The 144,179-nt window shown below is 47.2% G+C and overlaps 1 long non-coding RNA gene across 2 annotated transcripts; it reads left to right on the top strand.

Moving 5' to 3' along the window:
* The first annotated feature begins 38,646 nt into the window (after positions 1-38,646).
* Positions 38,647-137,908, top strand: LOC144824970 (uncharacterized). 2 transcript variants are annotated; one of them, XR_013609212.1, is made up of 3 exons: positions 38,647-38,933; positions 124,447-124,826; positions 134,160-137,908. It is a non-coding gene; the product is annotated as an uncharacterized LOC144824970 (long non-coding RNA). The 2 variants fall into 2 exon arrangements; XR_013609213.1 differs by lacking the exon at positions 134,160-137,908 and adding an exon at positions 132,052-132,178 and having other exon boundaries at positions 38,666-38,933.
* Positions 137,909-144,179: the final 6,271 nt, after the last annotated feature.

The following is a 144,179-nucleotide window of genomic DNA, read 5'->3' as shown; positions in this document are numbered from 1 at the left end:
TGTTACCTAGCCATTGCAAACAAATAAAGCAGTGTTTATATTTACCAGTCTCCGTTTTTCTATGAGACCCATATGCACCTAGAATAGTAGAAATGACATCACACAGACAAGGAAAAGCAAAACAAGCACATGCTTATTTTAAATATGCAGCAGTTAGTAATGACAAAAACGAAAACAATAAATTATTTTATTATTTTGCACGAACAAAAAGATGCAACATTTATGCACGTTTATGAGCACACATGTTAGTCCCCCCATGTGTAAAGTTTAATCTAGGTTGTATTAGCACGACATATCACAAATCATTAATAATTTTATTCATGTTATGGAAATGTGACTTTGCGAGTTTAAACAAAATTTTGTTTTCTATCTCGCTCCATCACTACTGTGGCAATGTGTGCTTTTTGAGACCAAAAAACTATTTTTGATTTTGCCAATGTTTGTTATAATGGTAAGGGCCTAGCAGCTCGCACCCCAATAAGGTTTTACAAAAACCACGCATAAACAAGTGACACATTGACAAAACTAAAAAGCTGACCACTAATTTCAGACCCACTGGCTTTGCCAATGCTTGTTTGTTTTTGTTTCCCATAATCATATTGGAACTGGTTACACTGATCTTCCATTATGAATATTTTTGGGAAACACTAGCATGCATCAACACGTTACTAAATGATGATGCAAAGAAAGGGTACCTGAAACTTTACAGTAGTTTAGCTAAATGTTTTTTTTCCTGCTTTCATTTTTTTATGCGGTACAAAAGGGGGTGGTGATGGACGGAGCATCTGAACCAATCAAACACTCACACCCAGTCAACAGATATGGGTTTAATCCATCACTGTTCTTTAGCCCACTCTGCCACCCCAGTTCAGACAGGGCCATATGCAAATCAGTCTGACCTTGTGCCTCATGGGAACAGTCCAGCCCGAACTGTCAAGCCATGCCTTCCCTGGACCGGAATCAAGCTTCCTAGTACAGGTTGTGCTCCCTTGCATGCATACCCATACAAATGGGTGGGAGGCGACCTGTAAGGCCCCCTTTGTATCAGGTTTGCCAGCCTTTTGCATATGGCCATGTCTGAACTGGGGTGGCAGAGTGGGCTAAAGAACGGTGATGGATTAAACCAAGATCTTTTGACTGGGTGTGAGTGTTTGATTGGTTCAGATGCTCCGTCCATCACCACCCCCTTTTGTACCGCTTCATTTTTTTAGGAACATTTTATTTTGAAAGCAAAGAAATTTGTGATTTCAGGCTTTTGCAAATATTTGCATCAAATCAGAGAGCATTCCGGGAGCATTATACATAGCTTCATTTTGCTAAACTTTGAAAACGTGTGCAAACATTTTTGTACTGGAACCACTGTCAGCAGTGTAGTCGGCGCTCCCCCTAATAATTAAGGCTTTCAATTAATGAACCATAATACAAGTTTGAACAGCAGTAACATATGGGCAAAAATATTTCCTTAACTGCAGATAGTCTCCTTCCCTGATCCATAATGTGGTACTGCAAACTGGCAGCCAAAGGGTTTGTGATGCAGGGGGTTGGGCCTACTTCTCCCAAGGACAAAATAAACATTAAAACTTGTTGCCCTTGACCCCAAACAACATGTGTAGGAAGGTGGATACCGGACTATAGTTATCCCAGATTGTTTGCCTTGTGTTTAGCTGGTTTTCGACTTAGTTGGCCTGGGATCCTGCTAATCAGGGCCCCAAGGCTATCTGCTCTCTCTATAAAATGGACTCCATGTACCTTAGGTACATACCTAATTGGATATTGGGTCACCTTATGAGCCCCTGTACAGTGTACTGTAGGTACCCAGGGCATAGGTGCATCCAAGGCCTACCAGGGGCTGCAGCATATCTTTTACCACCCCTGGCTGGCCATCCAAACTGACACAACTGGCGGATCACTCAGCTGGGGCAAGGTTGTGTAATCACCCCTTGCTTAGATATAGTATACCTATGTCTAACCTTATATCTGGACACATATACACCTATAAGTCACTCCTATGGCAGGCCTTAACAATCCTGAAGGCAGAGTGCTTGGTTTTATGTGAGATGGTGCTCTAGCATGAGCTGAGCCTGTCTGCAGCTTTCGAACCATGTCCTTATAGCTGTTCTAGGATATTTCCATACCATATACTCTTAAGTGCATTATGTACCTCGCGGTCAGGTGCTATCTTTGGTTTGGCTTTATCAAAACATGTTGTGTAAGGTGTCATACACTTTGGAATACTACCCCCTCGCCAATTCTGGCAACGGGGGTAGTATTCCACCCTTCTAGAGGGAGAAGACATGTTACTTACATTAATCCCGGTTAAAGTTAACCAGAGCCTGGCCTCCTGCTGCTGGACGAAACTCCAGCAGGGGAAGCCTGGACAATAGGTTTCCTGTCACAGGGAGGTGCTAGCACCACCCCAGACAGGAGATAGTGTATTGGGGCAGGGAGGGCTGAATGAAACGAGACACTGCCTGCGGCACACAAGGTGTCACATGCATAGCCAAGTTCAAAGCGGTCCCGGGGCACTCCAGCCCCATCTCTGGTGCGAAACTGGACAAAGGGAAAGGGGTGTAACCACCCCCTTCCTGGGTCCCACCCATAGGAGGGACCTAGCAGGTAATCCAGCCCCTAGATTTGGTATATAGGTAGGAGCTGAGTCCCAAGACTTTAGATAATCCTGACTGAAACTCTGATATGAAACTCTGGACCGTTCGACATCCTACTCGACGTAGAAGACTGAAGAATCTCCCTTGTGGTCAAGGAGTGACCACCCTGTGCAATCAGGCACCATCCAGCGCTCAACGGTTTGCTTTATCGTTGCTCCCGCCGGAGCTTGAACGACAGAGCCTGACAAGAACCGGACTTCCAGACATCCAACAGCCCGATCCACAGCCACAGCAAATCTGAGACCCGTGGAGGCGACGAGACGTGGGACCGGCCATCTTGGAAAGCCAGCGAAGTGCTTTCTGTGCAGCTCCTGAGGCACCCTCGAAGCTGTGCATTGGGGATTGAGAAGCCCCAGCCCCGAGCATCCTTTGCACCGAAGATCACCTCTCCACACTCACCGAGTGCTGCGTGGGGCCCTTTTGCATTTTCCTGCTCGACACGTCTGTCCTGTCACTTGCCTGTTGGCTAGTGGCCTCTGTGACAACGAACCTTTGATTTTCCAATGCTGGTCTGGTTGCTCCAGACTGGTCCTTGCTCCCCTGAAAATAGCAGCCCATCAGACCTTGCTGGTCTGATCCAGAAGTCTTCTTCGATTCCTGCGTGGGTTGCATTTGCCAAGGCCTGTTGACTCCGAATCGAGAACCGACACCGCCGACAGCGAGAGCCTTCATGGGTCAGTCCGTGTCTTCACAACAGCACCTGATCGCATCCCGAAATCGCCTGGTTCCTTCCTGGTTCCATCCTGGTCACTGGCTAGTGACCCAGACTCTGTCCCGTCTGCTTTCAGGTACTCTTCATCCTCGATCCACCCTTGGATCCAACCGGACTCTTCCCTCCTGGTCGCCTGCAGCATCTTTTCTCCAAGGCTGCATAGAACGCCATGACGAAACCCGACGCACTTTGACACCTATGCACCCGCTTCCTGTGGGTGATGTAACGTGAGTACTACGGTGCTTCTGTAGAGGTTGACACCCCTAGTGTCCTAGTTTCAAGTGGTTAAGTTCTAGTCCAGTCGGAAGACTCCTAACTCTTTAACTTTCTAACTTTACGTACCCATTGACTTCTATGTGTGCACGCGTGTGCATTTAGACACTGCACCCGCATCCTGTGGGCCTCCTGCGCCCTAACTACTGTTAGTCCAGTGTAGCCCCAGCGATTCCCAAGGCCCTAGGCCTTACCATTGTTCGTGACGTGGTTCTTATACCACTTTTTTAGTATATGGTTTTACGGGCCATCAGGGCCTATCCATATTTGTGCAACTTTTGTATGTTATATTAAGTTACTTGTTATGCGCTTGTGCTCCTGTGCTCATAAAGAGTTCAGGGGGTTGTTTTAGAAATAAATACATATATATTTTGAATATATAACCTGTGTGGTGTCCTTTCATTTGGTATTAAAAGGATTGCATATGGTAAAACAGCTGGCTTTACATGCCCTCTTGAGTTTAGCCTAAGACTGCTTTGTCCATGCTACCACTAGGATAGCTGGTCTATAAGGCTGACTTTACAACCATCACCATAAGGGTTGTTTGGACTGGTGCAAGGTGCTCACTAGAATAGTGAACATCATATACCAGGCCAACTTCTCACAACATGTCCTGGGCGTTGGGCTATAGGAATTCCCCATCCCTGAGCCTGACTCTAGTGAAATATACCCTATGGAGGTAGTTAAACTGGATAAGCCGAAGGCTCATTGCAGTGCCCCCCCCCACCCCCGAGAGGAGGCAAGGGCATCTGCCCAGTCCTCCTCTTCGAGCGAGCCCCTACGCTCACAAATGCCTCACAGAACTCTGCAGAGATGGGGAACTATGTGTAACTTGGGATTGATAGATTTAAGATATCTTATGATCCTGCAAATCACCCACGAAAACTTTCACCTCCACCGAACTGTAGTCGTCCAGCTCCTCCAAGCCAGCCAAGCTTGAGGAAATAGCGTGTCTAAATTGCAGATATTTAAAAAATTGGGTATGCAGCATTTGAAAGTCTTTCTGCAGGTCCTGAAACGACTTCAAAACGGGCCCCCGCATAACATCCCCCAAGGTGGAGATTCCAATCGCGTCCCAACCACGGAATACAGCCAAGGCCACCAACTGCGGCAGGCGTTCATTTTGCCACAGCGGGGTCTCCCGGGTCAAACGGTTCCACCGACCCATCCTCCTCAACGCCTGCCTCCAGATCCAAAAGACAAGCTGTGTGGCAACTGGCAAGGAACGCCGCAGAGGCACAGAGTATAGGAGCATGTGCAGCGAATGATCACCCATCAATCGCCGTTCTACAGCATACGCCAGATCCACCTTATCCACATACCCCCATTCATGAAGGACCAATAAGTGCAAAGCCATATAGTACGAAAGAATGTCGGTTGTCGCAAGCCCCCCACAATATGTGGCCTGAAAACAGGTACGGAGAGCCACCCTGGCCGCCCCACCACCCCATAAAAACTGGCCCAAGGCCGTATTGACCTGGCGGAACCATCTTGGAGAGATAGGATATGGATGATTTTGCAACTGGTATAATAGACGAGGACGAGAGACCATCTTAAAGATGGCCAGTCAACCATATATAGATAAGGGCATGTGGGACCAGGTTTTAATATCCTCGCGCACTCTATTCCACACCGGCACTAGGTTTCTGTCCCATCCAGTCAGTTGCGAATCAGAGAGGAACACACTGAGATATTTCACCCCCCCCTGAGTACCACCCGCACTGCCAGGGCCCAGGTACCAAGATCGCCCCCTCACCCCAAGACCCAAAGGGTGGATTTTTGCTTGCTCATATAGAGGCCAGAGGTCTCTTCGAACACCTGCTTGATGGGCAGCAGCCACGTGCCGTTCCTGTCCAGATTAGTGAGAAAAAACAAGACGTCGTCGGCGTATAGGGCTATGCGATCCGACAGCCCATCTGCCCATTCAAGACCGGCTACTTGCGCATCGATGCACACCCAGGCAGCCAGGGGCTCCATCACCAAGGTGAACAGATATGGAGATAATGGGCCCCCATGCCTGGTGCCTCGACCAATGGTAAAAACCGTCGAGAGAGAAACCCGCCACGCGTACCAACACTGTTATGTCAGTATAGAGTAGGTATAGATAGGACAAGAAGTGAGGCCCTAAATTCAATCTGCGCAGGAGTGCAAATAGATACTCCCAACTCAATGAGTCGAAAGCACGTTCCATATCCACGAGCAATAGCGCCGCACACACCCCTGGCTCCTGACTGCCGCAATAGCTGTATGTGCTCTGCGAATATTATGGCGGGTCGCCGGCTGGGGCATAAACCCGGCTTGGTCCGGATGAACTAGGGAAGAGATATGGGGCTGGAGACGGTTGGCCAATGCCTTGGTCAGGACCTTGGCCTCGGCGTTAAGGCGAGAGATAGGACGATAAGATGTGTGGTGTTTGGGAGGCCTACCGGGTTTATGAAAGACCACCAGCTCTGCATGCCGCCAATTACTGGGCAGACAACCATGCTCCCTGGCTTCCTCCACAACGTTGCGGTAATGGAGTCAAGTTGTAGGAAGTGATGTTCTGCAGTATGTAAAGGAAACGGGGGAGGACCATCATTTTGAAGAGCACACTTCTGCCCAGGGGGTTCAGGGGAAGGGTCTGCCACTTCTTGAAGTCCACCTTCATCCTGATGACCAAGGGCATGATGTTCAGGGCCCATTCAAGCTCTGGTAGGAGAGCTACCCAGAAGCCAAGGTATTTGACCGAGTTCCTCCTAAGGGGAATAGTTGACTGCCAGTCGTAACACTCCCTGGAGGGATGCAGCAGTACCAGAGTGGACTTGGCCACGTTAAGACAAAGTCCAGAGACCTCCTCAAAAGCCGAGAGGACCTTCAAGCACCTGGGGCTAGAACTTTCGGGGTCCGCCAGATATAGCAGCACGTCGTCCGCATATAGGGCTATCTTGTCCACTTGGCTCGAATCCCAGGCCCATCCCCGAATGAGTGGATCCTGACGGATGAGCGCCGCCAGGGGCTCCATTGCCAACACGAACAAGAGTGGCAAGAGAGGGCATCCCTGACACGTGCCCCTGCGGATCGGGAAGGCCTCGGAGAGCTCTCTGTTAATGAGGACTCGGGCTCGGGGTTGGTGTAGAGGACTCTGATGAGATGGCGGAACGAGGGACCGAAAACCATCCTGTCCAGCACATCTTGCAGGTAGTCCCAATTCACTGTGTCGAAGGCCTTTTCCAAGTCTATGAAAAGGAGGGCTAGGTATGGGGTTAGCCGATCACAGTGGGCCAGGGCCAGGTGAAGGCGGTGAATGCAGTGGCGGGTGCCTCTAGCCGGCATGAACCCGCATTGGTCAGGATGGACCAGGTCCTGCAGGAGGTGTCGGAGTCTCTGAGCCAAGATGGTGGCGAAGAGCTTAATCTCCGTGTTGATCAGCGAGATCGGGCGGTAGTCCGCACAGCTCAGCGACGGCGGCTGCGTCTTCGGAATTACCACTATCGTGGCCAAGTCCGACTCCGGAGGGAATGTGCCAGTCTCCGCCACAAAAAAGACCCAGCAGGCGGCTGGCCAAAATATCGCGAAAGGCCACGTAGTACTCATGAGGGTACCCATCGGGACCAGGCGCCTTACCGGGGTGCAGGAGGGATATGGCATCCTGGACTTCCTCCAGGGTGAAGGGGCGGTCCAGAGTGTCCGCAGTGTCTTGAGAGATAGAAGGCAGTCGGGTATCAGTTTCATCCATCAGAGCGGCCAGAGGAGCGCACGAGGGCCTATCATCGTAGAGGTGCGCATAGAAGGTAGCAAAAGTGTGTGCTATGGCCGCGAAAGTCACTTGGAGGGTGCCATCAGTGAAGCGGATCTCTGGAATAATACGGTTGGCTTTGGGATAAGACACAAGATTGTGGAGGAGTTTGCCGTTATTATCCCCCCCACCCGTAAACCCGAGCTACCGACGAGCACCAGAGCATCTTGGCTGACTCCAGCGAGATTCGGCGGATCTCTTCGCGAACTGCTGCTAGTTGCCGAGAGGAATTATCCCGCCCGCCAGAGAGTTGGTCAGCTTCCAGCTGTGTCACTCGGGATTCCAGCTGTGCAAGCTGGGCCATCTGTTCAGTTCACTTCGCATGGACCAAGCCCCTGGCCACTCCTCGGACAACGGCCTTGCCTGCCTCCCACAGCGTCCCCGGTGAGGGGACCGAGCCCGCACTGGTGGAAAAATAGTGATTCAGTTCCTGGCCGAGTGATTCCACCAACTCCGAGTCTTGTAGGAACTAGGCGTTCAGCCGTCAGTCCGCTCGCGGGCCTGTCGAGGAAAACCCGAGCTGGAGGGAGACAGGAGAATGGTCCGAAATCCCCCTGGGCAGGATCGTGGTGCCAGAGACCAGCTGACAGCCGGTGGCCGGCATCAGGAGAAGATCTATGCGGGAGTGAGTATGGTGGGACGCTGATGTATGGGTGTACTGATTCACGCGGGGGTTCCAGGCCCGCCACACGTCACAGAGACCCAGGGTCGAGTTCCAACTTGACAGGGAATTAGCAGAAGTGACACGGGCCACGGACGGGGTCCCCGTCGTATCACGCGGGGGCTGGAGAACGGCACTGAAGTCTCCCCCGACCATCGTAAGACCCTGCGGGAGGGAGGAAAGCACCCGTGTAAGGTGGTGAAGTGTTGGAGACAGGAGGGCAGGGGGAATGTAAAGACTCAGGAGGTTTAGGGGCCGTCTCTCCATAGTACCCGAGACCACCACATAACGGCACTGCAAATCTGTCTCGGCGGCAGCCAGGGTAAATGGAAGGCCTTTCCTAAGTGAGATAGCAACCCCCCGGGATCCACATATGAAGCTGGAATGCCAGACCCTGTCAAAGCCGTAGCGGGCTAGGAAGTTATATTGTGTACCTAAGAGATGTGTCTCTTGGAGGAAGAGGATGTCCAGTGTGTGGCGGTGGGCAGCGCGGAAGACAGCCGTACGTTTGATTCGTTCTAAGAGGCCATTGACATTCCAGGAAAGGATGTGGATGGGCCTAGTGAGAGTGTATACAAAAGGGGGTGGTGATGGACGGAGCATCTGAATAAATCAAAACTCACACCCAGTCAAAAGATCTGGGTTTAATCCATCACCGTTCTTTAGCCCACTCTGCCACCCCAGTTCAGACATGGCTATATGCAAATCAGTCTGACCCTGTGCCTCATGGGAACAGTCTAGCCCTAACTGCCAAGCCATGTCTTCCCTGGACCGGAAACAAGCTTCCGAGGACCGGTTTCTGGCATTCCAGCCGTCTTCAGCCCGGCTTGCTTGACTCCAGTGGCAAAGTGAGCAAGAGACTCACGTCTGAGCATACCCTGCCACACTTATGGTGGCCAAAATCGGTACAAAAGGGGGTGGTGATGGACGGAGCATCTGAATCAATCAAACACTCACACCCAGTCAAAGGATCTGGGTTTAATCCGTCACCGTTCTTTAGCCCACTCTGCCACCCCAGTTCAGACATGGCTATATGCAAATCAGTCTGACCCTGTGCCTCATGGGAACAGTCCAGCCCTAACTGCCAAGCCATGTCTTCCCTGGACCGGAAACAAGCTTCCGAGGACCGGTTTCTGGCATTCCAGCCATCTTCAGCCCGGCTTGCTTGACTCCAGTGGCAAAGTGAGCAAGGGACTCACGTCTGAGCATACCCTGCCACACTTATGGTGGCCAAAATCGTTACAAAAGGGGGTGGTGATGGACGGAGCATCTGAATCAATCAAACACTCACACCCAGTCAAAAGATCTGGGTTTAATCCATCACCGTTCTTTAGCCCACTCTGCCACCCCAGTTCAGACATGGCTATATGCAAATCAGTCTGACCCTGTGCCTCATGGGAACAGTCCAGCCCGAACTGCCAAGCCATGTCTTCCCTGGACCGGAAACAAGCTTCCGAGGACCGGTTTCTGGCGTTCCAGCCGTCTTCAGCCCGGCTTGCTTGAATCCAGTGGCAAAGTGAGCAAGGGACTCACGTCTGAGCATACCCTGCCACACTTATGGCGGCCAAAGCTGTACAAAAGGGGGTGGTGATGGACAGAGCATCTGAATAAATCAAAACTCACACCCAGTCAAAAGATCTGGGTTTAATCCATCACCGTTCTTTAGCCCACTCTGCCACCCCAGTTCAGACATGGCTATATGCAAATCAGTCTGACCCTGTGCCTCATGGGAACAGTCCAGCCCGAACTGCCAAGCCATGTCTTCCCTGGACCGGAAACAAGCTTCCGAGGACCGTTTTCTGGCATTCCAGCCGTCTTCAGCCTGGCTTGCTTAAATCCAGTGGCAAAGTGAGCAAGGGCCTCACGTCTGAGCATACCCTGCCACACTTATGGCGGCCAAAAGCGGTACAAAAAGGGGTGGTGATGGACGGGCATCTGAATCAATCAAACACTCACACCCAGTTAAAAGATCTGGGTTTAATCCATCACCGTTCTTTAGCCCACTCTGCCACCCCAGTTCAGACATTGCTATATGCAAATCAGTCTGACCCTGTGCCTCATGGGAACAGTCCAGCCCGAACTGCCAAGCCATGTCTTCCCTGGACCGGAAACAAGCTTCCGAGGACCGGTTTCTGGCATTCCAGCCGTCTTCAGCCCGGCTTGCTTGAATCCAGTGGCAAAGTGAGCAAGGGACTCACGTCTGAGCATACCCTGCCACACTTATGGCGGCCAAAAGCGGTACAAAAGGGGGTGGTGATGGACGGAGCATCTGAATCAATCAAACACTCACACCCAGTCAAAAGATCTGGGTTAAATCCATCACCGTTCTTTAGCCCACTCTGCCGGAGGTCCTGGCGAATCAGGGCAACATCCACCCTCACCTCCCCAATCTTGCCTTCCACCGAGGCCTGGGACGTGCTTATCGCCTGCAGGATAGTGGAGAGATCTCCCTCGGTGGCTCCAGTGGCTGGCGGAGGCCCAGCCCCGGGATCTCGGCCAGACATGGTGAATTGGTCCATCTTTGTTTGGGTCGGGGGATGGGGCTCTGAGTATTACGGTTCTTGTATGCTAATCAAATGGATGGGGGAGAAGGAAAACGCTGATCCCTCAGTTTCCTTAGGTAGTTACAAATAATCAGAGGGGAGGGATCACTTGTCCTGCGTGAACCAGGGTATGCAGGAGATCGAACAACGGTGTCTCCAAATAAAAACCCTCATGCACGTGTTGGGTAGCGTGGTAAGCGGTATATCTTGATTCTCCGCTCTTCAAACACGTGTGTGCATAATCATCGGGTTTTGTTTTTGGTATGCAGCCTCCACCAGGAGGATCTTACCCTCGGTAAAAACAGTAGTGACCCAGTGATGTGGAGGGAGTGTAGAACAATTAAAAATCCCCCGGAGACCCAGTTGTAGGAATTTTATTAGGTCTGGGTTCGGGTGGATCCCATTAGGGGAATGCTCAAGTGGCGTGCGCTCTATTGAAAATATTAAGTTCTCAGGACGCACTAGCATTCAAAATGATTTATGAAAAAATAAAATAAAAATTTTTTTATTAATAAACTTTATGAAAAAAAGTGGTTTATAGATGATGAATCATACTTATATGCGAAACGGGTGTGTAGGGTTTTGGTAATACCCCACCACTCGAATAACCGCAGCCTGAGGAACTGACTATAGGGAAGATTCTCCCTCAAAGGGCGGGGATGAAAGCTCTTGAAAGAGAGGAGACTGTTCTTTGCTGTTTCTTTGAAGAAAGTGCGTGTTTGTAGATGCCCGTCTTACACATTCCCTACAGGCTTTACCCTAAAATGCGGCTTATCTCAAGAGACCTAACGAAAGATATCCACAAGTCGCATTGTGAGAAGCACCAGTGATCAACTCAGTGCTTAAATTTAATAAACTGTTTGTCACCGAATTTAACAAACCCCACTGTATGACCTCGTAACTGATCATCATATACAATTTTATTTTCATTTTCATAAAGTTTATTAATTAATTTTTTATTTTATTTTTTCATAAATATCATCCTAATATTCGGAATATCAACCGCGCTTCAAGATGAAGCATCAGAATCATCTTTTTAGGAATATGAATGAACACATGCTTCTACAACACGTTCTCCACTTCGTGATATTGTAAACACGAAGAAGCGCCCAGTCCCCTCTCTATTGCCATGAACGGAGACCTGCTAAAAGCGACCCGGAAGCACAGTCCTGTTACTTCCGGGTCCCAAGAGGCAGCAGCAGCGCAACGCGAGGCGCGAGGAGAGGAGCGTTAGGTACCATCACGAGACACTTCTGCAACAAAACCGCAAGTATACCGAGAACCGCCTCGCGCTAATGCTTAGTTGTCCTTTCTATCTAGCCCCCTCGAAGCCCTTGTCACACCCGAAGGAGGTGTAACTAATGTGCATTTCAGGTACGATATTGGCGCACAGAGCACATCAGTATGAAAGATTTTCACGACGCTGGGCAACCATTATCATGTTGAAGACTGTAGAAACTGCACATATTTATGAACAAGTTTTGCATGTCACGTGGTAATCGATTGCCACTTATTTGACTCACCACAATAGTTATTCGAGTGGTGGGGTATTACCAAAACCCTACACACCCGTTTCGCATATAAGTATGATTCATCATCTATAAACCACTTTTTGCATGAAATAGCTTGTTGGAGAAAGAGAGAGTTGACACTGCCAATTACTGGGGGTTTTGAAGTATTGCCATTTTAAGTTGCTACAATTTGTATTGTCTAGTAGTGAATTCACTACGCTATGTGTCTCCCTTACCCTTGTTTTCCCTTTGTGTATGTTTTTATTATGTTTGAACTATAGGTACATCGTGACCTCGAGAAAAAGAAACAGGTTGAAAATTTCCCTTTTCTACACACTTGCTTGCTATTAATATAGTAAACTAGTATCACTTTCACCTTTCACCACGGGTCCTGACGAAAGCCCTAAAGTCCGATTCACGGCATAGAGGGCTGAAACATGTTGGCCATTTTAAATCATTTTGAATGCTAGTGCGTCCTGAGAACGTAATATTTGCAATAGAGCGCACGCCACTTGAGCATTCCCCTAATGGGATCCACCCGAACCCAGACCTAATAAAATTCCTACAACTGGGTCTCCGGGGGATTTTTAATTGTTCTACACTCCCTCCACATCACTGGGTCACTACTGTTTTTACCGAGGGTAAGATCCTCCTGGTGGAGGCTGCATACCAAAAACAAAACCCGATGATTATGCACACACGTGTTTGAAGAGCGGAGAATCAAGATATACCGCTTACCACGCTACCCAACACGTGCATGAGGGTTTTTATTTGGAGACACCGTTGTTCGATCTCCTGCATACCCTGGTTCACGCAGGACAAGTGATCCCTCCCCTCTGATTATTTATTACGGTTCTTGCCCATGACCTCGAAGAAGAGCAGAGAGGGGGGCCAGCATGCGTGTGTCACCCGACACGGTTTCCGATACGCTCCCAAACCAACCACAGCGTTACTCCCGGTCCGCTGACAGCAGGAAGGTGAAGATCCTTACAGCAGCGAGCCCAGGGCAGGTCGGGGAGCCCCCGTGGCTATGGAATTCAGTGTGCCCCGTAGCTCCGGTATCAGTTCAGGTCAGGAGGGAGGGCTACGTTGGGCCAGGGTTTCTCACGACTCACCCCCAAGAACTGCAAGACAGGCATGTGCCAGCTGTCCCACACAGCCCAATGAAACCCGTAGCGCCGCACACCTCCAGCCCCGCTTGTCTCAAGGTACACCACCGCAGACAGCAAGGGCGCGCAGGTAGCACCTCAATCAACACAGGGCCTTCTATCCCAGGGCGTAGGATAGCAGCAGTCACCCGGGGAAGGTGAGGGGCCAGCCAGGCCGCAGGCCAGAATGTGGAGTCAGGTCTTCCACCCCCTCCCAAGCAGATGGGCAGGCGTCACACCAGCATAAGAGATGACCAGCTCCATGTCACCAAGGTAGCTCTCTTGGCCACACCGGCAGCCCCACAGCGGCAAACGGTGGGAGGGAGGGCGCAGCGCAGCACAGCCCGCCACCCGATGTGGTGGCTGATCCCCCACACCGCAGCTAGCACGCCACCACCATGATAGAGGGCCCCACTCACCAGGCCGCCGTCAGTGGTTCGGGCCGTCCCTCACACCGTAGGGCACTTCATCCACTGAGCCTCAGGCAGCGGCCTCGACGTATGCTGATGTCAACCGCCCCGGGAGGCCCTCCAGGCTGGGAACCGGGGCCTATGGAGGGCAGCGCGCGCAGGTAGAACCTCAACCAACACAGGGCCTTCAGTCCCAGGGCGTAGGATAGCAGCAGTCGCCCAGGGAAGGTGAGGGTCCAGCCAGGCCGCAGGCCAGAACGCGGAGCCAGGTCTCCCACCCCCTCCCAAGCAGAGGGGCAGGCGTCACACCAGCATAGGAGATGGCCAGCTCCCTTTCACCGGGGTCGCTCTCTTGGCCACACCGGTAGCCCCACAGCGGCAAACAGGGGGGGGGGGAGGTGCAGCGCAGCACAGCCCACCACTCGATGTGGTGGCCGATCCCCAACACCGCAGCTAGCACGCCACCACCATGATAGAGGGCCCCACTCACCAGGCCGCTGTCAGGGGTTTGGGCCGTCCCTCACACCATAGGGCAGTTCATCCACTGAGCCTCAGGCAGCGCCCTCGACGTATGCTGATGTCAGCCGCCCCGGGAGGCCCTCCAGATGGGGAGCCGGGGCCTATGCAGGGCAGGGTGCGCAGGTAGCACCTCAATCAACACAGGGCCTTCAGTCCCAGGGCGCAGGATAGCAGCAGCTGCCCGGGGAATGTGAGGGGCCAGTCAGGCCACAAGCCAGAACGCGGAGCCAGGTCTTCCACCCCCTCCCAAGCAGAGGGGCAGGCGTCACACCAGCATAGGAGATGACCAGCTTCCTGTCACCGCGATCGCTCTCTTGGCCACACTGGCAGCCCCGCAGTGGCAAACAGGGGGGGACGCAGTGCGGCACAGCCCCCCACCCGACATGGTGGCCGATCCCCCACACCGCAGCTAGCACGCCGCCACCATGATAGAGGGCCCCACTCACCAGGCGCCGTCAGGGGTTCGGGCCGTCCCTCACACCGTAGGGAAATTCATCCACTGAGCCTCAGGCAGCGCCCCCAATGTGTTCTAATGTCAGCCTCCCCAGGAGGCTCTCTGTGAGAAGTTGGCCTGGTATATGATGTTCACTATTCTAGTGAGCACCTTGCACCAGTCCAAACAACCCTTATGGTGATGGTTGTAAAGTCAACCTTATAGACCAGCTATCCTAGAGGTAGCGTGGACAGAACAGTCTTAGGCTAAAAGACTCTTGAGGGTGTGTAAAGCCAGCTGTTTTACCATATGTAACCCCTTGAATACTAAATGAAAGGAAACCACACTGGATATGTATAAAATATATATGTATTTATTTACTAACACACTCCTCTGAACTCTTTATGAGATCAGAGGCCAAAGCACATAACACAATTTACAGTTAGGCCCTAGGGGCGCATAAAACCATATACTAAGTAAGTGGTATAAGAACCGCGACTCGGGAAAAGGAAAGGCCTAGAGAATCGCTAGGTCTACACTATCTGCCCTTTAGGTTAAAAGTGGGAGGCCCACAGGCGGCGCGTGCAGTGTCCGTACACTCAAGCGAAAGTCAATAGGAACGTAAAAAGGTAAGTAACGAAGATTTAGGACACTTCCGGTCTAACTAGGAGGATACAACTAACAAAACTAGACACCAGGATAGTCAATCCTTACAGGAGCACCGAAGTACTTGCGTTACCTCACCCACGGGCTGCGGGTGCATAGGTGTCAAAGTGTGTCGGGTTTTCTCTTTGATCCCTATGGAGCCTTGGAAGAAGATGCTGCAGGCGACCAGGAGGAAGATGTCCGGGTGGATCCAAGGGTGGATCGGAGTTGAGGAAGACCTGAAAGCAGAGGGGACAGAGTCTAGGTCACTAGCCAGTGACTGGGTGGGACCAGGAAGGAACCAGAAGTCGTCGAGGAGCAATCAGGTGCTGTCATAAAGCTTGTCGTTGCAGCCACGCAGACCAGGAGGCGTCGAGGATGACCAGGTGCTGGAGAGGAGCTGTCCCACAAAGGTTCTCGCAGATGGAGGCGTCGACTTCAAGATCGGAGCAAACAAGCCTAAGCAAAGGCAACCCACGCAGAATACACAAAGAGCTTCTGGTGCAGACCAGGAGGGTCTGAGGTACTTCACCATTTCAGGGAAGCAAGTGCCAGCCTGGAGCAACCAGACCAGCAATGGATTTTCGAAAGGATCGTCATCACAGGGCTACTAGCCAATTGGCCAGCAACCGGGACAACGCGTCGAGCAGAACACAAGCAGAAGGGCCCCACGCTGATCTCGTGGAGTGTGGAGGGCTGGTCTTCGGTGCAGGTGGAGCTCGGTGTTGGGGTGTCTCAGTCCCCAGTGCACAGCTTCGAGGATGCCTCAGGAGCTACGCTGTTAGCAAGTTGAAGACTTTCCAAGTTGCCTGGTTGCGCGGGTTCCGACGCCTTCCACGGGGCTCAGCTGTGCTGGAGTCGTGCAGTGGGGTCAGAGAGGTCAGGGAGTCGAGGTCTTGTCGGGCTCTGTGCTCGGGTTCCGGTGGAAACAGGGACAAAGCAAGCCGTTGAGTTGCTGGATGGTGTCTGGTTGCCCAGGGTGGTCACTCCTTGGCCACAAGGGAGACTCTTCAGTCTTCAGCTCAGGTGAATGTCGAAGGGTCCAGAGTTTCGTTTCAAGTCGATATCAGGATAAATCTAAAGTCTTGGGGTCCAGCTCCGACCTTTATACAACTAAAAGGGGCTGGTTTGGTTTATTGGTCCCTCCTATGGGTGGGACCCGGAAGGGGGGTGGTTACACCCCCTTTCCTTTGTCCAGTTTCGTGCCAGAGCTGGGGCTGGAGTGCCCCAGCAACCGGTTTGAACTGGGCTATGCATGGAGCACCTAGTGTGCCCCAGGCAGTGTCTCGTTTCATTCGTCCTTCCCTGTCCCAATACACAAAGTCCTGTCTGGGGTGGTGCTCGCACCTCCCCAGGCATGAAACCTCTTGTCCAAGCCTCCCTGACTGGAAGGACTCCCAGCAGCAGGAGGTCAGACTTGTGTCTGTGGCAGCAGCATCCATTTTGTGATGCTGGGGCTCTGGTTAACTTTAACCGGGTACAATCAGCACTAACATGTCTTCTCCCTCTAGAAGGGTGGAATGTTACCCCAGTCGCCAGAGTTGGTGAGGGGGTAGTATTCCAAAGCGTATGACACCTTACACTACATGTTTAGATAAAGCCAAACCAAAGTTAGCATCTAACCGCGAGGATTATGATGCACTTAAGAGTATACGGTATGGCAATATCATAGAACAGCTATAAGGACATGGTTCCGAAAGCTGCAGACAGGCTCAGCTCATGCTAGTGCACCATCTCACACATAACCAAGCACTCTGCCTCCAGGATTGTTAAGGTCTGCCATAGGAGTGACTTATAGGTTACTGTGTGTCTATATATAAAGTAGGTATAGGGATACTATACCTAAGCGAGGGGTGAGTACACAACCTTGCCCCAGCTGAGTGATCAGCCAGTTGCGTCAATTTAGGTGGCCAGCCAGGGGTGGCATAATATATTCTGCAGCCCCTGGTAGGCCTTGGATGCACCTATGCCCTGGGTACCTATGGTACACTATACAGGGGCTCATAAGGTGACCCAATATCCAATTGGAGATGTACCTAGGGTACATGGAGTCCATTTTACAGTGAGAGCAGATAGCCTGGGGCCCTGATTAGCAGGATCCCAGGCCAACTAAGTCGAAAACCAGCTAAACACAAGGCAAAAATTCTGGGGTAACCATAGTCAGGTATCCACCTTCCTACCCTCTCCAGGCCGGGAGCCGGGGCCTCGCTCCTCGTGGGGTCTGCCGTGACAGTGCCTCAAGCCGGCGCGGGTCTTCTGCTTCCCAGGCCATAGTGAAGGGGGAATCTGGAATAGGCCGGAGGAAAGCCCAACTCCCCTGGCCGCCGGCACAAGGGACAAGGGGCCCTCTCTCCGGGTTGCCACCAGGAGCCCGGGCCGCCACACACTCCGGGGACCGCCTCTGGCACTGGCCCCCAGGTAGCGCTCACAGCCCCCATGGGCCGCGCCCGCCCTCTAAGGTCGCACGGGCTCTGCCACCAGGAGCGGCCACAGACGTCTCCCTCTCCGCTGCTGCAAGACGGACCCACGAAGCCGGGGCAGTCCGGGCCTCAGAGCCCTCGGCCAGAATCCGCAGGCCCGTGAACAAGGGCCGCCATCTTGGGCACCGCAGGCTTGGGGAAGGAGGGCCCTCCGCTGGAGCACAGGGAGCAGGGAACCCCCCAGGAGGAGACCGGAGCAGAGGTGGACAGCCAGGGAGCCGCGGCAGGCAAGTTTGGGGGCAGATTGCAGCTGTAATCGGGATGATGGAAGGCGGATGACGGAGGGGGTCTTAGAGTGCGACCGCCATCCTGACGCCTCAAGCCACGTCTCCCAGCTAGGTAATTTTAACGTCAGCTGCATCACTCCCCCTACCCTGCACTACACATATTTCAACCAAAAAGTGCGCCTAAGTAAATCCGCAAGTCGCAGCACGCCCCTGACAGTAGATGTTTGGGATGGCCCCAATGATGAAGCATGTCACCTAAGGGCAACCCTTTGGTGAGTGAGGGAACTCAAGAAAATAATTTTCTTTTCTCAAGACTCAAGGATGTGTTTCACACATTAAGTGAATCCCCTTTTTCCCGTGGCTAGGTTTGTTGATCCGTCAACTACGGATTGTTGTGCACACTAAATATTCTTAGGAGCGTGAACCTATCATCTAACCTCCTTCTCCCCCCATTTTTGTTTTGTGACATACCTTTCGTTCAGACAGTGGCCCAACGTGCAATACCTAATCGCAATAGAAGCTTATTGCTTCCATTCAGACAATGGTCCTGCATTGGCCACTAAGGTGTTTATGGATGCTATGTCATCTCTGGAAGCATGACTGATATAATCACACCTTTTCTGTCCAGAATGGAGTAAGCCAATGTTACACTAAATCAAGCCTTCACCACTGGACTAAGGATTATCGTGATACTTTAACCTGTATGGTGTTCAGCGAGCATTCATGCGAATCCCTCCCAGTCCCATCAGACCGCTAATCCTCTTCCACTTCGGAGCTAGGGCCTTTGCTTCTCCCAGATGTACTACTAGGACTCGACAGTGTCTCCTCGACCAGAATCCCCTGGCAGAGTTCCCTCCACACTCTTAAGTCCTCGTCTAGTTTTTCATCTCTACGAATCCTTTTCATGTGCACCTCCTCGGCTAAGGTACATTAACGCACATCTCTGAGCCATGCTGAAATATCAGGTGCGTATTAATCCTAGCAAGCAATGAGATGGTGTCAATTGTATGCGACGGCTAACACTGCTTTTAACCCTCTCCAGTATCTCTGTCCAAAAGCAGTGTACCTTGTGACACTCCCAGGCCAGATGCAATAAATTAGCCCCTTCCTTATGACATCTGGGAAATGTGTTGGGTTTATCTGGAGGCCTGAGATGTATTCTCTTTGGGGTCATCTATGTAAGATGTGCATAATTATAGTGTATAAGCCAGAAACGGACATTGCATGAAATCGTGTGTGTGTGAGCGCCCACCATCTTCCAATCCCCATCTCCCAGAGGTGTCTCCATGTCAGTGTTCCATACAGTGAATGCCCTTGGGAGTTGGCCATTCAGGTCAGCCCTCATGGCCATCATACAACAGAGATACAAGACACCTGCCTGCTCCGCAGGTTAGGTGTTTGTCTAGGGTCAGGGAGTGCAAAAGGATCGAGGGATATGTAGACCATATCCCTTTAAATATGTTAGAGAGTCCAGTGTATTGTAGATATTGTCCCTGCCCCAGCCTAAAATGTCTGCATGCCTGCTCGAACGTGATGAAGTTCTCGCCCGTGTAAAGGTCTGTGAGCACGCTACATTCCTCCTCATGCCAAGCCCGATGGGACACATTGGCCATCACTGTCCTGACCGGGCTAAGTCCTAGACCGACAGCTCTAGGTGTAATGGAGCCCACCTCAAGATTCGCTCTACAAAGGTCTGCCAGGTGCGTGCAGTCTGTCTGACTACATATTGTATTGTAATTGCATTTATATAGCGCTTACTACCCCTGACGAGGCGTTGAAGTGCTTTTTCGGCGAGTAGCACGCTACTCCGGGACCCATAGAGGATTAGTGTTGAATTAGTATAGTGAAACATGCAAGTACATTTTAAGTGGTGGATAGGTTAGTCAGTTATTTGGATTTGGAATGACAGCAGAAGGATAGAGGAGGACAAAGGTTTGTATTTATATAGCGCTTGTTGACGCACGCTATTCAGGAAGCCTACATAGGATTAGTGGTGAATTCATATAGTGAAATATGAAGTAATTTCAGTGGTGGATATTAGTCAGTTACTTGGAGTGAGAAGGATAGCGGAGGGATAAAAGGGGAAGAAAGATTTGCATTCATATAGCACTTGTTACCCCTGATGGGTGTTGAAGCGCTTTTCTGGCGAGTAGCACGCCACTCCGGAACCCATAAACAATTACTGTTGAAAATGAGTATAGTAAAAAATATGGAGTAATTTGAGTAATGGATATTTTATTTAGTTATTTGGGTAGTATATTAGTATAGTTTAATATGGAATTTGAGAAGTGAACATGTTAGTCTGTTAATTTCGATTGAAAAGGATAGTGGAGGGATAAAAGCGTGAAGGATTTTTCTTCTTTCTTCCAGTAGGAGGAGGCTTTTGGATGAGTAAAAAGGAGTTTAGGAGGTGAAGACTCAGAGGGAAGAGTTTAGAAAGGTTTGTTTTAGGGAATCGGTATAGTAAAAGAGGTGTCAGATGATGCAAGGAGGGGTAGAGTAGGAGAGAGTCTAGAAAGGGTTATTTTGGCAATCATAGTAGTGGTATGGGGTTTGGGATAAATGGGAGAGTGGATGTAGAGGATATATTGATAGATGTATAGGATGAGAGATAGGGTAGTGCATTGGAAGGAGTAGTAGAAGAAGTTTGAGATGAGTCAGAAGGTTGGGCTAGAAGATATATTGAGCGAAGTATAGGCTGAGAAATAGGGTAGTGCATTGGAAATGCTAAATTAGAAGAAAGTGATTAATATATAGATCCATAATTACATTGAAAGTATATAGATACATAAAGGAGGTAAGTATATGTAGATTAAAGATATTGATAGAGGCACAGGATGAGAAATAGGGTAGTGAATTGGATATGCTTTTTCAGGAGAAAGTAACAGACACACAGATCCAAGTACATGGAAGGTACATAGATGCACAATGGAAGTATGTACATGTAGACCAAAGATGATTTTTATTTATTTATTATTCTTTTTTCTCTCAACAAAATATTTATTTTACATGTTTATACAAAGTAATACACAAAGATAGGTACATATCTATAGTGAAAACAAATGCTTGTATACAGAGGGATATGCTGTAAAGTTCTGTTTGCGTATTGTAGTATGTTTATCTAGGGACCTGTATCGATAATCCTATTTCTGACCCTTGTCCGGTTAATAAATCACTAATGGCCATACAACGGCACAGAAACCCGTTTTCAGATTAGGTCATAGCGCATGCTATCACATTAGGCAAGCACTATTCCTCCAGCCCCCCTAGAAAGCACACTGAGTTCTCAAAACAAACCAAACCTCCAGCAGACCTGGGAAATCCCCCGCAGCTATTGTTTTGATTTAGTTCGAGAACTCTTGTAAAGAATGTAAGAACGACCAGTTCTTATGACATCCTTAATGACGTCTTATGTCCATCCTTACGTCAAATTCGGCACCTTTCAGGTATAAATATACCGACGCTGCCTTTAGCAACGACACGGTGGTGATGAGCTTGGAGCAGCGCTACTTGCCGAAGAGCCCAGCTGATGCAGGAAGCCCACGGACGCTGCCCCTCCCTTTTGACGCGCTGAGAGAGACGCTGCCTTTTCTCCTGCCAAGAAATCCAGCCTCCGGCGTTTCCGGCTTGCCCTCGCGGGTAAGTGGGATACCGAGTCCTGAGACAGAGATACCAGCCCTCCAGCCTTCTTAGTCCCAGGTACTGAACTGACTAACCCCTTACAGAGAATTCTTGAGTCAGATTCTTGGCAAACCAAACTTAACTTAAACTGCTACTTACTTACTCCCTCCCACGTATTAGGCTCAGGTCAGGTACACCGGGGTAGGCGTAGTTAGAAGCACCAGTTGAGTACGATTAGTCAATGTATATATGTAAGTATATCTTTTATCCATTTTAAAGTATCATATGGCTAAGAAACCATATCAATGCTTTTACAGTATTATTTTATAATCCTGCTTTTACTGTATGCACTTTACTTAACCATAAGTATTGCATTTGTAGCGATTCATTTCTCTTGTATGAGAAAAGAGACTGATCAATAAATAACACCTTTTTATTGAACACGCCCGTCTCTTCTTTTCTCTACAATCTGGTGAAACTAAGTATGCACGTATTGACTGAGTAAAATAGTTGTCTTTTGTTTTCACACGACTCTAGAGATATACTCTTGATTAGGGAGAGCAAAGTTGTCATGTTCTATGGTTGTCAGAAACTAAATCCCTTCTTGTCTATCCAGGGAGGTTAAACTCCTCCTTGCCTATTCGAGAAAGTTTCTAGTGAACTCTGAGCTAGCTGGCACACATAACTTTAAGTCTAATATCGTCAGTAGAAGACCTAGTTAACCTCTGTCCTACGTTTATACTATTGAAGATATTATTCCAATGCGCAGAGCCTATTGGGAAAATAGGAACTACACTACATGGCGCCCAACGGTTTGGATAGGCGATAAATCTAACGCAAGGCATTAGAGTAACTCAGTCGTGCTTTTTCACACAGACCCTTTCTCCCATAAATACTCCAAAGACGTCTGGAGTGGGTAAAAGGTTAAATCCGCCAAACTTAGTAGGAGGAGACTCCTATGTATAGTTTTTGGTTTATTCAACGTTGAAGGATACACTGTTCCAAAATATTGTGCATCTAATCTTTGTTTCCGTGGAAACCTGATCTGCAACAAAAACCTTTCTGTCAGTAAAAATGGCAGAAACTGAAGAAGAGAGGGAGACAGCTAGAATAGCGGCTCAACTCCTAGCAGATGACACAAGTCTCCTGCAAACTGACCTGGACGCAATACTCATCCCGGTCAGCATAAGAAAAACTATAACCTTAAAACTTATAGAAATGGACTGACATCAAGAGGTGGTACAGTCATATTCGTAATTGAGGCACATGAATATCGGCAGACAGAGGTATTCTATTCATGGATAAACTTTCCAGCAGCAAACGCTGTAACAAAGGAATTCCACTATTACAAGATAGAGGAACCTCCGGATGAGTACACTCCTTTCGAGGAGGTGGAAATACCACTAAAATACCAAGAGCACCTGCTCTGGTTTAAAGGCGCCCTAAAACATAATGATCACATCACTAGGCTCGGTCCACTAGGTAGACCAGGAGCAACGTGGCCGGTTCTAGCCGGATACACACCACATCCAGACATTGAAGAAATGTCTGCACCAGATCTTTTAGCACAGCTAAAACAACTGATTAAAATACACAGACAATTAGTCCAATATGTAATGCGGACCTCAACAGTCCAAACAGCTATTAAAATTCCACAGCTGACCCCTCATCAGGGGAACACAAATAAAATTACACCACAGAACATACAGTCCTGTCTAGGTAAAGTACCCATTAAACGGGAACAAATTCCATTCTGGTTAGCACAAAAAATCACTCAAATAGAGGCGGTGTTTCCGGATACCACCCCTGTTGAGAAACACAGAATTCTGACTATCTGTCTTCCAATGGGAATCGTACCACATGTGGAGGACTGTGACACTTGGGGTACAGTCTTTGCTTTCATTTACACAAAAACACATGGTGTTCCGTCCATGTCGGTAATACCAGATGTGCTAAAACAGATTCAAAGCGAATACGGTCCAGAACCTGCCTTAACTCTGGGTATGAAATTACTGAAAGACTTAAAGCAGGTCTCGGCAATATTACTAGCCAACATAAAGGGGGAAGCAGCAAATGTGGCAATCCGCCAAAGGTTGAAAGAAACAGATATAGCAGACCAGCCATTTGAACTTGCCAGAATCATAGAAAAATCCTATGAAGAACTAGGAAGAGATAGTTTGGGTGGGAAACCAGTGAAACCCCAACTAATTGAAAATCCTGAAAAAGTATTTATTAAAAATAATCTAAACACTCCAAAAAAGAGCTGGGATGGAAATAAACAATCCACTCCCAAAGAAAAACGATTCCAGTCCAGAGGAAGGTCTCCTCGGCGGAGAGAAAGATCTCCGGACCAAGAACACAAGTCTCCCCAAAGGGAGCCCTCTGAGAAAAGATACAACATTAGAAATAGGGATAATGTGAAGAAACCTGATAGATATCAAGATATTGATACACGTCCCTCTCGATCTTTTCAGACTTCCTCGCAGAAATCGGAAAGAAGAGGACGGTCAGAACACAGGGAAGAGCACGTCAAGTCCAAAGACAAGGAACCTGCTCATCGAAATAAAAAGTTACAATTTCCAAAGAAGAAGGTAGCCAGTATTAAAGTAATCAAACATGCCGAGGATACTGAGGACACAGCTGAAAAACAGAGAGTGGGCTCAGACAATGCTAGACAGCGCAGCAGAAGTGAGCATAGCTCGCAAGATCCTGATGAATCATCTGGAGACAGTGGACACGAATGAATACATTCAGGTGGAAACTGCAGATACCAGAGTTAGCAAACCTCATAAAATATATGAAATAACATTGCGTATAGAGGGAGATAAGACTAGGAAAATAAGAGGTCTATTTTGGGATAATCTCTCCAAGGGCTATGACATCCTTCTAGCTGAAAAAGATTGGCCACCAGAGTTTGTCAGGGAGTGCCCTCATGGCGAAGAAATAATTATGCCTGCCTTCTCAAATCATATTCCAATTCATAAAAAATATACACTTGCAAGAAAGTGGGCAGTAGCCCAGGCTCCTGCATTATATAAAAATCATGTGGGATGGGATGAGGACTCTCCTCCTCACAAAATCCAGTTAAAATCACAACCAACTGCACAGAGACAGTATCCAATTAAGCAAGAAGCTAAAAAACAGGTCAAGGAGATCTTAGATCAACTTGAATACCAGGGGGTGATTGAAACATGCACCTCACAAATGAACAATCCTTTGTTTCCTGTCTCCAAGCCAGATGATTCATATTGTCTTGTTTTGGACTACAGACACTTAAACTCATGTTGCAAGACTTTTGCAGTACAAAACTCACACAGTGCAGCACTAATGAATAACATAGTGCGCAAAAAATACAAAACAACATTAGACATCTCTAATGGATTCTTTTGTCAAAATATAGCACCAGAAAGCAGATATTTGACCGCTTTCTCAATAAATGGCTCGCAGAAAATTTCTGTCGTTTGCCACAAGGGTTCAAGAACAGCCCAGGATTATTCTCAGCGAGAGTAACAGAGGTACTACAAATATATGATGATGAGGCATTATCTTATGTCGATGACATCTATCTAACAGATGATGACTTGGATACTCACTTGAAAAGAGTGAACACCATAATACTCGGGTTCGCAGCAGAGGGTTACAAATTCAACTTCAAAAAGTCAAGAATTGCCCATCTAACTGTCCTGTTTTTAGGATATGAACTATCAAGTGAAAGCAAGAGCCTGGCTGACAATTTCCTAGAGAAATGTGCTGTAATCCAAGCACCAAGAACGCTGAAAAACTTACAATCAATTCTAGGTTTCCTGAATTTCGGAAGAACCTACATTATAAATTACGCAGAGAGGGTTAAACCTCTCTATGACCTAATAAAACCAGATTTTAAGAGAATCAATTGGACTCAAAAACACACAGAAATTTTGAGATCATTGCAAACAGACATGTTAGCTAAAACAAAATTGCAAACACGTGATAACACACGCAATCTTGTGATTCGAGTCATCCCAGGAAGATGCGGATTCACATACCTGACCTCTAATGAGGGAGAAACGGTACCAATAGCATACAAATCTCATTTGTACACAGAAGCTGACAAAACGTTCAGCATTAAGGAAAACATTGTTCATGCGGTTCAAACAGCTGTAGCAAGAGAAAAAGACCAAGCTGACGTTAGACGTATTACAGTCAGAACAGCAGAATCAGCTTTCGAGGCGTTAACAAGCCCATGTAATTTACCTACTATGGCATTAAATCCAAAATGGATACAATGGGAAAATTCTCTTGCTACAGACAAAGTGAAATACTATTTTGACCCGGAAATGAAAAAATTAAAAAATCTAGAATATAAAAGAGAATATCCTCTGCCAATCGACATTCTGCCCATACGACAGTACGCCTGTGTAATATATACAGACGGACATGCTCAACCCTCAGTTTGGGGAGAGCAAGCATATAACGCCACATGTGAGATTGTAAAAGAGGTGTGGCGCGGAGGTAAATTGAGACCTCTATTTACGAAAACACATTCAGTGGAAAACAATTCAGAACAACAAACTGAAATAATAGCGTTAAAAATGGCGCTAGATAATGCCGATCGCGAATTCCCGACACTAATAGTGTGCGATTCGTATTACTGCATCAAATCATACAATAACGATTTACAGAAATGGATTCAAAACGGTTACAAAGATGACACAGGTGCCACAATCAAACAAAAATCACTTTGGGAACAAGTAGTTCTTTTGCAGAAAGAACTACCAAAGACTCACGTGATACACTCACTGAGTCATCAGCGTGATGGCGTTCACGTTGCAGGGAATTCATTGGCTGAGACAGCCACAGCGGAAACAGCTAAATCTGCTTCCGTAGCTACAAAAAAGCGTTCAGAAAAATACATTGACGGGGAAACAATGCTGGCGGTGAAAACGTCATCAAATGGCGACTGCTCAGCGCTACCCATCAACTATCCACTCAATTTTACATACATAATCGATGCAAACTCCGTTCCTTTTGCTATAATCCCTGGAGTGGGGGATAGAGTAATTCCAAACACGAACAGGAGAGGCTTGTTAATAGCAGACGCACATATGGGTGAGGGTCTTAGACACCATAAGCTTAAGGATTCTCTGGAAGAATTACAATCAATATACTGGTGGCCAGGTATGAGCCTGCATCATCACATTTTTGTAAAAAACTGCCCAGACTGCAACAGAGATCGCAGTGGCGAGAGAGACGGTATATTACCATGGCGTTTCGCTCCAGGTTGGATTAAACAATAAAAAGAAAAAACCCAGTATGAATAATGCGTCATATTAACAAGTAGAGACTATTTTCATTTATAGATGTAGACCCCAGCACTCGGCTGACGTCTGAACTGTTATAAAAAGATTTGCGAGTCTATAATGGCATATACGCTAGGAGAATGCTACGTTCTGACCAATGTCTTGCCTTTAGCTCTCGAGCTTATAGGGGGGGCATGGCCAGCATGAGCATTGCATTGCGGGACTCTTCTCACTTCCTTCCTGAGGGAAACGGGATGGTGTAAAGAAAAAACCAAGGCATAGAGCAATCTATAATGGCAAAGGTATTAGGTTCGGGAGCTGGGTGGGTCAAACATTTAATAAGTGTCCAACATAGTCTTAATAATCTACCAAGAAATTCTCTGAGAGGTCTCAGTCCATACGAACTATTGTTTGGGACTAGAATGTTAATCCAGGACCTCGATAGTCAAACTTCAGTGGTTAAAGAAAAATGCTTTGATATCAAAGATCGTTTGGCTATTTTACAGGACTTAAATGAAACAAGAAAAGACCTGAGCAACAAAGTTGAAACAGCAGCCAACAACCACTGAAGGGAAACCACCTGTCCCAGCAAGGCCTGTCTGGATTCCAAAGATCGGGGATCTGGTCAGAGAGAAGATCGCAGTAAAGAAGGAATTTGGGCCTTCTTACAGAAAAGCAGTTCCTGTCTTGTCTGTCAACGGGACAAGATCAGTGGTATTACCGCCCCTTGCTGGTAAAAAGGAGAACCGAGTTGTATCCATCGACCTGGTTAAACCACAATCATGTGGCCGATAACAAGTAGTAGGCCAAGTGGACTCCCAAGAAGTAGTAGAACACCAAAGTTTGCTACAAATACAGAGGTTCAAACTGAGAGACTAATCACATTTGATAAACCTACAGTGAATCAACAAGGACTATGCAACAAAGCCATGGAACTTAAACCTCTTGAAACCCAAATCAAAATTTCACATCAAGAAACACCAATCTACAATGATGTAACAACTGACTATGCTAATGAAACAAAGCAAATTCCAAAAGCAAAAAGAAATCCAGAAGCAATTGAAACAATTGACAGAACAGCATCTGGCTACTTCATCAACTTAGATGATTTTTCTGAGGATCCGAGTGAACCTGAGGAACAGCCAACAACAAGAACTTTTAAAGACAAAGCAAAGGAACTCTTTCATCAACTAAAAGAAACCTATCTGATTTCTCCATGGATTGAATTTTGGGTGGCACTAGGTGTATTCATCCTCATACTTTGGCTCATCATGGTACTATGCTTGGGACATTTCATTGAGGGAAAATATGTTACAATAGACACAGCAAATCAGAAAATCAACTTGGTCCTGAAACCACACAAGTCTTCGCACATCAAGAAAAGAGAACTTTCTTCAGTAAACTTCACAGCCAATCCTATACCCGGTGGGGTAGCATGGGACAAAACTGATTACGAAATCTATGGTCCGGTTGAGCTCCTGAAGTATCCTCATCAATTCAAGATTTCATTGAGTGACTTTGTAAAACCAAGCACATTCGCTGATGATTGGGACTTTGAAAGTATTAATGATATGATGTCAGATCTAGTGATGTCAGCTAAATTTACAGAACATGATTATTTACAAGGTTCATCTAATTATGACCAGATGTATTGTTTTAACCACTATGGTAACCATTATCTGCATAAATCTGCTCAACCTAGAAATGTTTTAAATTATAACCAATGGGAACATTGTGCAACTCCACCAAAAGGCAGTTCAAAATATTTTATGAAAATTTTTCTTATTTTTCAGGGTTCAACACAAGCAATGCAGAAACATTTTATTTCAAATTATTAAATAAGACAGGTATGAAAACTATGCTTACAAACACAAAATTGATATATTCAGAATCATTTTTTGAAAATATGAAAACATTCGGTTTTGATTTCTGGAACAAAAATATTGAAACAAAGACAATCTGGGGAACAAGAGATTGGCAAGTGCAAGGTACAGAATCATTATTTAGAGCCTGCATGATCCCAGAACAAATTATATTCTTGAATGATACAATTCAACAGACAACTTGTCTTGGCCTAGCCAAAATTAAAGACTTAAACAAACCGTCTATTCCAAAGCCAACACCTGACAGTAATAGCACTACAGAAGTTGAAATAGACGTATCCCATATTTTAAACCAAAACAGAACACATCCTGAGTGGAAAAAATGGTTGATCTGGCCCACAGATACAAATAACTGTCAAGACAGATTCCTGAACAAAATACAGGGGTTGAAATTGACCAGGCCAGACCCTAGATACTCCCAGAGACAACATCCAGGGATTGTAACTACTTACAGTGTAGGGAAACTCTGCCTCGAATCGCTACATACATCCACACTGGCAGAAATTAAGCAACACTTAACTTTACTTAAAGAAGGTGCTGACTTGCGTGATTTCATTATGGGACCACGCAAACAGCGTCAAAAACGTTTCATAGCGGCCTCTATATATGAAGCTTACAACGAAGCTTGGAAAGAAACTCAAATTGAGACAGCAGAGAAAATACGGGAAATTGACCGTGTTAATTTGGAAAGAACACTTTCTGTTGTGGACAATGGGTTAATGACTCTGTCTTCCAGAATATATTCACTGGACAGTATTGTATCTTCTGCAATCGATATAATAGAGCAAGACTTACTGATGTTGCAACACGGTCAGTCCCAATTACGTTCTATTGTACAGCTTGGCTGGACGTTACAAAATCTGCGTTCAGGCTATGTGCCTTGGCGTTTAATCAACACAACGTCACTATTCAGTATCTTTAACCTTACTGATACCCAAATCAGCTTGGCACAAAAGGGTGCTGATTATACAATTCTGAGCATTGAAAAACTTGAGAGATTACCATTGGCAATGTCAGAACGACCTGTCATTGAATGGATAATACATGGGATAATAACTATTCCAATAACGACTTTCCAGTTTCGATACTGCCAAAAATATATACAGGCAGACCAGTATGAAAGGTTGGGTAAAGGATACATTAAGTCAACATGGAACTTACCCTATACACACACATGTGTCAGTAATAAAGGACAGAGTGTATTTCTTAGTGGTAATAATTGTGAAAAATCACTAAGTGGTATACTTCTGTGTCAGGGTATAAGTTTGCATGGGGCCTGTGAAGGGACTTCAAATAACCTTTCATGTCACCAGCTCGGCGCACCTGCAACACAAATAGAACCATTCTTTAAAAGGCTCTCTAACGGGAGTTACATTCTAATTGTAGATCACAGATGTTGTGGCTTGCTGCCAGGAAAACCTTATCTAGTAAGCGTGACTTCCAGGGTCATTTGCTGTGAAAGGGTATTGTTCCCGAATGATGCTCCAGACAGGGAGGGAAGGTTATGGCCCAGTTTGAAAATCTCTTCTATTCAAATTGATACTTTAAGCAGAATGAAGAATGTGCTCCTACAGACGCCAACCCAATTGACGTCATCAAAGGAAACGTATGATCTCCAAGTTGCAAGGACAACGGGAGAGATACATGCATTGTTATCAACAAATTGCCCCCTAAACTTCGCAGAAATGCTAAACGAAATCTTAAATATTTCTGATACAAGTGGTATCGCAAGTGTATTTAAGACAGTTTTTTCGGGACTGTTAACACCATTCAAAGCAGTCCTGGGTATTTTTCCTAATTTCGTCCATTCCATCTTTGGCGGACTTCCACTCCTGTCGGGACTCGTAGCAGGCATTTTATTTTTGCTACTCCTGCTTCGTTATGGCAAGCCATGTCACAGACAAGACTCCAGCAACAATGGAAGAAACGATCCTAGCAATCTGCTACCGGGACAGCATAACTAAAGTCCTTGGACTAGCCCGGCTAAGAGATCTAAATATGACCTGGTTTCTTTCGTTCAGACCCATGTGGCAGAATTGTGTTATGCCTGTATTAAGGTGCATGCTATGCGGCGAAGAATGCGTGTTGGACACGTGTCTTACACTACAATCAGAAGTACCATTGGATGCAGATACTTTGTTGAGTCCAGTAAAGGCTCATGCATTGTGCTGTCCCCAGCGGCTACCTATCCTGATGACGGCATTCGAGGAGACTTCACCACTACGATTGAAGGGTAGTGAAGTGCAAGATGAAAGCAGCATCGATCAGGTACGACCTTCTGTTAGCTATGCTCATCAAACCATCACTGAAAGCGAACATGCGCATGACTGCATGGTAGCGACATTTTCCAACCTAGTCGAACTTTCACCAGAAGCTGTAGACTGTTTTTTCGAGAGTCTGTCTGAAATGATGTTTTCACCAGAACAGAGAGAGTGACTTTAAGCAAAACGTGCACACAGCGTTCCCTGAACTCTGCATTTGGCCTTCAGCTTTAAAAACAAAGCTACTGAGAACTTTTTTCCTTCTTCCCCTGAAAACGAAAACTTTTTTCTCCAAATCCAAAATATTTACCTTTTTGGCACTTATCTTCTGCTTAAAGTAAAACTATTCCTAGAGAACAGAGCTTCTATTTTTAGGAAACTCTAGAGACATTACTTTACCTCAACCTCTAGCTTATTTACAAATGATTGAATTTATATGTGATGAAGTGGTCTCGCACTTTTTCTTCTGTATTAAGAGCCATTTCATGTGTAAATGTTCGCAAATCATTCATGCTGATTTAAAATGTGCATCTTTTTTTGAATGATTACACTGCTTGAATGCATACAGTACCTATACTCTATTTTCGTGTATTTCGCAATACCAGTTTTCAAATGCAAAACATGTATTTTGGGGTGGTTCGATATACACATGCACTGTTAGGTATGTTTACTATTGCTTAGGTTAGTAAATATGTACATAAAATCGTGGAGTGGGTGTAGTATGTTTATCTAGGGACCTGTATCGATACTCCTATTTCTGACCCTTGTCCGGTTAATAAATCACTAATGGCCATACAACGGCACAGAAACCCGTTTTCAGATTAGGTCATAGCGCATGCTATCACATTAGGCACGCACTATTCCTCCAGCCCCCCTAGAAAGCACACTGAGTTCTCAAAACAAACCAAACCTCCAGCAGACCTGGGAATTCCCCCGCAGCTATTGTTTTGATTTAGTTCGAGAACTCCTGTAAAGAATGTAAGAACGACCAGTTCTTATGACATCCTTAATGACGTCTTATGTCCATCCTTACGTCAAACTCTGCACCTTTCAGGTATAAATATACCGACGCTGCCTTTAGCAACGACACGGTGGTGATAAGCTTGGAGCAGCGCTACTTGCCGAAGAGCCCAGCTGATGCAGGAAGCCCACGGACGCTGCCCCTCCCTTTTGACGCGCTTTTCTCCTGCCGAGAAATCCAGCCTCCGGCGTTTCCGGCTTGCCCTCGCGGGTAACTGGGATACCGAGTCCTGAGACAGAGATACCAGCCCTCCAGCCTTCTAAATCCCAGGTACTGAACTGACTAACCCCTTACAGAGAATTCTTGAGTCAGATTCTTGGCAAACCAAACTTAACTTAAACTGCTACTTACTTACTCCCTCCCACGTATTAGGCTCAGGTTAGGTACACCGGGGTAGGCGTAGTTAGAAGCACCAGTTGAGTACGATTAGTCAATGTATATATGTATGTATATCTTTTATCCATTTTAAAGTATCATATGGCTAAGAAACCATATCAATGCTTTTACAGTATTATTTTATAATCCTGCTTTTACTGTATGCACTTTACTTAACCATAAGTATTGCATTTGTAGCGATTCATTTCTCTTGTATGAGAAAAGAGACTGATCAATAAATAACACCTTTTTATTGAACACGCCTGTCTCTTCTTTTCTCTACAATCTGGTGAAACTAAGTATGCACGTATTGACTGAGTAAAATAGTTGTCTTTTGTTTTCACACAACTCTAGAGATATACTCTTGATTAGGGAGAGCAAAGTTGTCATGTTCTATGGTTGTCAGAAACTAAATCCCTTCTTGTCTATCCAGGGAGGTTAAACTCCTCCTTGCCTATTCGAGAAAGTTTCTAGTGAACTCTGAGCTAGCTGGCACACATAACTCTAAGTCTAATATCGTCAGTAGAAGACCTAGTTAACCTCTGTCCTACGTCTATACTATTGAAGATATTATTCCAATGCGCAGAGCCTATTGGGAAAATAGGAACTACACTACAGTATGGTGCTTATGTGGGGAAGAGCCAAAACTTGAGTAGTTTTCTGAAGATAAGGTGGTTGTCGGTGGACCTAATGCTGGGGGGTAAAGAGTTCCATACTTTGGCTGCTTGAACAGAGAAGGGTGTGCCACCCATGTTTTTTTTCTTGTATGGTGGGATTTTGATGCTCCTTTAGAGCGGAGGTTTCTTTGTTGAATATGTTTGGTGATTTTATTCCTGATGAAGAGTGGTCCCATTCCGTGTATTGCTTTGTGGGTGATACAAAGCAGCTTGAACGTGGATTTTCTGGCAACCGGTAACCAATGCAGGGCTTTCAAGGCAGGGGAGATGTGGTCTCGCGGTTTGATATGCAAGAGTAGTCTGGCAGCCAAGTTCTGAATCCGTTGTAGTCTTTTCATGGTCGTTAAAGGTGATCCGTGGTAAAGGCTATTGAAGTAATCAAGTTTGGACAGAACAAGGGAGATGGTAGCTTGGACCTTGTGTGGAAATCCCAAATGAGAGAAAATTCGTTGCAGCGTTTTTATAGTAGCAAAGCTTGATCTTGCTAGTTTATTCACTTGGGTATTCATCGACAGCTTGGAGTCCATGGTCATTCCGAGGTTTCTTACTTCCTTCGATACTTTAGGCAGTGATCCCAGTTCATCAGGCCATGCGGCAAGCGGATTGTAATGTTTCCAATCGCCACACGTGAGTATCACAGTTTTTGAAGCATTCAATTTGAGATTGCTCCAGGTCATCCACTGATCCACAGCTCTGAGACAGCTGAAAATTGGTGATTTTCCAATGTCTATGGGGCATTCCAGTTGAAGGAGTATATGCGTGTCATCTGCATAGTTATAGCACGTGAGGTAAAATATATTGATCAGTACTGGTAATGACTTCATGTAGATGTTAAAAAGCATGGGCGAGATGATAGAACCTTGAGGGGTCCCTGCTTTTGTGGAGTACGGTTTGGATGAGAAAGGTGTGGTATGGATGACATTAGTTCTGTTTCGAAGGTAGGACGCGATCCAGTCTAGAGCAGTTCCCTCTATGCTGGCTTCATAGAGTCTTTGTTTCAGAGTGTCATGGTCAACCATGTCAAAGGCAGCTGAGAGGTCCAAGAGGAGTAGCACAGCAACCCCGTTGTGGTCAACTGTATCCTTTAGGTCATCCCAGATGGCAAGGAGGGTAGATTCAGTGGCTCTTCCCGGACTGAATCCTGTTTAGAAGTCTGAAAGTATGTCATTCTCTTCAATGAATTGTGACATCTGGGCGAACACTGCTCTTTCTATCAGTTTGCCCAGGAACCGTCCATTTGTAATGGGTCTGTAGTTGTCAGGGTTTAGCGGGTCCAAGTTTGTTTTCTTCAGTAAAGGGCGTATGTATGACTTTTTGAGTTCTTCTGGAAATATTCCAGTAGTTAAGGAATCGTTGATGATTCTTCTTACTGGAGTGGCAGCAGAGGTTGTTAAAAGAATTGTCTTGAAAGTTTGTGGCGGACAGGGGTCAGAAGGGCTGCCGGCAGGCCTGCTTGGTTTGACCAGGTCCATAAATTCATCGTGTGAGATGTGTTGGAAGGAACGGAGAGCCTTGATTAGAGCATTCTTGGATTGTTGTTTTGTACAAGGGTTAGTGCTGGTGCTTTGTTTCTGTTTTAAGTATGATTCCAACGTACATAAGAAAAAAACAGGTTTATCAAGCACTCTTACAAATTATTGCGTATTTCAAACGTTAATACTTATGATTCACAAGATCTTCGGGTAATGGAACACATTATTCATTCGACAATTGTGCTTAAATTATTTAGTGGGGATAAAGTCCATTTTCAAAAAGTAAGATGCCAAAATACGGATCCAGACACGATGTTATTCTTCAAAATCTTTATTTCATACACATTAAAAGTTTTTCCAGCTCACACCACCGACACGTGTTTCGTCTCAACATGAGACTTTTTCAAGGCCAAGGATATTATTAGAGGGTGTTAATTAAACACGAGTCCGGTCACACAGTGTAGGAATGAATAAAATCTAGAATCACGTAATCAATATAGGTCCGCTTGGAAAAATCCAAGTGGAAGCGATCCTTAAAGTCCTGGTCAAGTCAACCGAAATATTCATAAGGCATAACATGTAGTCCAATATCGTATCAGAGGTTGGAATATAGTTCTTAATATTTAGAGACATCTTGCCGCGTGGAAGTTGAGTCACTGTTTCATAATATACAGGTAGCTGGTAGCAGTGGAGGTTTTCCGTTTGACTACGCTTTAAAGGAGTGACTTATCATGGTCCCCCCATATATTATGAAACAGTGACTCAACTTCCACGCGGCAAGATTTCTCTAATTATTAAGAACTATATTCCAACCTCTGATACGATATTGGACTACATGTTATGCCTTATGAATATTTCGGTTGACTTGACCAGGACTTTAAGGATCGCTTCCACTTGGATTTTTCCAAGCGGACCTATATTGATTACGTGATTCTAGATTTTATTCATTCCTACACTGTGTGACCGGACTCGTGTTTAAATAACACCCTCTAATAATATCCTTGGCCTTGAAAAAGTCTCATGTTGAGACGAAACACGTGTCGGCGGTGTGAGCTGGAAAAACTTTTAATGTGTATGAAATAAAGATTTTGAAGAATAACATCGTGTCTGGATCCGTATTTTGGCATCTTACTTTTTGAAAATGGACTTTATCCCCACTAAATAATTTAAGCACAATTGTCGAATGAATAATGTGTTCCATTACCCGAAGATCTTGTGAATCATAAGTATTAACGTTTGAAATACGCAATAATTTGTAAGAGTGCTTGATAAACCTGTTTTTTTCTAATGTATTTGATATTAGCATTCTGTGCTAGTTGAACACCCCTGGTGGTGGGTGTATAACAGGTTAAATAGTGCACCTTATAGAACTATACTTGTATAATTGACACTACACGTAAATATGCTTTGGGAGTTGTATTAACTGGATGTGCGGACGTTTTCTCTGTTAGAGAAACACTACCACCCTAAACCTGCTTATGATTCCAACGTGTCTGCTTTGTCCATGTAATGAATTGGAAGTTTGTCTGTGAAATCTTGAGTAACAGGATGAGTTCCTTCTAGGCAATTTGGTTTGCGAAATTCATTGAGTATTTTATAGAATTCTCAAGTTGCACATTTAACGTCTTGAATTCTGTCTGAATAGTACCTTTTCTTAGCTTTTTTGATAGCCGACTTGTATAATCTGTTAATTTTCTGTAGGTGAAGTTTGTCTTGTTTGGAGTTTGTTTTGAGCCAGGTATGTTGCAGCTTTCTAATTTGTTGTTTTATGTCTTTTATTTCTATGTTTCTCCAAGGCGCTTTTTTACTTTTGTTCTGTTGTGTGGTTTTGAGTGGTATCAGGATGTCAAAAGCTTCCTGTAGCCACTCATATAGATTTTGAACAGAATTTATGGTTTCCAGAATTGTACTAAATGTTAGTTGTGTTTCCAAGTGTTCCAAATTGAGTTTGTTCCACGGCCGATAGGTGGATGGATGTAAGGTAGTTTTAGGTGAGTCGCTCAACGTTGTTTTATGTTGGAAGGCAAGCAAGTGGTGGTCTGACCATGTGACTGGAGTTATAGTTTGAAAGGTAACTAGTTTAGTATTAGCAAAAATGACATCTAGGATATGTCCAGCGGTGTCTGTCGGATTGTGGACAATCTGATGCAGGTTCAATGCGTCTAGGCTGGTGATTAAGGTTTTTGGATGGTTCATATTGGGATTATCAAACCAAACGTTAAGGTCATCAAGAACGCATAGGTTGGAGTGTATTGTTATCAGGTTTGAAACTGTGTCTAGAAGTGTGTTGTACTTTGTACATGAAGACACTGGTAGCCAGGTTGTAAGTTCTTTAAGGCTTCTTTATTAATCCATGTCAAGTGGTATCAAACAAGGATCAGCCATGTGACAGCTCTTAACCCAGCTCCAATATCTCCTATGCCAGCCCCACAAGGAGCAGCCTGCCTAGCTGCTCAGCCCATCTCCAACTGTCACCACTCATCCACACAGGCACCCAGGTATTACATTTATCACAGTCACACCAACATTCCATCACCATCTCTCACTCTGGCTGAGCAGCTAGGAGGACCGAGGCTGATTCACATATACATGTAAACCTTAGGATATAACAAAGTGCGTCTGGGAATGTTGCCTTGCTAGGTGGAGGTCTGTAAAGGAGCAGGAAGTTACAGGAGGAAGACGGTGTAGGGTTGCTTATTGTTAGAAGAGCCTTTCCTTTTAAAATGAAAACAAAACTTACAATTTTAAAAGAAAAGAACTATAAACAAAAAGGTGATAATGTTTATAACTAAGGGATGAGAATGAATTCAAAACATCACCAAAGATAGAACAAAGCAAACAAGAAAAGATGGGCATAATACGACATATTAAAAACATGCATCAAAATCCTCCATCCTCCCTCATGAAAATTGTTAAGAATAATTAGATATAAACCATCAAACAATGTCAAAATGGGAAGGAAAAACAGCAATATTACATTTGAAACTAGCAATAACCCCATCCTTTCCCAAAAACACAAAAGAAAATAATGTAGTGAAAGGTGCACACACCCCGCAACTTACACCCGAGGCCATAAACAGACAACAAGGGTGAACCAACACTACAAATACACGTGTACCACAATATGGACCACATAGAGGGTACACACAGTGAGGCGCAGGGCGACTTACACACAACAACATCTGAAGCACGGGGCGACTTACACAGGACAACTACTGACGCGCAGGGCGACTTACACACGACAACACCTGAAGCGCAGGACGACTTACACTGGACAACACGTGAGGGGCAGAGCGACTTACACACAACAACATCTGAAGTGGAGGGCGACTTACACAGGACAACATGTGAGGCGCAGGGTGACTTACACACATACAAACATACAAGACGTGCAGTGCAAGGCGACTTACCAACACAACACAAGAAGATGGGAACCACCCACCAAGACCAGAATCACCCTCAAGTGGGAATAACATGTGATGTCCACCCTCCAGGAGACTTAGAGTATACATCATAATACTGTGGCATCACAAAACAATACTAAACATGAACTAAAAGACTTGGAGAATTACACTTGTAATCTTAAAAATAAAACTTTCGCCGGTGAGCGACTACTCACCCGAGTAAAAATCATCTGCGTTGGCTCCAATGAACAAGAACATGAAGAAACATGATTGCCAGCAAACTAAGAGAGAAATGAAACATGAAGGTGTGAGGCAATAAAACACACCAAACACAAAATGCCAGAAGGTGTTACACAATGCCTTAAACAATGATCAGCTATCTCCCCTTCAACACGGAGTTAGAGGAGAAAAGAAAACCAGATCTGAAATCCATCACAGTTTTAAGAACTTGAAACCTTGAATGAAATCCACCTGTGTGCTCACACAGTCATAGGCTCCGCATGTGCTGCTGAAAACAAAGCATGAAAAATGTACCTCAGTTGAATGAGTGCTCTAACAGGAAATTCGAATATGCTGCAATGGAGGTAGATGGCCACTAGATGGCATGGTTGTATTACTATTGAATTTTCCACAGGTTCCTTCTGAGCCATAAACACTTCTGCAGCATGTTGAAAGATGTCAAGTGCAACACGCAGACCGAACACTTAAAGAAACTGAACTTGTGACACAAACAACACTTCAGGCAGGTTGGCAGATCACTGCAGGGCACACTGAACTTCCATATCAAGACAAGAGATGAAGAAAGCCAGGATCCGCCAAGGACACACAGGAGACGCAAGCCGGGTGTTTCACGGCGCGTTCCTGCTTCGAAACGTCCATCACAGGCAGAAATGCTGCGAAGGAGACGACTGATGCAATGCAGGACAGCAGGAAGCCGGTAAGACTGAACACGTGCTCTGTATGTGCGCAGTGTGTACTGCTCGTGCGAAATTTAAAAAGAAACAGGCAGCAGTTTAACTGGAATTTAGGGCGCAAGGCCAAGACTTTTAAAAACAAAAATGTACCTGTATCTTGTGAAGATTGTACCTTGGGGTGGCACAAAGGCAATAATCGTAGCGCTGGAGAAGTAACACTTGTGAGAAATAGAGTAAACACCTTCAAAAAACTTGTTGATGCTGTGGAAACAGCATACTGCGCTATGTAGAGATGCAGTAGTCGAGTTATAACAGCAGAAATGTTTTCTTGGTGTCACAGCACGCAGTGCAATGGGCTCTAAAAGAAATAGTAGAGACACTGTAGGGACAGCAAATCAATTAAAGAACCAGAGATACTCCAGTAGATGGCATCACAGTCAAACGTCGCGTTTCCTATATCTCCTTTGCCTTTTTGCAAAGAATCCTCAGATACCACGGTGACCAAAACAAAGTGAGAGGAATGTCCCACACTGTCTATTTTAAATGTATGCTGCAAACTCCAAACTTGTGGGAATGTAGAAGAACAAATCAAAATCCACTCTGTTAAATGTCCTTCATAGTGTACTCCTTGAGACAAAGCACTAGACTTAGCAAGCTTCCAGTCATCCATTCCACGTACACTAGACTCCAGATAGTGAAACATTGTTCAGGGTCACACCAGTATCCTCTTTATAAGATGACCGTAACTGTGCTCTCAAGGCACAAATCTTAACACCACCGCTCCTATGTGGCACCTGTGAAATCATTTCACTGAGTTAGACCATAACTCATATCTTGCGCAGTGGATACATCCATACAGCAGACTCAAAGGGAAGTGTGTAATGATGAAATGTCCACAAGTGATGATGTAGTTCAGAGATGCTTTATTCTAAGTAACATAGAGAGACCCCACCAGGAGCATCCAGCAAGGTGCTCAGCCCAGCCAACTGTAAACTCCCAGGCAGATCACCAACATTCTGATAGATACTTCACATGAACATTCCATTGGTGGTAGAGAAGGATAGCATTGAGAATATCAGGATATATCATATCCTCTTTTCTTATACAGAAAACAAAAAGCTAAAAACAGCAACGGAGAACAAGAGAAAAGGAAAGCAAGTAAATAGATCAAAAGCGGAGAAAGGAACAGCAAAGAGAAAACACCCATAAAAAAAACAAAGAAAGAAGAATGGAAAACATATAAACCATCCTCCCTTCTTACAGAACTTTGAAAAGGAAGCAACATTGCAAGGCACTAAGAAAAGAGAAAGCACAAAAGATACCAAAGCAAGAACAAGGAAGATGAGGAACAATAAAGGTGAAACCTCATCTAAACACTATTACCTCTAAGCAAAATACAATTACGTAATGCCAAAGGTAACAGTGCATAAGTAGCAATAAAAATACAATAAAACTGAACATATTTAGCAAAGAAAGCATAAAAGCACTTAAATAGAGAAAAAAAACATAAGCTAAATATGTGAATGTAAAACCTAGGGGCCCGATGTAGGTAATTCTTATTTACCACTTCTTAAATACCGAATATTACCGATTCGGTATTTAAGAAGTGGTAAATATGAAGGGGGGAGATGTAGGTATTTCAGAATCTGTAAATACCAAATCGTTAAGATTCGGTATTTACTGATTCTGTAAATACCGAATCGGTATTGCCCATTGATTCCTATGGGCTGTGAAGCCCATAGGAATCAATGGGAAATACCGATTCTGTAATTACAGAATCGGTAAATTCTGATTTTAGCAAGGGTGCAGGGGGTGTCACTTTGACACCCTCTAGCACCCCAAAAACGGGCATGTGAGCCATGTGGCACACAGACATGCCCTAAGGGCATGTCTGTCTGTCACATGGCTAGGTGTGCATGCACACATGTGCATGCACACCTGGATTCAGTATTTTACCACCCAATTGGATTGGGTGTCAGGACCCAAAGATGAGCTTCTGTGGTTAGTAGCGTAACATTCACTCGAGCCTGCCCCGGAATGCATGAGGCCAATTCTTGGTCCACTTTGGTGAATTGCTGGAGAACCAAGATGGCCGCAGAAGTGCCCTCGCCTCGGAGTGAGGTGGCGGTCTAGACGTTCTGTGCAGCTGCGGGGAAGATGAGGTGATGCGCGAGCGCTCTGTTATCTGCGCACTTCACCACAGAAACCCACATGAGTAGACTCATTTTGAAGGAGCCTGAATACAAGTAGAATTTCCCTAGTCATCCCAACAGTTCGAGTTCAAGTTTTTGAATACGGAATATTTTCAGAGTTCGTAGTAGATACTGCGCGTGCATTCCAGCGCGAGTAAAAGGAAACGGAGTTTTGAAGCAACGGCGTATCTTGGAAGCTGAAGGGTCGTCGACGTCGGCATTTGAAGAAACCGAGTAGCGTTCAGGTCGGAGAGACGAATTAGCCCAGGAGTGATAACGCTGGCGTGCAAAGGCTATTTCTACAATCAGAGCTAAGTGAAAGTATATTATAAAAAGACTTAAGTGTATTGCTGATATAAAGAAAACTTACCTGTTATGTGAAATACAGTGCCGGTTCCCAAGAACTGAAAAAGGCAGGAAAGGCACGTGTAAGAGAAGGTTACAAGAGTTAAAAGTGTTTAGCACAAAGAAAAAAACTTAACGCATGATGTCAGCATTATATGTGTAAACACTCACCTGCCATGTACCTTTGGATGAATTCTCAGCCACAGAATCTGCAAAAAACATAAGAACAATCAGAGGAATTGATAGCAGATATTGTACAGAAAATAAAAGGATTAGAAAATAGATAACAGAACCCCAGATATAAAAGACATCTCTTCTGATCAGTGAAGTAAGTGCACTTACTACATTAGATAATAGAGAGTACAGGTATCATAAGACCAGAAGCTAATTTGTTATTTATTCTGAATAGTACTACTGTCAGATGAGGAAGATTATTCACACAACCAAGAAGACGAAGAGAAGCTAGAGTCCAGTGTAGCCAGGGTGGGTGAAGTATACATACAAGTCAGAATATTACAAAATGATAGGAAAAAAGATGTAGAGTATAACGGTATATTAATTTACAGGTTCCCAAGAAAGAATAGAGGAACGCTGGCAAGTAACTGAAGAAAGAAGTTAATTCTGGACCAGTCTCTTCTTTGTTTATTATTTTATCCAATTCCCCCGTCCCTTGAGGCAATGACTGGAAGGTTCTGATAAAGACCTTACTGCATTGCTAAGAGGGATTTGGGCCCTAGCATCTCTGTTCCTGTGCAAGACTCGGTAAGAGAAAGCAATTCTAGTCTAGCCCTGACAGAGTGAAGTGCCCAAGTTGCCTTCGCACCCGAACAGAGATGGCAGAAGGAATTGATATGCAATCTTTAGGAACTATTCTAGATGCTATACAGAAAGAATTAGGAGCAGTAAGGGAAGAAAATCGCAACCTTAGACAAGAGGTGGTCAGTGCTAGGAAGGAGACAGCTGAACTAGCGATAAGATTAAGGCAGACTAGTAGCCTAGAGAGAGAGGCGATGAATCCTGTATTAGAAGCCACAAATAGGTCAACTACTCAGGTCATTCATTCCCTGCCCCAGTTATACCCTTAGCTGCCCCAGAGAGATTTAACGGGGATCCACAGAAGGCGCAAATATTTCTTTCCCAATGCTCCTTACATTTTATGTGCCGCCCTTCGATATTCCCTGATGCGCACTCAAAGGTGGCCTTCATACTCTCTTATCTGAGTGGGGATGCAGCCTCATGGTCTATGCCTTTAGTTACCCGGGAAGATCCTTTATTGAGAAACTTTGAAGAATTTAAACAAGAATTCCTTCGGATATTCGACAGACGAAGAATATCACAAGTGGTGGATAACGAACTACTCGACCTGCGACAAGGAAATCGAGATCTAATTGCGTACTTGGCCCAGTTTAATAAGCTGATTGTGGAAACAAACTGGCCAGAAATGAAAAGGGCAGCAGTTTTTTACCGCGGATTAAGAGATGAGTTAAAGGACACCTTAGCTCAAATTCCGAACCGACCAACGGAAATCTCAGCTTTGATAGATTTGGTCTTGGAAATAGATTTCCGCCAAGGAGAAAGAAGAGGAGAAAAGAAAAAAGACTTTAAAACAATAGTCCCCCGTTTTGATCGAGCTCGATCGGAAAGCACAAGAAGTTCAGATGCTCAATCTGGAACCGAGCCAATGCAGATCGGGACGATACGAGGACCTCTATCCAAGGAAGAGAAGGATAAGAGGAGAGCAAGCAACCTGTGTATGTATTGTGGATCCAACGGGCATTTTGTTAGGACTTGCCCAAAGAAACCCAAAAAAACCTTCAGGCCGAAGGAAAACTAATGGCACCACCTGTGGATGGAGTTGAACAGGTGGGTGCGATCTCAGAAAAGACTCCACAGGAACATCAAGTAGCAAATACGTTGCAGTCGGCAGCTCCGCATTTGAATCTGTCCATGGAAGTGAGATTCAGACAAACAACCTTGACCGATGTGTTGGTCATGATTGATTCTGGTGCCACTGGGAATTTCTGCGATCTAAAGTTTGCAGCCAAAGTGGGCATTCAAGCCATCCAGAAGAAAAAGAGTGAGCCAGTTCGGGCCGTGGATGGAACCAACCTTTCGTCGGGACCAATAGTAAGCCACACAGAAGTAATTCAATTGTCTACAAGTGACGGCCACGAAGAAAAAATCCAGTTCAATTTGATTGACGCTCCACAGTTTCAGTTAATTCTTGGACTACCGTGGCTCACTGAACACAACCCAGCGATTGATCGGAGCTCCAGAACCATCGTGATGGATTCAAGCTATTGCCACGAAAATTGTTTTGGCATGAAAGAAAAACCCTTGGAGAGCAATCCAGCCTTGTCTCTATGTTCCATTGGGCCCTCCATGTGTGTGATAAACGTCCAAGAGGTTCCTGAAGAGTATAAAGAATTCAAAGAAGTGTTCAATGAAGTGGAGGCTGAGCAATTACCTCCACACCGGCCCTATGACTGTAAGACAGAGTTCGAGCCAGGTTCAAATCTACCCTGCAGTCGTGTGTATGCTCTGACGGAAAAAGAACACCATCACTTGAAAGAGTACTTGGATAAGTATTTAGCTAATGGGTTTATTCGGCCTTCACAGTCCCCAGTCTCATCTCCGTTATTTTTCGTGCCAAAAAAGGAAGGAGACTTGCGGACGTGTATCGATTATAGAGCCATCAATAAGATCACCAAGAAGAACCGGTATCCCCTACCGTTGATATCAGTCCTTTTGGATCAAGTGAAAGGTGCCCAGATATACACCAAATTGGATTTGAGGGGGGCGTACCATTTAGTTCGAATGCGTGAGGGAGATGAGTGGAAGACGGCCTTTCGGACTAGGTTTGGGCTGTTTGAATATCAGGTGATGCCCTATGGTTTATGCAATGCGCCAGCAGCCTTTCAACACTTCATCAACGACGTCCTGAAGGAGTTTATCGACCAGTGTGCCATCGTTTACATAGATGATATTTTGATATATTCATCCGATGTCACGAAACATCATGAACAAGTGAAGGGAGTTTTGAGAAGACTGCAAGAAAATAAGCTGTTCGTAAAGTTGGAAAAATGCACTTTCGACGTCTCACAGGTGGAATTCTTAGGTTTTGTCATTTCACCCACAGGAATACTGATGGACCAGCGAAAAGTAGAAGCAGTCACGAACTGGGAATCTCCAACAAGTGTAAAAGAAGTCCAAGGTTTCATTGGATTTGCAAACTTTTATCGGAGATTTATTAAGGAGTTCTCTCGGAAGATTTTACCCCTTACTAAACTGCTGAAAAAGGGAACCAAGTTTGATTGGTCCAAGGAGTCGGAAGAGGCTTTTCAGTCCTTGAAAGAAGACTTTACCACTGCACCTGTTTTGTTACATGCTGACCCCACGGAACCCTTTTATGTGGAAACAGATGCATCAGATCAAGCAGTGGGGGGAGTACTCTCCCAGCGACACAAGACCACGGGTCAGTTACATCCAGTTGCTTACCGATCCAGGAAGCTGACTCAGGCAGAAATCAACTACACCATCACAGAGAAGGAATTATTGGCTATAAAAGATGCCTTTAAGGAATGGCAACATTATTTGATGGGGGGCCAACATCAGGTGACGGTGTTCACAGATCACCGCAATTTGAAGTTCTTAAAGACTGCTAGAACCCTTACTCCCCGGCAGTTGAGATGGTCTTTGTATTTTGCCGACTATGATTTCGTAATTACATATCGTCCCGGAGCCCAGAATGGAAAGGCGGATGCCTTATCCAGATTAGGCACAGAAGCTCAGAAAACCTTCACGGAGAATCAACCAATCATTCCTAGTGAAAAGATTATTGGAGTCACAACCTCAATTGGCTTAGAAGAAGATATCTCTAAGGTTATGAGTCCAGACGCCATGCAGGAGTGGACAGAAGAAGATTCGAATAGGAGGATAATTCGACAACTGCCTTACTATCGTGATGCTTTATATGTTCCCACTGCAGAGCTACAAAAACAAGTTATGCGCGAGAACCATAATGACAAGATGGCCGGACATAAGGGAGAAGCCAAGACAGAGGAATTAATAAAGAGACACTATTGGTGGCCCAAGATGACTTCAGATATTGAGAGGTATGTTAAGTCATGTGAAATCTGCGCTCAGGGAAAGTCCGAACGGCAAACTCCAAAGGGCCTGTTGCAACCCTTACCCACTCCTCCTTACCCATGGCACACAGTAACCCTTGATCTGATCACTGAATTACCCATTAGTCAAGGATATGATACCATTCTTGTAGTGGTGGATGCCTTCTCCAAAATGGCCCATTTTACTGCATTAAAAGGGATTCCAACCGCCAAACAGGTAGCCACCCACTTCAGTTCCCAGATAGTTAAATTACACGGAATACCCAAGATTGTAATATCAGACAGAGGTTCTCAGTTTGTGTCGCATTTCTGGAAGGCCTTTTTGGAGGGACTAGGTACGGAGGTCAGGTACTCCACTAGCTATCATCTTGAAACTGATGGGCAGACAGAGAGGGTTAATCAAGAACTAGAACAATATCTGCGATTGATTCTTCTGAAAGAAGGAGGGAATTGGTCAGATTACCTGTGGACAGCGGAGTTTGCCCACAATAATGCAAAGAATAGTTCAACTGGCTACTCTCCCTTTTTCTTGAACTATGGCTGACACCCGAATGCTACCATTCGACAAACGGATATATCCGTCCCCGCAGTCAAAGAAGTAATCACACAACTACGTCAAATACAGCATCAGGTAGTGAACAATCTCAAGGTAGCTAAGGAAAAATACAAGAGCTATGCGGATCGAAAAAGGAGAGAAGGTCCTTCCCTAACTACAGGAGACCGAGTTTGGCTAAGCACAAAGAACCTAAGATTAAAAGGAAATCGAAAATTTCAACCCCGTTTTATTGGTCCATATCCAATAGAGGAACAGGTTAATCAGGTCACTTATCGGTTGAAGTTACCCACGGGGTTGAGAATCCACCCGGTTTTTCATGTTTCTTTGCTAAAGAAGGCTTCCAAAGAATTGAGAATCCAATCACCTCCAAAACCAATCCAGTTAGAGACAGGAACTGAGTTTGAAGTTAAAGAGATTTTAGATTCAAGGAGATCCAGAGGAAAATTGTACTATCTAATAGACTGGAAAGGTTATGGACCAGAAGAACGATCTTGGGAGCTGAGTGAGGATGTTCATGCCCCTAGGTTACTTAAGTCTTTTCATCAGCGGTATCCCCTGAAGCCCCGGGAGAGAGAACCTGCCTTGTTGGGGGGTACTGTCAGGACCCAAAGATCAGCTTCTGTGGTTGGTAGCGTAACATTCACTCGAGCCTGCCCCGGAATGCATGAGGCCAATTCTTGGTCCACTTTGGTGAATTGCTGGAGAACCAAGATGGCCGCTGAAGTGCCCTCGCCTCGGAGTGAGGTGGCGGTCTAGACATTCTGTGCAGCTGCGGGGAAGATGAGGTGATGCGCGAGCGCTCTGTTATCTGCGCACTTCACCACAGAAACCCACATGAGTAGACTCATTTTGAAGGAGCCTGAATACAAGTAGAATTTCCCTAGTCATCCCAACAGTTCGAGTTCAAGTTTTTGAATACGGAATATTTTCAGAGTTCGTAGTAGATACTGCGCGTGCATTCCAGCGCGAGTAAAAGGAAACGGAGTTTTGAAGCAACGGCGTATCTTGGAAGCTGAAGGGTCGTCGACGTCGGCATTTGAAGAAACCGAGTAGCGTTCAGGTCGGAGAGACGAATTAGCCCAGGAGTGATAACGCTGGCGTGCAAAGGCTATTTCTACAATCAGAGCTAAGTGAAAGTATATTATAAAAAAACATAAGTGTATTACTGATATAAAGAAAACTTACCTGTTATGTGAAATACAGTGCCGGTTCCCAAGAACTGAAAAAGGCAGGAAAGGCACGTGTAAGAGAAGGTTACAAGAGTTAAAAGTGTTTAGCACAAAGAAAAAACTTAACGCATGATGTCAGCATTATATGTGTAAACACTCACCTGCCATGTACCTTTGGATGAATTCTCAGCCACAGAATCTGCAAAAAACATAGGAACAATCAGAGGAATTGATAGCAGATATTGTACAGAAAATAAAAGGCTTAGAAAATAGATAACAGAACCCCAGATATAAAAGACATCTCTTCTGATCAGTGAAGTAAGTGCACTTACTACATTAGATAACAGAGAGTACAGGTATCATAAGACCAGAAGCTAATTTGTTATGTATTCTGAATAGTACTACTGTCAGATGAGGAAGATTATTCACACAACCAAGAAGACGAAGAGAAGCTAGAGTCCAGTATAGCCAGGGTGGGTGAAGTATACATACAAGTCAGAATATTACAAAATGATAGAAAAAAAGATGTAGAGTATAACGGTATATTAATTTACAGGTTCCCAAGAAAGAATAGAGGAACGCTGGCAAGTAACTGAAGAAAGAAGTTAATTCTGGACCAGTCTCTTCTTTGTTTATTATTTTATCCAATTCCCCCGTCCCTTGAGGCAATGACTGGAAGGTTCTGATAAAGACCTTACTGCATTGCTAAGAGGGATTTGGGACCTAGCATCTCTGTTCCTGTGCAAGACTCGGTAAGAGAAAGCAATTCTAGTCTAGCCCTGACATTGGGTGGTAAAATACCGAATCTGAAAGGCCTGCGGCACTCAAAGATGTGCTACCTACATGTGCTTTTACAGAATCGGTATTTTTACCGAGTCTGTATTTACCGATTCGGTAATTTTACCGAATCTGTAAATACAGATTCGGTAAAATACTGATTCTGTAAAGCATGCTCCTACATTAGAAAACCCTAATACTGGTCGGAAACGGCCGAAATCGGCCGTTTCCGACCGGTATTAGGGCTCCTACATCTGGCCCTAGGTCTCTTAAAAGTAACTAGTAAAGCAGCATATGCGAATAGAAACACATAACATGTTCAAAACAATAGAGGAGTAAGGAACATATGCAAATGATAATGCTAAAGGACTGTAACCCTAGCATAGCTCCTCTGAAGGAGACAAAATGCGCACACCCTACAGGGCACAAAACAAAAATAGACGAGATCCGTGTGGACAATTGACGTGGTGCCACCACATTGTGCGCTGTTGAAAGTCAACGGGACTTGGAAACCCAATATAAAAACTATGAAATAGAACAGATAGGACTAAAACCCACTGCAAACAAATGGGACTGTGACCCTTCGCAGAAACATTGAAATTTAACAGGTGAGACTAAAACCCACTGCAAGCAAATGGGACTGGAACCCTTCGCAAAAACATTGAAAATAAAGAGGTGGGACTAAAACCCACTGTAAGCAAATGGGACTGGGACCCTTCGCAAAAACATTGAAATTATACAGGTGTGACTAAAACCCACTGTAAGCAAATGGGACTGGGACCCTTCGCAAAAACATTGAAATTAAACAGGTGGGACTAAAACCCACTGTAAGCAAATGGGACTGGGACCCTTCGCAAAAACATTGAAATTAAACAGGTGGGACTAAAACCCACTGCAAGCAAATGGGACTGGGACCCATTGCAAAACAATAAAATAGAAATTAAGCAAGTGGGACTAAAACCCACTGCAAGCAAATGGGACTGGGACCCATTGCAAAACAATAAAATAGAGCAGTTGGGACTGAAACCCACTGCAAGTAAATGGGACTGGGACCCATTGCAAAAGGACATTCGCAACATGAACAAAAATCTGAGTAAAAGATTATGCAGCTTTCCCCATATTGAAACACAAAACAGTGAGCAAGAATCTACGCACTGAAGGATAAACCTTAAACGGGAGAAAATACCAAATTTCAACTTGGCCCAGAAGATGGCAGCATAACTCCAAAAATGTTGAAATGTCACACTCAATTTGAAAATCGATAAATAACTTCACTCGTGTACAAAAGCATATTTCATTGTAATAAACACTGAGTCACTTGATAAAATAGTGAAGTCTTTTGCCGCTCTGACAAACATCTCCATCGAAATTTTGCAAAGTCATACAAACGTGCCTGGCAGAGATGAGAGAGAATATGCAGCAAGCGATAAAAACTTCTAGTCCCATCGGAAGATAGTCAAATTAATGAAAGGGAACATCCCCTCACCTCCGGTGTTTAAACAACATCCTCTGTACTTTTCAAATAGTAATGTGAAGTAGAATCATGTTCTTTTGACGAGGAAGCCAAAACAGGAAAACAAACTCCGGTGATGCCAAGACGCACTAGCTCCGAATACCGAAAAAAATTGAAACCTTCAGTCACTGCACAACCAAAGACGGCGGGACGCACAGTGACGCAAGGCTGGGTGGCTCACGGCGCTTCCCCACACCAAACCACATCGGAGGATCCGACAGGGAAGACAGCACGTCACAGGAGCTCCGTGAAAGACAGCAGGTGAGTGCGTGCACAGTGAAAGACACGAGCTGCATTTTTAAATGAAGAAAGGCAGTTGAACTGACGATGGCTTCAGTGGCTCGATTTTCGCTCAAATAAAAATAAAATATTGTACATAAAAGAGAATCTCAACAACTATAATTTACCTTTGGCATGCCATGGTGGAAAACCGGAGAAACAGGCAGAACATCACCAAACCACCTCCTTTATTCACTCACGAAAGATGGGGCCAGTTCTGCAGCGAAGAGTCTCCACTGGGCAAAAACTTTAAAAAACTTAACTTTCAATAGAGAAAAGTTACTGCTGCACATGTATCCATACTTGATCAGTCACACTTCTTCCCCAGACAGCGTAGGGAGGTTTGATCAAAGTTAATGCTTATCCTCATGTGAAGGCATAGCACAGGATGAGCCAGGAACTGCAAAGATTCGGGTTTACTCCATTTGAGGGCACAGCTCCAACACAGAATTTAGTAGACTCTCCTTGTACACAGGACAACTGGCACAGTTGGCCAGTAAAATGCTTACCCTCAAGTGAAGGTACAGCGTGAGCCACAACATGCAGAAGAACGGGCTTACTCAGCGTGAAGGCACAGCTCCAACTCAAGATTTGTAGACTCACAGGTAAACAGGACAACTGCCAGACTGCTGTGGGCGACCGATTGTAGGTCACTGGTGGGGTCATGATGGCAGTTGGGGAAGCTTTTCTTGTTGCAGGAGGTCCTTTCTTCATTTGAAGTTGTATGAAGTACTTCTAGACTTGACAGATGTAGGTTCTTTCATAAGATCGTCGCCAATATGTAATGATGAAATGTCCACAAGTGATGATGTAGTTCAGAGATGCTTTATTCCAAGTAACATAGATAGACCCCACCAGGAGCATCCAGCAAGGTGCTCAGCCCAGCCAACTGTAAACTCCCAAGCAGATCACCAACATTCTGATAGATACTTCACATGAACATTCCATTGGTGGTAGAGAAGGATAGCATTGAGAATATCAGGATATAACAAAATGGTAGGGTGAAAGTGAGTACATTCATACCCTAACATACAGACCATACCTGTGGTCAAGTCCATGGAGTAAGATCAGGCAGGACACGGGTTGGGGCTGTCCGTTGACAGGACACTGGTGGGGCTGGCTTGCCTTTTACTCCATTCTGCAACTTGTATTTTCCTTTCTTTTTTCTTTGTAGTTGCGCTGGTTACAATGGTTTCTTAGTAGTCTCTGGGTTTCTTTTCAATCCAAACGTACGCTTGGGTCCAGGTCCGCTCGTCGCCAAAAATATGTTGTACTTTGTACATGAAGACCCTGGTAGCCAGGTTGTAAGTTCTTTGAGTCTTCTTTATTAATCAATGTCAAGTGGTATCAAACAAGGATCAGCCATGTGACAGTTCTTAACCCAGTCCAATATCTCCTATGCCAGCCCTACCAGGAGCAGCCTGCCTAGCTGATCAGCCCATCTCCAACTGTCACCACTCATCCACACAGGCACCCAGGCATTCTATTCATCACAATCACACCAACATTCCGTCACTATCTCTCACTCTGGCTGAGCAGCTAGGAGGACCTAGGCTGATTCACATATACATGTAAACCTTAGGATATAACAAAGTGCGTCTGGGAATGTTGCCTTGCTAGGTGGAGGTCTGTAAAGGAGCAGGAAGTTACAGGAGGAAGACGGTGTAGGGTTGCTTATTGTTAGAAGAGCCTCACAATTCTTTATGGAGATGTTGTCAATTTTAGTGATTTGTATTGTTTGCCTAAATACAACAACTAGATCACCTCCTTTTTTGGCTATACGATTTTGGGTGATTGTTTGATAGCCTAGAGGAATGGCTTTATGCAGGACTGGAGCCATATCTTCTCCCAACCATGATTCAGTTATGAATAGTATGTCTGGTTTTGCATCGGTGATAAGGTCGTAAATGTGATACTTGTTTTTAGAGAGGGATCGAGCATTTATTAGTAGACAGTTTAGTGAGTGGCCTTTGGTGATAGTGGGGCTTTGTTTGGTAGAAGAGTGATCAGTATTGTGTGGGTTTGTAGCAGGTGTGTTTTAGTGCTGGTACTAGCTGTATTAGGATAGCAATCGTGTAGCTGTTCTGTATCGTGTTCCTCAACCAGCATGCTAAGAAGGCATTTTGATGGGTCTGCGTGCATATGTCTTGGAGATGGTGTTTGAGAGAGAGTTGGAGTGCTGTTTTGCTTTTGTGGTGTAACATTGTTATGAAGTAGACATGGGGAAGCAAAGTTGTGAGGTGTGGCATGTTGCTTATATTTTGTGTGTGTGTTTAAGGCGGAAGGTGTATGAGTCAGGGGAGGTGGTTCAGCATGTGGGTCATGTAGTAATGCTCTAAATTGTCCAATGGATGAGAGGCGGTTAGAAGAGAGGTGCTGTATTGCTGTATCTGTGTTAGGTGTGGTGGAAGAGTGGAAGCTTGGCATTGGAGTTTGTTCGTTTTTGTGGTTTGAATGGTGGGTATATGTTTGTATTTTATGATGGTAAGTATTATGAGGTGTTGCGCTTTGAAGATCTTGTTGTGCTGGTGTGTGTGATATGTTTTGCTTTTGAGGAGGAGTGAACAAGGGTGCTGATGTATATGTTTCATGCAATGGATTTGATTGTGTAGTATTGTTTGTGAGAGGAGGTTGTGACGTAGAGGGGGTGGTGATGTGTTTATGAGTAGAGTGTATGTTGTGTGTAGGAGAGAATGAAGTAGAGGTGGGAGTGTTTATCTTAGACTGGTTTGTTGCAAGTGTTACCAAGTATGGTGGTGTGCAGTGTGTGTGTTATGTGTTAGTGTTATTATGGTAGAAGGGAGAGGAGGGTGTTTGTTGGACAACTGATAGAAGGATGATTATATGTTTGTTAGTGATAAAAGGTGGTCTGTTAGGTGTCATTACAGCAGAGAGAGTGTGTCTGAATGGGATGTAGTTATGTATAGTGTTTATTGGCGTTGTGTTAGTGATGAGTGTATTAGTTAGTGGTATAGGATAGAGTTGTGTACTGTTTGTTGGTGATGGTGGATATGTGTGGTAGTTGGGATAGTAGGGTGGTGTAGATGTGGTTTGGTTGGGTTTGTAGTGCATGCTGGTGCATAAATCTGTGCATAGTGTTGTGCGTGGGGCACATATGGTGTGAGCATGTTGCTCTGTTTGTGGAAGTGGATGGTGTGGGCTGGGTATTGCTAAATGAGAAAAAGGGCAGCATTTCTGGCCCTAGTCCCGGCCAGTCTCGAACAGGCTCAAACAGGCAACTGCCCTTGTCCTCTCCGCCCTTAACAGGCTCAAACAGGCAACTGCCCTTGTCCTCTCCGCCCTTAACAGGCTCAATCAGGCAACTGCCCTTGTCCTCTCTGCCCTTAGCCTCGACGCCCGGGCTGAGACGCCCTAACCCTGGCCTTTTATAGCCCTAGTAATCAGGTGACCCCTTTTAGCAAATGGGAACCCTAGCCCTAACACTATCCAATCACAACACCAGCCCTAAAATCTAGAACCAATAGGAGACCAGGACCTTAGAGCCAATCTTAGCCGTAGTCCAAGAATCCAATCAGTTCAAAAACCATGATCTCTACTCAAATAAAGGCCATAGCCCTACCAGTAGTCCCAAAACAAGTCCATGCAACCAATGGCACACGTAGCCCAAGTCCCTACTTCCAATAGAAAGCCTAAGCCTACTCTAAGTCCCACACCTAGTTCAGCAACCAATCACACCAGAAGCCCTAATCGCTACTTCGGATTAAAGGTCTAACCCTAGCCCTAGTCCCACCCTACTCCCAGCAACCAATAACATAGGAAGCCCTAGTCCCTACTTCCAATAGAAATCCTGACCCTAGCCCTAGTCCCAACCCTACGATGATTGAATCACAGAACCAGATATCAATCAGGACCCTCAAATACCGAACCAATGAGGACATTAACCCTAATACAATAGAAACACCAGATACAACCACCAATCAGTGTAGACATGTACCAACCACTGGCAGACCATATAAGGTCCCAGAGACCTCAGACAAGGTTTGCTGGCCAGGGAGTTGGAAGTTGCTTCTCCTGTCCAGAATCTCCTAGGAGACAGACAGGCTCAATCCACACTTTGGACTTCAGCAGGTAAGGGCCTAACTAACTTGAAATCTAACAATACTGTTTGAATAAAACTTTATTCCCTCTGCTGGCCAAAAAACGAAGTGCACAGGCCCTAGTAAACCCAGTTTAAACAGCTCACAGAAGCACCCTCTGATGTAGAAAATCCCTGTTGCTGGGGGGGGGAGGCAGGAGGGCTGGTTTCACTGGCTTGTGAACACAACATGGTGGCTGGGAGTGCACTGTTTTAACATACAAGTCTTAGCACAGAACGAAGGAGAAATTTGGAGGGAAAACAGAATTGTCACCAAGGAATGAGAGGGACAATTTACAGAGGTTGGACTGCAAATCCCACAATTCAACACGTTAAATTGAAGCAATCATGGGCAGGGAAAACAACAAGTTTAAAACACAAAACAGGTGATAAAATATGCAATCACAGGCAGGCTAAAACTACAATTTTAAACTGTGAAGGGGCGCTAGAGGGCGCACTTGCGGAATGGCTGCCTAGGTGCGTAGCTCCCGCTCCTTGGTAGATAATCCTTCATAAATCCTGCGCCACGGGGTGCTGTATCGCCTCCACATTTTGGACCCTGCTTCAGGTCATCGCTGTCGACGATCGACCCAACTCTGAAGGTTCTGCGTGCTCCGGGGCCGGAGTTACGAGCTGCTGAAATCCTGCCCGGTGCTCGCTCTGGAGCTGCCGTGCGCGTGTGGCCGGCCGCTGCTGCTCACGCGACCCTGGGGACTGACACGAGGCTTCGGGCCGCAGATCAACGCAGCCGCTGATATCCTGTGGGGACATCGCGGGGGGGCCGAAACGGAGGTAAGCGGCTGCCGTTCTCTCTGCCGCGAGAACCCCCCCCCCCCCCTGCTGTTGCTGGCTCCCGTTATCGGCGCTTGGGAGGGATCTGCTCCCCACACGGCGGAGGGGCCTGCAGGACCGAGCGGCCTCCCCGAGCCATCGCGCCGACCCTCCGCCAGACTGACGCTCCTGATCTGAGCAGCGCGAGCTGTCGGGCCCACTGCAGGGGATTAGGACTGGCCCCTTCGCACCCGGCGCCGCCATTACGCGCTGCATTTGCCGGAGTAAAGCCCTTGCACTGACTGAAGAATGGGGAAAGCTGTCGCCTGATCTGTGGGTGCGTGGCTGCCACGCGGAGAGTCCCTGGTCGGCCCCCCTGGGTGCCGCAACCCATTACGGCGCACTGCCTTGTGGGGAATTGTCATCCCTTGCCCTGCTGGTTTGGATCCTGCTACCTGCAGTGGCAACTCACACCCAGGCCGCTTCCCTGCCGGCACTGGGCGAGGAGCGTCTAATACCACACTCACCTACCGTTGGCTGCTGGACCCCTTCACCATTATAGCGCTTGGAAGACGCGTGGCGCTGTTTACAGACTGCGCCCCCCTTACAGTCCCTTTGGCAACTACACGTTTGCCTTCTCCTACCCGCTGACAGCTGTGCCCTCTCTGGGTGGACGGTGCTCATATATCCCACGGACGCAGGCTATCCTACCGTTCTGTATTTATTGTGGAGAGGGCCCATCGCTCCCTGGCACCTGTGCCTAAGCCTGGCCTTCCACCAAGGCCCATCATTGCCCGGCTCTTGAACTACCGTGATCGCGACACTGCCCTCAGATCGGCCCGGACTCAAAGGTCGCTGCAGTATAACGGGGTTATTTTCTCCGTCTACCCAGACTTCACGCCGATGGTTCAGGATGAACGGCGCAAGTTTCTGCCGGTGAAGAAAAAGTTGCGGGAGGCCCAGATAGACTATGCTCTCTTATACCCTGCGAAGCTTCGAGTGACCCATCAGGGTAAGCAAAGATTTTTCACCAACCCGCAAAAAGTAGAGGACTTCCTCAAGTCGATGCGAAGGGCACGCAGGGCAGACGATGCTGCTGTAGATGAGCAGGAAGATGCCGACCTATCACCAGCGCCACACGACGACTAGCTGTCCATATGCACTACAAGTCGAGTCTTCTCTACATCAGCTGGCATTCCCCCAGCGGCTCGGACTTCGGACGTTGGGGTGATTCATGAACGATGGCGCTGCATGGACTCTGCACCCCTGTGGTAATGTACACCAAGGACCATTTTCTCGGCCCTAGTCTCCACCGAGGGCGGTACAGTTCTGGAGCTACGGACCGGGAAGTGGCTGTGCGCACTCTATGTTTTACCCCTGCTGGGTGATCCCCATGGTCCTGTTGCTGTTTTTGTTGTTTGTACTACTACAGTTGGGGGGGAAGGGGGGAAGGGGGGCTACTGGGGGGGGGCTATGCGGCCACTGGCATGATTGGGATGCTGGGGTGGGTGGGGGGAGGATGGGCTTTGAGAGGCTTTCATTGACTAGACTATGTATGTGTACAATAGCCTGGTGTATACTCTGGCATTGGCAGGGCGGGGGTGGTTACACTATGCGGCCCTCTCGGGCACTACTATGTTCATTGTTGCTCTGTCCATGGCTGCTTTGAATGCGAATGCGCAACTGACATGCTTATCTTGGAATGTCCGGGGATTGAATAATGCTAAGAAATGCCGAAATGTTATTGCCTACCTCGATAGACATCATATACAGGTTGCCATGTTGCAGGAGACACATCTGCCCGCACAAAGCAGCGCCACTTTTGCGAAAAGATGGGCTGGACACCGTACTTTTTCCTCTTATTCGACTTATGCAAGAGGTGTGGCAATTCTCGTCGCCCGCAGTGTGCCTTTTCAAAGAATTGGGGAAGTGGCAGACAGGGAGGGCCGTTATGCTCTGCTGTGGGGCAGAATAGGCCGTGATTTATACCTGTTTGTGTCCATATATGCACCAAATGTTGATTCACCTGCCTTTTTTACCACTCTGTGGGGTAAGATTGTGGCTGTTGGGGCACGACACATAGTTTGGGGTGGGTATTTCAACCTAGCGCTGATGCCCTCCTTAGACAGAGCGGATGGTGTTGGCTCCTATAAGCCTAGGGCCAGAGAGGCATTGGAGGGAGTCGTGGAGGAGGGTGGTCTTTTAGATGCCTGGAGACACTTACATCCTCATAGAAGGGAGGGTACACACTTCACTTCTTATACCGGGACATGGGCACGCTTGGATTACTTCTTGGTCACCAGGGATGTTGCTGCGGAGCTGGTGGGAGTGCATCATCTGCCAAGAACCTATTCTGATCACAGCCCTGTGCTTTTGCGGTTCCGTACTCCTGGATGGGACACTCCGCGACCGCAGTGGAGACTACGCCCCGACGTCCTTCTTGACAACCTGTTTTGCACTGAGCTGGGGGAGGAGATAGCGGATTTCTTTCCTAGAAATAGGGGGTCGGTTGAGTCAGTTGAACACATATGGGAGGCGTTTAAGGTCACTATCAGGGGGTACTGCATATCTAAGAGCCACGGGGTACTACGTGATATTTTACATTCAATTACCACACTGGAAAAGGAACTGCGGGCTCTGGAACTCCGCATGATATCAGAAACTGACCCAGACCTCCATGCTACCTTTAGGGAGACACTGTCGAGGTATGAGGAGGAGGCTGCCAGGGAGGCGAAATACCGGGGCAAACATTGGACAGCCCGTAAATACTGTGAAGGTGATAGGCCCGGGAAGGCGCTTGCTACACTCACGCAACCTTCACGGGTGCATAATACCGTATTAGAACTCATTGATGCCTCCGGTACCACGGTCAGGGACTCGGATGCGATACTGCACACATTCACAGCACACTACTCATCACTTTACACTTCCACGGCAGAGACAGACGCGCCATATGCTGCGTACCTCAGCGATGTGGCGTTATGCTGGCTCAGTGATGGGGACAGGGAGTTTCTTGCGGCGCCTTTTGAGCTCGATGAGGTACGCGAGGCCATCATGTCCCTCAGGAATGGCAAGGCTCCAGGACTCGATGGCATACCTGCCGAGTTTTACAAAGCCTACATCGACATTATGGCACCGGTGCTCCGCGAGGTGTTTACGGAGTCCCTTGCTGACGGGGTACTTCCCTGCTCTATGCGCGAGGTAGTGATCACCTCCCTCTTAAAACCAGATAAAGATCCCACATAATGCGATTCTTACCGTCCACTCTCCCTCTTAAACTGCGATGTCAAAATACTTGCTAAGGTACTGGCCACCCGACTATCGCTATTAATGACCAGACTTGTATTGCCTGACCAGTCTGGCTTTGTAGCGGGCAGATCTACGTCCCATAACCTTCGCACCCTCTTCTCCTTGCTCCGCACGGTTCACCCTGACACTCCGGTGGCAGCTGTATTCCTCGATGCCACCAAGGCGTTCGACTCGATCGAATGGCCTTTCCTCTTTTCGGTCCTTGCCAGCATGGGGTTCCCTAAATTGTTTCTAGCTTGGGTCCGCCTTCTCTACACGAATCCCACGGCTAGGGTGCTAATCAACGGACGCCTGTCACAACCTATCGCACTCACAAGAGGCACCCGTCAGGGATGCCCGCTCTCTCCCCTGTTATTTGCCATTGCGGTTGAGCCTCTTGCCTGCCGCTTACGACAGCTGCATCAAACTGGTGCAGTGCAGTGTCTGCAGCGACAAATTGACGTATCCCTTTATGCGGATGACATCACGCTGTACGTTAAATATCCTGAGATACATCTCAATCCCCTACTTCGGGAATTTATTCTATTTGGCGGGGTGTCAGGAGTCCACATCAACTGGGCCAAGTCGCAATTTTTCCCCCTAACAGATGCGGTACAAGACTTCCCCCTTGATTACCCATTGGAGTGGTGTCGCGCGGATCTTCGTTATTTGGGAATCTGTATCTCTCGCAATAAGGACGAGACACTGCGATCCAATTATGGAGTAGCCATAACCAAATTAACTGCCTCCGTCGACAGATGGATCACGCTGCCACTTTCCATGGCCGGAAGAGCTTCGCTCATAAAAATGGTGATACTACCCCGCTTTCTGTACCTTTTCCTCAATATTCCCTATTTCCCTGGCGCCTTCTTCTTCAAGACGCTCCGAACGGAGTTGCGCAGGCTTTTCTGGGGAGGCAAGAGCCCCCGGCTGAAATGGTCGACGCTGACCCTTCCCTATGACAGGGGGGGTTTTGATGTCCCTGATTTTGAGGCATACTACCAGTGCGCACAGGTGCACTTCGCCTACCACTGGATGGCTCCTACCCCCTTCATGCCGCACTTAGCGGTAGAAGACTGGATCGTGCACCCACTCCCGCTCAATGGACTGATGCATTGTCCTGAGGCGTCCATAACCACGCCGACTACCTCAGTTTCCTGCACCTTGGATGCGTGGCGCCGCATAGCTAAAAGTTTGTCGTGCCCATTGCTCTACTCACCCAGGTTACCGCTTGCCTATCACCCAAAACTTACCCTATTATCGGAAACGGGTTTCCGACATCTCTGTGACAAACTACATGTCACTTGCTGGGGTGATTTGTTTCATGAGGGTCACTTCAAATCGGCAGACTTGTTTTTCAAAACACACGAGCGTACTCCCCTTGAGCTCTTTTATTACATTCGTTTGCGCGCGGGGATGAGGGACATCTTACCCGACTACCCTGATGAGCCAGAGGTCCTACCTCCTCTACACTTCCTATTAGGATTGCAGGATGGGACACACCTGGTCTCTGGACTCTACCGTCAGATTCGCAGTGCTGCACCAGAACCGGAATCCAATGCTCGTTTGCGATGGTCTGCTGAGCTTGCCACTGATGTGTCGGACGACCAATGGCACCATTGCTGTGCGCTCACTTCCCGCATCTCTGCCAGTAGCAGATTGAAAATTATCCACTATAAATTCCTTCAGCGGGTGTACTACACGCCGGTGCGGAAACGTAGATTCGGGCTGACGGATGATGACCGATGTGAGCGCTGTCGTGCCGACCATGCTGATTTTCTTCATCTGGCGTGGGAGTGTCCGCAGGTGGCACGCTACTGGCGGCAAGTGACGGAGGCTCTTGCTGAAATGGTGGGGGAGGTGGTCCCTATGGACCCTTTGATGGCCCTCCTCGGGTATACGATGCAGATGCCTAGAGGTTGCAGGAAATTCATTGACACTGCCCTGCTCTTGGCCAAGCGGCGTGTCGCGTGCCGATGGGGCAGAGGAAGAGCGCCCAAATTCAAGGACTGGCTTACAGATTTGATATACTGCCAAGATCAGCATACTACTTTTGCTGAACTGCTGCCCCCCTCGTGTCGTCCCAGTGACATCTGGGATCCGCTGGTGCGCTATCTGCTCACACGCCCGGACGACAGCGCTCAGTCGGAAAGTCAGCTTGTCATAACTTAGGGCCCGAGCTCTGTTCTAGACCTAACCTAAAGTTACTACTGGGCTGACTGGGTTCCCTTGTCCGTGCCCCCCTGCACCCCTGTGCGGTCACTGACATTTCAGACTGTCCCGCCTTGGCCGGCCCATAGCTCCCCCCTCTGGTTACATGCATGCACTATCCCATACCCACTGCACGCTCTTACATCTTCAGCGGGCGACATTCCAGGGCTTTATACATCTTCCTACAACTGGCCCCTGTTGGTTTCTTTAGTGTTGGGGCAGGTGTCCTGGACACGAGATATCATATACACCTCTGCTTGCCTGGATTGCCACGCCAGACCACTATCGCCTATTCTGCTACACAGTCATGAATTGCCTCTTCGTTGCTACCTAGTTGGGGTGTTTTGTTTACTGTTCTGACCTTCAACAAAACGGAGAGCATCTTCTCTCGCAAAAACTCTGTTCACCTGCTGCTCATCCTTGCTTGTCCTACACCACCAGCTGCGTAACAAGTTTACTATGTATGTCTGACGCGCCGCCGGGCCCCCGGGATGCCGGCTACATGGCTGTGTACTGACCATTCCATTCTGCTGCCGGCCTCCGGGTTGTGGGCAAAACAAGCTATGTATTGCACTTCGTCTCATACAATAAAGCAGATTTGAACCCCCCAAAAAAAAACAAAAAAAAAAAAAAACAATTTTAAACTGTAACAACCACAGGCAAAGACAGTAAACACAGAAAGTGAAAATCGTTTTTTAACCCCTTTGAGGCTGATGACGAGCTCAGCTCGTCATGAGTTACTCCTCTCGTATGCTCATGACGAGCTGAGCTCGTCATGCACCGCGGGTTTTGAAAAAAGTAGCGCACAGCGGGAAAAACCGCTGCGCGCATAAAAAACTTTTTGTCTTGGGAAGACAGCACTAGTCTGTCTCCTTACCACTTCCAGGACTCTGCTCACCGCAATCTGCAACTCACAAGATGGAGGAGAATGGTTTGGGGTGCACCTAGCAAGGCCTTAAGGGGCCTGGGCAGGTGTGAGAGGAGGGTTCAGACTTGCCTGGTAGCTGAATAGCCAATGGTCTTCTGACGTGGGGTGTGGGCTGGGCAGTTGCTTCTCCTGTTCAGAATCTCCTAGGAGACAGACAGGCTCAATCCCCACTTTGGACTTCAGCAGGTAAGGGCCTCACTAACTTGAAATCTAACAATACTGTTTGAATACAACTTTACTCCCCCTGCTGGCCAAAAAAACGAAGTGCACAGTCCCTAGTAAACAGTTTAAACAGCTCATAGAAGCACCCTCTGATGTAGAAAATCCCTGTTGCTGGGGGATGCGGCAGGGGGCTGGTTTCACTGGCTTGTGAACACAAAATGGTGGCTGGGAGTGCACTGTTTTAACATGCAAGTCTTAGCACAGAGCAAAGGAGAAATTTGGAGGGAAAACAGAATTGTCACTAAGGAATGAGAGGAACAAACTACCGAGGGTGGACTGCAAGTCCCACAATTCAACACGTTAAATTGAAGCAATCATGGGCAGGGAAAACAACAAGTTTAAAACACAAAACAGGTGATAAAATATGCAACAAATACAAGTGTGGAGGGTCAAGGGGAATATTTAAAGACCTGACTACTCGCTCCCCATATACTAGATATATAACACACAAAAGGGTAGAACAGGTCTAAGGGTGGTGTGTTACTGTACAAGCGACTGAGAAACAATTGGATCTATGTGTAGGTGAAAAAAGACTGTTAGGTCACTAGGTTTAGATAAATCCCATCAGCCCACCCATTTGGCGGTTTGTCATCATATGGGACAGGATAAATATCCAAAACCTAGCCCGGTCTTATAGTACCGGGATAAAAACATTAGTATATATGAATAGTTCCTCAACATAATGGTGTTCTTAAGGTGCAGTGCTCAAGTGATAGTGTGAGTTAAAATGACTACTAGGACTGAGAATGTTTTCAAAAAGAAGTCTAAGTGTCAACAGTTTAAAAACACGCCGGGTAGTGGAAATTAATACTACCCCACGGCGCTAGACAAGATGGTCGACATGTTTCAGCCTGATGGGGAACTACCCCGGCTTTCTTCAGGACCTTTCATATTTAGTTGCTACTGCAGCTAACAGTGATTAGTGATATGAGGAACAAAAGTGTATGTGCTTAAGGAGTCACTTTTACATACACTTTTGTTCCTCATATCACTTCCCCATCAGGCTGAAACATGTCGACCATCTTGTCTAGCGCCGTGGGGTAGTATTAATTTCCACTACCCGGCGTGTTTTTAAACTGTTGACACTTAGACTTCTTTTTGAAAACATTCTCAGTCCTAGTAGTCATTTTAACTCACACTATCACTTGAGCACTGCACCTTAAGAACACCATTATGTTGAGGAACTATTCATATATACTAATGTTTTTATCCCGGTACTATAAGACCGGGCTAGGTTTTGGATATTTATCCTGTCCCATATGATGACAAACCGCCAAATGGGTGGGCTGATGGGATTTATCCAAACCTAGTGACCTAACAGTCTTTTTTCACCTACACATAGATCCAATTGTTTCTCAGTCGCTTGTACAGTAACACACCACCCTTAGACCTGTTCTACCCTTTTGTGTGTTATATATGATAAAATATGCAATCACAGGCAGGCTAAAACTACAATTTTAAACTGTAACAACCACAGGCAAAGACAGTAAACATAGAAAGTGAAAATCGTTTTTAAACAACTTTTTGTCTTGGGAAGAGACCGGCCTAGTCTGTCTCCTTACCCCTTCCTGGACTCTGCTCACTGTAATCTGGTGCACAGGTAGGCTGCAACTCTCAAGATGGAGACTCCCATTCCCTCTAGAAGCAGCGATGGCAGGGTGGCTGCCGGTAACCTATCGTGGAGCAGCCTCTTCTCCCAATTGTCACCCTCGTCGGACCACCTGGCCGCATGTTGTAACTGCGCTCCATAATAATAGAGTGTAGGAGGGTGGATACCTGACTAGGGTTACCCCAGATTTTTTGCCTAATGTTTAGCTGGTTTTCGACTTAGTTGGCCTTGGATCCTGCTAATCAGGGTTCCAGGCTATCTGCTCTCTCTTTAAATGGACTCCATGTCGGTCCTGGGTAGCCGGTTGTTACCACCGACCGCAGGCCCGAGTTCGCTTGGGTGGGACACGCTCAGACCCCTTCGATATCCAGCGGGGGACGAGACAGGGGTGCCCGCTGTCTCCCCTTTTATTTGCCCTATACGTCGAACCTCTGGCGCAGAAGGTTCGAGACAACCCCAACATCACCGGAATCAATTTCGGAGGCGAACCACACACTATCAGTCTGTACGCTGATGATATCATAGCTGCCTTGGCCCGACCCACCCACTCGATACCCGCCTTCTTATCTGAGCTGGAAGCATTCGGCACGGTCGCAGGCTTCAAGATCAACAGGGGGAAGTCCCTTATTTTGCCACTGGGGAGTAACGCCCGCCTAAACGCCCCAACCTCTAATTATGCCTGTGACCTCCAGGTCACTTCGGAACTGCCTTACTTGGGGGTCACTCTTACCCACTCCACCACAACGACAGCGGCTCTTAACTACAAATCCCTCACCGCCCAGATCAAGGCAGATCTCACGCATTGGTCTAAACAACCTCTGTCCCTCCTGGGAAGAGTGGCAGCGGTGAAAATGTCGACTTTACCCAAAATCCTATATGTCTTCCAGACTCTCCCAATATTTCCCCCAAAGGGCACCATCCCCGATCTTCAAGCAGCAATACACCACTTTATTTGGGAGGGCAAAAGGGCGCGACTCCACAAACAGTTGGCTCACCGGAGCACAGACGAGGGGGGCCTGGGGGTCCCCAACTTATTACAGTACTTCCATGCCACGCAGCTCCGATACCTAGTGGAATGGTACAGGCCCGAGTCAGAGAAGAGGTGGCTATTCCAAGACAGGGCCATGGCCCAGCGGCCCCTATGGACGATTCCCTTTTTGCCCAAGAAGCACAGACCGATATATCTCACCAACTCTCCTATTACCCGCACAGTCACCAAGGTATGGGATGCTATAGCCGTTAAACGCGGCCTCACCACCTTTCCCTCTCCATTTACTCCGCTCCTAGACAACCCAGACTTCCCCCCAGGTAATGACCCCCGGGCCTTCACGCAATGGCGTGGTACGACATGCAGACGCGCTGGGGATCTCTTTGATCTACAAGGCTTCTTCACACTCTCAAATATCAAACAACACTATGACATCGTCGACCCCCACCTCTTCCAATACTTTCAATTACGTCACTGGCTTACTGACTCTGCGATTGTCACCTTGGTGGGGCGCCCTATGACTCCTTTTGAGAAATGGCTCCTGACCAAAGACACTGACCGTCATCTGATTTCTGATATATATAAAATGCTTACACCTCCAACGGAGTTACACAAAACCGCTGGTCAGAAAAGATGGGAAATCAAACTGGGCAGAACCCTATCACCTAAAGAATGGGGCCAAGTGTACTACAGGGCATCGCACACCACACGCAACACGGCAGGCAAAGAAGCTGCCGTGAAATTAGCGACCTACTGGCACCTTACACCGGTTAGGCTTCATAAAGGGAACCCATCTAGGAGCGACCTGTGCTGGAGGGGATGTGGGGAAAAGGGCACTTTGACACATATCCTTTGGGAATGTAGGATGGTCCGGGGCTACTGGGACTTGGTTTTAGATGACATTGATGAGACCTTTGACACCGAGATCCCTCGTTTTCCCGCATATGCCATTCTGGGGTTACCCAATACACTTACCTTCCCCCTGAAATCTGTCCGAGGCCGCCAGATGGGCATCGCCATGCAAGCCGCCACGCAACATATCCTCTCACTTTGGGGGTCCACGTCCGAACCCACTCACACAGGGTGGCTACACAAACTCTGGTTCACTTTGGGCATGGAGCGTATTCAGGCCACGCTCACCCAGACTACAGCCACATTTCAAAAAGTCTGGCAACCATTCATCTCGCTGTTGTCCAAAGAATTTAACGAAATTACATGCCTGAAATACTTACGGCTGCTACGCCTTACGGACCCGGCACCTGACACCTAATCACTTTAAAAGTTTACAAGGCATGTCTCTTTCTGTTCCAAAGACTATGGACCTCTGTCGTACGGCACACTGGTTGGGGAGGAGGGAAGGGGGTTGGTTGGGGGGGTGAGGGGGTTTTGTGGGTTTGGTTAGTTCTAAAATGTTGGCCAACATTGCCTATCAAGTGCCTCATCTGCATCGCCCAGCTCTTATTGACTGCTCGCTTCCAATGCCTATTCTTACTTGGCGATATATGGACAAGTGCTTACAATCCGCGACTGTCTTACCTGTTACATATACTTTGTACTGCGATGCTCTGCTGTGCTTTCTTTTGGCTCAATAAAACACCATTTAAAACTAAATGGACTCCATGTACCCTAGGTACATCACCAATTTGGTACTGGACACCTTATCAGCCCCTGTACAGTGCACTATAGGTGACCAGGGCGTATGTGTATCCAAGGCCTACCAGGGGCTGCAGCATATCTTTTGCCACCCCTGGCTGGTACTTAAATCAACACAACTGGCTGATCACTCAGCTGGGGCAAGGTGGTGTAATCACCCCTTGCTTAGATATAGTATACCTACATCTAAACCTATATCTGGACACATATATACCATCAGTCACTCCTATCGCAGGCATTAACAATCCTGGAGGCAGAGTGCTTGGTTTTATGTGAGATGGTGCTCTAGCATGAGCTGAGCCTGTCTGCAGCTTTCGGAACCATTTCCTTATATCTGTTCTAGTGATACTGCCATACCATATACTCTTAAGTGCATTATAATCCTCGCGGTTAATGCTAACTTTGGTTTGGCTTTACCAAAACATGTCGTGTTTGGTGTCATACACTTTGTAATACTACCCCCTCGCCAGTCCTGGCGACGGGGGTAGCATTCCACACTTCTAGAGGGAGAAGACATGTTACTTTACTGAAAACGCGGTTAATTCTAACCAGAGCCCCAGCATCACAAAATGGATGCTGCTGCCACAGACACGAGTCTGGCCTCCTGCTGCTGACCGAAACTTGGCAGAGGACGCCTGGACAAAGGGTTTCCTGTCACAGGGAGGTGTCACACCACCCCAGACAGGAGATAGTGGATTGTAGCAGGGAGGGTTGAAAGAAACTAGACACTCCCTGGGGCGCACAAGATGTCCCCGGGCAGATTCCAGTCAAACCGGTTCTGGGGCCATCCAGCCCCAGTCCTGGTGCAAAACTGGACAAAGGGAAAGGGGTGTAACAACCCCCTTCCTGGGTCCCACCCATAGGAGGGACCTAGCAGGTAATACAGCCCCTTGATTTGGAATAAAGGTAGGAGCTGTGCAGATGCACATCAGATTATCCTGTCTGAAACTTATGAAACGAAACTCTGGACCCTTCGACATCCCACTCGACGTGGAAGACTGAAGAATCTCCCTTGTGGTCAAGGAGTGACCACCCTGTGCAAACAGGCACCATCCAGCACCTCGACATTTGCTTTGTTGCAGTCGAGCGACAAAGATCGACAAGAGCCAGCGTTCCTGCCTTCCAACAGCCCGATCCACAGTCTATGCAGAGCTGAGACCCGTGGAGGTGACCTGAAGCGTGGGGCCAGCCATCTTGGAAAAACTACGAAGCGCTGACCGTGCAGCATCCGAGGCTCCCTCAAAGCTGTGCATTGGAGGTTAAGAAGCTTTAGCCCCAAGCAGCTTTTGCACCGAAGCTCACCCCTCCACACTCCTCGAGTGCTGCGTGGGGCCCTTTTGTATGTTCCTGCTTGACGCGTTGGCTAGCGGCCCCTTGCCCGTTGGCTAGCGGCCCCAGTACCAACGAACCTTTGAATTTGCTCTAGACTGGCCCTCGCTCCCCTGAAAAGGAGCACCCGATCTGACCTTCCTGGTCCGGTCAAGAAGCGATCTTTGAATCCTGCGTGGGTTGCCTTTGCCAAGGCTTGTTGACTCCGATCCGGAAGCCGACACAGCCGACAGTGAGAGCCTTTGTGGGACAGCTCGTGATCCACTCCTGGACATCCTCGGTGCCCCAGAGTCCACGTGGCAGCAGAGCCAACTTCACGACAACGACCTGATTGCGCTCGACATTGCCTGGTTCCTTCCTGGTTCCTTCCTTCCTGGTCACTGGCTAGTGACCCAGACTCTGTCCCCTCTGCTTTCAGGTACTCTACATCTTCGATCCACCCTTGGATCACACCGGACACTTCTCTTCTGGACGCCTGCAGCATCTTCATCTCCAGGCACCATAGAACTGCGTGACGAAACCCGACACATCTTTTGCACCTGTGCACCCGCTTCCTGTGGATGAGGTAACTCTTGAACGCCGGTGCTCCTGTAGTGGTTTACACCTCTAGTGTCTAAGTCTAAAGTTTTGTCCTTCTAGTCCAGTCGGAAGACTCTTAAAACTGTAACTCGATAACTTTTACGCACCATTGATTTTGCATTGGTGCATGCGTGTGCTTTAGGCACTGCACCCGAATCCCGCGGGCTACTCCCGTCCTAACTATTGTTAGACCCTCGTAGTCCAAGCGATTCCCAAGGCCCTAGGCCTTACCACTGATCGATTAGTGATTGTTATACCACTTTTTTGATATATGGTTTGAGTGGCCACCGGCCTCATCCATAATTGTGCAACTTTCATATGTTACATTGTGCTTTTGTTTAAACGCTTGTGCTTCATTGCTCATAAAGAGTAGTGGGGATTATTCTGAGAATAAATACATATATTTTTATAATATATAACTTGTGTGGTGACCTTTCATTTGGTATTACAGGATTGCATATGGTAAAACTGCAAAAAACACAGTTGATGGACAGAATGTAGAACAATGTCATACATTCACCCCAGTACAAGGATCTGGGCCTAAATCCATCGTTTTTTTGCACTCCACACCACCCTGGGTTAGACACTGGCTATATGCAAATCAGCTCTGACCCTGTGCCTCATGGGAACAGTCCAGTCCGAACTACCAAGCCATTACTTTCCCAGACCGGAATCAAGCATCCAAGGACCGGTTTCTGGCTATCAGCCTTCATTCAGCCTGGATAGCTTGACTCCACTGATATATGGTTTGAGTGGCCACCGGCCTCATCCATAATTGTGCAACTTTCATATGTTATATTGTGCTTTTGTTTAAACGCTTGTGCTTCATTGCTCATAAAGAGTAGTGGGGATTATTCTGAGAATAAATACATATATTTTTATAATATATAACTTGTGTGATGACCTTTCATTTGGTATTACAGGATTGCATATGGTAAAACAGCTGGCTTCACATGCCCTCTTGAGTTAAGCCTTTAAGGCTGCTTAGTCCATGCTCCCCCTAGGATAGCTTGTCTATAAGGTTGACTTACAACCACCACCATAAGGGATTGTTTGGACTGATACAAGGTGCCCACAGAACTGTGGACATCATACACCAGGCCAACTTCTCACATAGAGCTCCAGTCTCGGCACCTCAAGTCCACTGCCCCCATATTGCAATTCAATGTGGCAAGAGCCACTCTGCTACAGTGGCCCACCCAATACAGATCTATTAATGTTAAGTCCAGTGTCCTAAACATCTGCCTAGGTATGGGACATAATGCATTTTGTAACATATACAGGCAACGAGCAGCACCACCATTTTCGCTATCCCCAACCTGCCCATTAAAGAAAGTGGGAGAGTATTCCAGAACCGCACCCAATGTTTCAACACATCAATTGTCTTGTAGACATTGAGCTGTAGTATCGGAGCATCCTGCACTGCCAACTGGATGCCCAAGTACCACAAATTATCCATCTCCCATTGTAGACCCAGCCGACAAAGAGCATGCCGAGGGAGGATGGCAAGTCGAGCCAGGGGAAACGAAGATTTGCATCTGTTTAGTTGTAATCCAGAGCAACCACCAAACTCCTCCAGCATCGGAAGGAGATTCAACACTGCCTCCCTGTGCGAAGAAATGTAAAATGGTGCGTTGTCTGCATATAATTATAGAGTGTGCAGGGTGCCACCCGTATTGATGCCCCAAGGCCCCAGATCTCTGCGGGCCCAGATTGTCAATGGCTCTATTACCAGGGTAAACAATAAGGGAGAGTGCGGGTACCCCTGACATGTCCCCCTCCCCAATCTCCACTCATCCAATCTGCCATGTCCCACGTGGACTCTAGCGGCGGGCACAGTGTATAGTATCTGCACCCATCGACGGAACCGCGGGCAAAACTGGCAACTCTTAGCACTTCCTGTATGCACCCCCAGTACACTGAATCAAATGCCTTTTCTAATCTATGGAGATCAAGGCCAACTCCTAGTCACTGCGCCGCACTTAGTGTAAAATGTGCGTCAAACGTCTGATATTCATACCAGTGTTGCGTGTTGGTATAAACCCGCACTGGTGCCTAGGCGAATATTAGGAGGCCAAAACCCTTAACAAGTTTATTTGGCCTCCCAAAGTATGCACCTGATTTTGACCACCCCAGAACAATGGCAGAGTCTAATGCTGATTTATTGACGGCTTCAAGATTAATTTGTTGCATAATATTCAAGGAGTTAAGCGAGACTCTGTCTACTAAAAATTACTCAGACAGGGAGGATAAAGTTGCAAACAGTTGGCTCCCAAACTGGACCTGATAGTTCAGGAAAGCATCCCTGACAATCAAGTCTTCAGATCATCCTACAGACCACCTGTTCCAGTTTTCGAGATGGAAGGCACACATTGTAATCCTGCCACTTTTTTTGTGGTGTAAAGAAAGGAAGGTCAAGAACATCAAATAGCACTATGTGGCCAATTCTATTTAGTGGCCCACGGCTGACACCAAAGTGTCTCCAGAATAGGCCACTACATCTCTCTCTTTTATGGAGTTACCTCAAGAAGAGTACAACTGACTTGAAATCATTGATCCGGATGAGCCTGCTTTGTCTCTAGGTTTACACCCATTACCAAGTACTTAACTGGTACAAGCATGATTTGAGTGAACCTGGGACAACTTCAGCTATGATTTCTACAACTGCAATCTTATGTGTACTATCAAAAAGATCTACATCAGTTGAAATTATGCCAAAGCATGAAATTATGAGGGAACATGTCGGCCAGCTAGGAAGCCGGTAGCAAGCTGTGCTTTGCTAACCTCTTCTGATATGGACTCCCGCTGATTTTGAAGAGCTGCTGGTGCCAGGTCTTTTCTGCATTGCTCCATGCATCTTGACGGACCTAATCTGGTGTTTGGTTTGGGATCCCGGCCGGTGGCGTCCGTCTGTTCTTTCCGGTTCTGCTCCTGGGAGGCAAGGCTGTGAGGGGCACGTTGCGCGACGAGGCTGAAGTTAGCTACTTATTCGGCCAGCTTCTTATTCGCAGGCTGAAGTTAGCTACTTATTCGGCCAGCTTCGTATTCGCAGGTTGAGGTTAGCTTCTTATTCAGCTAGCATCTTATTCGCTGATTGAAGTTAGCATCTCATTCAGTCAGAATCTTATTCAGCCAGCATTTTATTTGCAGGCAACATTTTATATAAAATCCAATCGTAAATAATTCAATTATCTCCATTTTATGGGACTCTGCATTGCCATACAGTGAATATGTTGCTTTTGAAATAGAAAACATAACACTATTACGTCTATTAGTATTTAGTCTGACACTAGCAACCTTTCCACCAAAACATGGGACAACTTTGCCACCATCACAATTTAAGCAATGGAGCACTCTTTTACAGAACCTGTTTGTAAGTTGTCTGAGCTGATCATAATTTGTGGCACCATATGGGTTGCCTTGACCTCAAACCATCCCAGGCAGTTATATTCTAATAAGTAATCCTGCTTTCCCTATAAGAAATTCACATTTGATCACAATCATTTTTAAAAACCATCCATCCTCCTAGAAGCTCCATAAGGACTTTCACTGAGTCAAGTAATGTTAACACCTGTGCCCACTGTGCCGCCCACAAGCCAATGCATTCATATGAAGTTATTGATGAAAAATAAACCTACATTTCTCCCATCAAGATCAACTTGGCTCACTAATTTTCATATTGATCCTAACAAAGGAAGGCCCCCTCTATACTTCTGATATGTAAATTGCCTGAGCCGAGCAACATTTCTCACAACAGGTGGCAGCAAACAGGTTACCCTCACCTCAATGCATTCCTATATAGTTACATGCAAATAAGTTATTGTGCTTCTCTTATAGGAAAACACATTGGCTCACAAATTTGTAGTTTGTTTTTCAAACATACCACATCCCCCTCCAAGCTCCATAAGGATTTAGCCAGAGCCATGCCACGGTTCCACTTCTGCCCAATGTGCCACTTTTAAGCCATTGCGTTCCTATGGAGTTATAGACGAATAAGTAACCATCCTTTCTCCCATGAAGATCAACTTGGCCCACTAATTTTCATATTGATTCTAATAAAGGAAGGTACCCTCTATACTTATTCTATGTAAATTGCCTGAGCCGAGCTAAATTTGTCACCACAGGTGGCACCGAACTGGTTGCCCTCACCTTAATGCGTTCCTATAGAGTTGCATGCAAATAAGTAATTGTTGTTGTCTTATAGGAAATACACATAGGCTCACAAATATGTATTTTGTTTTTCAAACATACCACATCCCCCTACAAGCTCCATAAGGATTTAGCCTGAGCCATGCCATGGTTCCACTTGCGCCCACTGTTCCACTTTCCAGGAAAGTGCCTCAGAGCTGCTACTAAGGGCATTGGAGACCACGGGTTCTGGAGGCCCCACTTCGACCCTTGACCCTGCTTGTAGGATAGGCCGCTCCCCATGCCGCACAGCTGCGCCTGTGTGTCCTTGCCTCTGTGCCCACTGCTGCCGCTCCTTAAGTGTGCCGCCCCTCTTCCCTGCGTGTATTCTTCTGCATTGCGCTATATCCTTTGTGTTGACTTGTTGACTGTATGTGCCGCTTTAAATTACTTTCTGTTGCTCCTTTGTTAACTCTTTTTGGTGCCCCTTCCCCCGTTCCCCCTTTGCCTTCTCTTCCCGCCGCTGCCTCCTTGCAGCCCCACCCCCTTGCTCACCCATTCGCCACCCCGCTCCCACCTCCCAGCTGCTCCTCCCTCCCACCTCCCCTTATATGGCAGCCACAGCGCGGCCGCGGGTAGAGGCTGCGCCTAAGGTAAGCCCATCTGCGCCCGCCCATGCCTGGCCCGCGCCCAGCACCAGAACCCCTGGCCCCCCTGAACGCCACGACGACAGTCTCAGCTACAACTCCAGCACCCTCCACGCACCACGCACTCAACGCCGGACGACCACGCACCTACTGCCTGGTCGCCCCAAAGCGCACCCAGGGACTAGCCCTGGGTGGCAAATTCCGTTTCGGTCGCGGAATTTGGATAATTTCGCGTTCCGCTGAGAATGCGAAATTGCCCAAAATTCTGCCTTCTGCGGCTTCACAACATTTTTGCTTGTTTGCGTTCTCAAAATGCGTGTTCGCGAGATATTTACCCCGAGCATGCAAATAGCGATTGCGAACAGTCGAATCGCCATCATCCACAGGAACACTCTCAAAGTCTCGACAAACACAGATGACACCCTCAGCACTGCTGAACACCTGTACTTCGAGATGCACACCCACCCCAACACCACCCTCAGAGGAACCCTCAAGGTAGTGGCACAAGGGGCCCTTATTGCAATTTCCTCTGCGGATAACAAAATATGCAGGGACAAAAGAGACAATCTTTCTAAGCAAGTGCTCAAGCTGGTTTGCATTCACAAGAGGACAGGCCTCCATGGGTCTGGCATCAGCTGGAAGCTGCGCGATCACAGCTAGCTAACCTGGACATGGACAGAGCGGAGCACACTGCCCAGCTACAGAGACATTCCTTTTACGTGGGGGGGAACAGATGCGGATGGCTTCTAGCTAACAAACTATGGGAGAAAACCCAGGAGGCCACTGTTCAAATGGTGGGGTACGAGACTGGCTCTGAACACATGTTGTCTTGTACATAACACAGACGTTCCGTGATTCCAAAGCTGACCTCTACACAGCACAACTTCCTGGGGAGGGATCATTGGCATACCTCCAAGGGGCAACCCTAGCCAAATTGACCTCAGACCAGGCGCCCAGACTGGACAGCCCGTTTCGTATGGATGAGATGATTTCTACCATTGCCCGTCTCAAACCTCTTAAAACTCCAGGCCTAGACGTGTTCTCTGCCACATTTTACAAAACAATTTGTAATATTATAGCGCCAATATTAACTAAACTATCTAACGCAATTGCCGACTCAGCTGACGTCCCACCCATGATGCTCCTGGCTTCCATAGTTGTAATCCCGAAACCTGGCAGGGATAGAAAGCAATGTGCCTCCTATCAACCAATATCCTTCATAAACGTAGATCTGAAGCTCTTCACCGGGAACTTGGCGGCAAGTTTAGGCCCAATGCTGCCAGGACTGGTGGACCCAGACCAGGCGGGCTTTGTTGCAACCGGACAAAATTGCGATAACACGCAAAGACTGATTCATCTCATAGATAAGGCCCAAAATCAGGATTTGGAACGCACACTGCTATCTATCAATGCCATGAAGGCGTTCAATAGGGTACACTGGCAATACTTAGAAGCCCAAGACTGCACTAACACGGCATGTATTAGTGTCTCCTATGGCACTGGTAAATGTTTACTGGAACCACCAGCTTGAAATTTGTAGAATGAAGTTTTTAAAACAAAGGTTTTCAATACGCTTCTCAATTTCGTAAGTATTTTATTCATACTATTAACATCAATTCCTTAGTTGGATGTTATTCACAGTCCATTAAGCGTTAAACCAATTCATTTTTCATATATCCAAAACATATGTATCTTCCAATGCATTTCGGCCGACTGGCCTTCATCGGGGAAGTCTGTGAAACAGATAATGTACTCATCACTATGTTATAAAATATTCAAGGATCACAAATTATAAATAGCTCATATCAAATCGATATATATACGTAAAATAATACTTAGAAGCCACCATCAAATACTTTGGAATGGGGGACCAATTTAGAAAATGGATATTCAGCAACTATACCCGCCCATCAGCAGTAGTGTGGGGAAATGGACACATGTCAGCCCCCTTTCCGATCACCAGAGGGATGAGGCAGAGGTGTCCACTCTCACCCCTCCTATTCGCTCTTTACATAGAGCCCATGGCACAAAGGGTACAGGAGAATCCCCTGATTAGAGGGGTTTAGTATCTGAAAGAAACACGTTAGTTACAGACTCCTTACCTTAGAATTACCCCATGCGTCAGACTGCATCAGGAACGTTTTTTCGTCAGCAGTACCTCTGCGCGTCGGAAGGTGGCGTCGGTCAGCTCCGCGTTCGTCGTCGTGGTTGCCTGGGATGACATCCGGCAGCTACGTAGATGCCGCCCTCGCGCGCGGATGTCAGTTCTTTCTTTTTCCACGCCAGCCAGCGCTGATCCAGTAACTTTTTGACTATCTTTTTCTCAACGTCTTTTCGAGTCTTTGACTCCGTAATGTGCATGAGGGATGTCCGGTTTTAAGGCCTGCGGATCCTGCCTTTGCATGATGTCGGTGACGGATCTGCACCACGTGTGTCTTTTCTGCCTGTAGTGCGACCATGAGCCCAAGTTGTGCTCCGACTGCCAGTTGTTGACGCCAAAGGCTTTGCGGTAGCAGTCTCAAAAGCTGCTCGAACACCGGCAGTCGGTTCTGCGCCGATCAAGGTCCCGTTCCAGAGGCAGGCCGAGGGACCCATCGCAGAGCCACCGTCATTCTGGCTCAAAGTCATCCAAGTCTTCACACTCAGAGTTGGGTAAGTTGAAGCATAAGAAGAAGTCGAAGAAGAATCGTCGCTCTTCGACTTCTCCTCGTTGATCAGCCGATCTGAAGAGGCACGCAGATGGTGCCACTCCCACGGCTCAGCGCGCGGAGCCTGAAGGGTTTGTTGTGTTTTGGTTTAGCTACCCGTACATAGGTTTCCCGAATCATGCCCTTATATAGGCACAACTCTCATTTGCCCTTATTTAGGCATAGAATTCCAGTCCTTATCTAGGCATTGCCCATGCAAACCATATACAGGCATGGTCACCTACATCCGTCCATCCCACGTCACAAGTTCTTTGAAAACCAGACTCTTAAGCCTTTAGGACTTCGCCTGCTTGGATTATGAACAACTATTCCTTAGGGGTTCATTCCTGATGTTCCTCTGGCCGACTTTTACGTCAATGCTAGCATTCCTAAACACCTTCAAGGTATAAATATACCTGCACTTACCCTGGCAAACCACGGCTCGGCTACACAGCTGGATACAGCTTGTCACGGCAAGTTTGGAAGGAATTCGAGTTCCTGCCTGACGCACTGACCAGATGCTGTCATCCTCCTCGCAGAGAATCCAGCTCCAGTGTTTCTGACTCCCTTCGCGGGGTGTTAGAGATCGAGACCCGGAAAGAGATTCCAACCTCTCTCATTCTAAGGTATGGAGCAGACTAGAACCTAGAGGGACTCTTGGCAATACTACATATAGCTAAACTAGACTATAGAACAACAGCACCTACTTCTTACCTCAAACTACACTTAGGTTAGGTACACTGGGGTAGAAATGGCTAGAAGCACCAGCCGAGTATTCACATTTTAGCCTGTGTTATTAATGTATGTATTTATAAATATATGTCATAGCTAAAATCCATGCTATTGCAGTATTATTTTATCTTACTGCTAACGCTGTACGTATTCTATTTCGCATTCTGTCTTACGATTGTAGCAGTTCATATCTCTTGCACGAGAAATAAGACTGTTCAATAAAACCTTTTTATTGAAACACCCGTCTTTCTTTGTAACTCTGCAGAAAGGAAGCATGCACTAGTGACTGAGTGAAACTGTTATCTATTATTTCCACGATTCTGAGAACTGTTCCGATTCTAAGGGAAACAGAGTTGTCATGTTTATGCGGTTGTCAGAAATTAAGCCCTTCTTGTTCATTCGAGAAGTTTCTAGTGAGTTAGCTGGCACACACAAGTAATTAAGGTTAATGTACTCGATAGAGGCATACTGACCTCTGTACTATGCCAAAACTATAGTGTATATTATTCCAATGCCCAGAGCCTATAAGGGAATAGGAACTACATTACAGTTTGACTCCGAGCTTCCCTTCCTTTCCGGGACCCGGAGTGACCCCCACCCAGCTTCGTACGCTCTATGAGGCGATTCACGCCATCTTTGGGCAGACCGAAGGACTCACGGGCTACGGCCAAGTCCTTGGGCTTATCCTTCCGTCCGGCGCAGTCTGCTTTTAGCCCCTTTCTTGGCTATGGAAGGGGTGCCCCGCTACGTCCTATCCAGGGCCACAGGCCGCAGCAAGGCACCCAACCTTCGTGTGGCCGGGGACATGGGAACCAGCATTGTGGTTTAGGGGGCCAGCGGGCGGGTCAGTCCATCAATCCCCCCTCTGCAGCAGCCTCCAAATCCTCCTAGTCCGACCTTTCAGGCCCATCAAACACCAGTAGGCGGCAGGATTCGCAATCACCTCCCCCACTGGCGCACTATCACTTCGGACAGGTGGGATTTGCAGATAATCCGAAGAGGGTACTCCCTCCCCTTCGAGACTACCCCTCCAGCCAAGCCACCTCGTTACCACCGCATGTCCGAGGATCATCTGGCACTTCTCCAGCAGGAAGTTACAGCTCTCTTGGCTAAGGGAGCCGTCGAGCGCGTTCCTCTCCCAGAAGTAGGTCATGGTTGCTATTACCACTACTTTCTGGTTCCCAAGAAGGACAAGGGCCTGCGTCCTATTTTGGACCTCAGGGATGTCAATCGCTTCCTCCGGAAGGAGAAGTTCAAAATTTTGACGCTTGCTCAGGTCTTGTCTGCCCTAAACCTGCTAGACTGAATGGTAGAGTTGCACTTGCTGGACGCTTATTTCCACATCCCCGTCCTGCTGGCCCACCAGCATTAACTGCGGTTCATGGTAGGCCATGAGCATTTCCAGTTTACCGTGCACCTCTTTGGCCTTACCAGCGCCCCTCGGGTGTTCACGAAGGTGATGGTGATGGCGTTGATCACAGCTCATCTGTGCAGATCAGGGGTCTCAGTCTTCTTCTATCACGACGACTGGTTGTTGAAAGTGGGATCGCCCCAGGCAGTCGTCTCCCACCTCGAGACTACGGTCCGACCTCCTGCATTTGCTGAGGTTCTCCATCAATGTGCCAAAGTCGCACCTGATTCCCTCTCAGAAGCTCCTCTTCATCGGAGCGGTTTTGGACATGAAGCATTTTCGGGTCTATCCTCCTGAACAGCGAGTAAGGGACATCGGGCTATGATTCCGATCTTTCAGCCCTTGTCTCGGGTTTCAGTCAGAATGACCCTGAGGCTGCTGGGCCTCATGGCCTCCTGCATCCTGCTGATCAATCATGCCAGGTGGCATACTCGGGCTCTGCAGTGGGACCTGAAGTTCCAGTGGGCGCAGCATCAAGGGAATCTGTCCGATTACGTCCAGATCTCGGAGGGCACTGCTCAACAACTGCAGTGGTGGCTCACGAACCAGGATTGGGTCATTGGCAGGTCCCTCTCCCTTCCGCAACCAGAATTCACAGTGGTGATGGATGCCTCCCTTCTGGGGTGGGGTGGCCACATGGGAGTGGCGGACATCAGAGGCCTCTGGTCTTCGGTGGAGTCCGAGCTTCACATCAAACCTCTGGAGCTCCCGGCGAATCGTCTTGCACTGAAGGCATTCCTTCCCTCTGTCCGGGGAAGAGTAGTGCAGGTGTTCACGGAACACATCACCGCCATGTGGTATTGCAACAAACAGGGCGGGTGGGGTCATGGACCCTATGTCAGGAGGCTCTTCGTCTCTGGACATGGCTGGAACATCACAGCATTTCCTTGGTGGTAAAACACCTGGCAGGTTCTCTGAGCGCCAGGGCAGACAAACTCAGCTGCAGGTGCATGATGGATCACAAATGGCGTCTTCACTCGGAGGTGTTGCAAGGTCTCTTTCAACCATGGGGAGAGCCTTGGTTAGATCTATTCTCCACCAAAGAGAATGCAGAATGTCAGCAATTCTACACGTTGGAATTTCCAAGGTGGCACTCGCTCGGCGATGCTTTTCGTCAAGAGTAGAGTTGCGGTCTGTTGTACGCCTTTCCGCCTATACCACTTCTGCCCAGAATGCTGAAGAAGATCAGGCGTGACCAGGCCCAAGTCATCTAGAAGATCATGACTACTCCTTCTCCTCTGCATTGCATCAACTGCATGTGCACTTGGAAGCCATATTGTGCTCGCCAGACGTACACACAAAAGTACTTAATAGTGAGTATTTGGCAAGAACAATATCGCATCATAATCTGTTATTGCTAAAAATTAGTTGGGATCAGGAGAGACCTGCCATACCGATGTGGCGCCTAAGACCGGAAATGCAGGAGGACGTGGTCTTCCATAAGGATATAGAAACATGCATTGAGCAATACTTTGCTGACAATGAGGGGACGGCGTCTAATATAGCGACGGAGTGGGATACCTTTAAGGTGTTGATGAGAGGGATGTGCATTGCCAAACTAGCGGGTGTACGGAAGACATTACTGTGCAAAGTAGAGGCGGCAGAAACCCGGCTGCGCGGGGTAGATAGGGAGTGGCCTGAGTACCCAGAGGTGCAGGAAGAACTGTCTGGGGCCAGGGAGGAAGTGGCAACCCAGATGGAGAGATTACGTTGTTATGATCACAGGTCTTACCTGACACAGGCGCACTCGGATCGGGACAAGGCGAGCACGCTGCTGGCTTGGTTAGCCAACCTGGCACCCTGGGGCACACCTATCTTGGCGTTGAACTCTTTGTTGAGAACTCCGGTCTACACTCAGAGAGGGATTAACGGTTTGCTTTTAGTGTATTATGATGGCTTATATAGGAGTCGGTCGAGGGGCACAGAGGTAGCCGTGGAAGAATTCTTGGCCGATATAATACTGCCCCGACTGGAGGATGAGCAAGCGGACTTTTTGGGGCAGGACATCACGCTGGGGGAAATACAAGGTGCCATTAAACACATGGCGCGCAACAAAACACCGGGCACAGATGGCCTAACCATTGAGTTTTACTCAACTTATATTGATTTACTCGCTCTAAAATTGCTGGTGTTTTATAAAGAGGCGCGGGCAGAGGGGAGGCTCCCAACTTCCATGAGAGAGGCTATCGTTATCCCGCTTCCGAAACCGGGAAGGGACCCATTAGACAGGTCGGCTTATCGCCCATTATCTACGCTGACGTCCGACTAAGATTTTAAGCAGGATTTTTTTTGCGACCCGGCTCTTACCGCATATGGTACAACTGGTTCATCGGGACCGGGTGGGTTTTATCCCGACCCGGAACACGGACATTAATATACGATGCCTCCTACGCACATTGAATGCAGATCACGGGGATACCCCCAATGCTGCGGTACTATCGGTGGACATAGAGAAGGCATTTGATACCCTGGAGTGGTCTTATCTGTACCGAGTTATGCATGCATTCGGGCTTGGGTAGGCATTTGTGGGATGGACGGGGTTACTATATAGGGCTGCGACGGCAAGGGTGCGGACGGGGATGGTGATATCCTCCCCCTGTTTAATAGGTTGGGGAACGCGACAGCGCTGTCCACTGTCACCACTGCTGTTTGCGTTAGCCATTGAGCCACTGGCTGTGCATGCTAGGATGGGGCAGCACTACCAGGGCCTGGCCTTGCGGGGCAACGAGCAGAGGGATTTCGGGGATGGGGGTTAACTGGGGGAAGACTTGTCTCTTCCCGGTGACTCCAGCAGCGTCAGGCCCTACTCAGGTAGCAGGAATTCGGTGGGAACCAAACTGCTTACCCTATCTTGGGGCCAATATATATCATGCACCTGGCGATTTGCTGGAAGGGAATGTGGGAAGGGGCATAAGTGGACTGGCTATGCCTGACTATGCCTGACTATGCCTGACTATGCCTGACTATGCCTGGCTTTTTGAAGTGCTCTTCCACTTTCGGTGGCTGGCAGGGTAGCTATCCTGAAGATGGTGGCACTACCCCGCCTGTTATATTATTTTAGGACATTGCCACTGTGGATACCGGGGGCATTCTTCAGGCAGCTTAGAACAATGGTTAGCGGCTTCCTTTGAGGACATGGCAGAAGGCGGGTGGCTTTGCCTACAATGACGAGACCGCAAACGGATGGGGGCCTAGGGGTGCCAGACTTCGAACTTTATTACTTGGCGGCTCAGCTACAGTGGCTCACTCAGGTGGTGGCTCAAGAGTTTCGGGGCCCAGACGGTCCAGAGGGTCGGTGGCTTCCACGTCACGTGATCTAATTTACAATATTACAGCAACGCCTACACCTTGAGTCACTGACCGCTGAGGAGTAGATGCTGAGTCAGTGTTGGTACCGATTCCAGCGCAAAGCTGGCATTAGCCGCCCATATGCCCCGGAGATTCCCTTGGGCATGTGTACTTCCCTCCCTCATGGGGGGGATTGGTCTGCACTGGCAGATTGGGAGACGATGGGTGTCCAGGTAATCGGTGACTAGTACGAAGACGGGGTATTATTTTTTTTTTTAAGCGCTGCAGGACAGGTATGATCTGCCGCAAGGGGATTATTTGCTGCATGCAGCCCTGATCTCAGCAATACAATGCCACTGGAAGGAGGGGCATTCAGAACTACGGGCCTCTATGGCATGCCAATATGTTGTCATGGCGGCAGGGACGTTTAAGGCGGTTACTTGGGTCTACTGGCGACTGGTCACAGAGGGCCTGCAGCCGCTGCAAGAAATACAGAGAAAATGGGAGGTGGATCTTGGGAAGGAAATACCGGAAACAACTTGGGCGCAATTGGTTCGGAGGGCCTGGAAGGGTACTAGGAATGCCAGATTTCAATTAATACAATTCTTTATATTGCATAGGGCTTCTTTGACTCCGGCCAAGATTAATCGGTATTTTCAGATAGATACTGCCCAGTGCCCATGCTGTAGCGTAGGAAGGGCGGAGCTGCATCATATGCTGTGGAGTTGCGGACAGTTACGAACGTACTGGAAGGAGGTGGTCTAACAGCTTTGTGGAGTTACAGAGCGCTGCATAGAAATTTACATGGGCACCTGTATATTGCATTGGTTTCCGCATACTCCCAAAACGAAAATCACGAGCAAGTTTCTGGACCTAGGCCTACTGCTAGCTAAGAGAGAGATCACCGCCCAATGGAAGTCACAGTGAGGGCCTAACATAGGGAAGTGGAAATCGGAACTACTTAAATGGGCTAGGAGTGAGAGCACAGTTAGATTGCAACACGCTATACGTTCTAATAATGAGAAGGCGATGGACGCGACAAGGCAGTGGGAAGCGCTAGTAATAGTATTACAGATGCCAGAGACTGACTCGGCGGGGGACCCTGCTGGGGAGGCCCCAAGGGGTTTCCCTTGATTGCTCAAAGAGCAGGGATGGAGCTACAGGCCTAGCCATGTGGTGATTCACTGAGGTATTCTGAGATGAACCAGGAATAGTGGGTATTGTCCCCCAAACATCCAGAAACAAGACATGAAGGAACTGCTAATACTACTGTAATAGGTGATTAGGGACCTGGACACACCGGCCGAAGAGGGAGGAAGAGGGAGTTTGATTGCGATGGCTTATTGTTATTTATATGACTTGCACTGTGAAACGTAGGCAATAAGTGGTTGCCAATTTGTTCCTAATAACATATGCATGAGTACATCGAGATGCCTGCAGTCCAGTGACCAATATTATATTAAAACGGTAAAGAAATAAGGGTCCATTGAGGAAGAATGTGGGGATGTTAGGAATGTTCACATGAGGTACGGTACAGATGCTAACCACTGATGGATGCTTGCCATGCGTTGTTTGTAAAATATTCAAAAACTGATTAAAAAAAATCATAAAACAAGGCAGTATTCAGATTCATATATTGAAAACAGATCACAGTGGTCCCGATTCATAAAGGTAAACTTACACCTTTGTGTAGTTTACTCTTCTATGATATTAACAAAATTGTAATTTAATAGACTCAGCATTCTGGACAGAGAACTTAGCACCTAAAAAGATAGGACTGTCCTCTCTGCCCAGATTGTGGAGCACCAGCAGTCGTAATGTTCCTATCAACTTCTTGCTTGTGAATACCAAAAAAGAGTAAACTTACAAAACATGTAAGTTTACCTTTGTGAATCAGGCCCTCAGTGTGTAAGTTAGTTGTACAGTGTTGCTCCTGAATTGTATTGTATTATGTTGTTTAATTATATTTAGATCCTTTTCATCCAGGAAACACAATTTTACCTCTATTTGTTCTCTATTTGTCTTGATATTCCGTTAATATTGCAGATACAATTACTGTGTTATCCTCTACCTCATGTCAACCTTCATACCACCTCCTTTAAGCTATGCATTGACTGCTCAACCAAGCTATCTGGAGAGTCAAGGATGTTTGGCAGTCTCGAACTTACATCACAAACCAAGTATCCAGTATCTTAGTTAGTGCAGATCACCATCAATGTCAAAATTGATATTGCCAGGTTGTCCCTATGACTGCAAATATCTGTGAATAGGTTTGACAGGGGGGAGTTCAGACAGGTTCTGAAGCTGTTAGCAAACTCAATAAAAAAAAAAAACTATTTTTCCATAGTAGAAGTCCCAAATATAGGAATTCATCCAACAAATCTTGTGATTTCCTTCCTTAATAGTTGCCCGGAAGCTTGTTTCCTTTCCAGTGAAGAATTGGCTTGGTAGTTTGGTCTGCCCTGTTCCCATGATGCACTGGGCCAGGGACAGACTAATTTGCATATAGCCAGGTTCTGAACTGGGATGGTGCAGTGAGCTAAAAAACGGTGATGGATCAAGCCCTGATCTGTTGACTGGGTAGGAGTGTTCTGATTAACTCCGATACTCTGTCCATCACCACCCCCTTTTTGAAATTATTTTGGCCACCATGAGTGTGGAAGGGTATGCCCAGACATGAGTCCCTTGCTCACTGCACCATCAGGATTCAAGCAAGCCGGGCCGAAGACGGCTGTAAAAAACCCCGGAAGCTTGTTTCCTTTCCAGTGAAGAATTGGCTTGGTAGTTTGGTCTGCCCTGTTCCCATGATGCACTGGGCCAGGGACAGACTAATTTGCATATAGCCAGGTTCTGAACTGGGATGGTGCAGTGAGCTAAAAAACGGTGATGGATCAAGCCCTGATCTGTTGACTGGGTAGGAGTGTTCTGATTAACTCAGATACTCTGTCCATCACCACCCCCTTTTTGAAATTAATAGTTGTTAGACCTGGCATCGTCGGCGTGGTTCTGATGGCGCAAGATTACCAGATCAGGATATTTCTAAAACACCATACTCACCTGGGCCCATATACATACACACTTTGAACTGCTAATCTATTTTCCTGTTAGACCTGGCATCATTGGCGTGGGTCTCCCTTCCTCTATACTCTCCCTGTCTTTTATATTGGCTGGATTTAGATGTTCTGGGCGCCGTGCCACTGCTACTCAGTGCCACAGCAAGAATGCTCCCTGTATATAAATGACTATATGAATAAGGATAAACATAATGCCTACATCTGTGTAGCCTGTGTCAAAAGTGAGTTACCCTCCATTTAACTGTTGCAACTGCGAAACGATCCATTCTCATAGGCCAGAATGTGCCAGTTAAGGATTACTTCAAATTCAAATTCAAATAAGCTTTATTCGGTTTTTAAGTTTAAAACCATAAAAGCAACAGAGAAGAATACATACATACATAAATAACTCGACAATTCATTACAAAGTTAAAAGAGAACCTACTATTTAAAACAAGCTAAAAATGAATCAACAAATCAGAGTAATAACACAAAATGCACACAGTCCCCTTTCACCAAGTATTATAATTCAGAGGTTGGGGGCTAGGATAAAAGTCATGCAAGTCCCAAATACAGATGGGACCATCTCCAATTTTGGGCTGAGAAGATCGTTAATAGGGGGCAATGTTCCTGTGTTTGAATTTAATTAATATCAAGTCCCCCGGAATATCTTTAGGCAACATACCTAGCCACCCCACCCTCCTCACGCTCAAAATTCCGCCGTCTAAAGTAGGTGGTAGCGGTCTGTTATTTTGGAGCCAAAAGATGGCTTTGTTCAGCAGGTCCTGGTGTGTTTCAATTTTGCCCTGTTTAAGTGCAGGGACCCCGGAGAGAACCGTCACGTAAGGGGCGGCTTCAGGGGGTAGATTAATTTGATGCCTTCTTTTTTGAATAATTCTAGGAGCTGTGTGAGGGACATATACAGGATTAGAAGTAACATTTCGGCCACTTGGAGTGGGAGTGGTAAGAGGGGAATCGAGAGTTTGAACTTTCCTGCTTGCAACGGACTTAGCCTTTTTGAGGTTGGTAGAGAAAGTAGGACATGTAGGTATAGCAGTATTTTCAGGTAATGGATAAATCCTTTTTACTGTTTTTTCAATGCTGGACAACCTGTCCCCCAGATCGTTAATTTTAGTAACCAGAGGTAGTAATGCAGAGTTTAACAATCGTTCGATTTGAGCCAATAGGGTCAAATGGAGAGGCGACACAGAGTCATTGGTTCTAGTCTCAGCCTTATCCGTAGTTGGATTGGAGGGGGATAATGAGGGGCTACAGCACATTTGATCGTTATTAGCCTCATCATGTTTCCTTTTACTGGTTAAGCCCCGGGACAGTATGTTGGCCTGAGGAAGGATTTTTTCGGGGGATAAAGGTACATCCAGGGAAGTGCAGTTTATTTGGTCGGTGTCTCTTCCCGCTCTAGGGGGGGTTGATACCTCCGGTGAATAGTTTGTGCCACACAGGGCATTCAACTCCTCCCAGATGGACATGGTTATTGAACAGCAAAAATCCGGAAACGAAAATAGGCTAATCAAAGCGGAAAAGAATTAATGTTTTAAAGTCTCTGTACCTCCTCCTTCGATGGGGCCAAGTGGGGTGGCCCGTCCCGTCCTCCTCGGGTCCTCTGAGGGCCACAGAGGGCCCGCCCTTTGCCCGGGCTTCGCCCGGCGTCCGCGCGCGTCCGCGACGCGGAGGGAGCTTCCTCAATTTGAGCGCCTCCGGGCGCGCTGATCCTGTGGATGTGTGGGCGGGACCGGAACTTCACCCAAGGCTTGCTGGGAGCTGTAGTTCCCCCCAACTGCGGCCGTGGAGCTGGAAACTACGGCGGCAGGGGGAACGATCAGCGTCAGGGCCCCAGCATCAGGTGAGAGAAAGTACGTGTGCCTGCTCCCCTCCTCAGCCCAATGTTGGTAAAAACGTCCCCCGCTCCTCCGTGGGAGCTTCCTCAATTTGAGCGCCTCCGGGCGCGCTGATCCTGTGGATGTGTGGGCGGGACCGGAACTTCACCCAAGGCTTGCTGGGAGCTGTAGTTCCCCCCAACTGCGGCCGTGGAGCTGGAAACTACGGCGGCAGGGGGAACGAGCAGCGTCAGGGCCCCAGCAGCAGGTGAGAGAAAGTACGTGTGCCTGCTCCCCTCCTCAGCCCAATGTTGGTAAAAACGTCCCCCGCTCCTCCGTGGGAGCTTCCTCAATTTGAGCGCCTCCGGGCGCGCTGATCCTGTGGATGTGTGGGCGGGACCGGAACTTCACCCAAGGCTTGCTGGGAGCTGTAGTTCCCCCCAACTGCGGCCGTGGAGCTGGAAACTACGGCGTCAGGGGGAACGAGCAGCGTCAGGGCCCCAGCAGCAGGTGAGAGAAAGTACGTGTGCCTGCTCCCCTCCTCAGCCCAATGTTGGTAAAAACGTCCCCTATCATCCTATCTGGCCCTAGGAACCTGATAGGAACCTCAAGTTTGATATGTTTATGCTCGGGACATTGAGAGGCACCTTTTAGTAAGGACCATTTATATATTACATGTTTTGAAATACCTTTCCTGAAAATGCGTAGTTTCTTGCCTAAGCTTTGCTGTAGGCGGTTGCGAATATGTGTATTGGCCGTCTGGTTTTTGAGCAGCAGGGCCAGCTGGGTCAGACCTGGCTGGAGAGAGAGATCGGTATTCAGAGCATGGGGAGGGGTGACTCTTTGATCCGAGCAGGGCTTTGCCTGGCAAGGTAAGTGATGGCTCCACCTCCCACTGGGTGTCTGATAGCAGACCCCCTCATTCTGAAAGGGCAGGATGTCGCCTCGCAAACCAAGTGCTCCCCGACCCCACCAAACTGGTTCTGACTGGAGTCAGTGATTTGCGACCTTAGAGAACAAAGACTTTTTAGGTATAAAATGCAGTGCTGGAACTTTGTCCAAGTGTGTTCCTCCTGGATGTCAAGATGAAACTCTGTCCGAGCGGACAGAGGAAAGGACTTTGAAACTTTCACCAAACTTGCCGAAGAAACTACCCCAGGGCCTAAATCGAGAGTGCCTCCTGCAGAAGTCTCAGTGACATTATACTTCACCCCGTCAGCCATCGGAATTCCTGTGCGAGGAATCATACTTGCAGGTGAGACCTCTGTCGAGTAATCTGGAGCCTCTAGTTCTACTGTGAGGACCGAGGACTGGGCACCTTCACATATTTTGCTAAACCCAAGCGGGCCGCTGCAGCTAAGAGAGAGCTGCCGCCGCTGAGAGCCCGCCTAAGTCTGCACCTTCAACTCTTCCGCTGGATCCGTGTGGGCCGCCGCGGCTGATAGAGAGCTGCCGCCGCTGAGAGCCCACCGGAATCTGCACCTTCGAGCCCTTCGGTGAACCTGTGTGGACCACTGCAACTGAGAGAGAGTTGTAGTCGTTGAGCGTCCACCTTTGTGCCAGCTGGGCCAAGACCATCCTTTGTCCCATGGGCCGCTGCTGCCAAGAGAGATCTGTAGTCGCTGAGTACCCACACCCTTTGCTACTTGACATCATCGTGATTTGTTCTGTGGGCCGCTGGAGCCAAGAAGAGAGCTGTAGCCGCTGAGTGCTCGCACCCTTTGCTACTTGGCATAATCGTGATTTGTCCCGTGGGCCGCTGCAGCCAAGAGAGAGCTGTAGCCGCTGAGTACCCGCACCCTTTGCTACTTGGCATCATCGTGATTTGGTCTGTGGGCCGCTGCAGCCAAGAAGAGAGATATAGCCACTGAGTGCTCACACACTTTGCTACTTTGCATCATCGTGGTTTGTCCCCTGGGCTGCTGCAGCCAAGAGAGATCTGTAGTCGCTGAGTGCCCGCACCCTTTGCTACTTTGCATCATCGTGATTTGTCCTGTGGGCCGATGCAGCTAAGAGAGAGCTGGGGCCGCTGAGCGACCGCACCTTTGGCAACTTTGCATCCTTGGGCTTTGCAGCTGAGAGAGAGCCGCTGCCGCTGTGCGCCCGCACCTTCTCCTCCCTTGTTGAGGATTGTCGCTATCGTCCTGTAGGCCGCCGCAGCTATGAGAGAGCTGCTGCCACTGTGAGCCCACCACGGAGCTGCACAACGAGAATCAGCGCCACCACCAGCCCGGGCCGCCTCAGCCGCGGGCTGCTGCCGCTGAGCGACCGCCTGTTCCAGAGTGCCCGAATCATTGTGGGTGCAGGCTGCGGGCCTCGGCCTTCAAGACTTGGGGTCACTGGGAGTCCGCCTGTCACCATTTCCGCTTCTTCGAGAAGTGGTGTGCTGTGTCTTCATTCAACCACGGTATCTGGTGAGCAACGGGTCGAGTAGGCCCCGGCCCTGAACTCAGCCAGTGTCACGCTTTGGTGACTACGTTACGGTCTTTTTGAGTTCCTACAGGTTGACGTGAATTGTAGTTGTTGAAGCGCTTTGAGGGTTTTGAGTTAAACTGTTAGATAAAGATATTATTTTTCTATACCTACCTGAGTTGTGTCCTTTTGTGGTGTCATTGCTGCCTTATTGTACGTGGTCATAAATGCTTTACACACTGCCTCGGAGATAGGTCTAACTGCTCGTGCTACGTTACCACAGGGTTGTGCAGGGATTGTCAAAGGGGGTAGCCCACTTGCCCTGACTTAGGAAGAAGGGTCCCTATTTGGACAGTGGCGCCTGCCATTGCCAACTAGAGACCACCATTTCTAACAATAGTGGGATAAGGTCTGTTTACATTTGGTCTTAAATTTGATGATTGGATTTACTAGGCAGGGACTGGCATTAAATAGTTCCTAAAAATACATCTGCAATGAAAAGATACTGAAGTAAAATATTAAATGTGGTCACCTGATATTTAAACTTTGACACATAATTCTTCATTTTACAGGGGATGAGAATGTTTCATGATACTAAATCACTAAATCATCAAATGAGTGGCTTGAAGTGAACATGCACAAAATGAATGGAGGTATATGTACACCAAAGATACTCTGCATGGAAAAAATAGAAGTGGAGAAAACACTTGCAAAGTATGAAGACAATATAAACTCTGATGACAATTATGTTGGTAGCATCAATCATTTAGAGCTATTTGTTTTTACTTTTTATAATATTTCGGATATGGATTTTTTTAATGTTTAAAATATCATCACTTTGTACATAGAAACAACACTTCTGGAGTAGCAAACAGATTGTAAAGTCACTATTTTTCATATCTTCATTCAGTACCCTAAAACCCAACATAAAGCACTTGAATACAAAAGTGATTTGTTTTCCGGCATTTCTGTTTGTAAATTGTAACATAATTCAGTTTACATGTATATTAACTAGTCATATCAGTTCCACAGACAGCAGACACATCAAATTACAAATTACAAGTATTATTTCGTCCATTGGTCATTTGGACAGTATCTACAAATTTCTAATAATTCCTCCGAATGCAACATCAATAAGCATAACTAACATCAACAAGAACATACTTATAATCAATATCTATACAACCTGGAAAAGTGAATCCTTGGATTTGAAATACATTTTAATGAAGTTGCTGTGGTCCATCTTTTACTTTGAGGCAATTTAGAAGGAGAGTGTGATAAAAGGGTTTAGACTATTTGTATACAAATACCTGGCAGTATCTGTCTGAATACGAATTGGACTGTGGGGCATATTAGCAAGAACCTCGTTGAAATTATCGCCAAATTAGCAGCAGAAAACTGCTGCTAAAACGGCGATAATGGGCTTGCTAATATGCGTTATAGAATTCCAATAGAAGCCCAGGTTAGATGTACTGCACATCTAACCTGGGCTTCTATTGGAATTCTATAACGCATATTAGCAAGCCCATTATCGCTGTTTTAGCGGCAGTTTCCTGCCGCTAAATCGGCAATAATTTTAACGAGGTTCTTGCTAATATGTCCCTGTATTTTATTGGTGTTGTCTCTAGGACAGGGAAGGTGTTAGTTGAGAAGCAGTTGCAGCATCTTAATTGCGTGTGAGTCTGCAACAGAAGTATACTTTTCATACGCACTCTACACAAACCAGAGAGAAACATTTTCCAATCAACATCCTATTGTCTAGTACGAATTCAAGGCTTTTTTTTTTAGATATCTTTTTATTAAACAAAAACATTGACATTCGGCAAAGCAGCTTGCACTGACATGGTATCGTTTCATATGGCGAGTACATTTAGACATCATAGATAGTTGGGACACATATCGAGCGCCTAAATGGGCTTCAAGGAGACAGAAGTTCATCCTCCGAGGGGACCACAGGGGCCACACATATATCTCCTCGGTAGGCATTCCACTTACACCATTCAGAGGACCACTTCTTAGGACATCCCCTGCCACGTAGACCGTTTTCTCCCTGAACATACACCAATCTAAGTTCTTTTTCCAGGTGTCCAGATTCGGTGATGTTCCAGCCCTCGCATTTGTGCTATATCACGTTTGGCTACCATTGCACCCAGAGTAGCACGTACCAGTTAAATCAGTAGGTTCCCAAACATTAAGGAGACACATTTTAACCTTCGGGACTATGTCTTTGTGCAGTACTTCCCGCATGACCTCGTGTAACGCCCGCCAGTACTCCTGGATCTGTTCACACTCCCAAAGTATGGCTAGGAAAGTGCCCACCTGACCACAGTGTCTTCTACAATCTTCCACCTTCCCCCTCCTCATATGAACCAGCTACATTCTATGCAATATTTTAAGTTGGACCAGTTGTAGCCGAGCGGAAATCGCCACCTCTCAGGGAGAGGCCACCGCTCTCACCATTCCTCGTCGTCAGGCTCAAGGCCATCTCTTTCCCAACACTCACGTAGTCGTTCGAAGGTGTCCGGGGTATTATTAATCCATTTTTTATAAGTTAACGAAATTCCCATCCCAGAGCAACTCCCTCTGCAAGCCTTCAATTTTCCTAGAGTATCTTACAGGGACGAGATCGGGGTAATTTTGCAGGGCATATAGAAAACGGGGCAGGGACATCATTTTAAATAGAGCAGCTCTGCCCAGCAATGAGAGTGGGAGTGCCTTCCAACCTGCGATATCTTGCCTCAGCAAGGGCGGGAGCAGGTTTCTCTCATAACGGAGCTTAGAGTCTGCAATGACAAAGATCCCAAGGTAGCGAAAGCCATACCTCCCTGTTTGCATTGGGCAGTCCCTGGGTAGAGCAGGAGAATCGCCTCCTAGGATATATATGAGAGACTTGCTCCAATCAATCGAATTGCCAGAGTATTTACCAAAGGTCGTGAAAATGTCTAGTACACAACTTAGAGACATTTTGGGGAGGCTAGGTAGAGGAGTATATCATCTGCATAGAGCGAGATGCGGTCCTCCCAATCTGCCGACCACTGTAGCCCCCGTATCACTGGTTCCCTACGGATCCAGGCTACCAGTGGCTCCATGGAGAGGGCAAATAGCAGGGGCGACAGCGGACAGCCCTGACGGGTACCACAACTCAGTCAGATTTAGGTCCATGTTTCGGTGGGGCATAAAGCCCGATTTATCAGGGTGCACCAGAGTACTCATCACCCAAGTCAAACGAGTGGCCAAGAGTTTGGCAAGGATTTTAGGTTCTGCATTAAACACGGGAGATGGGTCTGTAGGAGGTACATTTATTTCTAGGTTTACCCTCTTTATGTATCACGACCAGTGACGCAAGACGCTGATCCTGCCGGAGTGACCTCACCCTCCTACTCTCTTCAAACGTGGTTTGTAGATGCAGGCCTATTTTATCTGGACGTAGTTTATAAAGTTCGATCGGCAGTCCATTGGGGCCTAGCGCCTTCCCCAACCGGAGGTTCCTGATTGCCTGGGCTATTTCATCATTGGTGATGTCGCTTTCTAGAAAAGCTTTCTAGAAAACTCTTATCCACTTCAGAGAGGGCAGATATGCGGATATCTCGAAGGAGATCCATGGGTCCTCCTCGAGGAAAGACAAGTTTGATTAATATATTGCGCTGTAATGCACGGCAAACTCACTAACAATTTTTAGGGGGTCTGTGATTGTTCCGCCTGCATCGTCCATCAACTCTGGGACAAGCCTGTTGGCCCTTTCTCTCCTGTCCAGCCAGGCCAGCAGCTACCTGACTTTGTTTCCCCATTCATACACTCTACCGTCTCTCTCCCTCACCCAAGTTCTAGCCCTGTCAGTGGCTATACCTTTATATTCATCTCTCTTTAATTTCCAAAGGTGTCGTTTTTCTAGACTCACTTCCTCAACGAGACTCCCCTCCAGCCAGAGGATCTCATCCTCCAAAGTTTCAAGATCTTCTTGATTTTCTTTCTTGACTCCTACAATAAGTGAGACAGCCTCCCCCCTGATTACAAATTTGAACGCTTCCCACAACATTTGGGGGGATTCAACCGGCCCCTGATTTTCCTTAAAGCAGTGGTCAATGGCTAGCAAGAGCTCTTTGCAAACCACAGGGTTGCCCAGGAACCAAGGGCTGATGGGCGCGACCGTTCCTACCCGCATGTCTCCCAGGACCAACCGGTCCCATATCGGGGAGTGATCGGAGATACCCCATGCCAAGTGCCCTATCTCCTGCATGTGGGTGAGTTGAGAAGCTGGAGTAAGGAGGTAGTAAATTAGGGAAAAGCTATGACGCGCCCCTGAGAAAAAGGTATGCTGAATGCTGGTAGGATGAAACGGCCTCCATACATCCGAGAGGCAGAGGGCCTCCAGGAAGCCAGCGACACGAGGGGCCTATGTCGCGGGAGGTGACGATCCAGAGAGCCAGAGGCCACCGCATGGAAATCTCCTCCCACCAGTAAAAGAACTTCAGGAAGCGAGCGCAGTTGGGTACCCAGATCAGTGAACGCTTGGCTCTGTAACCCGGGTGGGACATACACCGACATTAAGGTTAGTGTGTTGCCCTCCCAGGGCCCAGTGATAGTCATGTATTCATCGGAGCACATAGACTGAATGGAAAAGGAGAAGGAGTTTTTGATCATGATGCCCACTCCCCTAGACCCAGAAGTAAAACTGGAATGGGCCACTATCCTATACCCCTATCTGTTTAGTGCTTTACAAGTGTCATCAACCAGGTGCAACTCCTGGAGGAAAACCACATCAGGGGAGTGGCATTTGAGGTATTGTAGGACTAAAGTGTGTTTCACCTTGTCTCCAAACCCATTTACGTTCCAGTTCAGTAGAGTAAAACTCTTATCCCAGTGTGTGCCCATGACGATTTTTCAGTTGTAAGCCTACCTTCAATCGCCATTATAACCGTAGCTGCCAATTGAACTATAACAAGTGAACACCCCCCCAACCCCAAACCCAAACCCGTCCAACCCCCTCCCTGCTCCCCTGCACTCTGGGCCTAAAACTACCCATGAAATCAACTTTGCAGAGTTCCTGTCGCCCAACTTAAGAACTACGAGTAGCTAAATGTGGGGAAAGGCGCTCCATCCCTCCGCCCACCACCATTTCCCCAAACAAACAAGGTTTATTCCCCGAGTGGGGCAGTCACCAGTGTCTTTCAAAACAGGAAACGTGATACGACTCAACCAGTCACAGTTCTCCAGGACGTCCACCGCCGCCAACTGTTCCTTCTCATCTCAGCACTGGGCAAAGGGCAAAACGGGCGTCAGAGCTCACCAAGCCAGGGTATGTCTCATAGTCAGAGTTCCATATTGATCAAGTGTCAGCGGGCATTGTATTCCGTGGCATCTATCCATCCCTTCAGCCAATCTGCCACTGCCTTCGGGAGATCGAAAAACCAGGCTTTTCCATCCGCCTCAACCCGTAGCCGAGCTGGGAAGAGCATTGCATACTTTAGTTCTTTATCTCTAACTTCAAGAAAGGATCGCCTTTGATTTTGTACGGCTTGAGTAAAGTCCCAGAAGAAAGAGATGACTGCATTTTCATATTTGAGTGGTGGCACCACCCTAGCACTCTGTAAGATCATGTCCTAGTCAAGAAAGTTAAGCAGTATAGCCAATATAGGACGGGGAGGGGCGACGGGTTTTGGATGCCCCCCGGGGACTCTGTGGGTCCACTCAACCACAAAGAATTGCAACAGGTCCTTAGGGCGTAGATGGTTGAGTATGAGATCCTCAATGAACAGATCTGGTGCCTGTCCCTCCACCTTCTCCGGCACCCCAATGATTCGTACATTATTTCATCTGGAGTGCCCCTCATAGTCGTCCAACTTGCCCTTGGCAAATTTTGTAAAGGTTGTCAGGTCTTGGATTTTGGTTTGGAGTTGTGAGACATTGTCGACAAGACTAGTCGAGGTCACCTCCAGTTGCTTGAGCTTATCGCTCATTTTGGTGAGGTCAGCTCGAATGAGCGTCATCTCCACCATGTCCATCTGTCCGTTGCTCCATAGATGTTTTCACCCTGGCAATCGCCACCATGACGTCTTTTAGGGTAGGTTCATTGATGTCCCCCTCCGACCGCCCGCAGGCCTATCCCAGGAGAGGTGCTCGGGAATGGCTGCCTTTGGGCAAGTATAAAGGTCCAGCTTGTTCTGCTGCGTAGTCTTGGGCCTCTCCCGCCTGACATCGTGCACCACCGGGGTGAGTTTTCCTCTCCGCCTGCTGCTATCTTGATCCTGCTGGCGTAGAACGTGACCCCCTTTGCTATTGAGTGTAGGCAGGGACGAGGGCGCTGACTCCTGGACGGTAGGTGCTGGAGGGCAGAGTAGGCATCCCCCCGCTGCAGCACTTCATGCCAAATCATAGCAGGGACCACGCTCCCGTGCCACCTCTATTTATTGTCCGACGGGTCTGTGTCCATCGCAGGTGTCCCAGAGGCGGGCCCCCCACTTCCACCCCAGAGTACACATTTGTGGGTTCTCACGCCTGCACTCCGGTCAATAGGATACACCTATATCCTTGGGGCTCTCTGAGCTCTGGGCCCTACCCCACCAGGCAGGCCGCACCAATCTCAGGAGAAATAGGGATATTGTGCCGCTCCGGGATGGCTGGAGCACCGCTGCACTGGAGTTCACAAACCCGGGGGCACTCGAGATCCTCTGGCATCCGCCCACCACCACTCAGCCATCCCTGCCTGCCGAGAGAGCTCCTCAAGGAAGCGAGGCCACGGTTCTGTGTGGAGGCGCGAAACGTCCCCGGCACCCCCTTCTAGGGCTGGCGGACTCACCGCGATGTGGGCCCCGGGGCCCCAACACTCCTCTGCGAATATCACAGCCGGGGTGGGGGGGAGATTCCACACCCACGTCTTCCCTTCCTCTCGGGACCAGGCCCCAGGCCACGATGTTTCGTGGTGCGTCGACCGCACGCTCATGCACACTCATCGGCTCCAGCCATCATTTCCGGGGAGACGCAAATTGCGGAGCGCACCACTCCTCCAGCCTTGGCTCAGCAGACCCGATTTCAGAGTCGGCAGAGTCCGGGACACTTCTGGCAGCTTTACCCCTGCTCAGGGTACGGATTAAATAAACTGATCTGTGGTTTCAGGGGGAGGGCTCTGGAGCTACTCTATTTTGCGCCATCACGCATCAGTGCGTAGCCACGACCCAACCCAAAAACTTGAGCCTCACGGTATACAAACATCTTCAGCATGGAGCTTGAGCATTAGCACTGATTGTGAAGTTTCTTCTCAGGTTTCAAACACACAAGCTATCTTTCAACATTATTTTCTGTTTTGAGCCTATGTCCTGCTACTTCTGGATAAAGGCTTCCCATTATTTCAGCCTTGCAGGTACCTTATTGACAGATGGCAGGACATCTTAAATGCCACAGCGCAACTGATCCTTAGTATTTTGAACATAACGGTATAAAAATGCGTTAAAGTGTGCATGAAGTGGAGTTCATCTTGATGGAAGAAAGGATAGTTAATTATTAGTCTACAACTCCATATGAACATATTGGCTTGAGGGTGGTACAGTAGGTAGAGGTGACAACTTTGCTAGGCTAAGGCTTAATCCTTATGGATCGTATAGCTGGCATGGTGTGCTTGAAAAACAAAATACGTGTTTGTAAGCAATGTAATTTTCCTATAAGGCAAATGCAAGTACCTATTCAGACAAAATACATTGAGGTGAGGGGACCCATTTGATGCCGCCTGTTGTGAAAATTTTGCTCGTCTCAGGGAACTGAGATATAGCTAGTGTAGAGGAGGGATCTATTTATTAGGATTAGTATGAAAATGGGTGAGCCAAGTTGATGATCATGGGAGAAAGGATGGTTACTTATTTGTTTATAACTCCGTAGGAAAGCATTGGCTTGACAGTGGCATAGTGGGCACAAGTGGAACCGTGGCTTGTCTCAGGCTAAATATATATGGAGCTTGTAGGGGGATGTGGTATGTTTGAAAAACAAAATACATATTTGTGAGCCAATGTGTTTTTCCTATAAGACAACCACAATTACTTATTTGCATGTAACTATATAGGAATGCATTGACGTGAGGGCAACCAGCTTGGTGCCACCTGTGGTGACAAATTTAGCTTGGCTCAGGCAATTTACATATCAGAAGTATAGAGGGGGCCTTCCTTTGTTAGGATCAATATGAAAATTAGTGAGCCAAGTTGATCTTCATGGGAAAAAGGATGGTTACTTATTTGTTTATAACGCCATAGGAACGCATTGGCTGGAAAGTGGCACAGTGGGCACAAGTGGAACCGTGGCAAGGCTCAGTCTAAATACATATGGAGCTTGTAGGGGGATGTGGTATGTTTGAATAACAAAATACATATTTGTGAGCCAATGTGTTTTTCCTATAAGACAACCACAATTACTTATTTACATGCAACTGTATAGGAATGCATTGAGATGAGGGCAACCAGTTTGGTGCCACATGTGGTGACAAATTTAGATTGTCTCAGGCCATTTACATATCAGAAGTATAGAGGAGACCTTCCTTTGTTAGGATCAGTATGAAAATTGGTGAGCCAAGTTGATCTTCATGAGAGAAAGGATGGTTACTTATTCGTTTATAACTCCATAGGAAAGCATTGGCTGGAAAGTGGCACAGTGGGCAAAAGTGGAACCATGGCATGGCTCAGGCTAAATACATATGGGGCTTGTAGGGGGGTGTGCTATGTTTGAAAAACAAAATACATATTTGTGAGCCAATGTGTTTGTCCTATAAGAGATCCACGATTACTTATTTGCATGCAAATGTATAGGAATGCATTGAGGTGAGGGCAATCAGTTTAGTGCCACCTGTGGTGACAAATTTAGCTCAGCTCAGGAAATTTACATATCAGAAGTATAGAGGGGACCTTCCTTTATTAGGATCAATATGAAAATTAGTGAGCCAAGTTGATCTTCATAGGAGAAAGGATGGTTACTTATTCGTTTATAACTCCATAGGAAAGCATTGGCTGGAAAGTGGCACAGTGGGCCCAAGTGGAACCGTGGCATGGCTCAGGCTAAATCCTTATGGAGCTTGTAGGGGGATGTGGTAGGTTTGAAAAACAAAATACATATTTGTGAGCCAATGTGTTTTTCCTATAGGACAACCACAATTACTTATTTGCATGCAACTATATAGGAATGCATTGAGGTTAGAGCAACCAGTTTGGTGCCACCTGTGGTGACAAATTTAGCTTGGCTCAGGCAATTTACATATCAGAAGTATAGAGGGGGCCTTCCTTTATTAGGATCAATATGAAAATTAGTGAGCCAAGTTGATCTTCATGGAGAAAGGATGGTTACTTATTCGTTTATAACTCCATAGGAAAGCATTGGCTTGAATGTGGCACAGTGGGCACAAGTGGAACCATGGGGTGGCTCAGGCTAAATGCATATTGAGCTTGTAGGGGGATGTGGTTTGTTTTAAAAACAAAATACATATTTGTGAGCCAATGTGTTTTTCCTATAAGAGATCCACAATTACCAGTTTGGTGCAGCCTGTGGTGATAAATTTAGCTTGGCTCAGGCAATTTACATATCAGAAGGATAGAGGGGGCCTTCCTTTGTTAGGATCAATATGAAAATTAGTGAGCCAAGTTGATCTTGATGGGAGAAATGTAGGTTCATTATTCATCAATAACTCCATATGAATGCATTGGCTTAAGGGTGGCACAGTGGGCACAGGTGTTAACATTGCTTGGCTCAGTGTAAGTCCTTATGGAGCTTGTAGGAGGATGGATTGTTTTTTAAATGATTGTGATCAAATGTGAATGTCTTATAGGGAAAGTAGGGTTACTTATTAGAATATAACTGCCCGGGATGGTTTGAGGTCAAGGCAACCCATATGGTGCCACAAATTATGATCAGCTCAGACAACTTACAAACAGGTTCTGTGACAGTATTACTAGTGTTACTAGTGTTACCAGTAACTGAGGTAGCAGGTATCAATACACCCTTTGAGCCTTCCTCACTATCAAGTGTTGCCATCTTTCGTTTCATCAAAATATCTTTATTCGATTCAAAGAATCATGAAAGAAGACAAAACATAAAATATACAAACATTTCCAGTAGTTAATAATTATTCACAGTTTGTAAGTTTGCCAATTTATACAATATTACATTTGTGAAAATATGCAATACCTGTCTAAAGTGCAATCAGATCAGTGCAAAAGAGAACACATTCATAAGAACCGTGACTGTTGATGTTCACAAAAGTAGATGACTAGTTCATAAGACAAAAAAAAATGTGTGCAAATACGCATGGTCCAGACTTAGAATGCAATAATCATAAGAGCGGGAAAAAATACAAATCATATATGAGGTACAATGCCTAAACTGGTTCTCCGAAAAATAGCTAGGAATACATTTTCGATAAAATATAAATACTATATACAATAAAATATCAGTCGGAGAGGAATACGTTCTCACTATTCTCAGAACTAATATTAAAATGAAAATCCTTGTTTAAAATTTCAAACCCTTTTTCATTCTGATAAGGTTAGCAGCTAACAGGAATCTCGAAACTCCAAATACAACAAGCTGGGTAATGTCAGTTTTTAAAATGCGCAGCATTTGCATGTATCTTCTCACACCCATCTTCCTTCCTAGCGGTACAATCTATTTCTGTCTAGCTTTCGTATAAATAGGACAAAATAGGAGAACATGGGCTATGGTTTCCTTTGTTTGCAGCTGGCACAATATACACTTGTTGTCCTCCTGTTCTGGGGCATTCCCCACTTAGCTGTAAAGGACCTGACTAAAAGTGTCCCATACCTGAATTTTAGATACAATGTTTTTGCAAGTTGAGGTTCTATTTGGTCAAGGAAAACCTCAAAACTAGGGACAGATTTAACCATCAAGTAATCATTTGTAAGTGGGCCAGCGCTGCTATTCGATACTACTCTAATACAGCCTGATTCCAATAAATCCTCTTAAGTTTGCTTTTGGAATTGGAGGTCAGGTTTTCTGGATGGAGTCAGAACTCGCTGAGCCCCAGGTCTGTTAGCCACCTGCGAATGTTTGCCAACCAGGGGAAGGATACATGTGTGTCTAATACAATTAGTTCTTTTAGTGCCTGTCTATAAATACAAAGTTCATCAGTAGCCCATAACCTGATCCAGTATAACAGTGTCATCAAAACTGCTCTGTCCTCAATGCGTTTTATACCAAGGTCAAATACGTACGGGATCATCGGGGTGTTTTGAGGTAACGGGATTAGTGCTCTTAAGATCCTATTTTCCCCCAGGGTAATTGAGGTCAGTTGCTCCCCTCCCCACAATTCAGAGCCATAAAGGGCCGCAGTTTGAGCCTTTGCTTTGTGTACCTCCAGTGCCGGTGTAATCGATTTGGTGTAAGTGGCATGGAGTTTTTTTAGGATGGGCGCTGAGTTTTGTGTTAATATCGTACCTGATCTCCTAATGTTGGGGCGCCACGAAAGCTTGGAATCAAGGGTCACTCCTAGATAAACAAAGTTATCAACGCTCTCTATTGCTGCACCGTTTAGAGTAATATTGTTTTTAAAACTTTTGTGGGGCCTAATACAAATATATTTGGTTTTAGAGGGATTTATTTCCAGGCCCTTCTCTATACAGTACTCCTCTAACTTGTTAAGGAGGTTCTGAAGCCCCCTGGGGGTTTGGGAGAGCAGAATAGTGTTGTCCGCAAAGGTAAGGGCACACACGTGGGAACCACCTAACTTGGGCTAGTCATGGTTTGAGTTCAGTAAGGAGTCTACCATATCGTTAATATAAAGGAGGAACAAGGTTGGCACCAGGACACACCCCTGGCGCACACCTCTCCTCACCGGGATCTCCTCAGTCAGTTCACCACCTGATCCCTAGCGAACTTTTGCGTAGTTGTTCTCATGAAATCTTATAAGTTGTACCAGGATGTGTTTCGGAACGCCTTCTTTTAACAGATTTACCATCAGCTGATCTCTTGGAACTAGGTCAAATGCGGCCTTAAAATCTATGAAGGCCATATACAAACTACCTGATCTTATTTTGGTATATTTCCAGGCAATGCTTAGCAGCCTAAACACCTGATCTATAGTGCTGACTCTTTTTCTAAATCCAGCCTGGTAAGGAGACAGTATGTCGTTCTCTGCTAACCAAACATTTAACCTTTCCAAGATCTGCTTAGAATATATTTTTTGGGTAATGTCTATCAGGCTGATCGGCCTGTAATTTGTGGGATTGTCTTTAGAACCCTTCTTGTGTATAGGGACAATCATCGCTCCCTTCCATGAGACTGGGATGGACTCACCGCTGCTTATTGAATTGCACAATAGGTTCATATACGGGGCCCATACATCTGGGTAGTGTCTGAAAAGATCCCCGGGGATTTCGTTTCACCATTTTAGATGCCTGGTGCGTTGTTTTAGGTAAGCCACGCGCTTTCCTGATTTTTTGTACGGGTTCCCCACCAAGAGCTAGTGTGGACCTTTACCATTGAGTTAATATCATGGCAGGGGATGAAGGCGGTGTAGATGTAGTACTATCTAGACTGGCTACCAGGGAGGATCCATTTTGCAAATGCACCGGAGAGATGTGGTTTAGTAGGGGAATACAATCAGCTAATACATTTTGTTTGATTACAGGAGTTGATACCGTGTCAGTTGGGGGTCGTTGGGGTTCTAAAGAAAGTCTTCATTCTGTGAGCTGAATCTCGTGTCTTAATATGGATTCAGCCTGAGACAGAAATGCTTCCAGAGTACCCACTACTCCTGGTCCTCCTTCCCCCTTGCGCTTGTTCTTACTCATAACCCCGGACTTGCAACAGGAAACAAGTATGAATAAAGGATTACACGGGGAAAGTTAATCGGCTTACGATGTATGAACAATGTCAGTGGGGTGTCCCAGCCCGGTCTCCTTCGGTCTCTGACGGGCTCAGACGGGCCAGCCCTTGGCCCGGGCTTCGTCCGGCACGTCCCGCACTGTGGGGGTAGAGCCTGCGCTTAATGCGCGAAGATGGTCCGGTGCCTCTTCCTCGTCAGAAAGACCCGAAACACCTGGATAAGCTTGTGTTGCACCCTGGATGTTGTGGTCCTTCACAGGGTGATTGAGTGGGATCCAGCGGCGGAATGGATGGTCCACAACAGATGTCAGCGGCGGTCAACACCCACAACAGGAATCAGCAGTGGCATCAAAGAAAGGCTTAAGAGCAACTACGGGACCCACGCTGCGGGGGTAGAGGCTGCGCTATATGCGCAAAGATGGTCCGGTGCGCCTCCCCCTCGTCAGCAAGACCTGAAACACCTGGATAAACTTGTGTTGCCCCCTAGATGTTGTGGTCCTCCACAGGGTGATTGAGCGGGATCCATCGGCAGAGTGGCTGGTCCACAACGGATGTCAGCAACGGTCAACACCCAGAACAGGAATCACAACAGGAATCAGCAGTGGCGTCAAAGAAAGGAGTAAGAGCAACTACGGGGCTTATCAAGTCACAGGTGGATGAGACAGGACGCTGGGTAATAGCAGAGGTGAGGAATCATGGTGCCTCCTACATGCCGACCAACTACTTTGAACCCAACGAGGAAGATACTACCCCATTAAAAAATCTTTGCCTCTCCCTGGCGGATTTTGAAGCTCCCTTGATACTTGGTGGAGACTTCAATGTCCTTCTAAAGAATAAGTTAGATAGATCATCCCCTAGAACCCAGATTGCAGCTCCACAGGATAAAGCTCATCTCTTTAATATTAACATTTTTTAACCTTTGTGATGTTTGGCAGAAGAAAAAGGGTGACACCAGTAAGAAAACGGCCACTACTCGAGGATTAATTACATCTTTATAGAACTCCTGGAAGTAGAAAAAGTAAGGGTAATAGAATATCTACCTATCCATCTCTCTGATCATGGGGCAATACCCTTGAGCATAGAACTCCCCTCAAAGGTTACATTGAAGAGATGGACCCTGAATAGGGGACTTTTCCTACAACCACTTATCTCAGACAAGATAAAGAGGGAATCTGCTTTTTTTTTTTAGCATAATTTGGATTCTGCCCCGCGATATATAGTGTAGAATGCCTTTAAGGCTTGGCAGAGAGCTATCTTAAAGGGTTCCGCAGCTGACTGGGTTAGATCTGAAAAAAGGGAGATGGCTGATTTGGAGGGGCAACTAACGGCAGCTGAGGCAGCTTTTAAGACTGGGCAGGCTTCTGGCGCTGTGAAAAAAAGTTTACTAGGTAAGGTCGAAGATCTGCAGCTGAAGTTTAGACTTAAAACTGAAGAGATCATGCTACAGAAGTGGGAAGTAAGTAAAATGAGGGACTTCGACCAGGGAGAGAATTGTGGTTTACTCCTCGCCATGAAGAGCAGAATAGATAGATCTTGCAATTACATCAGTAAGATCAAAGTGGGTAGCCAAGTTGTGGAGGATAAAGGGGATATTGAGCAGGCATTTACCATTTTTTTCAGGATTTATATCAGGAGGATTTATTGGTTGAGGAAGAAGCTTTAGACCAATGGCTTGCTGGAAAACAGCTTCCAAAGCTGAACTCAGACAGCCAAAAAATTCTCACTCAAGATATAACGGAATGAAATTCTTGCTGCCTTTAATAAAGCTAAGAAAGGGAAAGCTGCAGGGATGGATGCGATTCCTAATGAGATTTACATCTTACTGATTGTAGTAGAGTAGGGTCTGCTTTCCTAAGGTCACCCCAATTTTTGCTTTTTGCTTCACTGGTTTTTGACTTAATGTGGCTGTGGGCCTGCTAATCAGACCCACAGCCTGCTGTTCTCTCTCTAAATTCACATACATGTACTATAGGTACATCACCAATTTGATATTGGACACCTTATCAGCCCCTGTACAGTGTACTATAGGTACCCAGGGCATAGGTGCATCCAAGGCCTACCAGAGGATGCAGCATATCTTTTGCCACCCCTGGCTGGCCATCCAAATAGACACAACTGGCTGATCACTCAGCTGGGGCAAGTCGTGTAATCACCCCTTGCTTAGACATAGTATACCTATATCTAAACCTATATCTGGACACATATATACCTATAAGTCACTCCTATGGCAGGCCTTAACAGTCCTGGAGGCAGACTGCTTGGTTTTATGTGAGATGGTGCTCTAGCATGAGCTGAGCCTGTCTGCCGCTTTCGGAACCATTTCCTTATAGCTGTTCCAGGATATTGCCATACCATATACTCTTAAGTGCATTATAATTATCGCGGTTATTGCTAACTTTGATTTGGCTTTATCAAAACATGTCGTGTAAGGTGTCATACACTTTGGAATACTACTCCCTCGCCAGTTCTGGCGACGGGGGTAGCATTCCACCCTTCTAGAGGGAGAAGACATGTTACTTTACTTAAACGCGGTTAAATCTAACCAGAGCCCCAGCATCACAAAATGGATGCTGCTACCACAGACACGAGTCTGGCCTCCTGCTGCTGACCGAAACTCTGGCAGGGGAGGCCTGGACAAAAGGTATCCTGTCACAGGGATGTGTTACACCACCCTAGACAGGAGATAGTGGATTGAGGCAGGCAGGGCGAGTGAAACTAGACACTGCCTGGGTGGGCACAATGCTCCTGATGCATAGCCCAGTTCAAACCGGTCCTGGGGCACTCCAGCCCCAGCTCTGGCGCAAAACTGGGCAAAGGGAAAGGGGTGTAACCACCCCCTTCCTGGGTCCCACCCATAGGAGGGACCTAGCAGGTAATCCAGCCCCTTGATTTGGAATAAAGGTAGGAGCTGTGCCCAGAGGCATTAGATTATCCTGACTGAAACTTTGATACAGAACTCTGGACCCTTCGACATCCCACTCGACGTGGAAGACTGAAGAATCTCCCTTGTGGTCAAGTAGTGACCACTCTGTGCATACAGGCACCATCCAGCGCCCAACGGTTTGCTTTGTTGCAGCTCCCGCCAGAGCTCGAACAACAGAGATTGACAAGACCCAGCTTCCCTGACTTGTAACAGCCCGATCCACAGTCCCAGCAAATCTGAGACCCGTGGAAGCGACGTGAAGCGTGGGGCCGGCCATCTTGAAAAGACTGCGAAGTGCTGACCGTGTAGCTCCCGAGGAACCCCCGAAGCTGTGCATTGGGGTTTGAGAAGCCCCAGCCCCGAGCAGCTCGTGCACTGAAGATCACCCCTCCACACTCACCGAGAGCTGCGTGGGGCCCTTTTGCATTTTCCTGCTTGATGCGTTTGTCCGGTCACTTGCCCATTGGCTAGTGGCCACTACGACAAGGAAACTTTGAAACTACTCTGCTAGTCTGGTTGCTCTAGATTGGCCCTCACTCCCCTGAAAAGGAGGAACCTCTCTGACCTTGCTGGTCCGAGTAAGAAGCAATCTTCAAATCCTGCGTGGGTTGCATTTGCCAAGGCCTGTTGACTCCGATCCGGAAGCCGACACCACCGACAGCGAGAACATTTGTGGGACAACTTGTGATCCACTCCTGGACGCCCTCGATGCCCCAGAGTCCACGTGGCAGCGGAGACCAGCTTCTCGACAACCACCTGATTGCGCCTGACATCGCCTGGTTCCTTCCTGGTTCCATCCTGGTCACTGGCTAGTGACCCAGACTCTGTCCCCTCTGCTTTCAGGTACTCTACATCTTCGATCCACCCTTGGATCCAACCGGACTCTTCTCTCCTGGCCGCCTGCAGCATCTTCATCTCCAGGCTCCATAGATCTCCACGACGAAACCCGACACACTTTGGCACCTATGCACCCGCTTCCTGTGGGTGAGGTAACGATTGAACACCGGTGCTCCTGTAGTGGTTTACACTTCTAGTGTCCTAGTTTTAAGTGGCTAAGTTCTAGTCCAGTCGGAAGGCTGCTAAAACAGTAACTTTGTAACTTTTACGCATCATTGACTTTGCATTGGTGCATGCTTCTGCTTTTAGCGCTGCGCCCGAATCCCCCGGACTACTCCCGTCCTAACTACTGTTAGTCCAGTGTAGTCCCAGCGATTCCCAAGGCCCTAGGCCTTACCATTGTTCGTAAAGCGGTACTTATACCACTTATTTAGTATATGGTTTGAGTGGCCACCGGCCCTATCCATAATTGTGCAACGTTTGTATGTTTAACTGTGCTTTTGTTTAAACGCTTGTGCCTCTGCACTCATAAACAGTACAGAGGATTATTCTAGTAATAAATACATATATTTTTATAATATATAACTTGTGTGGTGTCCTTTCATTTGATATTACAGGATTGCATATGGTAAAACAGCTGGCTTCACATGCCCTCATGAGTTAAGCCTAAGACTGCTTAGGTCCATGCTACCCCTAGGATAGCTTGTCTATAAGGTTGACTTACAACCACCACCATAAGGGATTGTTTGGACTGATACAAGGTGCCCACAGAACTGTGGACATCATACAGCAGGCCAACTCCTCACATTGGTGTGCAGCGGTGGGGATTTGAGCTTGCTGTTGTTTTACCATTGCAATCTTTATATCATTTGAAAGATCACATTAAGTACCATAGGTACATATAAACAAAGCTTACATACTTAAGTTCTACTGAACTTAGTAGTTGTAGACTAAAGGGCTTAGCACACCCTGACTACAACTCACTAGCAAGGTCCAGTAGGAAAACACATAGTGTAGGTAAGTGCACCACTTACACCTTACTAGAGTCATGTCTGGCACAGGTGAGCAACCAAGTGCTCTGCCTGTGACAGGTGACCTTACCAAGGCACCTTCCAGCTATGACAAATTCAGCTACAGAGACTTGAGTGAGGGGGCTTGAAAAAGGGTCACAACCCTACCATTCCCATCCTGATAGGAATCCTAGAAAAGGATGATCTTGAGAAGGCTAGTGCAGGTCCCTCAGGTAATCCAGGAGAGGGAGTGAACCCCCCAGATGATGGTACCATCACCCCAGATGAGGAGGAGGAAGAAGAAGAAGAGGGGGATGGTCATGAGTCAGATACTCAGGGGGACATCCAGGTCCAGGTTAGAAGGCTTAGCCAAGCTAACTTGAACCTACATGGGAATGGAGAGGGTAACCACCTCCCCAGACCCAATAGCTGAATACTCCCTGGCAATAGAAGAGATAGATCCCTTTCCAGGGAGTGAAACCTTTCTAATGCCTCAAGGGGTTCTCAAAGGGGAATGACTCCCCCCCCCAGAGAAAAGAGCATAAGGCCAGGATGAGAGCTGTCAGACTCCAGATAGAGAGGGAAGAGATAGCCCTGGCCCAAGCTAAATTTTCTTTAGCAAGGGAACAAAAATTGAGTGGGGAAATACCCACTGGTGGCAGCAATATCCTTAAAGAGAAAGACAGGTCCTATGACAATAGAAACCTGACAAAGATTGTGCCCCCCTATTAGGAAGGGGATGACATCCACAAATGGATGACTGCTCTGGAGAGGGCCTGCATGGTACAGCAGGTTCCCCAAGATCAGCGGGCAGCAATCTTATGGTACTTCTTTTCTGAGAAAGGGAGAGATAAGCTCCTCACAGTTAGTCCTGGGGATGCTAAAAACTACACTGTCCTGAAGAGTGCTCTTATTGATGGGTTTGGCCTAAACACTGAGCAATACAGGTTGTTGTTCAGAGATACCCAAAAAGCTCAGACTCAGGACTGGACTGATTTTGTTGATTGTGCCACTAAGGCTCTGGAGGGTTGGTTGCTGGGAAGTAAAGTCTCAGACTATACAGGATTGTACAATCTAATAATGAGAGAACAGATCCTTAATAATTGTCAGAACCAGCAGTTGCATCAACACCTTATTGGCTCAGATCTGACCTCTCCCCAAGAATTGGGAAAGAAGGCAGACAAATGGGTCAGAACAAGGGTTAAGCAAAAACCCCAGAACCAAGGAGGTGATCAAAAAAAGGCAGACCAGAAGGGTGGAGATCAGAAACAAACAGGCCAGAAGTCTTCTTCAGGCCCCCAAAATACTTCTAATGAGGGGGGGTCCCAAACTGGAAAGAAAAAGAAGAAGAATGATGGGCCAAAGAAACCTTGGTGCAATACCTGTAAATCAGTTTCTCACTGGGGTAGTGAGTGCACTAAGAAAAATCCATCCCCTACCACTGCAGCCCCTAAGGCACTTGCACCCCCTAGTAGAGTTGGCAGTGGTAGTGCACAACCCAAGGCTATAGTGGGGTTAACCCTGGGTACTGAGATGGAGTCTGGCCTAGTCAGAATCCCTACTCAGGCAGTTCTGCTCTATGATGTGGACATGGCTATGTCCACTACTGTGAGTCCCAATACTTTGGGCAAGTATAGGCAGACGCCTTTGATAAATGAGAACATGGCTCAGGTACAGGGACACATGTGCCAGTGTCACTATGGTGACACCTAACTTTGTGGACCCTGAACAAATTGTACTAAGTGAGAACTACCTAGTGATAAATGCTAGCAATGTCACTACTACACATAGTGTGATTGTTGTTAACTTCTCGTGGGGAGGGGTAACTGGCCTCAAAAGAGTTGTTGTGAGTGCAGACCTCCCAGTTGACTGTCTTTTGGGCAATGATATAGAGAATTCTTTATGGTCAGAAGTGGAGTATAGGACTCATGGAGAGATGCTAGGTATTTCAGCACATGTTCTTGCTGTAACCAGGTCCCAGGCCAAGAAGTGCTTACCTGAACCTGTGGTGGATCTTGAAACTATAGACCAACCACAATCCAAGAGAAAGAGCAAGAGGGTTAAGGCAGTGCCTTCCACCTTGCCCCAGGTTGAGGATCAGCCCTCTCAGGAGGATGATTCTGTGATCCAAGAAGAGACTGTCCTGCAAGAGCTTGAACCTGATCAGGTTGAGTTTCTGGGGACAGGGGGACCCTCAGTGGCAGATCTGGGGCAGGCTCAGTTAACTTGTCCTTCTCTTGAACCCCTCAGACAGCAGGCTGCTGCTGAGGCTGCTGGGAATGCTCAAGGTACCCATAGAGTGTTTTGGGATGATGGGCTTCTTTATTCAGAGGCTAGAGACCCCAAGCCTGGTGCTACCAGGAGGTTGGTTATACCTCTGCAATTTAGGGTTCTTTCTCACCTTGGCCCATGAAATTCCCCTAGCAGGACACTTAGGCCAGAATAAGACTTGGGAGAGACTTGTCCCTCACTTTCACTGGCCTCACATGTCAGAGAATACCAAGGAGTTTTGTCGCTCCCGTGACACCTGCCAATCCAGTGGCAAATCAGGTGGCACCACAAAGGCCCCCTTTTACAACTACATGTGGTGGGGGTACCCTTTGAGAGAGTTGGGATAGACATTGTTGGACCAATGGATCCCCAAACAGCATCTGGGCACAGACGTATACTGGTGGTAGTGGATCATGCCACCAGGTACCCAGAGGCAATTCCCCTGAGGACCACAACAGCTCATGTTGTGGCAAGGGCCCTACTTGGAGTTTTCTCCAGAGTGGGCTTTCCAAAGGAGGTACTTTCAGACAGAGGTACCAACTTCATGTCTGGATATTTGAAAGCAATGTGGAAATAGTGTGGAGTGAACTATAAGTTCACCACACCCTACCATCCACAGTGCAATGGGCTTGTTGAAAGAATCAACAAGACCCTAAAGGGAATGATAAAAGGGTTACCTAAAAAGCTTAGGCGAAGATGGGACATCCTTTTACCCTGCCTGCTCTTTGCTTATAGAGAGGTCCCACAGAAGGGGGTTGGCTACAGCCCTTTTGAACTTTTGTTTGGCCATCCTGTAAGGGGTCCATTGTGTCTTGTAAAGGAAGGATGGGAGTTACCTCTCAAAAAGCCTAAACTTGATATTGTGGACTATGTACTTGGTCTCCGCTCCAGGATGGCTGAATACATGGAGAAGGCAACCAAAAACCTGGAGGCTAGCCAAGAATTACAGAAAGCTTGGCATGACCAAAAGGCTGTTCTGACTGAGTACCAGCCAGGGCAGAAGGTGTGGGTGTTGGAGCCAGTGGCCCCAGCAGCCCTCTAAGACAAATGGTCTGGACCCCACACCATACTGGAGAAAAAGGGAGACGTCACCTACTTGGTGGCCCTTGGCACCCCTAGGAGACCCACAGGGTGCTCCATGTCAAAAGATTGAAGGCATATGTGGACAGGGCAGACATGGGCTTGCTCATGGTAACAGATGGGGATCAGGAGGAAGAGAGTGACCCTCTCCCAGACCTGTTATCCCAACACCCTGCTGATGGTTCAGTGGATGGAGTAGCCTTGGCAGGCAGCCTCTCTGACCAGCAGCGATGGGACTGCAGACAGGTTCTGCAGGCTCACAGATATATGTTTTCTCTCACACCCAGTCAAACTAACTGGTGCACCCATGAGGTGGACACTGGTGACAGTCTGCCTGTGAAGAATAAAATCTACAGGCAACCTGACCATGCCAGGGATTGTATAAAGGCTGAGGTGCAGAAAATGCTTGAACTTGGAGTTATTGAGCCATCAGAAAGCCCCTGGGCCAGCCCAGTAGTCCTTGTGCCAAAACCTCATACCCAAGATTGAAAGAGAGAAATGAGGTTATGTGTGGACTATAGAGGTCTCAGTGCTGTCACTAGGACAGATGCTCACCCTATTCCAAGGGCAGATGAGCTCACAGATAATTGGCTTCTGCCAAATTTCTGAGCACATTTGATCTGACAGCTGGCTATTGGCAAATCAGGTTAGCTCAGGAGTCTAAGGCCAAAACAGCATTCTCTACCCCCAGTGGACATTATCAGTTTGTGGTGATGCCCTTTGGTTTGAAGAATGCACCTGCCACTTCCCAAAGGTTGGTGAATCAAGTCCTTGCTGGGTTGGATGACTTTTGTGCAGCATATCTAGATGATATTGCTGTCTTCAGCTCCACCTGGGAGGATCACCTGATCCACCTGAAGAAAGTTCTGGAGGTCCTGCAAAAGGCAGGCCTGACTATCAAGGCTACCAAGTGCCAGATAGGGTAGAGCAAGGTTGTGTACCTGGGCCACATAGTAGGTGGGGGTCAGGTTCAACCATTGGAGAGCAAGATCCAGGCCATACAGGACTGGGCTCCTCCAACTACCCAGACACAAGTCAGAGCCTTCTTGGGCCTGACTGGGTATTACAGGAAATTTGCAAAGAACTATGGGTCCATTGTGACACCATTAAATGATCTGACATCCAAGAAGATGCCCAAAAAGGTTCAGTGAACAGTTAGCTGTCAAAAGGCATTTGAAGACCTGAAGAAGGCCATGTGCTCTGCACCTATCCTGAAGAGTCCTGCCTACTCCAAAGAGTTCATTGTCCAAACAGATGTTTCTGAGTTGGGGGTGGGAGCTGTGCTTTAACAACTTAATGTAGATGGTCAAGACCAGCCCATTGCTTTTATTAGCAGAAGGCTGACCCCTAGAGAGAAACTTTGGTCAGCCATTGAGAGGGAGGCCTTTGCTGTGGTTTGGGCCCTGAAGAAGTTGAGACCATACTTGTTTGGCACTCACTTCCTAATTCAGACAGACCATAAGCCCCTCCTGTGGCTTAATCAGATGAAGGGTGAACATCCCAAACTGCTCAGGTGGTCCATTTCCCTACAGGGGATGGACTTTACAGTGGAGCACAGAACAGGGACTGACCATGGCAATGCAGATGGTCTCTCCAGGTATTTCCACTTAGAACATGAAGACTTATCTAGTCAAGGTTAAGTTTAAATTCCCTGCATTTGGGGGGGGGGGGGGTTATGTAGGAGAATAGGGTCTGCTTTCCTATGGTCACCCCAATTTTTGCTTTTTGCTTCACTGGTTTTCGACTTAATGTGGCTGTGGGCCTGCTAATCAGACCCACAGCCTGCTGTTCTCTCTCTAAATTCACATACATGTACTATAGGTACATCACCAATTTGGTATTGGACACCTTATCAGCCCCTGTACAGTGTACTATAGGTACCCAGGGCATAGGTGCATCCAAGGCCTACCAGGGGCTGCAGCATATCTTTTGCCACCCCTGGCTGGCCATCCAAACAGACACAACTGGCTGATCACTCAGCAGGGACAAGGTTGTGTAATCACCCCTTGCTTAGACATAGTATACCTATATCTAAACCTATATCTGGACACATATACACCTGTAAGTCACTCCTATGGCAGGCCTTAACAGTCCTGGAGGCAGACTGCTTGGTTTTATGTGAGATGGTGCTCTAGCATGAGCTGAGCCTGTCTGCCGCTTTCGGAACCATTTCCTTATAGCTGTTCCAGGATATTGCCATACCATATACTCTTAAGTGCATTATAATTATCGCGGTAATTGCTAACTTTGATTTGGCTTTATCAAAACATGTCATGTAAGGTGTCATACACTTTGGAATACTACTCCCTCGCCAGTTCTGGCGACGGGGGTAGCATTCCACCCTTCTAGAGGGAGAAGACATGTTACTTTACTTAAACGCGGTTAAATCTAACCAGAGCCCCAGCATCACAAAATGGATGCTGCTACCACAGACACGAGTCTGGCCTCCTGCTGCTGACCGAAACTCTGGCAGGGGAGGCCTGGACAAAAGGTATCCTGTCACAGGGAGGTGTTACACCACCCTAGACAGGAGATAGTGGATTGAGGCAGGCAGGGCGAGTGAAACTAGACACTGCCTGGGGGGCACAATGCTCCTCATGCATAGCCCAGTTCAAACCGGTCCTGGGGCACTCCAGCCCCAGCTCTGGCGCAAAACTGGACAAAAGGAAAGGGGTGTAACCACCCCCTTCCTGGGTCCCACCCATAGGAGGGACCTAGCAGGTAATCCAGCCCCTTGATTTGGAATAAAGGTAGGAGCTGTGCCCAGGAGCATTAGATTATCCTGACTGAAACTTTGATACAGAACTCTGGACCCTTCGATATCCCACTCGACGTGGAAGACTGAAGAAACTCTCTTGTGGTCAAGGAGTGACCACCCTGTGCAAACAGGCACCATCTAGCGCCCAATGGTTTGCTTTGTTGCAGCTCCCGCCAGAGCTGGAGCAACAGAGATCAACAAGACCTAGCTTCCCTGACTTCTAACAGCCCGTTCCACTGTCCCCGCGAATCTGAGACCCGTGGAAGCGACGCGAAGCGTGGGGCCGGCCATCTTGAAAAGACTGCAAAGTGCTGACTGTGCAGCTCCCGAGGCTCCCTCGAAGCTGTGCATTGGGGTTTGAGAAGCCTTAGCACTGAGCAGCTCGTGCACCGAAGATCACCCCTCCACACTCACCGAGTGCTGCGTGGGGCCCTCTTGCATTTTCCTGCTCGACGCATCTGTCTGGTCACTTGCCCGTTGGCTAGTGGTCACTACGACGACAAAACTTTGAAACTACTCTGCGAGTCTGGTTGCCCCAGACTGGCCCTCGCTCCCCTGAAAAGGAGCAACCTCTCTGACCTTGCTGGTCCGAGTAAGAAGCGATCTTCAAATCCTGCATGGGTTGCATTTCCCAAGGCCTGTTGACTCTGATCCGGAAGCCGACACCGCCGACAGCGAGAGCCTTTGTGGCACAGCTCGTGATCCACTCCTGGATGCCCTCGATGTCCCAGAGTCCACGTGGCAGCGGAGACCAGCTTCTCGACAACCACCTCATTGCGCCCGACATCGCCTGGTTCCTTCCTGGTTCCATCCTGGTCACTGGCTAGTGACCCATACTCTGTCCCCTCTGCTTTCAGGTACTCTACATATTCGATCCAACCTTGGATCCAACCAGACTCTTCTCTCCTGGCCGCCTGCAGCATCTTCATCTCCAGGCACCATAGATCTCCACGATGAAACCTGACACACTTTGGCACCTATGCGCCCGCTTCCTGTGGGTGAGGTAACGATTGAACACCGGTGCTCCTGTAGTGGTTTACACCTCTAGTGTCCTAGTTTTAAGGGGCTCAGTTCTAGTCCAGTCGGATGACTTCTAAAACAGTAACTTTGTAACTTTTACGCACCGTGTGCTTTTAGCGCTGCACCCGAATCCCACCGGCTACCCCCGTCCTAACTACTGTTAGTCCAGTGTAGTCCCAGTGATTCCCAAGGCCCTAGGCCTTACCATTGTTCGTAAAGCGGTAATTATACTACTTATTTAGCATATGGTTTGAGTGGCCACCGGCCCTATCCATAATTGTGCAACTTTTGTATGTTTAACTGTGCTTTTGTTTAAACGCTTGTGCCTCTGCACTCATAAAGAGTACAGAGGATTATTCTAGTAATAAATACATATATTTTTATAACATATAACTTGTGTGGTGTCCTTTCATTTGATATTACAGGATTGCATATGGTAAAACAGCTGGCTTCACATTCCCTCTTGAGTTAAGCCTAAGACTGCTTAGGTCCATGCTACCCCTAGGATAGCTTGTCTATAAGGTTGACTTACAACCACCACCATAAGGGATTGTTTGGACTGATACAAGGTGCCCACAGAACTGTGGACATCATACATCAGGCCAACTTCACCCAGTCTGGCTAAAATTATTTAATGAAATGTTAAGAGGCTCCTCTCCTCTACCTGACTCGTGGAGCGAGGCTGTCATTTCACTGATTCTGAAGCCCAGGAAGGACCCAACCCAGTGTCAGTCCTATCGGCCAATTTCATTATTACATTGCGATCATAAGATCCTTGCTGGGATACTGAATACCCACCTTTGTAAAATCGTGGGCCCAATAATTCATAAAGATCAAAAGGGCTTTCTTCCTGGAAGGAAGATGTTGGATCTGGACTGTACTTTAATCGGTTTGATTGATTTGGCAACAGCTCAGGGAGCACCATTCTCAATTATCAGCATCATTGCAGCAAAAGCCTTTTTTTGTTTTTTTTGTTTATTTAATTATGCTTTTCCATATGTCGCAAAATACATACATCACATGCAAAAATCGGTCTGAAGTGCGTTACAGCATCAATACCCCCATGCCAAAACCCCCCCTCCCGCAATACCCCATGCCCCCCCCCAAAAAAACTCCCCAACAATTCGGTAACGCATAGTGGTATCATGAGACAAGCACTGAGCGAGATAATACACAATGAAATATTATCGTCATATACAGTCTGGCAATTGAACGTCCATAGAGTGCAAGTATCAAACAGTAGGCAGGGCAATAATAAAACAGGCAGTATAGGAGCCTTCGAAGCATCTTGAGGCTACTCGGCGGCCAATCCGTGGTCCCCTTCCGGCATTCCTCCGCCCTCTCCTCCCCCCTGATCATGTGCCACCTCCTCCGTCTCCAGTTGGTTCCCATCCCCCTCAGCTGGGTGCTCTCTAAGATAGTAAAACACACAAGATGATGGACGGAATGTTTGCACAATGGCAAAACATTCACCCCCTGGTTTCTGGCTATCAGCTGTCTTCAGCCAGGATAGCTTGACTCCAGTGGCTTAGTGAGCAAGGGACCCACGTCTGGGCATATCCTTCCCACTTAGGGTGAACAGCAAAACACACAAGATGATGGACGGAATGTTGCACAATGGCAAAACATTCACCCCCAGTCACAGATCTGGGTTTAATCCATCGTTATTTTGCTCACCAAGCTACCCCAGTTCAGACATGGCCATATGCAAATCAGTCTTGACCCTGTGCCTCATGGGAACAGTCCAGCCCGAACTGCCAAGCCTTGTCTTCCCTGGACTGGAATCAAGCATCCTAGGACCGGTTTCTAGCTATCAGCCGTCTTCAGCCAGCATAGCTTGACTCCAGATAGGCCAGGAACGGGCCCCAGAAATACTTAGGCCTAGATTTCAATGACAGCTGTTCCGCATAAGTGTATAAGTTATCCTGCCATGTGACCATGTCATGTAACCATTCCTTGAATTTGGGTGCCCTACCCCTGCCCCATCGACACGCCACCTGGCGTCGTGCCAGCAGAATACCCAGTAGAAGAAATGTCCCATGTGGGGTATTAATGTCTGCGGTTAGCCCCAGTAGAGCTGTTGTGGGGAGAGGTTCTATGGTGATTCCCAACATGTCAGTGAGCCTTGTGAAGACCTCCCCCCAATATTCCGCCACTTTGGGGCAGGTCCAGGCTAAGTGAATGAAATCTGCGGGGCTCTGCTTGCATCTAAGGCATCTATTATCTTCCCTCAAGCCTATCCTGTGTAATCGGACAGGTGTGTGGTAGAGTCTGTGCAGGAATTTGAAGTGCAACAAGCGAAGCCTGCTGCTGCCAGAGACGCGTTTTGTCTGCATACATGTCAGTTCCCACTGCTCATCAGTGAGTGGTACAGGCAGGTCCCTGTCCCATTCAGTCGAGCTCTGGAATGCAGCGGAGGGGGCGTAGATCGGACTCTCGCATACAATACAGGCGTGGCGTGTTTCAGTGTGTCTTCCTGTGACATTAGGTGAAGGGAGATAAACACCTCCGTCTCCGCAGGGAAGTCAGGACATACGGCACGTACGCTCTGTCTGAGCCTAGTGTAGAGGAACAAATCCATGAATGCAGGGGAATTGTCCCCGAAAAATTGTTCCTTCGACCGGAATGACTCCTCGAAAAAGAGATCCCCCCCCCACGTGGAATATTGCAGTCTGGTGAGCAATTTTTGACAAATCTTCTCCGTGGTCACCTGGAGAAGCGGACAGTCTCGCAATGGTAGTCTAGGGGAGTAGAGCTGTGTAACACCCTCCGCCTTCGCCAGCCAGTGTAGGGCCTTAACCGTGCAATCCACGGTAGTAGGGTCCCTATCCCTTTCCTTATATGGGACAAAAACATACCCAGTCGAAGGGACCGACGCTATATGGCCATCTTCTACTGCAAGATGGGGCATGTAAGGGGGGGGCCGGAACCAGTACACCACGTAGTGTGCCTGCGCACTATAATAGTACTGCTCAAAGTCCGGGACATCAAAGCCGCCGTACCTATACGGGAGTGTTAGTGTGTCCAGGTTCAGCCGTGCGCGCTTCCCTCCCCAGATCAAGCGGATAAGCTGCGTCTTTAAGGTGGCAAAGAAGTGTGACCCAGGGTGGTAAGGAATGTTAATGAACAAATATAAGAATTTGGGGACTATCACCATTTTGATTAGCGATATACGGCCGGCCATGGACAGGGGAAGTTTAAGCCAGGATGAGCCATTATCTGTTACTTTAGATATGGCACGTCCGTAGTTCGTTCTCATAAGTGTTTCTTTATCCCTGGAGACATATATCCCTAAGTACTTGACCTCGGATTCCTCCCATTGCAATGGATAATCTAGGGATTGAGGAGGGGTATGATCAGTTAATGGGAACACTGCCGACTTTCCCCAGTTAATCTGTACTCCGGCAATCGCTCCAAATTTGGTAATTTCCCGCAGTACAGGGTTTAAGTTGTCGCTAGGGTTGTGGATGTACAGGGTAATATCGTCCGCGTAAAGAGAGACTAGGACTTGTTGGGATAAATAGATTAGGCCCCTGTGGTTATGGTGCTGCCACAGCGTGGCCGCTAGGGGTTCAATGGCAATAGCAAATAAAATCGGGGACAGTGGGGAGCCTTGTCTTGTCCCTCTGGTGATTTGAAAGGGATCGGAGTGGGACCCATTAAGTAGAACCCTGGCCACTGGCGCTTTGTAAAGGAGTTTAACCCATTGTAGAAACTGTTCCGGCAGCCCCATATCCGCCAGGGTCCCCAACAGGTAGTCCCACTCCAAAGAATCGAACGCTTTGGTGGCGTCCAAAAAGACTGCCACCGCCGCGCATTTGGGGTCTATGTCGTGGAGGATCGCCATTAGCGTGCGGAGGTTATGGGATGTGGCCCGGTTAGGAACAAAGCCAGCTTGTTCCGGCAGCACTATCTTCTCAAGTAAAAGGTTCAGCCTAATGGCCAGAACCTTGGCCAGTATTTTAGTGTCAGTATTAAGGAGAGAAAGGGGCCGAAAGGAATCACATTGATCAGGAGCTTTCCCGGGTTTAAGCAAGGACAGTATTTGCGCTTCTCGCATAGTACCTAGGAGTACGCCCTCTACCAGCGCTTTGTAAAATACTGCCTTGAGAATAGGAGCTAAAATGTGAATATAGGTTTTATAAAAATCAATAGGAATCCCATCCGATCCAGGACATTTGCCCGAGTTCATGCTCATTAGAGCCTCCTTAATTGCGTCTACTTCCAGGTCTACTGCTAAAAACTTTTGTTGCCCAGGTCCGAGCCAAGCAAGGGCCACGTCTTCAAAATAATCCTCCAATTGTATTTCGGATTGCCTCCGCGACGTGTATAGAGTCTTATAATAATCAGTCAGGATGTCCATCTGGTCTGGTAGGGACCTGCAGGCCTCACCCTGTTGGTCCAGCAGTCCAGTGACATAATTCCTGAAGCGGGGGGGGGGGCGTACTGCCCCAGCTAGGGAGCGTCCCGGCCTGTCACCCTACCCGTATCGCCTAGCGACCCCCTGTTTTCCCCGAAACTTGCATTCCCGTTCCGCCACCTCATTATATTCAGACAGCTTCTCCCGTATTTGTGCCTTCAGGGAGTTGGAGTTTTCATTATCCGCCGCCTCCCGCTCAAGAGCTTTCAACTCGACCTCCAAAGTGTGCAGGGTCCTGCGAAGGTCCTGCAGGATGCCCCCCTAGAGATGCACCACCCCCTAACAGTAACTTTAAAGGCTTCCCAGACAGTAGTGAGACTCGCCACAGAGCCGGTGTTTCTGGAGAAAAACTCTGTCATCTCCTGTTCCAACTCCGTCTTGAAGACGGCATCCTGTAGGGGCAGGGGGTTAAGTCTCCAGCTAAGGAAAGGTGCTAGGTCCACGGGTGGTAGTAGGGAGACTTTTAGGGGAGAGTGATCAGAAAAGGTCTTGGCCATATGGTGCGCCCCTCCACCCAATGAGACATGCCCTTTGCTAGTAGCACATAGTCCAGTCTGACCCAGGTGTTGTGTACGGATGAGTGGTGTGTGCCCTCCTTCTGCGTAGGGTGGAAGAAACGCCAGGTGTCTACAAGACTCTCAGTTGACACAATATCCTGTAAGGTGTGTTGGGAAGTGGTGTAGTGCGTTGCCGTAGCATGCGATCTATCCCAAACGGGATTAACAACAGTATTAAAGTCTCCTCCCCACACAAGATATCAACATCCCAGTGTTCGGATTTTGCCTCTGATCAGTTGTAGATAATGGGGGTCATCGACATTTGGCCCGTAATAGTTTACAAATACAATTTCATGCGATTGCAGCGACCCCCTTAACATACAGTAATGTCCCTCCGAATCCACCTCCTGCCCACCCTCCACAAATCGGACTCCACGTTTAATCAATATAGCCACCCCCCTGGCATAAGAGGAGTACGAGGCGAAGCTCCCATGAGAGGTCCAGCGGGTTGCAAATCGGGGGGTGCTTCCTTTCCCCAAATGCGTTTCCTGTAGGAAAGCGATGCTAACGTGGTGCCTATCCAGGTAGCCCAGGACCTGTCGCCGTTTCCGAGGGTCATTAAGGCCCCGGACGTTCCAAGTCATGACGTTAAGACTAGCGTCGCTCCTTTTTTTTTTTTTTTTTTTCCCCCAGGTCCGATGAATATGCCATCTATACTCTTTTGGACCAGGGCCAAGGACAGTTTCGAGTAAGGTCCGGCAGGTTGAAATATACCTAGATGGAGTCAAAAGAAAGCACCCCATATTTTTGGTGTCGATATATCTCTCCCACCAATTGAACACATCACGTCAGCAATGCCGTGCACGGTGGGTGGCATTATCCGCCTAAAGGGGAAGGCAGATGAGGACAAAAAAAAAAAAAAGACTAGCGTCGCTCCTGCCCCATTCACCCATGATTATAGAGACGACATCTAGACTTCACCAACCCAATCCAATCCAAATGCATTGACCCACCATACACTAGAAACATTGTACCTTGTACCCCATTCCCCCCCCTCCCGCCCACACCGGCTGCCCCAACTCGCCAGGAAAAAACATCCCTCCCCCCCAGAAACCAACCTTAGGACCTAGTGTCTAATCCCACACAGAAAGTACCATTACCAAAAGAACAGTATAGGGGGAACACCCTCGATAGGGGGCCGCTAGGGGCTCCCGCCATTACCACTGTGCCACTCTTGTTTCACCCATCTACAACCCCCGGTTACAGGGGCGTTCTGACGGGACGAGGCCGAGTGGCCAGGCGTCAGTTCATATCTTTGCCTTAAGAAAACAACAATCATACATCACCAGTTTGTAGAGTGACCCTGAGATGTCCGTATGCAATCGTACTCAATCTACTGAGTTCAAGAAGGGTCTGATAACGGTGAATTAGAGCGTGATCTGCCTCTTGCCGCTGCCTCCCGGGAGGCGGAACATCGGTCTTTTTTTGAGAAATTCTTCTGCTTGTTGAGGCGTTGCGAAGATATGTTGTCGGCCTCTATGGTGGATCCGCATTTGAGCAGGGTACAGCATGGCATACTGAATGCTGCGTGATTGTAGTTGCTTTTTCACAGCTATAAATTTCTTTCTGGCTTCCTGCACCGTTTGTGTAAAATCAGGGTAGAAGGAGAGTGTGGTGTTTCCATATTTCACCCCACCCTTTTCTCTCGCCAGTCGCAGCAGCGTGTCCCGGTCGCGATAGTTAAGGAATCTCATTATGATCGGGCGAGGCGGTGTACCAGGGGGTGGCCTGGTGGCCAGGGAGCGGTGCGCTCTCTCGATAACTAAATGTGCGGAGAAGGAGTCCTTACCAAAGAGATCAGCTAGTAACTTCTCCATGAAGTCCTCCAGCCTTCCTGTGTTGGTCGATTCTGCTAGGCCTAGCATACGGACGTTGTTCCGCCTCGAGCAGGCTTCCAATTACTCATTTTTCTCCGAGATAACTTTCAGGAGCTTGTCCATTTGTGACGTGTGTTGCCTGTTAGTGCTCGCACCGTCTTCATGATCTGATACTCTTTGTTCTACCTCCTGTAGTCTTTCCTCATGGCCGTCCAGTTTAGCTACGACATTGTCCAGGCGGAGGGACATGGTGTCTATTTTTGAGTCAATAGATGTCAGAGTCTGTTGCATGCTCACCAGCATCTCTTTCCAGTCAGGGTCCCTCGTCTCAGGGGGATCGTCATCGCCCTGGCTTCTGGGTGCGGAGCTAGGCGTCTTGCGAGTGTCAAACGGCAGCCTTGACTGCCTCGGTTCCACCTTGTCCATGGCGAGAGCTTGTGCGTAGCCCCAACCCCACCACCCCGAGGGCGCAGGGAGGAGGAAGGGAGGGGCAATGTCACGCCACTAAATGTATTAATGTACGGCACTCAGGGCATAGGCAGGACCAGCCCCAGCAAGTCTGTGTTCCAGAAGGCCTCACTGTGGCCCGTTGAGCAGTACCCACAACAGGGGGCCGGCGCGCACCGTGCGGGCCCGCTGCAGGAGTCCCTCTAACCCACCGCGCCGCTGGCGCGCTTGTCCTCACCAGGCCCTCGCGTTGTCTGCAAAATGGCGGTTGGTCCTCGGTGCCTCAATCAAGGTTCTGGCGCGGTGCTGTGTCCCCCAGGAGTGAGCAGAGCAGGGGATCGTGCAGAACCGAGGGGGTGGGTGATCACAGATAGTATGAGTCTGCAGGGGGGTCGTGTAGTAGTCTGCCCCACTACGTGCCACCGGAGGAATCAAAGCTGCAAGTGTCCCCTTGTGGCAGCTGGCTCCTAAAATGGCGGATCGGCCCACACAGCACCACCGTTCGCCTCCAGGAAGGGCGCCCTCCAGGTCCGGTGCCTGCGTGAAGATGTCAAGGCTTTACAGCCCACAGCGCGCTCCCTCGTCCCCCGCCACCGCCACTTGCCAGATGTCCCTCCGCCTTCTCCGCTCAACACACCCGGCTCGCAATGTCCTCTCCCAGCAGGGCTCCCCCACCGCCGCACCGACCACAGTCAGCGGGAGCAGCCCGAGGATAACTTCATGTTGGGCGCGCAGTCAGCCGTGCGGGCAGGGAAGCCCGGGTGGGAGGATCTAGTCACGCCTCCGCTCACTCACCGGCCGCTGCCGCCCCTGGGGGTGATAGGCCTGTAATCCCCGGCCTCACGTAGATGCGGCAGCGGCCACGGTCCTCCAACAGTGTCAACTCCGGCAGTCTGCTCAGCCTTTGCAAGCCTGCAGGTCGCGTCCCGGTGTGCGCAGCAGGGCACACTTACTCCGCGTCGCTCCACACCGAAACAACTGTATAAGTGCTGGAGAATGGATGTGAATTCATGGCAGGATGGGGGGAATGTTTCTTAAATCGCCTGACTCGGCGGGAGCTCTACACCATGGCGTCCATTCCGGTCTGGCGCCACCTAGCGCCCACCAATGCAGCAAAAACCTTTGATCGAGTTAATTGGCACTACCTGAGTAGAGTCTTCAAGGCATTTGGCTTTGGCGATATCTTTAGAGAGGGCCTTAAAAAAATTCTGGTCAATGGTAGCCTCACTGCTTCGGTTGCAATTGAGCGCAGTACAAGACAGGGGTGCCTGCTATCTCCCATTATCTTTGATCTGTATATTGAGCCTGTGGCCCAGAGTTTTCATCCCCTTTGCTGTAAATGGCTTGTAATTGTATGCTGACGACTCGATTTTCTTGTCATCCAATGTCAATCATACTTTAACCGAGCTACTTAATGAAGTTCAGGGGTTTGGGAAACTGTCCGGCTACGAGGTTAATAACGATAAGACGGAAATCATGGCCTGGAACATGGCAGCTCAAGGGGCGGAGCTTTCCAAGGTGTTAAGATATCTTAGAATAACTATAACCCAGGACCTTAGAGATATTCCTAAAATAAGCTTGGAGAGAGTCTCCAAGGAGGTGGATGTACTTCTGAAAAGGTGGCAGAACATTCCGCTATCTCACTTTGGGTGGGTCAACTTGATTAAAATGTATGTTCTTCCTAAATATGCCTATCTATTTAATAACATCTCACTGGAATATGACAAAGGTCGTTTACTTAACATACAGGGCAAGATTTCTTCTTCTATTTGGACAGGTAAAGGGATCAGGTTGTCCTGGAAGAAATTAAGGCGTAAACTTTCACATAGTGGTATGGGCTTACCGGATTTTCAGCTATACTGTTGGGCATACCAATTAAAGAATTGCAGGATGTTACTTCTCAGGCCAGATAGTTCTCTGATTGGCAGCATGTTTAAAGCTATGTTGTTGTATTTCGCTGAGGGTGTTATGTATAAATTTGGCGCTTCCAAATTCTTAAAAAAAGTTTGGCTGAAGATGTTACACGCAGTGGCCAAACTGTGGTCGGACTGTTGGGTCTGTTTGGGTTTGTCCTACTACAGTGAATGGGGCCCAGTGTGGGACTCTCCAGAAACACCAGGGTGTCTTTTAGACGCTCTAGTCTAACAGTTAAAGGATGCGGTGTTGCACACTGGAAGGACATTATGGGCGGTAACAAATGCCTACCCTGGGATTTTTAGAGGAATCTAACTAGCGGTGCACTTTCTAGGTTTCAGTACTATCAAATTTCATCATGGTGTAAGACCCATCGTTGGCATTTTTCGGAGGATAATTTTATGGAAGAATAGTTAACAACATTAGAACCCGAAAAGGAAGGAAGTAGCACACTGGTATAATCATCTCCTTTTTCCAGCTGATAGAAAGCTGGAACACCCGTACTTGGTCTGGGAGAAGTACTTGCCGAGCAAGGAACTGAAAAATGTATTGCAAGTTTCTTTAGATATGCTTTACCCGTTGATTAAATCTGCTGCACCAAGGAGAAACCACTTTTTTACGCTCCACAGGATATACTGGTCCCCACTCAAACTTTCCAAAATAAAGGGCAGGGGAAAAGCAAAGCGTATGAGATGTGGTGCCCAGAAGGTGGATGATATCCATGTGTTTGCTTCTTGCCCCCTGATTTAAGAGTTCTGGGGCAACGTGGGTAAGACTCTGTCTGAAGTCCTGAATACAGAGGTGGAGTTAAGTCCTTCTGTTACCTTGTTTAGCACTGTGTTGATGCCCGAAGGGGCAATGGAGCTTTTAGGGACGCAGAATAAATTGGTGTTCTATCTGATCCTCTTGGCAAGGTAGGAGATTTGTAAGCTCTGGCGCCAAGCAGGATCCCTACAAGGAGAGCCTGGTGGAACTAAGTGACACATTTTAGGGATTAGGGGCCAGATGTAGGTAACCAAATACCGTCAGAAAATACCGATTTTCGGCCCTTACTGACCTGTATTTGGCTTGTGAGATGTAGGGGACACAAAAACATCCGATTCGGTAAAGTTTCCGATTCGGTAAATTTACCTAATCGGTAAAGTTTCCAAATCGGTAAATTTACCAAATCAGTAATTTTACCGAATCGGTAAATTTACCGAATTGGTAACGTTTCCGAATCGGTAAATTTACCGAATCGGAAATTAAGAAATGATAAAAATGACTATTGAGATGTAGGTAACCTCTTAAATACCGAATTTGCATGAAATTCGGTATTTAAGAGTCTGTATTTACCATGGATTGAAATCAGGTGGTAATCAGGTGCAGGCTATAAAAAAGGGCCCAACATGCAACAGTTTCACCAGAATGGCGGCATTCTACGTGATTGCGAGGTGGCTACGGCTACAGGCAGAAGAAGAGAGGGCCTGGAGAAGGGAGGAGCAGGTGTACAGGCAGAGGATCACCCTATTCCAGCTAACTGACCCAGAGATCCTACAAAGGTACAGCCTAGACCCCCAAACCATCCTGGACCTTATCAGGGACCTCCACCCACGGTTGGACCACCCAACACCAAGGGCGCACGCCATCCCACCCCATGTGCAGGTGCTGTGCAGCCTACACCTGCTTGCATCTGGGAGTTACCAGAGTGTGGTTGCTGCGGTAGGTGGTGTGTCTCAGAGCTGCCTGTCCCGTTTCTTTAAGAAATTCCTAGACGCTATGTTGCAGAGAATGCATTACTACATCATCTTCCCTGCAACGCATGCAAAACTGCTCAGGACCAAGACTGACTTTTATCAGATGGCGCATTTCCCCAACATCATTGGCTGTATTCAACTATTTTCAATGAGCACTCAGAAGTCCACAAATACTTTTTCAAGCGATAAAGTTCTGTTTATTCTTTTTTCATAATCCAATTGTCTCTTTCATTGAATTTCAATCTTCAAAATTTCCATCAAATCAAATAGTACATCCAAAGTGCAGCCAACACGTGTTTCGTTTGGTCCAATCTGACCTTTAACTTCCTCAGGGCTGCAACCCAAAACAAAATACAATAACCATTATTATACTATCCACAGTTTCAAAATTAGATAAATTATGTATTTAATGTACCTTTTGGGGAAAAGAAGGAAAGCTTCCCCAAGCCTAGTCCGTGTTATAGTCGAAATGGAAATTGTAGTTTTCAACTCACCACCAAGAAGTAGCATAGAGTCACTCGTTTTCAATATTAATAAAGTTAGTGAAAGTTTCTCACATCTCTAAGTCTCTAAGTGTTAACAATTATTATTATGTGAAGGTTAGAATCAGTCCGAGTTCATGACCGCGTTTCAAGCTTCATACCTATATGTCTTGACAATGCGCCCGCAAACATAAATGTAATCCAAATTCTTGTAGTTATTAATCCATCTGTGTGTAACAGTTGAAAATATAAATTATCGTTGATTAACACTATGTCTCTGAATTCGTATCAACATGATCTTAACAGTCATTGGCTGTATTGATGGCACCCACATACCGATATGTCCACCTGCTGCCACAGAGTACATTTATAGGAACAGGAAGACCACCCACACCATAAATGTACAGGTGATCTGTGATGCCAAGTAGATCATCACGGACATAGTAGCCAAATTTCCTGGGAGTAGGTACATCTTCCAAAACAGTGGGATCTACGCACGCCTGACTGCGGGGGAATTTGGCGAAGGATACTTGCTAGGTAACACACTGTGTGAAAGTCCCTTGATACATATTGCAGATGGATGTGTTTGTGTGCATGTGAGTAATGTTTTTTCTTGTTACTAATAGGGGACAGTGCATATGCCCTCCGGTCCTTCATCCTCACACCCTACCTCAACCCTTCAACACCCAGCCAGAGGAGATACAACAGGGCACACAAATCTACCCGAAACATTGTGGAGCGCACCTTTGGTCTGTGGAAGAGCAGGTTTTGGTGCCTACATAAAAGTGGAGCGGCCCGCCAGTACACACCAATCACCTGCTGCAAGATGATTGCAGCCTGTGCAATGTTGCACAATCTTGCGGTCAAGAAGGGCACCAAAGTGGATATCTCTGATTATGAGGACCTTGATGACGAGCAAGCAGTGCCTGAACCACACACATCTGGAGTTGCAACACCAACTGATGGCAGACACAGACGGGAAGAGATCACACGCAACTTTTTTTAAGTGAGTAAAGAGACACAGACAGGTAGAGTATGCACCCAACGTAGTTTAATTGTGTCATTACGTAGGTTTCTAAAGCACAAATGTGCAACACAAATTATTTACATTCGATGATGTGAGTCCTGGGTCACTTCCCCATGAACTGTAATAGTCATTTGCGTCCTCGCTTCCCAGTGCCAGTTGTATGGTGCTCTGTGCTCACTTTGTGTTTGGCCTGTAGCCTCAGCGTGGCGCCTGCTACTCCTCCTTGTCTCTAGGACAAGGGAGCTTACCATGCTGCTCCTGCTTGTGCTCTCTTCACTCTCTGGCACATCCAGAGCAGCAGTTTGTGCTGTTTGGGCATTTAACAGCGCCTCAAGAGCACTGGTCATCCTGCCCATGCCCCAAGTGACCTTATTGCTGTTTTGGGTTACAGCCTCCTGCATGTTTATGCTTCTCCTGCATAGCAGGGATGTGGCTGTGGCCAGACGGTTGATTGCTTTGTTTTGTTCATGCACACGGTGCCTTTCCTGGCGCCTTGATGCAAATTCGTTGTCCAGTTTGGTGCATAGCAGCAGCACCGATTGGGTCATTTCGCGAATCCCTGCAGCCATGTCTTCGTTGACATCTACTAGTTCCCTGATGCCCTTTCCTATGTCTCCCATGTTGTTGTTCAGGGACCTCATTTGGCGTTGGCAAGACATGATGGCTTTTCCCTGCATCCTCTGGATTCTTATCATGCTCCCCTCCAGGCCACGGAACACACTTGGACCCTCCACACGTGCAGATGCACTGCTTTCTTGGACTGTGCGGCGTCTTGCACCAGTATGGCCCACCTCTGCACTGGTCTGCAGTGTGACAGAGCTACCATCCACAGGCAAGGTGTGTGTTTCTTCCCCCTCCATGTTACCTGCTGATGACTCCATTTCTAAAGGTGGGGCCACAACATGCCTCCTGCTTGGTTGTGATGCAGGTGTTGTCTCATGCAGTGATGCTGGCATTTCTGGGGATGACAGCAACAGAGGGGATTGTGGGGGGGCGTCTCTTGGGCTCCGACGGGAATGGCGGCGTGAGCTCAGAGCTCCGTGCCTGATCCCGGCAATAATCCTGTTATCCCCCTGAATCTGCTGCCGAAACCCGGCACCCTGACTCCCGGGGGCGCCTGTGACCAGCGGACATCAACTGGCGGAATAGCTGGGGCCATCGTCGAACTTTACGGGCCGAGAAATTGTGTTGCTGCGGCTCAATACAGGTCGACAAAATGGCGGAGGCCTCGGAGCGCCGATGAATACTCCTGCAACGGGATGAATCGGAGGCCCGTGGCGGGGCTTGCGGGAATGTGCGAGTGATTTTGAGTCTCGGCGCAGACATGTGGAACCGCAGCACATAACGGAAGAGGACTTTTTGGTGCTCGAGTCCGGGGAACTGTGGTAGCAGGATTCTACACCCGGCACAAGATGGCGGAACACCCGTCTGGCTGATCCGATGGAGGGCCCCGCCGAAACGTGTACTGGCCCCGATTAGGCTGGACAGACACCTGGAGCGAAGGACCGGTGCTCGATAACGGGGTTCTGGGCCCCCAGGAGGTGGGGTGAAGTGAGGAACAAACTTCACGCACGTGAGTGGAGAGTGGACGCAGTGGGGCCTAGACGGCGACGCCCAGGTGGAGCGGGCAATCTTGAGAGGACGCCGGGTGTCGCATAGCGCTGAGGGGACTCTTCAGCTACAATGAAGCCCAAAGGCAAAAAAGATGATACTGTGGAACCAGATGATCTTGCCACTGTAGACCATGGGGCTGCGGAATCGATACCGGACCCAGGTCTTCAACAACAATTTGACAGGATCCTGGACGCCATTGCGGCGTCAGAAGAAGCCCTGCAACTGTATAGTGCACAGGTGGCGACCGGGCTTGGGCTCCTGCGGGCCGACTATTCGAAGTTGGCAGATAAAGTAAAGGCAAATGAGGACTCCCTTCGAGACTTAGCGCCGGCTCATACTGCCCTGGCAGCCAAAATGGCGGATGCCCTAAATCGCATAGAGGCGCTGGAAAAGAAGGCAGAAGATTCCGAAAGCCGAAACAGACGCAATAACATACGCGTGGTTGGCCTTCCGGAAAAAATAGAAGGAACCGATATGATCGCCTATCTGGAACATTGGCTCAGGACGACGGTGGCTCCGGAGGGACTGTCCGCTTTCTTCACACTTGAAAGAGCGCACAGAGTACCGGCGCGGCCGCCGCTACAGGGCCGCCCTCCTAGGCCAGTAGTGGCCAGGCTGCTTCACTATAAGGTTAGAGACCTGGTGATCCAGAGAGCCCGACTGGCTGGACCCTTTGTTGTGGAGAATAGCAAGGTGACAATATTTCTGGATTACACGCAAGACATTCAAAGACGTTGTGCATTGTTCCTGGCAGTCAAAAAAGAGCTCAGAGAGGAAGGGATCCAATATTCGTTGATCTTCCCTGCAAAGCTACGAATCATAGTGGATGGCATACCACAGCTCTTCTTCACTCCTGAGGAAGCTTGGTCCGGGCTGGAAACTTACAAAGCAGGAACAGACCGTAGGGATCAACGGTATGCAGAACAGTATCAGGAACCGTGAGTGCGCAAATCCCAGAGGCTACGGAAGAAGAACAGGGCTTTGCAACTGCGGATGCTCTCACAAACTACGGAGGAAAGGAAAGGGGCATTGTGCGCAATGGCTGCGATCACCGGATCACAGAGAACGGAGTCGGCAGCTGGGACTGATTCGGAGGAAGACAGGCCGCGATCGGAGGCTGAGCGTTCAGAAACTGATAGTACTAAGAGGTGACACCCGGGACTGCGGAGGGCATGCTCAATGAATGACTCAGTGGACTAGCTGTTGGCGATTGCTGCATTGTTTCTGATTGGTAGATATGTCCTTGGATTTAGGCAAAATGGGGGAGTATATGGATCCTGTGAACTCGTTATGGGATCATAAGGTGGTGGGGTACGTGGCTGGCGCGGCTGCCTGTTGGGGCCGAGCGACCCCCTCTTGCCCTTAAGGCAAGCCTGTAGTGGCTACTACAGGGTATAGTTGAGTGTGTTGTGTGGTTTGGATGGGGGCTGATGACTTTGTATTAGGTCCTGTTCTGGGGGGGGAGGTGGGAGGTTTTTAACTGGGGAATTGTTGTTTGGGGTGGCAAATTTGGTGTGGATGACCATATCTGGTGGCCCAGGGAGCGGAGGAATGCACACAATGGGCACGTTACCTGAATTGCGCTGTATCACATGGAATGTTTTTGGTTTGAATTCTAGTACATTCATATCTAGTGCGGAGGGGAGTCCACATAGCCCTGCTCCAGGAGACCCATCTCACTAAAACAGAAGGACTAGCATTGCAGCGTAGATGGAGGGGCCAGATCTTTAGCACGTCGTACTCGGCGTTTGCCAGGGGGACACTGATTTGGGTGAGGGCAGGGGTACCATTTCAAGCCTTGAACCAGATTTTGGATCCCGAGGGCAGATATGTGGCAGTTGAGGGGAGGCTACATGGCAGGGATATTGTCCTTAGTAGTATCTACGCCCCAAACGTGGACCAACCTCGTTTCCTGGTTCATATTTCAGGAACATTAGCACATTACCTGGCCGGACCGGCGATAGTGGGAGGGGATTTCAACTCCATCACAGACATAGTGCTTGATAGGTCACATCCCCCGTTGGCGGACTCTCCGGTTCGCAGATTGGCTGGGAAACGCTTAGATTGGCAGGAGAGATGGGGGCTGCTGGATACATGCCGCGCACACCACCCACAAGAAAGAGATTATTCCTTTTATTCGGCACTACACGAACTGCACGTCAGGATAGATGCTATACTATGTTCTAAATCGATAGCACACATAGCGGCGCACTCCGAGTACCTGGCTAGAACCATTTCAGACCACAACCCACTGTTGTTGTCTTTCAATTGGCTACGGGAGAGGTCCTCCATACCCACTTGGAGGCTTCGCCCAGAGACACTGGAGGATCCTGTCTTCCGGGCAGAGGTTAAGGAGGGCATTGAGCAATATTTTGAGGTTAACCAGGGAACCGCTTCCACTAGGGCAGGAGAATGGGACGCCTTCAAGGTGTTGATACGAGGGCTCTGTATTAGCAAATACTCCGGGGTACGGAAAGTGATCTTGAACGATGTGGCCAAAGCTAAGAACCGCCTGAGGGAAGTGGAGAAACAAAGGCCTGAGCAGCCGGCATTGCAGGCGACGTTCACTGAGGCGAAGGAAGCGATGGCGGTTGAAGTGGAGCGCTTGTGCTGTTTCGATCACAAAAACGACTTGGTGAAGGCCCATGCAGAACGTGATAAAGTGGGCACGCTGCTAGCACGCATAGCAAACCCAGTCCAGAGAGGGAACCCGATTATGAAAATAGAAACGGAGGCAGGAGTCATGGTCTACTCACAGGGGGAGGTGGTGTCGCGATTCCTAACATATTACGAGTCCCTGTACCAGTGCAGGTTGGCGGGAAAGGGGCCAGACATCGAGGACTATCTGGCCGAGATCCCCCTTCCGTGCTTGGAGGAAGAGCAGGCCGTGACACTGGGGGGAGATATAACACTGTCAGAGATCCGATGTGCGATCAAGGGCATGGCCAGAAATAAAGTGCCGGGAACAGACGGGCTGCCAATCGAATTTTACGCACACTATGTGGACGTCTTGGTGCCCCGCCTGCTGGAAGTATATGCAGAGGCCAAGGTGCTGGGTCAGTTGCCCACTTCATTGCGTGAAGCGTTGATCATCCTCCTTCTGAAACCCGGCAGAGGGGAAACGGATGTGATATCCTATAGGCCGCTGTCAATGTTGACGGCGGGCTATAAAATACTGAGCCGGATTCTGGCGACCCGATTGCTGCCATATATGACCACGCTGGTGCATACTGACCAGGCGGGATTTATCCCCACGCGTAACACGTCTTCGAACATCCGGAGATTGGTGCGGATTATGGGAGGAGAACATCATGGTGTGCGGTTGCCAATGGCCCTGTCAGTTGACATAGAGAAGGCTTTCGATAGCCTGGAATGGGAGTTCCTATATAGGGTACAGGAGAAATTTGGCTTAGGGGAACACTTTGGAGCATGGACAAAGGTATTGTACTCCTCGGCAAGAGCAAGAGTGCGGCTGGGAGATATGATCTCAGTGCAGTGTTCGGTGCAGCAAGGAACGAGACAGGGGTGCTCGTTATCCCTGCTATTGTTCGCCCTGGCAATAGAACCTCTAGCAGCACGGGCTAGGTCGGGATGTGTTTACCAGGGTCTGTGGTTGCAGGATGTACCCCATTACATATCACTCTATGCGGATGATCTGCTCCTGTTTTTGGATAATACCGAGGATTCCTTGCAGAGTGCAATCTCCCTGCTCTCGCACTTTGGAGCGCTCTCGGGCTTACAGGTGAACTGGCGCAAGACATGTCTGTTCCCGTTGAGACCGTGTGCGCAGTCGCCGCAGTTGCCCAGGGTGATGACATGGGAACTGACCTGCTTGACATACTTGAGGGTTCGAATCTATCATGCCGCCACGGACATGTTGGAGGGGAATATAAGGCACTGTATCAGTGCTCTGAAAGGAAGCATGGCGTTCTGGTCTACACTCCCTCTCTCAGTGGTGGGGAGGGTGGCTCTTCTTAAAATGGTGGCCTTACCTCGATTACTTTATTATTTCCGAACTTTACCGATCTGGGTTCCCCCGAGTGTGTTTAAAGAACTGCACTCTATGATTGTTGGCTTCCTGTGGGGGGGCTGGTCCAAGGAGGGTGGCTTTGACAACATTGGTGAGGCCTAAGGCAGAGGGTGGGATGGTAGTACCCGACTTTGAGCTTTACTATTTGGCCGCCCAGCTGCAGGTGCTCACGCAACACGTTGCAGCTGAATTTCAGGGTCCTGAAAGGTTGCAAGGTGTCGAGATTCCAAGACATATCCTTTCATACATAATAATGCAACAAAAACTTAACTTAAAAGACCTGTCAATGGAAGAGAAAACCCTTAGGCTCTGTTGGAATAGGAGTCCGTGTAGAGCTGGGGTGCTCCACCCGTATGCACCTGAAATCCCATTAGGGATGTTGACGGCACTGCCACATGGTGGATACTGGTCCCCCCTCATGGAGTGGGAACGGCTGGGACTCCAAGGGGTAGGAAATTTATATGAGGATGAGTTGCTGCTGACATTCCAAACCCTGCAGGACAGATATGGTCTCCCAGATGGTAGTTTCCTGATTCACGCAGCAGTGGCGGCGGCAATTCGGAGACACTGGAAGGGGGGACAGGCGGAACCAGTGACAACTATGGCTTGCCAATATGTAGTAATGGCGGTGGGGACCTTTAAAGCAGTTACATGCCTCCAGTCTCGAATGTTGCGCGAGGGACTCCGACCCCTGGATGGTTTGAAAATGAAATGGGAGGCAGCCATAGGCAAACCGATACCAGACACAGTGTGGGGCCACATCATGAGGAGAACCTGGAAGGGGAGCAGGAATGCGCGCTTTCAGCAAGTACATTTTTTTTATTTTGCACCAGGCCTACCTAACCCCAAGCAAGATCCAGAAATATTTCCAAGTCCGCAGCGCAGCGTGCCCTAGGTGCTCGGTACAGGGTGCGGAACTGGAGCACATGCTCTGGAGCTGCCCAGTTTTGGGGGATTATTGGGTGGAAGTGGGGGAGCTCCTCACGGAGATCACTGGTAGACAATTGAACTTTGATATTGCTGTATGCCTGCTACAATGGTTCCCGCACACGCCCAAAACCAAGGTAACCAGTAAGTTCATTGTTTTGGGATTACTTTTAGCCAAGCGGGAAATTACTTGGCACTGGAAATCGAAAGAAGGGCCATCGAGTAAGAGATGGAGAGCGGAGCTACATCGATGGACTAGCAGCGAGAGCTCCGTTAGGTTCCAATTGGCCAAACGAACAAACAATGAAAAAGCTCTGGAAATGGCTAAAGCTTGGGACACAATGGTACAGGCACTACTGAATTCTCAGGCGGAGGGGGAAGATTGAATTCTATAGGGCATACATGTGACTATTAGTAAGCGCACTGTGTTATGAGCATTCCCATTATTGCTGGTGCTATGTTGTGATATCTATCCCTTGTACTGTACCCACACCAATTGCCGTATGGAGGGGGGGGGGTTTGAGGGGTTTGTTTGGGGGTACATTTGGAAATATATTGGATGGGTCTAAAGTGTAATGGATGCTGACTTCGGTTTGTATGATGTCTAAAACCAATAAAATATGTTTTCAACAGAGGGGATTGTGATGGTTCAGAGGACGCCTGCAACTCTGGAGCCATTTCTGCGTCTTGTGCAGGAGGATGGCTACTTGGTGCACCTGTGTCCTGTGAGACGTTCTGTGTACTTGGACCTGGCTCCTTACTCTCCTCCCTCTCTGGAGCCGTGCCTTCAGTCTCCTGGGAACGCCTGTGAGATGTGTCACCTGTGGACATATGAGCGTACATTAGCTAAGCGCTACTGTCTCACAGTCACTGCAATTAAATATTTCTCACTTTAGCTTTATTCTCTCCTCAATCATTTCCCTAACTTGATGGTTGCTGTGCTGTATGACATGGTGTTACATCTCCTAACTACATATACCATGATGCATTGCCCCTGTATAGTGCTAGCAGTACTGGACTGGGGTTCACTTTGTCACAAAGGGTAAAGGTAAGGATGATGGAATGGGGGGGAATGCTGTGCATGCGTCTTACCTTTTCTGCTTGCAGCTCTGGCTGAGCTGTCTACTTCTCCCAGTCCGCAGACGCTGTCAGGTTCAATGGTTGAGGCCACCATCTCCTCCAGATCAGTAAGCGGGGGTGCTGGGTTCTTGCATCCACCAGTTTTGGTTGCCTGCTTGTGGAGTTCAGCCATTATTTTTTATTTGGCTCCTGAGGTCGTAGAATCTCTTTTTCAGGTCCTCTGTGTCTCTGGTTGTCACTCCAACTGCATTCACTTTGTCAAGTATGTCCAGCCAGAGTTTCCTTTTGGCAGATTCTGCCACAGTGAGGGACTGCCTGCCAAACAGTTTTTGGTGCACCTTCACCACCTCCTCAACAAGGATCTGCAGCTCTATGCTGCTGAATTTCATTTTCCTCCTCCTCTCTGGCTGCTCTTTGTCTTTGCTGCTTGCCATTTTGCAGTTTTAAAAGTGCGCAAAACTCTTTCTGCTGCTCAGGGACTCAGCTCAGCTCCAACTGCCTCTCCAGAAGCTTCTAATTAGTAGCAGCTGCCTGTGTAGCCACTTTCTGGTAGGGAGGGGGAGGGTGGTAGCACCTGATTGGCTGCCTACTTAAGTTTAACTTTTGTTTGCTTTCCGATACCGAATCAGTATTTACCGAATCGGTATTTCCCATTCATTCCTATGGGCCAAAAGGCCCATAGGAATGAATGGGGAATACCGATTCGGTAAATACCGAATTGGAAAATACCGATTCGGTAAATACCGAATGTCCGATACCGAATTTTACCGTATCGGTATTATTTACAGATTTTTTATCTACATGCCATTTACCGATTCAAAAATAACGAATCGGTAAAAAACTGTATTTTAAAATCGGTAAATTTGGATCACCTACATCTGGCCCTTAGTTCAGAAGCTTAATGTCTACAGAGAAATAACTGAGCTTGGGATATTTTTGAATCTTTTAGACATTTTTAGAACCTGATTAGTCGAGTACGACTGCTAAATAGTGTCCAATGATTATACCTCTTGGTCAGCTCATGATGTGTTGTGTGGGTTGGTTCTCGTGAGAACATCAGCTGAGATTGGACCCCCAAGGTATGAGCAGCAGGGGCGGATCCAATCAGACCGAGAGGTTGCTTAAGCTATGGAGGTCATATTAGGACTCCAAATAACAAGCATTGGCATTGCCAATAGGTCTCGCTTGTGGGACCTTATAAGTATTTAGTTTTGCAGCACAATATCCTTGTTGCACCAAGGATATTGTGCTGCAAAACTAAATACTTATAAGGTCCCACAAGCGAGACCTATTGGCTATGCCAATGCTTGTTCATTCTGTGCGCAACATATGGCTGAGCAACAAAGTATTCAAAATAATAAAAATGCAGCAAAGTAAGTGGGGCTGACACAGAAGCAGACTGCAATTATGCTCCTATTTAGGCTTACACTCCCTTGCCCTTCTTTATGTATTGATGGACATGCTTCTAAAACTGGAACAAAAGAAACAAGTATATGCAATAACCCCCAAGCATCCAACCCAGAATATTTATTCAACATACAGCGCAGCACTAACTTTGTCTCTTGTGGTCGGAACGTAAAGGCGTCATACATATTGTTCTTCTGGCAACCAGTCAGTCTATCCTTAAAAATGTGTCCTGTTTGTTTCCTTTCTCTCTGCAGATTTGTGCTCACGCCTCTGAATGGGTATTTGTAAATCATTTGTAAGGCTACAAAAACGATCAAATTTAAAAATACGAATACACAAAGGACCTCTTTTTAACAGAAAGTAATTAGTACATGAAAATGGAGTCGTTGGCACAAGTGAAGAACCGAGCAGCATTCCCAACGCCCGGAGGAGGACAAAACGATGATTAGTGGATGCTGAATGGGGGGATTTATCATGGGATAGCATCCGATATTGTTGTGAATTTTTACCGCGTGCCTCTGTGAGCTAAAGAGTGTGAAGAGGAATGCAAATAAATTTGGCAAACAAGTCAGCTGCGCGCGCACAGTGGTTGGAAGGGGCAAATTCGCGACATTCCCGAAGGCCGATAGGCGGGTGTATTTATATCAGGGGCAAGAGAGAAATGAGGCAGAGCGGTACCCTAGAGGTGTGAGTAAAGAAAGAGCGGAGGGCACAGGTATCAGACGGGGTTCGTGGAGGGGCAGACACGAGAGGGTATGTGACAAACGGGCAGGTAACAAAGAGCACGAGACGGAAGGGGCAGATTTTAAAAGGGGAGCCGGAGAATGAACGACCTGAGGCACGAGATGGCAGCGAGTGTCACACTGGAGTGTAAGTGGTTGGAAGGGGCAAATTCGCGACATTCCCGAAGGCTGCGGGGCGGGTGTATTTATATCAGGGGCAAGAGAGAAATGAGGCCGAGCGGTACCCTAGAGGTGTGAGTAAAGAAAGAGCGGGGGCACAGGTATCAGACGGGGTTTGTGGAGGGGCAGACACGAGAGGGTATGTGACAAACGGGCAGGTAACAAAGAGCACGAGACGGAAGGGGCAGATTTTAAAAGGGGAGCCGGAGAATGAACGACCTGAGGCACGAGAGTCACACTGGAGTGTAAGTGGTTGGAAGGGGCAAATACAAAGGGTGAAAGGCTGGAAGAGACGGTGGTCAAAGGGCAGATGTCAGGACGTCGAAGAGGTTTGGAGTGGGACCCAAAGTCCGAGCAGACACTGCGGGGCACGGGATCGAAGCAGCGAGTGTTCCTTCTTTAAAGTTCTGGAAATGCCCTCAGTGATAAAACTAGTTGGGTTGGACTAGAAGGCACGTACAAAGCAAAACAAATGCAAGAATACTTGTTAAACAAATTATAGACACCAAGTAACAGCAAGAAAGATACAGAAATTACAACAAGAGGGGTGGGAAGAGGTAGACACAGAGAGATTGTACGGAGACAAAGTGAAAAACAACACAAGTGAAAAACAACACGTACCTGATAATGCAGAGCGTCCGGGAAACTGAAAGTACGGGGGAGGAGAAGCCCTTTGATGTGCTGTGCGGCCGGGAATGCAGAGCGGCCGGGAAACTGAAAGTACGGCCGGCCTGCGGCCGGCCATGAATAATTAGGGGAGGAGAAGCCCTTTGATGTGCTGTGCGGCCGGGAATGCGCGTGCTTGTTTGGTCACGTGATTCACGTGAACTTCAAGAAAACCGCAGGAACGAAGCCCTTGGTTTGACGAGGATTTTCGAGACATGAATTCTCGCTCCGCTCAATGCGCTTGCGCGCATTGATAGGTCGCGAGACCTAAAAAGCAAGAAATTACACTATCTGGAATTGAGCCCAAGCTAGCTCCTAAAACTGAAGCATTTTTCCTTGCCTCCAAAAGAAACACAAGATACATCCACTTCTGCAATCAATCCATGTTACTGATGGATTCTTATATGTTTTGGGGACAGGCAGGAATACCTGAACACCATGGTCCTGCATTTGGATCTTTGTTGCATATCATTTTTCCTACTGTAGTTTACAATGTTGATTATTTTTTGTATGATGATGCATGGGCACTAACTTCTTGAAAGTTTAATGCTACCTTCTGTGGTTAGCGAGTTGCAGACACATTCTTATCACGGAGCTAAAAGGGACTACCATGCTGTTAACCTGTTAAAGGGGGAAAAAGTGCTTATCACATTCTGGGCCTTAGAGAAATGATTCAAATTCCTTATGCTTTGAGAATCTCATTGGATGACATTTTCACTCCAGGTCATTGAGCAAAGTCATGGGAAATAAATGCTGTTGAACAACTGATGACTCATACGAGATAAAAATGCTTCATTGGAGAATGAATATCCATACCTCAATGAGGAAGATATGATAATATATACAGCTATAAAAATATAAAGAGCTAGCATACTAAGAGAGTAGCCACAGTGAGAGTTAGAGAAGCAGACAGGAAAATAATGCAAATTACTTTCAAAGTTATTGGTAACGGCTTTCAAACAATCTATGTACATCTATACTATCTCCACTCTTATCACTTATGCTTTAAATCTATTACAATAATACAGTGTTGAGGCCACATGGCCCTTTTAACCGGTTAATTAATTAATCTGTATTGCTGGTATTTTTTTTATCAACTGGATGGCCCATCCACTCTGTAATAATAGTGTGTTTTTTTTATAATTTTTATATATGGCAGTTATATATTCTATTATGTATACAATGGGATTGTCGCTTAATATGTTTAGGATTTGGATATGCCCTGTTTTTTATGAGATCTGTAATCTTTTATGGTTTTTTATTTTGTAAACCGAATAAAGTCTTTGAACCATATTACAATAAGTCAAATGCTTTGCAACAAGAGCAAGCTCAAATGTGTGCAATGACAGCTGAGCATTACACAGCCAAAGCGCGTAGGAATGAACAAAAGAGCTGTGTTTCTTACTGCATAACAGATAAAGGACTTATAGAGGTATTCTATAGTCATTTCTCAGTGAGAGAGCACACAATTTTCTATTGCTGATGATCATACATCGTGTGGCGGTTACATGAAGTAATTTCTTTACATAGCACTACTTTTCGTTTTCAGAAATATACATTTGGTGGATGGTGTGAATGCATGCATAATACATCCCTACAGCGTGCTTGCAGTTTTCCATTGCTTGAGGAATGGCAAGTGAGACTTTTTGATCATTGTCTCCCTCTACGGATTATCTCTACACTGCTGCAGATATTAAAGCTTCAATCTGTTTTCAGAATGAAAAGAACTCAGTATAACAAGCTGCTACTTTTTGCTGTCTAGCCATCTTAAGCCAGTTTTTTCTTTTCATAACTTTTAGGATTCCTCTTTGGTTTTTCTGCCATGTTGCATAGTCAAGCAATTAATCAAACAAACTTCATTCGGTTTTCACATATGAAACCATAATAATATTCTACAATACCATACATGATAAAAATGGGTAAAATCATCACATTGGAAACATTGCTGCCCTACGAAATTCTTGTGCAAAGCAGACAATAATTTATAAAGTGTGTTTATCCTAGTTCATAACAGATACAACAAGAATTTGCAATGCAATAGGTCTCGCATTAGGAAAGTTTGAGTTATTGGCATTGTAAATGACAAATATTTTATTTATGTGTTGGTTTGGAAAATAGCGCAATTAATAGCTTTGTCATTTAAAATGACAGTAGTTTTAACTTTCGAAAATGTGACACCTATAGCATTTGTAATGCAATATGTGTTGTATTTACGTGACTTAGATGTATTGATATTACACATAGCAATGGCTTTTAATTTTTTTTAATAATTAAAAAAATTATTGTAATTTATAATGGCAATAGCTTTACTTTTGTAAATAACTTTTGTGAAGATTATATTCAGTGTATTTTATTGTGACGAAAATCCAAGAACAGAAGTGAAATATTGACATCTTTTTGTGACATTTGTAATAAAACTTGAAACATTGAGAGAACATATTTGAACCAGTTGTTGTTGAATGGTTTCACAGATTGATGCTGTGGTGGCGCTGAGTGATGTTGTGGTGGCGACGAGTGATGCTGTAGCGTTCAGTGATGTTGTGGTGCCCCTGAGTGATGTTGTGGTGCCCCTGAGTGATTCTGTGGTAGTGCTGAGTGATGCTGTGGTGATGCGATAGATAGAGTGAGGGCGATAGATGAGTGAGGGCGATAGATAGACAGATAGAGTAAGGGCGATCAATTGATAGATAGAGTGATGGCAATAGATAGAGTGAGTGTGATAGACAGAGTGAGGGCGATAGAGTGAGCGCGATAGATAGATAGAGTGAGGGCGATAGATAGAGTGAGGGCGATAGATAGAGGGAGGGTGATAGATAGATAGAGGGAGGGAGATAGATAGAGTGAGGGCAATAGATAGATAGACAGATAGATAGATGGATGTTTTTTGCCACTGCTTACCAGTTCAGCACGAAACTTGCCAAGAATAACCCAAAGTGAGGAACTTAAAAAAAACATTTTGGTGCAGCTTTGTTGAATGGCGCCAAACTTATTAAGAAAACTATAAATGACTTTACTATGGAAACTCTGACCTAGCCAGAGGTGAAATGACCCAAGTAAGAGGGTCTGTTGCTATGGGTGTGACAAACACGCCCAAAGGAGGGACAGATGGCACCCTTCACCACACAAAAAAAAAGCATTTGGAAAGACATAGGAAGGAACCAATTAATAGTGGTGGGCGTGGCCAAACTTATACTGAATACAGTGTGCCGACTGTAGACTCGACCTGAAAATATAAGAGCGAGAAAAGAATTGTGGAAAGAAACCGACAGTCACATACCACAAGAGTGTGTCGGAAATAAATATTTTTGAGGAGTGCGCCGGAAAAAGGTCGCCCTCGATGGAGACTAGAAGGCAATAATTACACAATCTGGAGTGGTAGAAAGCTCTAAAACTCCATAATTAAATATATGCATAAAGAAAAAGAAAAAAGAAGCGCCGTTTTTGTCAGGGGAGAGAGAATGAAAGCATAAAGCCACAGAATGGAAAGACTAGGAAAAGCTTGGTAGGGCTCGGATCAGACTTCATGCCAGGAATCTCCGCGCGCACTCGAGTTAAATGCACCCTACGTGAACTCAACTTGGCTCCTGCACACAGCGCTCACACTTATTGCTAGGAACATGCACCACAGAGCGCTCGAGCCGTCCCAGTGATGAAATGCGTTGTACAAAGGTGCAGCTACAAGTGCTTACCCCGGTTAAACGCCTCAGAAATGCTTTATGAATCCACACACGAGCCTGCTCGCACCCAGGGGTGGAATGTGACATATCTAGAGGCGTTTAAGCTGCACACGGCTTCTCACAGCTTTGCAAAGTGTAAACTATTTTTACGATTTGCAAGAAGGAAATATGCTCCGGAGCATGCCATGTTTTTGGTTATTGACACAAATTAAGATGGAGCCAATGAACACATGTCTTTGAAGCGCAGTTTAATGTCAGAGGGCAGGAAGGAATCCTGGTGCAACCGCCAGCTCAAATCACCAGGCAGACCCGCCCCCATGATTATGCACGGTTTAAGAAATGTAAAACGCACTGCGACAGCAACCGGGCTGAAATCTCCCACCTGGCTAGGGCCTCGGGTTGCAGGCATGCAGAATGTCACTACCGTGCCCAAAGCTGGCTTGCGGGGATTTCCACATCTGCTTTACAATCAAAACGTGCACCGCACCACAATGCAGAGTCACTTCCTTCAGCAGCCAAGCACCGACAGGAAGAATGTGCTACACACCGATGGATGCTTGACAAGGTTACGGATATTTATAGAAGCAACAAGTTCAATCTCTGGGAGGGGAAGACTAGTTCCACTGATACATATATTAGTATAGGCGGTAGGAACAATTCGCTTTATTGCATAAATGGGAAGGAGGCAGTTAAAGAACCTGTGACATGTTAACTCTTCTATGGAAGCTGTTAACAAGGTAACATAAAATAAACGTAATGTGGCTCTGGAAATAATACCGCTACCTGAAGGGCGTGTTTTTAAAATTTTACATGTAGAAATATTGTGGTTTTAAAACTTGGTTCTTGCAATTGTATTATACCTGTGATTGACGCGCTGCTCACACGGTGCAGAGCTCCTTGGCAGTCTCGACCTAACCTAACCCTCTGCTCCAGCCAATCACGAAGGGCGGGGGAGGAGACAGAGGCAGGAAATTAGTTAAATGGCCACTCTATCGCGGGAGGGCAGCGGACGCGCGCAGCGGGCGCGCCGGCGGCGCGCCAAAGGCAAGCCCGTCCGTGCCCGATCGGGCCCAGTGGCCAGTCTCCATGCCCAATTCATTAGCTATACTGCTGAGGATCTTAGGTCCATGCGTCATTCATTCACCCCTCTTGGTTATGCAACAATCACGCGTCTGAGGTCGCGAAGGATCTGTGGACCGCAGCTTGAGCACCAAAGCACCCCATACAGCCGTATAGGCATTCTACTTCTCCCCAAAATAAAATACCTAACAAAATGCTAAGGATACTCTATTTACATACTAGATCATTAGTAAAACACCAATTAGACATTTTTACTTTACTTTCAGGGGAGAAACCTGACATTCTGTTCTTAACCGAAACATGGCTGAAACCTGACTCAGTGCCTGATATTTTGGTGGCATTACCCAATGACTGTTATATACTCCATGTAGACCGTCCCGGTAAGACGGGAGGAGGAGTCGCTGCAATTATTCAACATGATTATACATTTGCAACAATGGATCCTCTTGGTCTACCAGATGTAGACAATCTGGTTATTAAATTAGAATCTAAATCAGGACCATTAATATGTGTACTGATTTACAGGCCTTCACAGCATATACCACATGTTCCTGTACTGTTGTGTGAGCAAATGGCCAATATTGCTACCAATTACTCGAAAATGTTGCTGCTGGGTGATCTAAACTACTGGTCAAATGACCCGCGAGAAGGGCCTTATTCCATTGAACTTACTGAATCTTTTATGAATCTGAATTTTTCTCAACATGTGACCTCAGCTACTCATTACAAAGGTCACTTGCTGGATCAGATTTGGTCAAATAATATTACTGTATCTTCTCTTACGACTTTACCCTGTTTATGGTCAGACCATTATTTACTTCAGTTTTCAGTAACTATAGAGATATAATAGATAATAAGACCCCTTTGGCTGAAGGAGGTATGATTAGAGCATGGGGATCTCTAAATAAAACAGATTTTCTTAACACCTTGACTGATCTCCCAGTATCAACTACCTTAGATCTGGACTCTCTAGATACTAATATTTCAAGTTGGTTATTGGCAGCTAGCAACTTACATGTCCCACAAAACAAACGAAAACAGGCCCGTCGCTCAGAGGCACATAAATGGTTCTCTATAGAACTAAAAGAGCAGAAACTCGCACTCCGTCAAATAGAACGTAGGTGGCGACAAAACTACTCCAGTAAATCCAAACAGATCTACTCCTTAGCACAGAAGGAATATAAAAAAGCTATTAGTATAGCTAAGGCCTCATATTTTTCTTCTAGAATTCTCAACTCATCTAATAAATCAAGGGACATCTTTGCTATAGTTAATGAACTAGCTAATGCTGATAGAATCTTACCCTCTCCCATGCCTACTCAAGACCTCTGCAATTCCCTGAATAACTTTTTCTTGGATAAAATAGCCGCTATTAAAGCAAGCATTCCTAATCTAAATATGAAAGAGTCCTATGCTAATGTATCTACTAATCCCTTTACCTTAGAGGCCTTTCCAGCCATTAGTGATCAAGGATTCCTGGACTTATTATCTAAAGTGAAATCTGGCTCCCCCCTGGACTGCTGTCCGTCCTATGTATTGAAGTACATATTTACTGCATTACCAACCACTGCTATAACCCTTCTCAACAAGTCTCTACTTCAGGGATATGTTCCTAAGGTGTTTAAAAACGCGATTGTGGTTCCCCTTTTAAAAGAGCCTGGTGCCGATCCTCTCAACCTATCCAATTAACGCATTATTTCCTTGCTCCCCTACCTGGCAAAAGTGCTGGAGGCACACGTGGCAAAATGCTTGTCTGATTTTGTGGAACAGTCTGCTTATTTAGACGCCCACCAGGCGGGTTTCCGCCCTTCTCATTCAACGGAATCTGTGATACTGGCAGTATTGGATGACTTACATAAGAAGACTGATGAAGACATACCCCAGGCCCTAGATCTATCAGCCGCGTTTGACACGGTCGACCATACTATTCTGGTGGACCGTGTCAGACAGGCTGGTATTCAGGGACTGGCCTTAAAATGGATCAGTTCTTTTTTCAAAGACTGTACTCAATCTGTACGTCTGGCCCCTTACACGGCCTCTAAGTTATCTGTATCATGTAAGGTCCCACAAGGTTCATCGCTTTCACCCCATCTATTCAATTTATATCTCCTTCCTTTGATTAGTAAACTGAAGGATATGAATGTAACAACCTTCAATTACGCAGATGACCTTCAGCTCACTTTTAAGATTGACAACTCAACAAGGTCATCTGTCTGTTTTCCAGACCACCATGTTATTCATCCGTCAATGGATGGATCAAAATCATTTAAAGCTTAACCCTAGCAAGACGGAGCTACTTTTGACAGGCAAAAGCAAGATTTTCTGGGGCCCACAGTACTGGCCGACGGACCTTGGTCCTTCACCGGTACCCTCTATGTCAGTAAAGAGCCTTGGGGTCATTATAGATAATGACTTATCATTAAAAAGTCAAGTAGGTTCTGTGGTATCCAAGTGCCTCCTGCAACTCCGAAAGATAAGGAAAATTAGCCGCATGCTTACCCATGAGGCGCTAGTTCAGGTGACATTGGCCATGGTACTATCGCACCTGGATTATGCAAATTCAATTTACTTAGGGCTGCCCCTGGTTCTCATCAAGATGCCACAGATGGTCCAGAATTAGGCGGCCAGACTAATCTTTCATCAGCCTAGATGGCAATCGGCCAGACCATTGTTAAAAAAACTCCACTGTCCCCCGATATCCCAAAGGACAGAATTTAAGGCGGGATGTCTAGTTTTCAAGAGTCCTATTTTTATCAATACTCTTTTAAACAGGTACACTCCCCCTCGTGCTTTGCGTTCAATGCACCTTCAGCTACTGAACACGACTGCTTGCAAACAGAAGCGCCACGGTGGACGACGGTTTGCGTATTTAGCTCCCAGACTTTGGAATGCTTTTCCTTTGGAGATTCATTCCTGTGTAGACCTACTCAGGTTCAGGAAACTGCTCAAAACTCAGTTGTTTACAAATTCGTTTGTTTAGTCTCCCTCTGATTGTGGTATGTTTCCAGTAGCGCCATGAAACCTCTGGGTGTACGTGCGCTGTACAAATAACTTGTAACATAACATAACAACATAACAACACGTCAACACTAAACGCAGTAAAAGATATAAACCCACTACCTTCTGTGTGCATGTTACAATTTGTGATAAATACGTACGTTCAGAGATGTGCTAAGGCGTGGGCAACTGCCCAAGGAGCCCCTGGGAAAGTTAACTTTTATCCCTTTGTCCATCTCAAACTTCAACATATGATTCTATTTAGTCTGCCATCGTGGCTCTCGAATTAGCAGAAAATGGGTACTAAATTGTCAAGTTGTTCCAAACTGGGGCCCCCAAAATATTTTTTACCATTGAGCCTAAAGATCCTTATAACAATAGTGCATAAGTTTTTACCATTGAGCCTAAAAATCCTTATAACAATAGTGCGCACGTTTAAAAATTGACAAGATCCTAGTTTAACAATACATGCATACTGCATTGAGTTTGAAGTTATATTAGGGAGTTGTAATTCGAACGTAAACTCAACCTTATTGGCACGGACGAGCAGATAATTTTGCCCAGAGCATGATTTTCCAAGGCCATGTATCGCGTACAGTCCGTGGACCCAATCTTGACAACAGGGGAGATAATGTGTGCCCAGATAGCACGAGCAGAGTGCATTCTAGATGGTTGGGAACTGGCAATACCACTGCAAAAATATACCAAATCTGAGGGCAAGAGGATTCAAATAGGGAGTCCACTGTCCGATGGATGTAAGCAAAGTAGGACAGTATATGGAAACACTTTAATACTTGATGTAATCAAGAGCATGTAAAAAATATCAGGAGGGAGGCAAAAGGGAAACACCCCTTTTACTTAACAAGCTCTTGGCATTGCGTGGTGGGGGTCGGGGAGCAGCATTGGGTGCTGGGGGCGGGGGAGCGGCTTGGGAGCGGATTCCTTTGAAGTC

Source organism: Lissotriton helveticus, chromosome 3_1 (genome assembly GCF_964261635.1).
Source record: "Lissotriton helveticus chromosome 3_1, aLisHel1.1, whole genome shotgun sequence".
Classification (NCBI taxonomy): domain Eukaryota; kingdom Metazoa; phylum Chordata; class Amphibia; order Caudata; family Salamandridae; genus Lissotriton; species Lissotriton helveticus.
Note: the sequence above shows the minus strand (reverse complement) of the source record. Positions and strands in the feature narration are given on the sequence as shown.